The sequence below is a fragment of the Protopterus annectens genome, chromosome 6.part0, assembly GCF_019279795.1.
Source record: "Protopterus annectens isolate FY-2018-M chromosome 6.part0, PAN1.0, whole genome shotgun sequence".
In the NCBI taxonomy this organism is placed as follows: domain Eukaryota; kingdom Metazoa; phylum Chordata; order Ceratodontiformes; family Protopteridae; genus Protopterus; species Protopterus annectens.
The window spans coordinates 46,071,502-46,215,680 of record NC_056737.1 but is presented as its reverse complement, the minus strand read 5'-3'; the positions used below and the strand labels follow the sequence as shown (position 1 = coordinate 46,215,680).

General features: G+C 40.1%; 1 protein-coding gene across 1 annotated transcript; it reads left to right on the top strand.

Annotated features, from left to right (window-relative positions):
• Positions 1-33,263: 33,263 nt before the first annotated feature.
• LOC122803760 (vomeronasal type-2 receptor 26-like) lies at positions 33,264-121,577 on the top strand. The gene is made up of 3 exons (XM_044073451.1): positions 33,264-33,371; positions 43,505-43,628; positions 120,658-121,577. The coding sequence occupies exons 1-3, from the start codon at positions 33,264-33,266 to the stop codon at positions 121,575-121,577; spliced, it is 1,152 nt and encodes a 383-aa protein (XP_043929386.1).
• The last annotated feature ends 22,602 nt before the right edge of the window (positions 121,578-144,179 follow it).

Genomic DNA, 144,179 nt, shown 5'->3' with positions numbered 1-144,179 from the left:
CTTAAACTAAATGCAGCAAGCTGGCCTGGTTTAAACGATACTATCAGCATAAAACCTATTTTAAAATTAAGAAGGGCCAGATTATAAATACATTTTATTACTGGCACTGGGCTTATACACAGCCACATGGTTTCTCCGGTGGACTGTATTAGGATAGGAAACGGGTTCATTTGTTCAGGCACATGTTTTCCCATTCATTTTTCATCTCCTTGTTTTCCTTGTTTTAGTTTATTTCGATGCATTTCTGTTCACACCTGGATCTGTCTGTACACATATTTCTTTAATTGCACACTCATTCCACCGCTCAGGGCATTGTTTGTTAAGTTTATTTCAGTGATTATTTATTCACAAACATGCAACCATGCAAAAATATGAGTAAATGTTCTGCTTTTTGGTAAAAAGAATTTTTCATGTGTTCAATTTGCAGAAACATCAGCAACATTATTAACACTATTAAACAGGGGGTACAACAGTGGGTAACAAAAGGTTTTTAATTGTGAACATTGGGTTGTGAATGGATTTAAATGTTTAGTTATATTTTATTCATGCAGTTTTTTAATTATTGTACGCATTTAATTTAGTTTTAATTGAATATTAAATTGTTTAATTGATTGCAAGTAGCTATTTAAGTCAAGATGGCAGAATGGTTCAACAACTTGATAAAGCTAGGAATATCCTAGCAAGACCAGTTTGTGGATTTATTTGAACCTGGTGGTGTCAGCTCTGTGGTCGTCTTGCAGTAATTTTATGGCACACTTTGTATTAGGAGGATCCCATTTATTTATATTATTAATATCAATGCATATAAACACAGTGAAGGGAGACAGAAATTATATTTAAATGCATAAATACTGAAGGTAATTTCATAAACGGTTAACTCGGCTTATTCAGTTGGGGTATTCTTTTTCCAAAGCCTCCAAGGATTCTGCAGTATTGTTTACATACTGTTAATATCTGTTTCTGTCAGAATTTATTTCAGTATTTCTTGCACTGAGTTGCACTTTGCACCTTGTATGTATATGTATATGCAAGGTGACCAGCTGTCCCGTTTTTTCTTTCCAGGACAGTCCCAGTTTGGAAGTTTCTGTCCTGAAATCCCAAACATTGTCTTTGGGATGCAGAAATGTCCCGGTTTAATCTGAATGGTCCTGACTTGGGTGTCTGTGGCTCTGAGAGAATTCTGAAGACCTGACATATAAAGTTACCTTCTCTGTCCTTTCCCTCTGCTTTTTCATTACATTATTGAGGTGTGCTGTTATTGGTACCAACTTAAACAAATGCTAAAACCTGGACATCCAATCAATTGCATTTCCTTTCCTGCGAAGTAGGCATATTGCTAGCAGTGAACCAGCAGAATTAGAGACGGAGAAGCGTCATCACATTACCCAATCAGAAAAATCCATCCTGAGCAGTGAACCAGCAGAATTAAAGAGGGAAAAGTGTTGCTAAGCAGATTACAGGCCCAAATGACCAATCGCTATATTACAGGCCTGCAAGGGTGCAGAGAGCTGGAGGGAGCTGATGTGAGAGGGAGTTCTGGGAATAAAAACAGTGGATATACCGTGTACTTCATAACAGGATCGTGCAGAATAAAGCCAAGAAAAAAGGTATACATGGGGCTTTTGGTACTTGTGGCAGAACTTGAGGAAAAACAGAGCTGAGTAAAAAAGCTGGAATGCTTGAATGTTCCACAGTATGGAGAGAAGAGAAGAGTGCAGGCTGCGCAGCCCACCAGAGATGATTTACCAGGGCAGACATATCTTGCACCTTCTCTCATTGTTAACATTTAAAACTACAAGTAATTCTCAGCAAAATATCTAATTGAAAAAAAGATATCATATTCTATGACATCCATAAAGTGTAAGATAGCCACATAGAACACTATCTAGCATCACTTTGTATACCACCTTACATTCTGCATGATTTAATGTGTGTTTTTAGCTTTATAGTGTCCAGTCTGGATTAAACTGAAAAGAGCACAATTTGCTTATTCTGTGGGCTCTGCTGATTAATTGCATTGTCAAATCAGTGTTTTGAGAAAGTGTTTTCATACATTTGACGGCACATCAGAAATAATCGCAAAGTTCTTGCTTCCTGTTGGGGGACTCTACCCTGTTAATCTGATAGTTAAGGAAAGATTAGTTTTCCAGAATCATTTTATGTTGGAAAATGTCTGGTTATTATGAACTGTAATTTATCTGCAGTGGCACTGTTATAATGAAAGTGCAGTATTAGTATAATGTGCATACATATATTTTGCTATATACTGATGTGTTAACTGTTTAGCGCTGTGTAACTCATACTAAGAGTAACTGTCTGCTGTACAGGATAATGATCTTTCAGTCATTTGCTTTGAGTGCTTATTGATTGAGGTGATCACTTTATCCCTAGTATTGCTGTAGTTTGACATTATATTCACAGTAATATGCTTGCCATCAAGCAGTTATAAAGGGGTGTCAGCTTGTTAGGTGTTGATGGCCTTGCAGTTGTATAACTTAGTATTATTTATTTTATTTATTTATTTTATTTTTATTTTGCATTTCTTGACCGGGATAGTCCAAGTGGATACTTGTCCATTTTCAGCAGAGTTCCTGGTAGAAAAGCTACATACATACATACATACATACATGCATACATACAGAAAAAACTGTTACATTAATCAAGTTAAAGCACTGTTACAGATACAGTACATAAGATAAAAATCATTCATTCTGTCATATATAAATCTGATTTGTTATAGAGTAACAATTAGGAAGCAATGTTGGGGTGGCAAAAGACCTCTTTAGCACATGTTTATATTGCCAGAATTAGTCAGGATTAGAGCAGTGACATAGCCATTGCCTTTTAAAGTACTGTTTTAGATTTTTTTTTTTAATTGGGTTAGAACAGGTTCTGAAGTAAGCTCAGCAGGAAGTGAGTTCCATATTTTACCAACAGAGCTGGCATATAGAGAGTCTCCAGGTGAGTTGTTGCTTTTTAGGGTCTGGACTAGTAATTTGTTGGATGAGCAAAGTGTCTTGGGGTTGCTGTAAGAGGTAATAATTTTTGTAAGTACGGGTGTGTTTTCAGGTTACTTGAGCATTTTATGTGCTTCTATTAGCTGATTGTACTGAAGTCGGTCAGTCAATTCCAGCCACCTTAGACTCTTTAGGTTCAGACGGTGGTGTGTTCTGTATGCTGCTCCAGTGGCAATTCTAGCAATATGATTAAAGCAGCCAGAGAGTTTATTAAGGTCAGACTTACTCAAGTTCATGAAGAGAGGGGATGCATAAAGGAGGGTGGAAAGGAGATGTGTACGGGCAATTACTGTCCTAGCTAGTGGAGTGAGGAATGGTTTGATCCTGTATAGTGAGCCAAGTTTTTTATTAACTTTTTTATAGTTTTATTAATATGCATATCAAACTTGAACTTGTTATCAACTGTTATACCTAAGAGTTTGGTACAGGGATCTGGGACAATGACAGTGCCATTGTTAGATTTTATAGTAAAGGGTGGAGCAGAGGCTTTACGAGTGGGGGAGAAAAGCAGTATCTTTGTTTTGTTAGGATTTAATAGGAGACATTGATTACAGAGCCAATTTTCAACAGTATTAAAAGCATTTTGGGACAGAGTCTGCAGACTTAAAGGGGAGGTGGCAGAGCAAATCAAAGTGGAGTCATCGGCGTATTGAATGCAGGTGGCTGTTGGGATGAGTGCGTACAGGTAATTAATAAAGATATAAAATAATAGGGGTCCTAATATAGAGCCCTGAGGGACCCCAAGGGTGATAGATAGAAGGGAAGATAGTTTGTTCTGCCATAGTACACCCTGTTGTCTACCACTCAGATAAGATTTGAACCATTGGATAGCCTGGACATCTAGGGGAATAGTTTTAAGTGTGTATATGAGTAGTTGGTGGTTGACCATGTCGAAGACTTTGGAGAGATCAAGAAAGAGGGCAGAAGAAAGCTTATTGCTGTTTCAGTTTTGATTAATAACATTGGAGAAGGAGAGAAGGGCCGTGGTTGTACTGTGGAATGATCTGAAACCATGCTGTGAGTTAGCCAGGAGATTGTGCTGAATGAGATGGCTCAGGAGTTATTTATGGATGCACTTCTCCATAATTTTAGCCAGGGGTGACAAAATAACTATAGGTCTGTAATTTGACACTTCAGTGGAACTGCCCCCTTTGTGGAGTGAAATAACATGGGATGTCTTCCGGATGGAGGGGATAGTGGCTTCTGATATAGTTCTATTGATCAGGATAGAGATTGGGTATGCTATGGCATTCGCAGCTTTTTGTAGATACTCATCTGGAAGGAGATCTGCTGCAAGGGTGGTAGGTTTTAGTTTCTTAATTATGGCATGGATAAGTGATGTGAAAACTGGTTGAAAGTTAAAGGGGAGTTAAGAACTAGGTGCGGTGGCATTAGGACTTTGGCAACTGGGAGATGGTTAGCTAGTGAATGGATAGTTTCTGTAAAGAAACTATTAAAGGAATTGGCAATATCTTCCAAAGTTTTTGAATGGTAGCCGAGGGGGTAGGAGTTGTGCATTGCCCTGGGTGAATATGTTTATTTATGCCTGCCCAGTACTTTTGTGGATTGTTTTGATGCTTCTGTTGTAAATGGCAGTAAAAGATTTTTTCATCTAGGGTGTTAGATTTTTTAGTGTTGTTCCTTAGATGTCTAAATCTAAGTTGATCTAAGGGGTATTTTGTGGTATGCCAAGTGGTCCAAGCTTTGTTTCTAAGATCATTTGTCTGGTTTCTTTTGAAAGCCATGGATCAACTTCTGCTTTAGTTCTTATAGAACATGCAGGTGCATGGGTATCAAGGATGGTGCATGGGTATCAAGGATGGCTAGGAATTTGGTGTTGAAATATAATACAGCTTCTTCAATTGGCAGATGTTTTAGGACTGCCCAATTACATGCTTTGAGTTAATTTTCATTGTGGGGGAATAGTAAACATTCAGAGAAAGCCTCATTTCTTCATAATATCCACTCAGGAGGTTGCTTATTGTTCTTACATAATGATAATTGTATTTTTATTAGCCTGTTCAATTGTATTTTATTTTTAGGCTGTTTAATTGTGTTTTCATTAGAAGAGTAGTCCCTTTTTTGTCCTGTTTTGTGTGCACTTTTGCAGTGTTCTTCCTTTTAGAAATTGCAGTATCTTCAATTTTTTTACTCATAACAGCTAATTTGAGAGAGAGAGAGAGAGAGAGAGAGAGAGAGAGAGAATAAAAAACTGAGATTAACAGTTGTTGCTGACAAACTGGAAAAGGTACTGATTCATAAAGCTTCATCTAAATCTCACACCCACCTCCTTATGAAACAAACGCAGCACCATTGTTTCTTGAACTGCGAAGGTTTTTATCAGCCACAGCCATCACCAGTCTACAAAGTCAAACACATACACATACCCCATACTTTGGCATTGCATAGTGCTGTGAGGTTTATATTTTGTTGACTTTAAAATCATTTCCATTCTTTAAATGGTTGTATTACATGCTGTTCTGCAATTAGGACAGGGACATGATGCTATACCTTTTATTGTAAAAATATATGCTTTAGCAGCTCACTCAAGTTTTCAGAGACTATTGCAATATTACCAGTTTATCATTTTTAATGTAACATATGCAATTTATTCTTCAAGGGTAGCAGACATATAAAGATGTTTGCTAGCCGCAACCTCTTCATTAGTTACAGATCTCTTTAATGTGGTATTATTTAGATGCCTTTTACTTCTACAGCGATTGTGCATATTTACTGATTGACACAAGTTTGACTAGAATTTTATGTTCTGAATTGGGTATTGTTGTCATTATTGGTTCATACATTTTGTTTCACTGCTTACTGGAAAAGTGTTCAAAACAATAAAATTAAAACGCTCACGGGAGATACCAGAACTGCTGCTCAGCACGCAACCTTTTTGACAGACTTGCATTTGGGCATGAATGGCAAAACATAACTCGGCTGGAGTTTGTATTATATGTTATTATGTCAGTAAAATCATTTTCTTTGCAAGGAGTCATTTAATGAATGTCTTAAAAAGTTCACTTTTACTAATTAGAAAGGTTTTACTTACGTCTCTTTTAATACGACATGGTGTAGAACAGCAAGGTAAGAAGAGTTACTGGTTGACACATGAGAGGTTCAGCCAGGGATTCATATAGTAGCAATCAGACTTACGCTTAATAGCTTATTAGACTAAGAGGTATTAAAAAAAAAACTTTGGATTTTAAAAAAATTGCTGTTCCATTAACTTATCAGAGATAATTAGTGAAATTTGACATGAGAAATACAAGTTATATAACAACCGTGTGAATTTTGTGTTGCAAGGCATGTTCTGCATGTAGGGCGTAGGGATTAGTGTAGGGCTGTAGGCCTCTTAATAGGCTGCAGCTTAAGTGTTCCAGTTTAGGTCCTGCAACAAAATGGTCACCTTGTGTATATGTATATTTACTTTTTTGTCTTGTCCTTAATAGTTGCATGTATGTCCTTTGTCTTGTTCTTAATAGTTGTATGCATGTCGTTTATGTAATTCATACTTGGAGAGTCACTGAAACCAGAGTCAAATTCCTTGTATGTGTGCATACTTGGCCAATATATATGATACTGATTCTGAGAAATAGAATCACAAGCCTGTCACTGGAATCTGTTCTTGGTGCTTGGTGCTATACCCAACTACAAAAAAAAAAAAAAATCAGACAAAATAGAGAACAAAACACAAGGGTATCTCTTTTTTGCAGGAAACAATTCCCCAAACCTCCATGTTAGGAGTCAAAGTTTCTTTATATATCTATCTAAATAGATACATAGATAGAAAGATAGACAGATAGATGTACATACATACATGCATATACAAATAAAATGCATGTATCTCTCTCTCTCTCTCTTTATATATATATATATATATATATATATATATATATATATATATATATATATATATATATAATGGATATAAATATATATATGCCTGTGTGTTTGTGTATGTGTACATATATACATATGCATACATCTCCATTATTACTCTGTCATTGTACAACTCAGAGAAAACAGAAAAAACAACAGAAACACCAAGTGAAGGTGAAAAATAAATGGCTCTCACATATGAAGTTTTACAGTAGAGCAGATGTATGTAAAAATATTCTCGAAACTGTGATTTTTATGGAGTTGCGATTGACCATATAGAATTCTTGGACTTACTAGTCACCAAATGGTAAATCCCCTCCTTCTTACAAATTATATAGTATATTGCAAAATAGTCTTCACATACAAACAATGACAGTAATATTATGCAGGTTATTGCTCAGGGAAGCAAAGCAAGGTTGAGAATCAGTGCAAAATAAAAAGAGCATTAATTACTGCCTTTAAAGCATAAGGCAGAATTAATTCAAAAGTGCAAGCTAATTCACAAAAGTAAAAGGCAATGTAACATCATACATATTTATAAGCAGTCACTAGAATTCATAGGCAAGCATTCTTGTTCAGTGGTGTATAGCAAACACCACTACATGGCACACATCCAATCAGTTATGCATTAGTACAGCTCCAAGGTACCAAGCAAAAGGAACTGCATAGTAAATCAGGAAGGCTGTTTTAGGGGAAAAGCAGCACTAAACTGCCCCATATTTACAAATTTGCATTTAACCCACATTGCAAAAGTGTTTTCCATCAATGAAAACAGAGGAACCCACTAGTGCAGCATCACACCTCAATTGGCTTGAATAACTAAATTAGCTTAACCACTGTAAACTCAGAACAGCACATACAATTTTACACATCCCAGACAGCTGCCCATCCCTTAAAGGTTCACAGGTTCATATGTGTATATTAGGCTAATGGTTAGAGAGGCCTTTTATGTCTATCCATGCATCCTGAATGTATCCAGCAAGTTTTGATACACCAAGGTCATTTTTAAGGAGTATATGTAGAGTATGGCTTGGGTGGTCAAGCATTTGCAGACTGCCACTGTCTACTAGGGATATAGGTGCCAGACCAAGGGTGAATTTCTGATTCCACATCCAATGGTCCAGGTTATACTTGAATTGGGTTAGGGAAGAACTGTACTTCGCATGGATGTGAAGCATGTACTGAGAAAAGGAAGTCTCTGAAACATATGCCTAGCCATCCAACATGCCCTATTTATGTCACAAGCAAGGTTTAAGTCCATAGATTTCGTAATTGTGATGCTCTCCCTTTTGTGAATATGCAAAAGGTCCATCAAAGTAGGATCCAAGGATGCCTTGTATGCCAGGCATAGATTGCCCCTTAGCCATCTGTATTAGAGACAGGGATAGAGCTCTGAGGCAATCTGTATAGGACATATTGTTAACAACCTGTATTCTTTTAGTGAGGAACCTCATAGGACATCGCTTCATAGGTAAGGACTAGGCTAGCTGCCCTTGCAGGCCATTATAACCCAAACCAATTGCCCTTTACTGTTCAAAATAATCTGTCCCATGTGGTTATAGATTGGTCTTACATAGCCCATGGTTGACATCAACCCTAATAAGAATAACTGAAATCATACCATAGATAATTTATGGGGATCCATGCATGTGATAAGGCATTTAGTAGCTGCATCTGTCCATTAGTAGTATAGGGGGCAGTCTTGGGGTAAATTTTCTGTTTCTCATCCATAGGTCTAAGTTGCGCTTGAATATGGGTAGGGATGTACTTTGTTTTATATGGATGGGGAGTCTGTTCCATAGCAGCAGTACCCTCTGTGAATTATACCTTTCCCTCTGAACCATTCTGTTAACGTTGCAAAAAAGGTTTGAATCCCAAGACAGAGTATTTCTGATGCCATATGACTTGCTGATGTGCAGTAAATCCATCAGTAACTGGTCAGAGAATGGCTTATATGTTAGACACAAGTTACCTCTTAGCAGTATGTAGGATACCAAGTATAGCGACAGGGCTTTTAGTTGGTCCAAGTAGGACATGTGTCTTTGCTTTTGCTTGTTGCATGTGCCTGGCTAGTTACATGCTAAAAGGAGTACGGTATTCAGTGACTGGTCTAATGAGAGTGGAGTAAGGAACATTCTTGCAACAAAGGACACATGTTTGTCCAAAGTTAAGTCACTGTCTACATAAGCTCCCAAATCCCAAACAACAGGGTTAACTCTTAGGGACATATTGTCAATGTGGTAGTTCCCTAAGGTAGATGACTTCCTATAAATACAGTAATGCATTTTTTGGCATTTAGTTTCAGTTCATGATTTTTTACAAGTTATTTATTTGGGGCAAAGCTTCCTGCAGGATAGCTACATCAATTGGAGAGTGAATACTACTCCTAGCTTGCAGTCATCTGCAAACTTTGTCAGACAGAGCCCTTTAGTATTTGCTTTCACTTCAGAAAAGTAATTACCAAATAGGAGCGTTCCCAGCTCAGAACCCTGGTGGACTTCCCTGGTGACCTGTCTCTTTGTGGAGGTAAGGTCCCTTATTTTGATTATCGTCATCTTGTCTGTAAGTCAATTGGCAGTCCAGCAAGTAACACAGGGGTTTATTTCCAGTTTATTTAGCTTTTCTACTATGCCTTAGTTGGGAATTATATCAAAAGCTTTGGCCAGGTCGAGGTATACTGTGTGTACCATTTTGCCTTCATCTATTGGTTTGATGACCTTTTCAAAAAAATTCACCAGGTTGAATAAGCATGGCCTGCCCCTGACAAATCCAGACTGTGACAGGTTCAGTGCTTGGAGGTTCCCTCTGTTCTGATTGATTAGTACCAAGATAAGTCTTTTCATGCCTTTGCATTTGAGGCTGTCAGACTTACAGGTCTGTAATTGCCTGGGTCTGGGAAGGTCCTCCCTTATGCAGGGAAATGACTGTAGCTGTTCAGCATTCACTTGGTACTGAATCTGTATGGAGGCTGAGACTGAACAGTGTTGTTAGGGGTAGGGCCTAAATCATGATTCATGCTATTTAAGATGCATTCAGGGATATTATCAGGACACATTGATGCAGTACTTTTAGCTCTTGATATCACTTTTAGGACTTTTATCTACTGGGGGTGCACAAGCCAGTGCATTTATTTATGCCGGTCCCAAGCCCAGATAAACGGGGAGGGTTGCATCAGGAAGGGCATCCAGTGTAAAACTTGGACAAATGATTCATGCGGACACCAGTAAATATTTACATACCAGATTGGTCGAGGCCCAGGTTAACAATGACTGCCACCAGTACTGTTAGCCAACAGGGTGCTGGTGGAAATTGGGCTACTGTTGGCGGAAGGAGGAGAGGAGGTGGAAGGCATGGCCGAAGGCAAGAAGAGAGGAGAAAAGCTAGGACTGTGGTAGTGAGGGTCTGAACTTTGAATGTTGGCAGTATGACTGCTATAAGGAGAAAGCTAGCCGATATGATGGACAGAAGGAAGGTTGGTATATTGTGTATACAAGAGACCAGATGGAAGGGGAGTAAGGCTAGGTGTATCGGACGTGGGTTCAAATTGTTTTATCATGGTGTGGATGGGAGGAGAAATGGCATAGGAGTTATCCTGAAGGAACAGTATGCTAGGTGTGTTTTGGAGGTGAAAAGAGTGTTGGGTAGAGTGATGTTTATGAAGCTGGAAATTGATGGTGTAATAATCAATGTTGTTAGTGCATATGCTTCACAAGTTGGGTATACGATGGACAGAAAAGAAAAATTTGGGAGTGAGTTGGATGAAGTGTTGATGACTGTACCCAAAGGTGCGAGAGTGGTAATTGGAGCAGATTTCAATGGGCACGTTGGTGAAGGGAACAGAGGGGATGAGGAAGTGATGGGTAGGTATGGTGTTAAACAAAGGAATGCAGAAGGTCAGATGGTAGTGGATTTTGTGAAGAGGATGGATATGGCTGTGGTGAATACGTATTTTAACAAGAGGGAGGAGCATAGGGTGACATACAAGAGTGGAGGAAGATGCACACAGGTGGATTATATCTTATGTAGGAGGGCCAGTTTGAAGGAGATTGGAGACTGTAAAGTGGTGACTGGGGAAAATGTAGTTAGGCAGCATAGGATGGTGGTTTGTAAAATGATGTTGGTGATCAAGAAGAGGAGGAGGAGTGTGAGGGCAGCACCAATGGTGGAAATTGAAAAAGGGTAATTGTGAGGTGGAGTTCAGGGAAGAGTTAAGACAGGCACTGGGTGGCAGTGAAGAGTTACCAAATAGCTGGGTAACTACAGCAGAGCTAGTAAGGGAGATGGCTAGAAAGGTGCTTGGTATGACATCTGGACAGAGGAAGGACGACAAGGAGACATGGTGGTGGAATGAGGAAGTACAGGACAGTATACAGAGAAAGAAATTGGCAAAGAAGAAGTGGGATTGTTAGAGAGATGAAGAAAGTAGACAGGAGTATAAGGAGATGAGGTGCATGGCAAAGAGAGAGGAGGTGAAGGCTAAGGATAAGGCATATGAAATGCTGAATGAAAGGTTGGACACTAAGGAGGGAGAAAAGGACCTATACCAGTTGGCTAGACAGAGGGACCGAGCTAGTAAAGATGTGCAGCAGGTAAAGGTGATAAAGGATAATGAGGAAACATACTTACAAGCAAAGAGAGTGTGTTGAGCAGATGGAAAGAGTACTTTGAGGGGTTGATGAATGAAGAGAATGAGAGGGAGAGAAGGCTGGATGATGTGGGGATATTGAATCATGAAGTGCAATGGATTAGCAAGGAGGAAGTAAAGATAGCTATGAAGAGGTTGAAGAATGGAAAGGCTGATGGTCCAGATGACATACCTGTGGAAGCATGGAGGTGTTTAGGTGAAATGGCACTGGATATTTTAACCAGATTGTTTAATGAAATTTTGGAAAGCGAGAGGATGATTGAGGAATGGAGAAAAAGTGTTTTGGTACCAATTTTTAAGAATAGGGGTGATGTTCAGAGCTGTAGTAACTACAGAGGGATTAAACTGATCAGTCACAGCATGAAGTTATGGGAAAGAGTAGTGGACGCTAGGGTAAGAAGGGGCATGATGATTAGTGATCAGTAGTATGGTTTTATGCCAGGAAAAAGCACTACAGATGCAATGTTTGCTCTGAGAGTGTTGATGGAGAAGTACAGAGAAGGTCAGAAGGAGATGCATTGTGTTTTTGTAGACTCAGAGAAAGCATATGACAGGGTGCCTAGAGAGGAGTTGTGGTATTGTATGAGGAAGTCGGGAGTGTAAGAGAAGTATGTAAGAGTGGTACAGGATATGTACGAGGGTAGCGTAACAGGTTGACAGATGAGATCAAACAAGAGTCCCCGTGGACTATGATGTTTGCAGATGACATTGTGATCTCTAGTGAGAGTAGGGAACAGGTGGAGGAGACCCTTGAGAGAGATGGAGATATTCTCTAGACAGAAGAAGAATGAAGGTCAGCAGGACTAAGACAGAATATATCTGTGTGAATGAGAGGGAGCATAGAGGAATGGTGAGGATGCAATAAGTAGAGGTGGTGAAGGTGGATGAGTTTAAATACTTGGGATCAATAGTTCAGAGTAGTGGTGAGTGTGGAAGAGAGGTAAAGAAGAGAGTAGAGGCAGGGTGGAGTGGGTGGAGAAGAGTGTCAGGTGTGATTTGTGACAGACGAGTACCAGTAAGAGTGAAAGGGAAGGTCTACAAGAGGGTAGTGAGACCAGCTATGTTATATGGGTTGGAGACAGTGGCATTGACAAAAAGACAGGAGTTAGAGCTGGATGTGGCAGAGTTAAAGATGTTAAGATTTGCACTGGCTGTGATGAGGGTGGACAGGATTAGAAATAAGTATATTAGAGGGTCAGCCCAGGTTGGAAGGTTTGGAGACAAAGCCAGAGAGGCAAGACTACATTGGTTTGTGCATGTGCTGAGGAGGGATGCTGAGATAATTTAGGAAAAAGATGCTAAGGATGAAGCTACCAAGTAACAGGAAAAGAGGAAGGCCTAAGATACGGTTTATGGATGTGGTGAGAGAGGACATGCAGTTGGCTGGTGTGACAGAGCAAGATGCAGAGGACAGGAAGAAATGGAAACAGATGATCCGCTGTGGTGACCTCTAACGGGAACAGCCAAAAGAAGATGATGATGATCTTGTGTGATAGCTGGAGGTGAGCCAGTTTCAGGAATGTCTTAAGGGATAGACTGAGGGGAGAGAGGAGTAAAGTTGGACTTACATTTATTGATCAGTAGGTTCGCTATATCTTAGCCTCAGTGTAGGTAACATCATTCACAGTCAGTTCAGCTCATTGCTGTGCTGTAATTCTGAGATTATAAACATAACTAAAAAATATCTTGTGATTGTCTTTGGCTTGGGAGGCTATTTTAGCTTCAAACTTGCATTTGGTGGGTTTTATTAAGCTCTTATAGGTTCATAGGTTCATAGGTAGGTTCTAGGCTATCGGCCCTGGGGCCTATACATGCCCAGCCAAAAAGGTACCCTGGCTTTTGCCACCCAAGAAAATTATTTTCCTGTGCCACTGTCAAGCAGAGCCACAAAGGTGATCCTCGGGGTGAATTTCTTATTTCCCATCCAATCATCAAGATTTTTCTTGCAGAGTGCTAATGAGGAGCTTTGTTTGATATAGATAGGTAGTTTATTCTAGTGTATGGGAAGTCTCTGGGACAGGAATCTATCCCTCAGGCATGTTCTATTTATTGTGGTGACAAGGTTTAGGTCCCTAGAGCATGTAGCTCAGAGGGATTGGGATTTCTTTAAGTGGAGCATGTCCAACAGTTCTGGGTTTGACATAGCTTTGTATGTTAGGCAGAGATCACCTCTGACTAGGCGATATGCGACAGAGTAAAGCTGGAGTTTTTTGTAACGGTATGCGTAGGGCATCTGTTTAAGGCCGGTAATCCTCTTTGTGAGGTATTTCTGCGACCTTTCCAGTTGTTGTAGATGTCTTGTGAGGTACATACCAAAAGGGGTATTGTACTCTATAATGGGTCTAATGAGTGATGAGTAGAGGGGAACAATGACCTCTTTTTTTCTGGATGAGAAACCTTTTGTGATGAGGTGTGCCACATAGAAGGATTTCCTGACTACTGTGTCGATGTGATTATCAAAGGAGAGACTACTGTCTCCTCTCACACTTTTGGTGTTAAGTATACTACCGCCTATGTTGTAGTTCATGGGTACAGAGTTTTTACCAAAGGGGATGACAATGCATTTTTTGGCATTGAGATTGAGGCCATGGCTTTGACACCAGGCATCTGTGAGGCCCTTTTGTAGGATGTCCACATTGTTAGGAGTTTCAATTATGGCTCCTAGTTTGCAGTCATCTGCGAACTTTGTTAGCTGAAGACCTTCTGTGTTAGCCTGTACTTCAGAAAAGTAGATACCAAACAGGAGAGAACCCAGGACTGAACCCTGTGGTACTCCGCTTGTCACTGGTCTGAAGTCGGATTTGAAGTCTGCTAATTTCACAGTGTGCATTCTGTCAGTGAGCCAGTTAGCAACCCATCTTGTGACATAGGGATTTATACCTAGTTTAGTGAGTTTATCTATAATTCCAGAGTGGGGGATGGGGTCGAAAGCCTTGGCAAGATCTAGATAGGCTGTGTGAACCACCTTAGCCTTGTCTACGGCTTTGGTGACTGCTTCAAAGACATCTATCAGATTTAGGAGACATGATCTGCCTTTTACAAACCTGAACTGGGTGGGGTCCAGAGTTTGGAGATTACCAATGTCTTTGTTTATAAGTTCCATGATGATATGTTCCATGGCCTTGCAGACCAGGCTCGTCAGTCTAATAGGGCGGCAGCTCCCAGGGTCCATGGTGGCTCCCCCCTTGTGGAGTGGGATAACCGTTGCTGTGCACCATTCAGCAGGCACAAAGCCTGAGGTGAGGCTATGATTGAACATGGTACTTAGGTGGGGTGCCAGTTCATTCTGTAGTTCATATAGAACACAGCCTGGATGTTGTCTGGTCCCATGGATGCTGTGTTCTTGGCTTTGGAGAGTGTGGTTTTTACCTGTACAGCCGTGATTACAGGAACTTTGCATTCTTCTGGTATAGAGATGGGCTCTTTAGGGGGTGAGAGGGGGGTAAAGTTAGCACTGAACCTATCTGCCAGGATGTTGGCAATATCAGTTGGGTCTGTATATTTAGTGCCATTGTGCTGTAACTCAGAGCAGATCTGAGTGTTGCCATTGAGATTCTTGACATAACTATAGAATGCTTTGTGGTTGTCTTTAGAATCAGTGGTGATTTTGTTTTCATAACTAGCTTTGGAGGATTTTATCAGGGATCACAGCTTCTTACTGAGGCTGACCAGGGAGCTCCTCCACTCGTGGGATTTTACTCTCTTTTGCAACAGTTTCTTCCTTCTGTTGTACAGTTTGTTTATGGCAGGGGACCACCAGATTGGCTTCCTTTTTTTAGAGGATAGCGTCTTGGTTCTGTTTGGGATAGCACGATCCATGCACTCATGTAAGTGCTTATAAAGTGCAATTGTGTAGGATTCAATAGGTGTAACTGTATTGTCCATCTGCATGGGTGTCATGAAGTTCACCAATTCTGTCTTAAGAAGCATGAAGTTGGCTTTGGAGAAATTTTTTACTATGATTTCCTTAATGGGAGATGGGGGCAGGATGTGGATATCTAGGGTAATTAGCTTATGGTCGGATCGGACCAATGAGGCATTCACTTCAGGTGTGGAACACCGGTCACTCATGTTGGTAATGACTAGATCTAGGATATTGTTGCCCCTGGTGGGGATGTGGATAAGTTGATCCAGGGCATTGGAGTTTATAAATTCCAGAAAGCGTTGAGCGAAGGAGTTGGTACATGAGTAGTCTTCCCAGTTAATGGTGGAGTAGTTGAAATCACCCATTATTAGGGTGTTTGGTTGAACCCTAATATTTTCCAGTACATCAAGAAAAGAGGAGTGGGAATCCTGGGGCATGGTGGGTGATCTGTAGCAAGCTACAATTTGGATTGCTGTTTTTTTCCCAGAGTTAGTTGCACTTGGATAACCTCGGCTGCATTATGCAGAGCAACTAGCCTGGGTGTGGATATCCTTAATGAATATGGACACATCTCCGCCTTTGGTGTTCCGGTCCAGGTTACATGGCCAAAAAGTGTGGTATGAGTTATAGCCTGGTAGTGCAGGGGTGCTCTCTGGAGCCTTGAACCAGGTCTCAGTCACTGCCCAGATATCGATGTTCTCTATTTTAAGGAGTGCCTTGAGTGAGTGCATTTTGAGACTTAGACTTCTACCATTGAGTAGCATCACCCTCAGTTTTTGCTTGCCTGTTCCTGTTATGGTGGTGAATTTGTAATTTGAACCTTGCCTAAAAAAGGCACTATAGGGGCGGCAAGAACCTTAGCCAGTATTCGGAATCCTAGGGGTGACAGGTGCAGGCCATCACTGGCAAAGCATCGTGGTCTGTCGACCATGTCATCCCAGGCAGACAGATACTGGATCCCTTTAGAATGGCACCAGAAGCTTAGCCAATTGTTGAAGTCAATCATTTTGTCCTTGTACTGCGGCATCATTCTGGGTGATGGCAGAATGCTACTCAGGGCTAGGGTCATACCTGTCTGGGCTAGAAGATCGGAGAGTACTTTCATGTCTCTTTTCATGTAGTCTAGGGAGGTATGTCTCAGGTCGTTCACACCAACATGGACAATGACAGAGTCATATTTGTACTTGTTGTGGAGTGACCTGAGTGCGTGGGTTATGTAGCGGATCCTGGCACTCGACAGGCAGCTGACAGTAACCTTCTCCTTGTTTCACCTGGTGAGTGGGACATCAGTGTGCCTGACTGTAGAGTCACCTATGACTAGTGTGTTGGGTTGGGTGTTGAGTTGTTTATTTATTTCATTGAGAAGGGCTCTGACATTCTGGGAATTACTCTTCTTATGTTTGGTCAAAATACTTTTCCTTTTACTATAAAGCTTGTGGATATTATGGTTTCACCATGTGGATCTGTTTGACTAGTAGAACTGCAAGGAACCACCATGAATCACCATAAAATAAACAAGGAATTTATTGAAAAGAGAACAAGCGCTTTCACGCACTATCCCAGTGCGCTTCCTCAGGTTACATTACATAAAGCAAACTCCCATTCTTAAATATAAAAATATAAAAAGCACCCACCCAAATTAAGCAATTAAATCATTCAATTTAGGCAAACTAATCAACATTTAAAAGAGTAGATAAACCTTAAAGCCATCAATGTAGCTTCAAGAACTATGGAGAGGAATACTCCATTTTAAAAATATATTAAATCCACTTCAGCTCTAATCTATTTGCCTTTTTCGGACATATAAAGGAACATACATAAAAATATATGATGAGTGAACAATCTATACATAAGCAAATATATTTACAAAACAATACATATAAAAATCTGCTTATAAATATGTGACAACAATAATGTGATAAGCACAATACTTTCAGATAGGTCATTTAAAAACACACTTCATTAAATATGTGGCACCATGATAATTATACACTGGATCAACCTCAAAACAAAAATATTATATAGGCAAACAGGAAAGCAAGGAAAGAAAGGGAAAGGAGGGAAGGGAGGAGGGGGAGGGAAAAGGGAAAAAAAGAATAAGGGGAAAAGAGGGAACAGGAAGGGGGGTAGGAGGGGAGAGGAAAAGGGGGGGAAGGGGAGGGGAGAGGAAAGAAAAAAAATGAAAGAAGCAAAGAAAAAGAAGAAAAAGAAAAAAGAAAATGGGATATAAACCTCTCTACCAGTTTGGGTACCTTCATTAGAGATGTTAAAAATGAAATAACTATACTAAAACAGCTTCATTTGCTACCCAAAAGGGCCGGTCTGATACTAAGAACAGAGTTCAAACCTGGTTCTATATGTGCCCTAAGGTTTAAAATCCATTTTAATTCACTCAATTCAAGAGCACCTACAATATCACCTTCTCTTCTATTATGATGCAACAACTGCAGAACCCTAAAACTGAAAATATGTGATGGAAATTGTTGACAGTGTCTGGCTAATACGTTAGTAACATTTCCTTTTCTGATGTCATATACGTGATTATAAATGCGGTCCTTGAATCTACGTGTGGTCATGCCCACATAGTAGGCTCCGCAAGGATCACAAGTAGCCAAATAAATGACATTGCTCGTGTCACATGTGGCATAAAATTTAGGCTCAAAAACAAAGCCTATATCCATGAGTTCAAATTTCTGAACAGTAGAGATATATCTACAAATGCAACATTTCCTACATGGAAAGGTACCTTGTCTATATCTCATTCTAACATCTATGGGTTCAATTTTCACGTTTTCCTTACACAGAAGTCTTATGAGGTTCTGACAATTACAATACCTAAAACTTGGTCTGTTACCCACTATTTTGGATAGGTCCTTATCCATGCATAACATCTTCCAGTTATTATTAATAATATCTTTTATGTAATTTATATCATTCGTATATTTAATATCAAAGTGGATTTTCCCCTTGTTTCTCCCGAAGTAGCGACCAGAGTACCACTTCCTCTGTGGTGGTCTAGATATGCCTAGGGCATTATTCTTTTGGTTTGTGACCAAAGAAGATGGATATCCCCTATCAATAAAACATCTTTCCTGAAACTCCATATAATTACAAACATCTTCTGGCTTACTGCATAGTCTAGTTATCCTAGACATTTGATTATTTACCACATTGGGAAAAATATGTCTAGGGTGCATACTGTCAAAATGGAGGATGCCATTCTTCCAGCAGGGCTTCCTAAACAATGAAGTTGTAATATTATTCAGGTCATCCTTGCTGATGGTAATGTCTAGGAAGTCCACTTTGTAAGCTGAATATTCATAGGTGAATTCTAAAAAGGTGGTAGTTGAACCCATAAAATCTACAAAATCATGTAGCGAATCAGAATCCCCATTCCAGAAAAGGAGAATGTCATCCACAAACCGTCTGTACAAGATGACATTATTTTTAAACCTTTCATCATCAAAGATAAACATTTTTTCCCACTGATATACTGCCAGGTTAGCATAAGCATTGGCACAGGGGGTGCCCATGGCTACCCCCCATGTTTGCTTGTATATTCTATCCTGAAACAGAAAAATGTTATTATTCAGTGTTATGTCCAAGAGGGTACATACAGTCATCTGGTCATCATTCTCCAGATTGCTAAGTTCAACTAAACAGCTTCTAATAGCATCAATTCCAAATTCATTGGGGATACTAGTGAATAAGCTCTTTATATCTAATGTGACCATCAGTGTATCATGTTTTAAACTCTCAAGTAATGAGGTATCCTTCAGGTCCAGTAGCAAGCTAAATGAGTCTTTTAGGATGGTAGGTATAGAGCTGACCAAGGGGCCTAGTTTCGATTGCACAAACAGAGAAGCATTCTCCGTTACCCAAAGTTTCCCAGAAACTATGGGTCGCAAAGGTGGTGGATGCATCCTCTTATGCATCTTCGGAAGCCCTTTAATAAGAGGGATCAGAGGAGCCTCAATTGTTAAAAAGTCATAAAGACACTTATCTATGCATCTAGTCATCAGCAAATCATATATCGTATCATGCACATCTCTGATAATGGGTCCTACTTCCGATTTGCTTATTTGGCAGTAAGCTATATCATCATGCAACATCTCATTCATTAGATCCTTATATAAAGTTGTATCCATTGCAACTACCCCCCCCCCTTTATCAGCAGGTTTAAAAACAATACTGTCATCATTACATAATTGTCCAAGGCTACATTTTTGCGAAGCATTTAAGTTAATAAAAAGATGCTTATGCTTCCTTTCCTTATAATATTTATAAAAATCATATTCACATGCACACTGGAAGCATTCTACTGGCCCGGACATTTGAGGTATAAAGGTGCTCTTCCTTTTTAAAACTAGTGAATTAAATGTAACATCATTGTCCTCTGAGTCTTTGTACAATAACTTTAGCGCTATTTTTCTCGTAAACATACGAAGCATAATGAGAGTATCTGATAGCTCACTCCCTCTAGAGGGAATGAAAGAAAGACCCCTATTGAGAATGAAACATTCATCATCAGAGAACTCCTTAGAAGTCAAATTAAAAAACAAAGTATTTAATTCCTTTTTCTCCTGGACTCTCGTGTTTCCCCTGATAACTTCCGTTTGCCTCTTCCTCTGCTTGTTGAGCATACCAACGCTCAGTTCTTGTAGGGTAGGGGGAAGTTTAAAGATGTCGCTACTTCTGAGCTGTTGTTAATATGACAATTATCAGTTTTAGGTCTTGCTCCTGTATCTTCCAATGCTTTAAGGCACTGTTGGTTGCATGGAAGTGAGGAGCCAGATAACGTAGTGTCCCCATCCACATTCACACTAGTGGATGTTATATTAACAGAGGGATTACTCTGCAAATTAGGAACGCTGGTCGTACTCGTTGTGCTTAACTGGATGATATCTGTGTGATTGTCAGTCTCGGCTACAACAGCCGTTTCATTAGATCTTGGCCACACAAAAATGCGGCCCATTTGAAAATCCTGGCAATCACGTTTTAGTTTTTTAAATTTAATCTGTTCGAGCTTATTGCTGTATAGCGTGAGTTGCCTCAGCATATTATTCAGCCTGGATATACAAAAGTCACTCCTGAACAACATGGTTATATTTTTATGCTCACCTTCCACCTTTGTGATCAGCTCGGCTTCGATGGGTGAGAAATAATCAATGAGCAGCTGGATGTATTTGTTGCTAAGGTCTATATTCAGCTGCTGCCATCTCCGCAAAAGTTCCGGGTGATTATCTCCGTAGCTCGGCATGCATAGGACGCGCATGCCCTGTGGGATAACTTTAAAATGCAGGCACGCCTCCAAGTGCTTCCTCTGCCAAATAAGCCGGTGCAATTTGTAAAGATCATTTTCCAGTGTTCTGAGTGCTCCGTAGAACTCCTGTAGGTTTTCCGTACTAGGAGCAACAACATGTGAGATGTTACCTCTGATGTCAAAACTCAAGAGGGAATTATCCTGTTGGTGAAATAGTCCATTCCAGTCCTCGGTACCGCTTGTACCTGCCGGATTGTAATCAAGTTCAATGTTGGGCATCTCCATCGTGTGTCGGTCAACCAGGCAAAAAATAAGTAGAAGAAATATTAGCACCAAACCAAGTACGACCATCCAAAGGTTCCTTACAAAACAAGATGCAAAGCAGGCAGAAATGACTAGTAGAACTGCAAGGAACCACCACGAATCACCATAAAATGAACAAGGAATTTATTGAAGAGAGAACAAGCGCTTTCACGCACTATCCCAGTGCGCTTCCTCAGGTTACATTACATAGAGCAAACTCCCATTCTTAAATATAAAAACACCCGCCCAAATCAGGCAATTAAATCATTCAATTTAGGCAATCTAATCAACATTTAAAAGAGTAGATGAACCTTAAAGCCATCAATGTAGCTTCAAGGGCTATGTAGAGGAATACTCCATTTTAAAAAATCTAATTCAGCTCTAATCTATTTGCCTTTTATGGATAATATAAAGAAACATACATAGAAATATATGATAGATGAACAATCTATACATAAGCAAATATGTTTACAGAACAATACATATAAAAAACTGCTTATAAATTTGTGACAACAATAATGTGATAAGCACAATACTTTCAGATAGGTCATTTAAAAACACACTTCATTAAATATGTGGCACCATGATATTTATACACTGGATCAACCTCAAAACAAAAATATTATATAGGCAAACAGGAAAGCAAGGAAAGAAAGGGAAAGGAGGGAAGGGGAGGGAAAAAGAATAAGGGGAAAAGAGGGAACAGGAAGGGGAGGAGGGGAGAGGAAAAGGGGAAGGGGAGGGAGAGGAAAAAAAAAAAGGAAATAAGAGAAACAAAAAAAAAAAAAAAAAAAAAGAAGAAAAGAAAATAGGGTATACACCTCTCTGCCAGTTTGGGTACCTTCATTAGAAATATTAACAATGAAATAACTATACTAAAACAGCATCATTTGCTACCCAGAAGTGCCGGTCTAATACTAAGAACAGAGTTCAAACCTGGTTCTATATGTGCCCTAAGGTTTAGGATCCATTTTAATTCACTCAATTCAAGAGCACCTACAATATCACCTTCTCTTCTATTATGATGCAACAACTGCAGAACCCTAAAACTGAAAATATGTGATGGAAATTGTTGACAGTGTCTGGCTAATACGTTAGTAACATTTCCTTTTCTGATGTCATATACGTGATTATAAATGCGGTCCTTGAATCTACGTGTGGTCATGCCCACGTAGTAGGCTCCGCAAGGATCACAAGTAGCCAAATAAATGACATTGCTCGTGTCACATGTGGCATAAAATTTAGGCTCAAAAACAAAGCCTATATCCATGAGTTCAAATTTCTGAACAGTAGAGATATATCTACAAATGCAACATTTCCTACATGGAAAGGTACCTTGTCTATATCTCATTCTAACATCTATGGGTTCAATTTTCACTTTTTCCTTACACAGAAGTCTTTTGAGGTTCTGACAATTACTATACCTAAAACTTGGTCTGTTACCCACTATTTTGGATAGGTCCTTATCCATGCATAACATCTTCCAGTTATTATTAATAATATCTTTTATGTAATTTATATCATTCGTATATTTAATATCAAAGTGGATTCTCCCCTTGTTTCTCCCGAAGTAGCGACCAGAGTACCACTTCCTCTGTGGTGGTCTAGATATGCCTAGGGCATTATTCTTTTGGTTTGTGACCAAAGAAGATGGATATCCCCTATCAATAAAACATCTTTCCTGAAACTCCATATAATTACAAACATCTTCTGGCTTACTGCATAGTCTAGTTATCCTAGACATTTGATTTTTTACCACATTGGGAAAAATATGTCTAGGGTGCATACTGTCAAAATGGAGGATGCCATTCTTCCAGCAGGGCTTCCTAAACAATGAAGTTGTAATATTATTCAGGTCATCCTTGCTGATGGTAATGTCTAGGAAGTCCACTTTGTAAGCTGAATATTCATAGGTGAATTCTAAAAAGGTGGTAGTTGAACCCATAAAATCTACAAAATCATGTAGCGAATCAGAATCCCCATTCCAGAAAAGGAGAATGTCATCCACAAACCGTCTGTACAAGATGACATTATTTTTAAACCTTTCATCATCAAAGATAAACATTTTTTCCCACTGATATACTGCCAGGTTAGCATAAGCATTGGCACAGGGGGTGCCCATGGCTACCCCCCATGTTTGCTTGTATATTCTATCCTGAAACAGAAAAATGTTATTATTCAGTGTTATGTCCAAGAGGGTACATACAGTCATCTGGTCATCATTCTCCAGATTGCTAAGTTCAACTAAACAGCTTCTAATAGCATCAATTCCAAATTCATTGGGGATACTAGTGAATAAGCTCTTTATATCTAATGTGACCATCAGTGTATCATGTTTTAAACTCTCAAGTAATGAGGTATCCTTCAGGTCCAGTAGCAAGCTAAAGGAGTCTTTTAGAATGGTAGGTATAGAGCTGACCAAGGGGCCTAGTTTCGATTGCACAAACAGAGAAGCATTCTCCGTTACCCAGAGCTTCCCAGAAACTATGGGTCGCAAAGGTGGTGGATGCTCCCCCTTATGCATCTTCGGAAGCCCTTTAATAAGAGGGATCAGTGGAGCCTCAATTGTTAGAAAGTCATAAAGACACTTATCTATGCATCTAGTCATCAGCAAATCATATATTGTATCATGCACATCTCTAATAATGGGTCCTACTTCCGATTTGCTTATTTGGCAGTAAGCTATATCATCATGCAACATCTCATTCATTAGATCCTTATACAAAGTTGTATCCATTGCAACTACCCCCCCCCCTTTATCAGCAGGTTTAAAAACAATGCTGTCATCATTACATAATTGTTCAAGGCTACATTTTTGTGAAGCATTTAAGTTAATAAAAAGATGCTTATGCTTCCTTTCCTTATAATATTTATAAAAATCATATTCACATGCACGCTGGAAGCATTCTACTGGCCCGGACATTTGAGGTATAAAGGTGCTCTTCCTTTTTAAAACTAGTGAATTAAATGTAACATCATTGTCCTCTGAGTCTTTGTACAATAACTTTAGCGCTATTTTTCTCGTAAACATACGAAGCATAATGAGAGTATCTGATAGCTCACTCCCTCTAGAGGGAATGAAAGAAAGACCCCTATTGAGAATGAAACATTCATCATCAGAGAACTCCTTAGAAGTCAAATTAAAAAACAAAGTGTTTAGTTCCTTTTTCTCCTGGATTCTCGTGTTTCCCCTGACAACTTTCGTTTGCCTCTTCCTCTGCTTGTTGAGCGTACCAACGCTCGGTTCTTGTAGGGTAGGGGGAAGTTTAAAGATGTTGCTACTTCTGAGCTGTTGCTAATATGACAATTATCAGTTTTAGGTCTTGCTCCTGTATCTTCCAATGCTTTAAGGCACTGTTGGTTGCATGGAAGTGAGGAGCCAGATAACGTAGTGTCCCCATCCACATTCACACTAGTGGATGTTATATTAACAGAGGGATTACTCTGCAAATTAGGAACGCTGGTCGTACTCGTTGTGCTTAACTGGATGATATCTGTGTGATTGTCAGTCTCGGCTACAACAGCCGTTTCATTAGATCTCGGCCACACAAAAATGCGGCCCATTTGAAAATCCTGGCAATCACGTTTTAGTTTTTTAAATTTAATCTGTTTGAGCTTATTGCTGTATAGCGTGAGTAGCCTCAGCATATTATTCAGCCTGGATATACAAAAGTCACTCATGAACAACATGGTTATATTTTTATGCTCACCTTCCACCTTTGTGATCAGCTCGGCTTCGATGGGTGAGAAGTAATCAATGAGCAGCTGGATGTATTTGTTGCTAAGGTCTATATTCAGCTGCTGCCATCTCCGCAAAAGTTCCGGGTGATTATCTCCGTAGCTCGGCATGCATAGGACGCGCATGCCCCGTGGGATAACCTTGAAATGCAGGCACGCCTCCAAGTGCTTCCTCTGCCAAATAAGCCGGTGCAATTTGTAAAGATCATTTACCAGTGTTCTGAGTGCTCCGTAGAACTCCTGTAGGTTTTCCGTACTAGGAGCAACAACATGTGAGATATTACCTCTGATGTCAAAACTCAAGAGGGAATTGTCCTGTTGGTGAAATAGTCCATTCCAGTCCTCGGTACCGCTTGTACCTGCCGGATTGTAATCAAGTTCAATGTTGGGCATCTCCATCGTGTGTCGGTCAACCAGGCAAAAAATAAGTAGAAGAAATATTAGCACCAAACCAAGTACGACCATCCAAAGGTTCCTTACAAAACAAGATGCAAAGCAGGAAGAAATGACTAGTAGAACTGCAAGGAACCACCACGAATCACCATAAAATAAACAAGGAATTTATTGAAAAGAGAACAAGCGCTTTTACGCACTATCCCAGTGCGCTTCCTCAGGTTACATTACATAGAGCAAACTCCCATTCTTAAATATAAAAATATAAAAAACACCCGCCCAAATTAAGCAATTAAATCATTCAATTTAGGCAAACTAATCAACATTTAAAAGAGTAGATAAACCTTAAAGCCATCAATGTAGCTTCAAGAACTATGGAGAGGAATACTCCATTTTAAAAATATATTAAATCCACTTCAGCTCTAATCTATTTGCCTTTTTCGGATATATAAAGGAACATACATAAAAATATATGATGAGTGAACAATCTATACATAAGCAAATATATTTACAAAACAATACATATAAAAATCTGCTTATAAATATGTGATAACAATAATGTGATAAGCACAATACTTTCAGATAGGTCATTTAAAAACACACTTCATTAAATATGTGGCACCATGATAATTATACACTGGATCAACCTCAAAACAAAAATATTATATAGGCAAACAGGAAAGCAAGGAAAGAAAGGGAAAGGAGGGAAGGGGGGGAGGGGGAGGGAAAAAAAGAATAAGGGGAAAAGAGGGAACAGGAAGGGGGGGAGGAGGGGAGAGGAAAAGGGGGGGAAGGGGAGGGGAGAGGAAAGAAAAAAAATGAAATAAGCAAAGAAAAAGAAGAAAAAGAAAAAAGAAAATGGGATATAAACCTCTCTACCAGTTTGGGTACCTTCATTAGAGATGTTAAAAATGAAATAACTATACTAAAACAGCTTCATTTGCTACCCAAAAGGGCCGGTCTGATACTAAGAACAGAGTTCAAACCTGGTTCTATATGTGCCCTAAGGTTTAAAATCCATTTTAATTCACTCAATTCAAGAGCACCTACAATATCACCTTCTCTTCTATTATGATGCAACAACTACAGAACCCTAAAACTGAAAATATGTGATGAAAATTGTTGACAGTGTCTGGCTAATACGTTAGTAACATTTCCTTTTCTGATGTCATATACGTGATTATAAATGCGGTCCTTGAATCTACGTGTGGTCATGCCCACGTAGTAGGCTCCGCAAGGATCACAAGTAGCCAAATAAATGACATTGCTCGTGTCACATGTGGCATAAAATTTAGGCTCAAAAACAAAGCCTATATCCATGAGTTCAAATTTCTGAACAGTAGAGATATATCTACAAATGCAACATTTCCTACATGGAAAGGTACCTTGTCTATATCTCATTTTAACATCTATGGGTTCAATTTTCACTTTTTCCTTACACAGAAGTCTTTTGAGGTTCTGACAATTACTATACCTAAAACTTGGTCTGTTACCCACTATTTTGGATAGGTCCTTATCCATGCATAACATCTTCCAGTTATTATTAATAATATCTTTTATGTAATTTATATCATTCGTATATTTAATATCAAAGTGGATTCTCCCCTTGTTTCTCCCGAAGTAGCGACCAGAGTACCACTTCCTCTGTGGTGGTCTAGATATGCCTAGGGCATTATTCTTTTGGTTTGTGACCAAAGAAGATGGATATCCCCTATCAATAAAACATCTTTCCTGAAACTCCATATAATTACAAACATCTTCTGGCTTACTGCATAGTCTAGTTATCCTACACATTTGATTATTTACCACATTGGGAAAAATATGTCTAGGGTGCATACTGTCAAAATGGAGGATGCCATTCTTCCAGCAGGGCTTCCTAAACAATGAAGTTGTAATATTATTCAGGTCATCCTTGCTGATGGTAATGTCTAGGAAGTCCACTTTGTAAGCTGAATATTCATAGGTGAATTCTAAAAAGGTGGTAGTTGAACCCATAAAATCTACAAAATCATGTAGCGAATCAGAATCCCCATTCCAGAAAAGGAGAATGTCATCCACAAACCGTCTGTACAAGATGACATTATTTTTAAACCTTTCATCATCAAAGATAAACATTTTTTCCCACTGATATACTGCCAGGTTAGCATAAGCATTGGCACAGGGGGTGCCCATGGCTACCCCCATGTTAGCTTGTATATTCTATCCTGAAACAGAAAAATGTTATTATTCAGTGTTATGTCCAAGAGGGTACATACAGTCATCTGGTCATCATTCTCCAGATTGCTAAGTTCAACTAAACAGCTTCTAATAGCATCAATTCCAAATTCATTGGGGATACTAGTGAATAAGCTCTTTATATCTAATGTGACCATCAGTGTATCATGTTTTAAACTCTCAAGTAATGAGGTATCCTTCAGGTCCAGTAGCAAGCTAAAGGAGTCTTTTAGGGTGGTAGGTATAGAGCTGACCAAGGGGCCTAGTTTCAATTGCACAAACAGAGAAGCATTCTCCGTTACCCAAAGTTTCCCAGAAACTGTGGGTCGCAAAGGTGGTGGATGCATCCCCTTATGCATCTTTCTTCGGAAGCCCTTTAATAAGAGGGATCAGAGGAGCCTCAATTGTTAAAAAGTCATAAAGACACTTATCTATGCATCTAGTCATCAGCAAATCATATATCGTATCATGCACATCTCTGATAATGGGTCCTACTTCCGATTTGCTTATTTGGCAGTAAGCTATATCATCATGCAACATCTCATTCATTAGATCCTTATATAAAGTTGTATCCATTGCAACTACCCCCCCCCCCTTTATCAGCAGGTTTAAAAACAATACTGTCATCATTACATAATTGTCCAAGGCTACATTTTTGCGAAGCATTTAAGTTAATAAAAAGATGCTTATGCTTCCTTTCCTTATAATATTTATAAAAATCATATTCACATGCACGCCATTGAGATTCTTGACATTACTATAGAATGCTTTGTGGTTGTCTTTAGAATCAGTGGTGATTTTGTTTTCATAACTAGCTTTGGAGGATTTTATCAGGGATCACAGCTTCTTACTGAGGCTGACCAGGGAGCTCCTCCACTCGTGGGATTTTACTCTCTTTTGCAACAGTTTCTTCCTTCTGTTGTACAGTTTGTTTATGGCAGGGGACCACCAGATTGGCTTCCTTTTTTTGGAGGATAGCGTCTTGGTTCTGTTTGGGATAGCACGATCCATGCACTCATGTAAGTGCTTATAAAGTGCAATTGTGTAGGATTCAATAGGAGTAACTGTATTGTCCATCTGCATGGGTGTCATGAAGTTCACCAATTCTGTCTTAAGAAGCATGAAGTTGGCTTTGGAGAAATTTTTTACTATGATTTCCTTAATGGGAGATGGGGGCAGGATGTGGATATCTAGGGTAATTAGCTTATGGTCGGATCGGACCAATGAGGCATTCACTTCAGGTGTGGAACACCGGTCACTCATGTTGGTAATGACTAGATCTAGGATATTGTTGCCCGTGGTGGGGATGTGGATAAGTTGATCCAGGGCATTGGAGTTTATAAATTCCAGAAAGCGTTGAGCGAAGGAGTTGGTACATGAGTAGTCTTCCCAGTTAATGGTGGAGTCGTTGAAATCACCCATTATTAGGGTGTTTGGTTGAACCCTAATATTTTCCAGTACATCAAGAAAAGAGGAGTGGGAATCCTGGGGCATGGTGGGTGATCTGTAGCAAGCTACAATTTGGATTGCTGTTTTTTTCCCAGAGTTAGTTGCACTTGGATAACCTCGGCTGCATTATGCAGAGCAACTAGCCTGGGTGTGGATATCCTTAAAGAATATGGGCACACCTCTGCCGTTGGTGTTCCGGTCCAGGTTACATGGCCAAAAAGTGTGGTATGAGTTATAGCCTGGTAGTGCAGGGGTGCTCTCTGGAGCCTTGAACCAGGTCTCAGTCACTGCCCAGATATCGATGTTCTCTATTTTAAGGAGTGCCTTGAGTGAGTGCATTTTGAGCCTTAGACTTCTACCATTGAGTAGCATCACCCTCAGTTTTTGCTTGCCTGTTCCTGTTATGGTGGTGAATTTGTAATTTGAACCTTGCCTAAAAAAGGCACTATAGGGGCGGCAAGAACCTTAGCCAGTATCCGGAATCCTAGGGGTGACAGGTGCAGGCCATCACTGGCAAAGCATCGTGGTCTGTCGACCATGTCATCCCAGGCAGACAGATACTGGATCCCTTTAGAATGGCACCAGAAGCTTAGCCAATTGTTGAAGTCAATCATTTTGTCCTTGTACTGCGGCATCATTCTGGGTGATGGCAGAATGCTACTCAGGGCTAGGGTCATACCTGTCTGGGCTAGAAGATCGGAGAGTACTTTCATGTCTCTTTTCATGTAGTCTAGGGAGGTACGTCTCAGGTCGTTCACACCAACATGGACAATGACAGAGTCATATTTGTACTTGTTGTGGAGTGACCTGAGTGCGTGGGTTATGTAGCGGATCCTGGCACTCGACAGGCAGCTGACAGTAACCTTCTCCTTGTTTCGCCTGGTGAGTGGGACATCAGTGTGCCTGACTGTAGAGTCACCTATGACTAGTGTGTTGGGTTGGGTGTTGAGTTGTTTATTTATTTCATTGACAAGGGCTCTGACATTCTGGGAATTACTCTTCTTTTGTTTGGTCAAAATACTTTTCCTTTTACTGTAAAGCTTGTGGATATTATGGTTTCACCATGTGGATCTGTTTCTGAAGTCTGCCCTGCACGTTTTCATACAGGGGTGTTTCCATGCTGGTATAGTGTGGTGGTGATGTATGTTTCTGAGAGTTCTGTGGAGTTAACTGGGTTTGGTTGGGATTTAAAGCTTGCCATTGTATCACATAGGAGAAGGTAGTTTGTTTTAAAGAAATTTCTAAAGGTACCTTGGGTGGAAGGGATCTTTGCTTTCAGTTTTATTTTGAAGGAGACTGCTTTATGGTCAGACCAACCAGGTGATGACGATACACAAGGCATGTTGTAAAATGTCCCCATATTAGTAAGGACAAGATCCAACACTTTTTTCCTCTCTATAGTTGGATAGTTTACATGACCTGGAACAATGGTACGGGGTTTAGTACTGAATGATTCTACTTCCTGTTGCTAGGCATTTTGGTTTTCTTTTATCATAGAGGGAGTACTATAACTAGCTAATATATGGTACAGGACCTTTCTGATGGCTATTTGGACATAAAGAAGCTCTAGTGTATCATGCTGCTTTATCAGCCTTGATGTGTCTTTTCTGAATGTCGATTGAAACACCTCCACACCTTCACCTTTTTCCCCCTCCTAACCATATGGAAGACCCTCCTAATATTATGGAAGGTGTTACAGCCCTTCACAGCACACTACACAGATGTCAATGTCCTACAGGGTGGGAAGGGTTTATAGTGAGTAACGGTTCTTGTTTAGGCCCCCAGCATTCATTGTTGCATTCCATTTGTTAACATTACAGTTGTTGCTTGGGCCTGGTCAGGTATATACCAAAAAGGCTTTGCATTCAATGATAGGTCTGATGAGGAATAAATACAATGGAATGATGACTTCATTGGATCTAGATGCCATATCCTTACTTATAGGTTTGGCAACATGGAATGATTTATTTACTACAATAGACACGTGATGGTCAATGGCCAGGTTACTGTCTATATGCATCCCCAAATCACTGACTTCTAGATCCACTCTTAGGGGTATGTTATCAAAGAGGTTGTTTCCTGGAGTTGAATTTGTCAGCCAATTGACTTGCTATATCTTCCTGATCAATGTGTAGGTGACGTCATTGTACAATTAGTTCTACACACTGTTTTGTACTGCCATTAAGGTTGTAGACTTAAATTAAGAAATTCTTATAGTTTGGGGAGCTTGACATTTTGCCAGGTTATCACTTAATAGTAGGAAGTTTGCCTAAGAATAGTTTATAAATGTTCAGGGGTTAACTGGGGTCCTGGCTTTTATTTTTGTTTCAAAGAAGACAGCTTTATCGTCCAACCTCATCAGAGAGGAAATTACAGTAGGGGGCTGCAGTGCTCTCATGTGTTATTGAGGACAAGATACAGTATGTTCGTACCCCTAGAGTGAGTATGACCTTTCTGATCCAATGATTTTGTGTTTACAAAGTCTAGGAATTTTTGGGCCTGCAAGTTTGGGGTTGTGTGTGTGATTCCTAGTTTATAGTTGGGTAGTTAAAGTTGTCCATGAATATGACATTGGGTTAAATGCTAGGTTTACATGTTTGTTATGGGTTTCTGAAGTCATAGAGCAGGACCTATAGCTTGCGAGAATATGGTGTGATACTTTGTCTTCGGTAATTTAGACGGAGAAGATCAAGCACTTCATCCTGTTTGATGACCGTTAAGGTGTTTTCTTTTTATAAATTTAGACAACTTCAACTTTAGTCCCTGTCTTATGTGCTTTCTTTAATGTGTACCTCACCTAGAAAACTTAGCTCCTGCAGAAAATGTCTGATGTAGCCACCTCCATCTTAGATCATTGAAACCAGCCTCTTCAAGTCCTCATTAAAATCATATTTCAGGTACACCTGAACTGTCACTATACCTCTCTCTACATAAATCTCTAACAGCCTCCACTCTATCTAAATTTTGTTTTCCCTGTGTGAAAAAAGAGCTAGCTAGATAGATAGATAGATAGATAGATAGATAGATAGATAGATAGATAGATAGATAGATAGATAGATAGATGGATGGATGGATGGATGGATGGATAGATAGATAGATAGATAGATAGATAGATAGATAGATAGATAGATAGATAGATAGATAGATAGATAGATAGATAGATAGTATTTGTTTCCTAAAGCTGATATTCTCCAGTGCAATGTGATATGGTCTTCTGATTGTTTCCAGAATGTGAAATGTCCTACTGCCATTTGCATTAAGCATATATTTTTACGTGCTGATTCACATTTCCTATACCTGCTGCTACCATGATACCACTTACTATTGTGAAATATTCCATTAAGTTTGTTACCTTTTAAACAAGCATTATACTATGTTCTATCATGCTTATGTCATATACATGTATATGTCTTGTACTGTGTACTCTATATTTTTATGTATATTTGTGCCACTATATACTAATTGTTAAATTCTCTATAGGCCTCTGCAGGAAAGGGGTTTCTAACCAAGTCAGATTTTGCTGGTAAACAAATGCAAAAATAAATAAATAAATAAATTAAATAAGCTGATAATAAATAGAGTCACAGACAGATATGAGACTGATGTGGTAGGGATCAATGCCAAGGAAGTCCAGCTCAGTTCACTTCATGCACATTTAAGCAAGCTGTGAAGCATTGTGTAGCTGCCATTCGAAGGTGTCTACAGAGGGTCAGCACAGCAAAGTATCAACCTAGCTCATCATTGAAATTGGGAGGAAAGGAGGAGAGAGGTAGGTAGAGAAAAGGGCAGAATAGCAAACAGAGGAAAAACGTGAAGTTATCCAGTATAGTTGACAGGTGGGATAAGGAAGGACAGTCATGTTTTGTGGGGTACAGAGCCTCATTTTCAGTATATGGTATGGTGAGGTAGATAGAGAGGAATGGTTAGAGAAGGAATAGAGGAAAGGAGAAGGCAGCAGGGCCAGAAAGACAAACATAAAATGGAAGTACAAATAGATAAGGGAGGTGAGGATGGACACAGACTGACAGAGGGTAGACAACTGCCTGGAAAATAAACAAGGCATGGGGAATGCTAAAAATGGAATAAAATACCTAGAAAGGAATAGTGAAGTGGTCATGCCCAGATGCCGTGCCAGCTCTTTGAGCAAAGCTCACCAATCAATCAGCTCCATGACCAGTGCCAGTGACATGGGTTGTCTGTGCCTCTGCAGCTGAACAAATCATGACAGGAGGTGCTCCACAGTGCTGAGATGTAAATATAGCTATTGGTACATCTCAGAAGATACCAACCTGCTGAACCAGTGTGGGGAGAATCTAGGGGAGTCATAAGAACCGCTGTCAGAAGAGAAGCACCCCCCCCCGTAAGTGGCTACAGAGATGAACAACAGTTCCTTCAGATTACCATCAGCAGATTGATCTCTATCCCTCTACTGAGAGGCAGACCTGGTGACCACTGCTGTCCCAGCACTACAGGCATCAGCTGTCTCATGCTAACATGACTGTCACTACTTCACAAGCTGCGCTAGGGAGGGACCAGACAAAAGATGAGGAAAAGAGAACACATCAATACGGGTCCTTATCAGTTCAGCGAAAAATCAGTTCAGTAAACAGCATTTTCAGTGCACTTACATCAAACTGTTCATACTGAATTTGCAGTACAGTGAGGATCAGGAAATTTGCCCTTTCCCCACTGTCCTGTGATCTCAGAGTTGGTATATATAATTAGCAGGAGATGGGGAGGTGCAGCCTCCCCACATGAGCGGAATTCAATGAATGGCATTTCTGAGGAAATATCGTTCATTGAAGTGTCACTTTGATGAAGTGATATAGTAAGCACATTTACTGAACACATACAATAACAGTTACACCATCCAAGGCACAGGCATCACATATTAATACAGCTACATCAGAAAACAGCAAACAGGAGGACAATTGGATTGGCAGTGGAGATATAATACCCTCAAAGGATGGACAGCTCAACCTTTCTGCAGAGGATTTAAAAATTCATCTGGAGCTAAAGACACTTGAGTTGGAGGACAGGCATTTGGAGACAGAAGCTGAGGAAAAGGAGAGGCAGAGAAAGCATGAGAGAGAAATGCTGACTCTTCGCCAGAGTCATGGAGGTAATGGGGAAGGGAGTAACTGGACCCCAGAAGCACAACAGGTCAGTAAATTTCTTCCGCAGTTTGAAGAGGGGGATAATTTTGATAGTTTCATTTATATGTTTGAGAGAGTATGCAAACAGTATAGTGTTGACCAAAGGCTCTGGGTATGGTTCCTGACCCCCTTACTCCATGGTAAAGCTGTAACTGTATTGTCTAAAATGTCTGACATTGCATGTTTTGATTATACTGCTGTAAACAATTGTCTATTACAGCTTTTTAAGTTAACACCTGAAACGTATAGGAAACAGTTTCGTGAGCATAGACACAAGGCAGATGAAAGCGTGTGTGAATATGTTGCTGAACTGAGCACTTATTTCCATAGGTGGGTGGGTGGATGTCGGGTCACCACTTTTGAAGAGCTGGCAGACCTTTTGGTGAGGGAACAAGCCCTTAGCACTTTGCCTGAGGACATGCGGATCTGGTTAGCTGATAGACGATGTGCTACATCAGATGAATTGGAGAAGAAGGGAGACTTATACCTGGCAAGCAGGGCATCCCTGCACAGGAAGGTGGCCCCCAGTACTGCTCATGGGTCTAAAGGAACCCATGGTGGGCAGCACAGACTTCACCAACAGAATCTGCCAGTAGCAGGGGAAGCCACTAGGTACACATCCAGGAGCTAGGGTTAAATGTTTTGAATGCAACCAATGGGGCCATGTGGCATACAGGTGCCCATAGAGGCAAGGTGGGGAACAAGAGGTGAGGGAACCAGTAAGTAGGTTGTCTTGGGACAACAAGTGTACCAAACTACCACCAGATGTTATATCCTATTGCAGTGAATGGCAAAGAGGCCATTGCCAAGAGAGATGCAGCCTCTACTATATAACCATCATAAAGCCTGCAATGGTTACAGAGGAGCACTACTTGCCTGGGTGGTCTACTCCAGTCAGGGCTTTAGGAGGGATCCCATTCCAAATACCTTTGGCTAAGGTTCACCTTGACTGGGAGGGTGGAAAAGGAAGCCAGCAAGTAGGTGGGTTTGAGGATATACATGCAAATGTCCTGATAGGGAATGATTTTAATAGTGCAGTACCCTGTGCTTGTGCAGCTACATGCAGTCAGGCTTGGAGACAAGCAGGTAAGTTTGATAGCTTGGGGAGACCCAGACAGACTGCATACTTGCAGCCAGGACTGGTGAGGTGGTTACCTCAGGGAGATACCCTGTAGCAGTGAGACTGAAGGTGAGCCACAGCTGCTTGGTGGTACTGATGGTCCCTTTGACAGAGTGACTGCAAGGTTAGAGGTGAGTAGTAGTACCCAGGCTGACAGTGAAGCACCACTGTCAGAGGATGCCAGACTTCCTGTGGAAGGGGAGCTGGAAGAGTTACAAGGAGAGAGTTGAGACAGGCTCAGGTAGTGTGGATCCCAGCATTTGTGCAGGTATTCCAGAAGCTTAAATAAGCTTTGGGAGGACCCCCTGTGTTAGCCAGTCCAGATTACAGCAAAGAATTTGTTGTGCAGGTGGATGCTTCGAACCATGGAGTGAGGTCTGTAGTTAGCCAGATTTCTTCAGAGGGAGAAGAGCACCCAGTGGTTTATCTCAGTCATAGGCTCAAACCCATGGAGGAATGATATGCAGCTGTAGAAAATGAATGTCTAGCCATAGTGTGGGCACTGCAGAAACTTCAGCCTTATCTGTATGGAAGGAAATTCACTGTTATGACAGATCACAACCCCCTAACATGGTTAAACAGAGCCAGCCAGCAAAATGCCAAGTTGCTAAGATGGAGCCTGGGGTTGCAAGCATATGATATGTGCAGCACCATAGTGGGGTTACCAATGGCAATGCAGATGGGCTCTCAAGACAGGGAATGGGGTAAGGTACGCTCAGATAGACCTAACCCTCTGAAGCAGCATTTCTCAAGGGTCACTTGAAAAACTAGCTTGAGTTCTCAGGGGGGTGGGGATGTGAAGGCTGCCAGCCTAGCCAGATAGAATTTTATAGATAATTCTATCATTTGTAAATATTAATGTAAGGCATAGGCTTGTTGTCTTAAATGGAAAAAAAATGCTGTTACAAAAATGGAACAACAGTGCTTTCTGCTGACCCAAGTAAAGCATGTAGTGACCCTTTGATCTAACATTGGCTCCAGCCTGTTTAGGTGAATACATTCTTTCTATTGTTTTAACCAAGAGTTAAATTGCTAGATTTAAACATGCAAATGTATTTTTATTGCTCCGCTTCCTGACCAGTTGCAAGATAACAAAAGGAGATGTTAAGAATGTAAATGCAGTTTCTGTTAGCCTGGGAACCCAGGGAAGTGTGAAGAATGATGTAATGTGAATCAGAACTGCAATTTCAATTTAAACAGAGAGAACCAGAGATTATTAAGCATTTTTGTCTTGACCATCCAACTCATCAGCACTCTGCCTGTTTTCTTATGTAAGTTATCTTAAACTTGTGTTTTCTTTTAGAAATAGCTAGGAACTAGAAAGATTAGACTAAGTGTTTTTCTGTAATGTCAGAACTGTACTACTGAATTATTTTAAGTATTCTCTGTGATCTCTGAACTCTTGACTAGCACTGTGTAGTAAGAAGTATTGTCTTGTGTTTTTATTATTATTAAATATTTTAAAACTTTTCAACTGTGGCTGTTTTGTGTAGAGATAAGTTAAGCCCACATTGCATATTTATAGTGATTACTGTACCAAATCACTCTAATAAGCCTTGACTGTTTAGTTATACTACCAATTGGCTAATAATATTGCACAGTAATAATTGGACACCCTTTTAAGGGCCTTTGAGTAGCTGATAAATATTAGCTGGGTGGTGGCAGGTGGTACTACTGTATATTCTGGGTAATTTGGGCACAGCTGGAGAATGTGTGCCAGCCTTCCCCAGAAGTGTCTGTGTGGCTGCATAAACTCTTATTTCAAAGTGTGTGTGTGTGTCAGCTACTTGGGCAGGGACATGAAGCACTGGTTGGACAGAGGGGGTGCTGGAGATTTTAGCTTGCCGAGCTGGCTGAGATCTGGACCCTATAGTTGTGCCAGTGGGGAGTCTTATTGGGGACCTGGAGAGCAAGGGAGCAACCGGCCCTGGACTGATTGTGATCTCTGTGTGCTCTTAAGGTAAATTGTGCACAGAGATCACAGTCAGTCCGGAGCTGTGATCTCTGTGTGCTCTTAAAGGAAATTGCACTTTACTGTGTGTATTTGTTATAATTTCTTTGTATATGAGATGTCCTCTTTGGTGTTAGTGGTGAGGATTGAGGCTGCTTGATTGCTGGGCCAGGGCATGAGCATCACATGCTCATTCTCCAATCAGGGTGCCAAAGTATGGGTCACTCATTCGCTTATAATTTTGAATCTGTTGTAGGCTCATATATGTTCAAATATACACATATGCGTACTTATGTATTATCGCAACCATGAATTCTTGGCAGCAGTTCAACTGTGTTATCAGAACCACACATTCTCGCCAGCACTGTAACTGTGTAAATAAAAAAAAAAAGTCTTCTGCCTTATGTTTACAACTAAAATATTGTTGGACTGTGGCTTATGTAATATCACAATCATACATTCTCACCAGCACATAATTTATTCAGAATGGAGTCATTGTTTTTTGGCAGGGGATTTCATGCAAGTAAGTAGGTTTGTCTGAGAATGGATATCATAACCATATGTTCTCGCAACCACATTATTTAATTTACTGAGACTGGAGTCATTACTAATCCCAAGACTAAGGAATGAAATGCTAGAAGTGTGAGTACGCTGTGAAATTATGATGAAGCTTAGAAAGTAATGGAACTTTATTCTCTCAGGTAATGGATTAAAGTGTAAGGAATAAATTTCATTGTTTTTCACGAAAAAAGGGATACTTCTCCTGTCCATGGTTGTGTAGCAGTTAAAACATTTTTTTAACTCTTAAAGTAGCAGTCTACTTTGTCTTATAAAAAGAAGTTAATGTAAAATATATTCTGAACTTCAGTAATGTCCATGCAAAACTCTACCGTTATACAATATTTAGGGTAGAAAGACACAAAGGCAGTACAGAACCTTATATAACAAAGTCCAACTGTGGACCAAAGGTTTTGCTAGGTATTAGGGTTGGAGAGATTTTGTTTTAATGAGTGCTATGTGGGTTCTTGTTTTTATGAGTATTCCACTGTGAAGATAACATAAATAATGTGCTGGCGAGAATGTGTGGTTGCGATAATACGCAAGTACCCACATATGTATACACAGATACTGTGTGTAGGTATATATGTATACATTTTAATGCACTGTAATTAAACTATGGATTGAATAGTATAGGTGCCTCCTGATTGAAGAATTCTAATTAAACTAGTATTAATAACTTGTAAGGTGAAGAGATTGTAATGTACTCATTGTACATACATTAATTTTTATGGCCATAGAAATACATTGATTTTGAGTGACTACCATATGGCAGTGGAACTTTATCTCTGGGATTAGTTGACGGTGGGATTTTATTTTATTTTTTATTTATGAATGCATTCAGTTACGGAAATGCATTTAGGTCTCTATTGTAGGGATTCATGAGACTCCCTATTGAAATGTCGACACTTGAACTGCCATGTACCAACAAGCCAACAAAAAAGCCCAAAAACACAGAAGTGCAAATTTCAAAAATAATTCTACTCCCTAATGCTTCTTTTTGCAGGGGGACAAGCCATCTACATGCCCAGACTTATACATACCAACTCCAAGATCACCATACCTCAGAAAACAGATTTTTTTGAGAAATGGCATCTTGGATTTAGTATGTGTGAGTTCAATCCTTTGGCTATTCAGTCTCCATATTTCAGGACTTAATCTAGCAGGTCCTGACATTTCAAATGATTACTGATTCATGAAGTACTGTAGAGATATCAAGAATTAAGATTTTGGTGGCAACTGTTAGTGAATCAGATCTTTATTCTTATCTCTTTAGTCTGCAAGTACAGCCAACAGTCTGTCAGTTCTTTTCTGCTTTAAAAGATCACAGTATCCTGAATTCAGTCTCTTCACTCTCCAAATGGTCTGTGTTCCCAGTTTGCCTCTCCAGTGACTCTGAGCTCCATATTTCCAGCATAATTTAACAGAAATTCCAGCAGTTAATGGTGTTGCTCAGCTAAGTGATGGATCCTGTCCGTGTATAGTTTCTCACCCACCAGCATGTCAGCAACTAGTCTGTAAAACTATCTTTAAATAACATGACAGTATGTGGTCTCCCCCTCTCTTCCAACTGTAATTAGTTCAATGCACCATTAACTTGGAATTCCTGGAATTCTCCGACCCGTGTCCATATAGTGAACAGTGTTTCATGTCAGGGATGAGTTGTACTATAGTTCACTCCTGAAGTGCCAGAGTAATCCAATCCTGGATGCACAGAGTTAACAAATAGAACTAATGCAAAACATGTTCCAGCATTTATGAAATTATGTACTGTTAAAATAAGCACTTTTTTAATCTGCATAAATCCTCAGTCCGTGGGCTGCTTCTTTTCAGGATTAACCTGAGAACACTGCCTGTTCAAGCAACTTGCACAGAGTCTCGGACTAGATAAACATACAGAGGGATTCAAAATCTACGAGTATAGGAAGGAGCTCATTAGTGTCTGTGCTAAATTACCATGACAAAGCTCGACACAAGATGAGAAAATCTACTGGTGTGCTAAATTACTATGACAAAGCTTGACACAAGATGAGAACATCTCCTGGTGTGCTAAATTACCATGACAAGCTTGACACAAGATGAGATCATCTCCTGAGAAGTTTTATACAATAAAAGCACAGTTTAACAGAGCCACCAGGACTCCTGGTTTACAAATAGTCTCAAATAACATTCTTAAATTGCAGAGATAGACACTTATTGTTCCTGTGCATAAATGGCAACCTACATATGACTCGACTAATTTCACATTTCTGAACCTGGCATATATTTTGTGAAAAGTAAAGAATAATCACATCACTGACAAGCAAACAACAGTAGAATTGGTTTTATTAGGTTAAGACCAATATGGGTTTATTAGAGGTGGATTCTGCTTTTGGTGGCTTTCTTCACAGCAATACCAGTAACCACGGATCGAGGTCTAACAGCTCACTCTGTGTGCCTAGACCTAGCAAAGGCTTTTGACATGATATGACTTTCTGACATTCAGGGCAGTTTAGAAAAATTCAGAACAAAGAAAAAATAATTAAATGGACTAGAAAATGTCTCTGTTTTAGAAACAGCTATTTAAACTATATGCGACTGTTTCCAAGGAATAAAAAAATACTAGAGGGCTTTTCTGATATTCAGCCATAGGATTCAACATTATTTGATAATTTTAGTGTAAAAATTATTTCAAAACTCACATCTTGGCAACACGTGATGCTTCTAGCTGTGAAACAGAACGTGTGATAATGGCAAATATTTCAAACACATTATCCAACTAATTTAAGGAGGCAGTATTGATACAGCAATATTTTGATTATCTGGCAAACTTGAACAGGTGGTGCTCCAACAAAAGTCTGAATTTTGATGAAAATAAATGTGTAACAGTACATGATGTCAAGTCAGTAAAACAGAGCATACACTATCAAAAGTGAAAGGTTGACAACTGCAGAAAAAATTAGAAATATTGGTCGCCCTAAAGAAACATATCTGAACTTTCATCCTAGCATCACTGCATACAGTGAAAAAATAATGGGGGACAATATATTTATGCTTAAGAGACCTCTAAGACAGGGCTGTTCTGTACTAATGAAGTCATATTAAGTAATAATCTCTGTAATTAAATCATTTGACTACAAAATCTTTAAACTGAAATGGTTCTGTTTGAAGTGCGGAGTTATCAGTTTTATGAAAATGAACTGTGGTATTACAGAAAAGCACAGTTCACAGGGGTATTGGACTTTCCCCAGTTGTGCAGTCATGGAGCTAAGAAAGGTGAGGGTGGAGGTGCTGGAAGGATTACCTTCATCATATGCCATTGCCACCAAAACAAAATCTAGATCATTTGTCTTTGTTCGACATTTTTGTAATGACAAAAGTTTGATCCTTTTGTTTGTTTTATTTTGTGGATTTTGATATCTGTGATGTAGCAAAGTATATGCTTTTAGCTGTAGTTTCTTTCCTTTTCCAGTTTAATTTTTTGTTTGCCATTAATTTTTTGGCATAAATTCTCTCAAATGAATTATGACAAATCTTAATCACCTTGTATAGACCTTTATTGAGATCGATCATAGTGTATAATACAGTCATCTGATTTTATTGAACTATTGAAGAATTGCAGCTATAGATCTCTCAGGTTAAAAAAACAGAAGTAAATGAATTTGAAAATAATGACTGATTAAAATCTCTGTCATTGCTTTCAATATCATATAACATTTCCAGTTACCTGCAAAAATGTTAAGGACTTGGAAACAGCTATTTTAGTTGAGTTTAGCTTTTACTATACTAGTTGACCATTTTCCCTTGATAGCATCCAATCAGCAAAAATAAAATCAGTTAATCCTCCTTAAAAATTAAACATCAATACCAAAAAGGAGCATATTTGGAGCATGAAATAAACTCCACCAGCACAAAAAATGAGCAGTTGTTATATCTTAAAAATTAATTAGACACTTACAGAAGAAATTAGAAATGCAAATAGGAAGGAATGGCTTTCATATTTCTCAATAAACAATTATCTTAATCATATCTCATTTCACCACATAATTAATTGATAGCTGAGTAAGCCTTGGTTATGCCTCATCTGGATGATTTTATTGCCCTTTATTAGATGCTTTCAGCCATGGATCTTGACAGATTTTCCTACAAGTGCAGAATCTGACTGAAAAACTCTATACATGGGCCCAAGGTGTAGCCATATAACCTCTATCATTTCTTTAATGCACTGATTAAATGCTAAGTATTGAATTATCTTCAAAGGACTCAAAGCCCTAAATGACCAGTGTCCCACTTATATAATGCTTTGCTGTCCCTCATGATTTATCTGCTCAGCAGCATTGGGACTGCAATCTAGTCCCCAGGTTTGAGATCGAGCCCTCTGTAATCAGATATTTTCCTTCTTTATTTCTGTGTGTTCATGTTTCTGTCTCTTTGTGTGAGTGAAAGCCTGCATGAAAGCAAAAGAGACTGTGTGTGTGTGTGTGTGTGTGTGTGTGTGTGTGTGTGTGTGTGTGTGTGTGTGTGTGTGTGTGTGTGTGTGTGTGTGTGTTTAGAAATTACAGCATAACTAGTACCCTAATCTACACAGACATGGTAGTTGGGGATCTTGCACTGACAATTCCTTTACCTTTAACCTCCATGTCGCAACAGCAGCTGTGAAATTACTTTAGTATGCCACAACTAATTTCCAAAGATATCTCCTGCAGATCTGAACATGTTATTGTCCCTCTGTACTCTGCTCTAATTAGACCAGTTTTTGAGTATAATGCTCCTTTAGACCACATATTGAGTACAATGCTCCCTTCTACATTTACCTAGCCAGCCATGTTACACATCTAGAAAACACTCAAAGGTTCCCCTTAAAAAAAAAAAAAAGGGTATTGGCCTAAAATCTATAGCTACAAAAACAGCCAAGACAAACGAGAAACTTTATCCAATACTCTGTCTCTTATAGTCTCCAGCATGGATATCTATTCCTGTTATCAAGGACTCCACCCTAATAGAATGTTTTCATGTTCACAGTAGGAATAGATACAAAAACACCTTAGCCAATAATATGAACCTTCTCAAATATAGAAATAAAACATGTTTGAGGGATAGGATGGAGGAACAAATTGCCTCTCCATGTTAAACTGGGTGATACCCTTGCCTTCTTCAAGACTAATCTTGACAACTGGATAGGTACCCATAAGTTCATCCCCAGCTAGAGATGTTTTCCCTCCTTGAGGTCTTGGGGGGTACACACTGAGAGTGATATTTGGCTAGGTTCACATTGTCTTCATATTGTTTTGTTTTGTAGTTCCTGTTGTCCTGTGATCCCATGATCTAGGGTTTAATTCATTATATTCTGTTTTGTTGAGCTACATAATAGCTAGTAGGTAACTCATTATACTCTATGTTCTGCATCTAACCATCCCATCCACTATAAATTTGTAGTGCATTATTCCATAACTACTACAATTAAAGAACACCTCCTATCCTTTAGCATTTAACTCAAACTCATTTCTATTTCTTTTTGATTTTTTTATACCTTGAATGGTTCCCAGTTGAGTGGCATTTTAGCAATCACATCTACTACCCTATTGCCCTACTCTGTTTCACTTAACCAGGACCAATACTTCCATGCTCAAGGCTCTGAGTGTCTAGGCAATGAAGAAGCAGTAGTAGAAAATGAATGCATTGATCAACAAGGAGACGAGGAGGTCAAAAAATGTAGAACACAACTGGTAAAAGAGAGAGCAGGCAACATTTCTTTCTCATACAGAAGGATCTTCTTTCTGCTACTGGACTGTGGTCATGGTATCAAACAGAAGGCGTGCTGAAGAAAAGGTGCTCTTATTCCAATTATATTTTACACTTGTTTGACAAGAATAGGTGCAGATAAGTGACTGAATAGTGCCTGCTAATGTACAAGCAATGCAAACATGACTACGTAACATATGTGATAATTACCAGATGTATTTTTATTTAGATCCCACAGTCATTGTGCAGTGAAAGCTGCTCTGCAGGATACAGGAAGGCACCTCAGCCAGGCCAGCCAATCTGCTGCTTCAACTGTATCATGTGCTCCCAAGGAGAAATGTCCAACCAAACTGGTGAGCAGAGAAACATTACTTTAAATCCTATTAATTATACCAGACTCAGTATTATGGTGATTTGCATAAACCTTATACATTTAATGGCACTTTGCAGTGCGTTGCAGTACAAAACTGAACCTAGGAAGACAAAACATAATTTTATTTGCTGTGAAATCCCATGCATGGGAATGTATTAGAAATGTGACACACCCAGGGAAACATAATTCATATGTGATTTCAAAGTACGTAAGATAACACAGAATCAACATTAGCAATTCTGAATTCAAGGGCAGTGGAAGTAGGACTATGGTCCAGAATAAACAAAGCATTTAGAAGCTCTGTGCAACAGTCTGTAAACCTTAGCCAACAGGCTGTTGGCTATTTCCTTCATTATAGATAGATATTTGAGGTTTTGCTGGCTGGATGGGAGTGTGCATAGGTTATTACTGAAGATTTGCATTGTGATGTGGGTGTGCATATCTGTTTTTGGTTATATTTAGAGCATACTGTATTTGAAGTCTTCTTGGATGCCTATATCTCACATTCAGTGATACTGAGACAGATTCATATTGCATATCTGTTTTAGATTATACATTCAAGACAATGGCTAGAATTGAGAAACACATGATCCACTGCCAAATTTGTCCCCCATTTGCATGCCCCACCCCCAGCTGACCATCAGCTGCCTGGCTGCAGCATTTTTTTCTTAAGTGTCCTAGTACTAACCCCAATGACCAAGACCACACTAATGTTGGGTTAGGCAGAAAAAGTGGAGCGTAGCAGCATGCAGCATCACCTACTTTGGTCCTGCATGCCACAGGAGTTTTGGTACTGGGACAGCCTCGCAGTGCATATTTATTTATTTATTTATTTACTTCAGTTTGATTACCAGGGAGGTCCACTGGGCTTGGGAGCCCATTTTCAGTGGAGGCCCGGGGAGAAAAGCTCCACAAAAACAACAGTATTTATTACAAAAAAGAGTTCAGACAAAAAGTACAATAGCATTAACAGGTAGCTACAAATAGTCCACAAAACTGAAATCAGAAGGCTAAAAATAGCATAAGTATTAACAGTTTCAGATAAAATTCAGCAGGAAAAAAAGAACAAAAATTTATGAGATATTATAAAAGAGAAAATGTACTGTTTAGTAGCTTATGCAAATTAGTATTTTAGAAGAGGTGAGGGGGAAAGGAGGTTAGCCTAGGGTGGCTTAGTAGCTTCTGCATATAGTGCAAAAAGTATTAGTATCTTATACAGCTAGTATTTTTGGAGAGGCTAGAAAAAGGTTAGTTAAGTATAGAGATTAGCCAGGAGAGAAGGAGGAGGATAGTTTGAAAGGTGTAGGTTGAAGAGTGCAGTTACATATTCTATTTAGATAAAGGTGGGAATGAAGTTGGGTTTTGAAGTATTCTAGGTTGTTGCAGGTTTTTAGAGAGGAGGGTAGGGCATTCCATTTTTTAGCTAGGGTAAAGGATAAGAGCAGTTGGCCAGCTGGGCGCTTGGGTTTTTGTACTGTGGTCAGGTTTTGGTGAGAAGATCTAAGGGATCTAAGGGGGTTATAGGGTAGAAGAATATTGGAAAGAGCAGGACAGTTAGTTGGGTGGAACACTAATTTATGGGCTGTGGTGAGTTGGAGAAAGGTAAGATGATTGGGGAGTTCAAGCCAGTTTAGAGAGTGAAGGTAGGAGCAGTGATGAGTGGAGGATTTGGCATTGGTTGCAAATTTGAATATTTTGTTATAGCATTGTTCCAATTTGGAGGTGAGAGTAGATGATAGATTAATGAGCAGAGGGGTGCCATATAGTAGAGAGGGAAGGAGGTAAGTAGAGGCAAGGGTTAGTCTAGTGGAAGGAGACAGAAAGTGGTTGTTTCTGTACAATAAGCCAAGTTTTATGTGTGTTTTTTTGATGTTTAGCTGGATGTGAGTATTGAATTTCAGCTGGTCATCAATTGTAACACCAAGAAGTTTGGTGGAGGTTACTGTCTCAGTAGTGGAGTTGGTAAGGCTGGTAATATGGAAAGAATTTTTATCAAGAGATGAGGATTTGGAGGGGGGAAGAGGAGGATCTTAGTTTTGTTGGCATTAAGGGAGAGGTGATTTTGGAACATCCAATTTTCAGTGGTTGAAAAGGCTGTTTGGGTTAGAGCTTGGAGCTCAGTTTGGTTAGGGGCGTGGCAGATCACAGTGGAATCATCAGCATATTGCACAATTGTAGTGTTGGGGATGGCTTTATGGAAGTCGTTAATGAAGATATTGAATAATAATGGGCCAAGAATGGAACCTTGTGGTACTCCGGTAGGAGTAGGAAGGAAGGTTGATGTTGCTTGGCCCATTTCACAGCCTGGGACCTGTTTGAAAGATAGCTAGTGAACCAGGAAAGATCTTTCTGGCTAAGGTTGAGGTTAGAGAGATGGTTTAGAAGGAGGGAGTGGGAGATGGTGTCAAAGGCTTTGGTTAGATCTAGTAGAACAGATGATACTAAGTTACCGGAGTCCCAGGCAGAGTTCACAGAATGAAGGAAGGAGAGAAGGGTGGTGTTAGTACTGTGTCCTGGGCGGAAGCCATGTTGGGTAGGAGAGATTAGTTGGTGTTCAGTAAGGAAAGGCAAGAGCTGCAGGTGGATACATTTTTCTAGAATTTTCGATATAGGGGAGAAGATGGCAATGGGATGGAAATTAGAGACATTACAATTCTTGCCACCTCTGTGAAGTGGAAGAATGAAAGCAGAATGCCAGAGTTTGGGTACATAGGATTTGTGTAGAGACCTGTTTATTAGGATGCTGATCGGTACAGCAATAGAATCAGAAGCTATCTTTAGGAAGGAGAATGGGATGCTATCAGGGGCATTGGAGCAAGGCGTGAGTTTATGGAGTAGTTTCTTTATTAGGTCAGTGGGTACAGGTTTGAGTTCAAAAGTGGGGGGGTGGAAAGGGAAGGGAAGATTGATATGAGGGGGGAGGGTTGTTGTTGGAGAAAGTTTTGATTAGATTGGCGATGGAAGAGATGAAGAAGGAATTGAATAGTGAGGCAATTTCAGGGTCAGATTTGCTGGAGTCTGGACATGGGTTGTTTTTTGTACCAGGTCTGAGGAGGGAGTTAATGGAGTTCCAAAATTGTTTGGGATTTCTTGTGTGGTTTTCTTGTAGTTTGATGTAGTAGGACTTTTTATCTGTAGTGACTAGTTTTTTGGCCAGGTATCTTAATTGCTTAAACTGAAGGAAGATTTCAGGCTGTTTGTTTTTAAGGTAAGCTTTTCAGGATTTGTCCCTTTGCTGCATAATCTTTTTTGTCTCTTTGGTGAGCCAAAGGGTTGTTTTAGTTTTGATTCTTTTTCTTCTTATTGGGGCTTGGGAGTTAAGGATAGTTAAGAATGTAGAATTGAAATAGTCAATGGCTTCATCTAGAGGCAGTGTTTTTAGGGGGTTCCAGTTAGTTAGCTTAAGGGAGTTAGAGAAGTAATTTTGATCAAAGTTAGGTTACGTGTTTGAATAAAGTGGTTAGAGTGAGGAGAGGTGGGGTGGCTCAAATGGAGAAGGCAGGGAGGTGGTCTCCTAAAGGGTCATATCTGTTTTACTTTATGCCCAGTTAGGACTAGGCAGAGCTAGTAACATTATGCACATCACCACATGTGGTATTTATCTATGGTTCTCTTAAATGCTGAAATTTTACTATCAATCTGCCCTTTGATACCCACCAGAGATGGGCCTTCATCACAGGAAGAAACTCCTCTTTCTGAAGTGGGTGAGCTGGAAAAGTCACTGCCCCATGTCCTCCAACACCCAAGCCACTAATCAATCTTTGGTCATTATCTGGGTCACATTTGGGGCTGTATTTCTCAATGTCATGAGTCAGGACCACTGAGCACTAAGCTTGTCGTGCTGGTGAAGGCCTCATGCAAGTGCAGTTGTCCAGTGGTGCAGCTAATCCTTATTGGCCATGTACACTTCCCTGGAACTTTCACCAGGATCAAACTATTTGGGGAACAAAGTGAAAAAAAGTGTTTACTGTCAAATGCCATCTTCTGATAACATACACCATTCTTTCCTACGATAGGAATGTAATACCATGATAGGTAAGTACTGCAAAGTCTTATGTGTGTGCTCGTGTATGTGTGTATGTGTTCCTGTGCAATTGTTCTGCATGGGTTGGTGCAGTGTAGATTAGAGTGGTTACTTGTAACCATGCAATTTGCTCCATACTGCTTTGTCATGTTTCTGAATCACAGTATATCACTGTTGCAATATTAGGCACTGCTGCATTGCCCAAATAGTGCTGGCAACAGTATTTTTATGAATCAAAGCCACCGGGCAGGATTCACGAAGGCTTGCACGGAGTGTAAGAGACGTGCAACACTCCATGCAAGCCTCGCGATCCAGGAACAGCCCTAAGCTCCGTGTAAGAGACCAGCTAAAACGTCTCTTACACGGACTAGGCGTGGACATGCTAAATACCTCACTTGCATCCGAAAGGTATGCAAATGAGGTATATTAGCGATCCACGAAGCAGAAACCAGTCCGTGTAGGAGACGTTTTAGCTGCAGAAATGTACTCAGCTGACAACTGAGCACATTTCTGCAAATTCCACAACAGAGCGATGTCAGCTCCAAATAAAGGTTGCATATGACTCAGGCAGCATGCCAATGGCCAAATATGTGGCCATTGGCAAGATAACCCGATGCAAAAATATTAAAAATATATTTTTTTTTTCGGCGATCGCCGATGTTTAAACCCAGCGCAGCCCCGCGCAAACGGGCTGCACTGTATAAAACCATAAAAAAAGAAGATTATAAACCCACAAATGTGGGTTTCATGCAATACATGGAATGACAATGCAGGGACCAACAGACCAAAACCAACATGGCCACCGTGTAGTGGTTGCTAAGGGGGGAAGCTGAGTCTAAGACATGTAACTAAGCATTAGTAGGCAATCTCATGTAAATGAGGGTTCGGATACTGAATCTCACAGTCACATACCAAATGAGCACAGTCTGAGTAGTGTAAGAGATACAAAAGGGGGAGGAATAGAGTAGGAGATAGGTGACATCACAGGGGGGAATGGTAGAAAGAAATGCAGTTCATTGGAGGCCAGTGTAACATGACAGATGACAGGCACAGATCATGGAAAGAGGTGTGCCACTAGATAAGTCATGGAAAGTCAAGAAATGGAAGGTGTACACTGTTACAAAGAGCAAAACCAAGTAAAAAAGACGTGTCCAGACAGCCAAACAGAAGCGACCCACTGAAGGAAGTTGTTTGAAATCTTCTTTATTCCAGGTAAAACAAACGAAAACTTGAAGCACAGCTGCTTCCGAGCTTTTTCAAGTGAAACAGTCAAGTGCTTGTAATAAGTGCTTAAATACACCTACAAAGTAATTATTCAATTAAGCTTTGTCCATAATTTTAAAAAGGCAATGCCTTGCATAAAAAACATGAATTAAGTTCCAAATAGGTTAACGCAATTCTAAGTAAATCAATGTGAATATTCAGGTAAATTAGAATTAATAATTTTTATATAATGCATTCTTCATTACTAGAATTAGGAACTATTTTCCATTAATTTCATAACTTCATATGTGCAACATGTTTAAGATACAAAATCTGATGTTAACATTGTAAACAGTCTTACAAGAAACAATAATGAACATTAAAAACGTTTGAAACATTAAAAAATAAACAATAAATATATCATACTAAAAGTGGGAAGGTATTAAATGATGCCTTATCTAACTATAATTAAAGTCCAGGAACATGCAGAATAAGGGACCTGGGCTAGATCAAAAAGGCTGGTTAAATCTCAAGCTAGATAAAATCAAAGTCTGGCCCTTCTTAATCTTAAAACAGAACTAATGCTCAAAGTCTCATTTAGCCCAGGTAATTTGCCTGCATCCAGCTTGAGTTGCCAAACAAGTATGATATATTTATTGTTTATTTTTTAATGTTTCAAACGTTTTTAATGTTCATTATTGTTTCTTGTAAGACTGTTTACAATGTTGACATCAGATTTTGTATCTTAAACATGTTGCACATATGAAGTTATGAAATTAATGGAAAATAGTTCCTAATTCTAGTAATGAAGAATGCATTATATAAAAATTAGTAATTCTAATTTTACATGAATATTCACATTGATTTACTTAGAATTGCACTAACCTATTTGGAACTTAATTCATGTTTTTTAAGTAAGGCATTGCCTTTTTAAAATTATGGACAAAGCTTAATTGAATAATTACTTTGTAGGTGTATTTAAGCACTTATTACAAGCACTTGACTGTTTCACTTGAAAAAGCTCGGAAGAGTCCAAGTGAAAGCGCTTGTGCTTCAAGTTTTCGTTTGTTTTACCTGGAATAAAGAAGATTTCAAACAACTTCCTTCAGTGGGTCGCTTCTGTTTGGCTGTCTTGACACGTCTTTTTACTAGGTGTACACTATTACCTACACCAAAGTTTCTTGCTGGCCGTGCATGTGCACGTGTGCATGCCATGAAGCACGAGAAGGACAGTGTGCATGCGTGTAAGGCAGTGTGAGCATGTGGGAGCGTGTTGGGAGATATTTAACACTGTTTGCGCGGGTGTGCGCGCGTGTAAGGCAGTCTGAGTATGTTGGAGGCTGTTGGCAGACATGTAACAGTGTTTGCGTGGGTGTACACACGTGTAAACCCGAATAAGTAGATTCTGAACCATGTAAGCACGTGTGCGTGCGTGTAAGCCACTGTGAGCGTGTTTCAGATAGTATGCACGTTGCTCCCCCCTGAGGAAACAGAGAGGAAAAAGGAAGCAACAGAATTAATAGGAAGCTAGCAGGGATAACTGCTGAAGCTAGCAGGTGAAAATAATTAGAAGCAGGCAATTACACAGGCAGAATAGTAGCCCAGCCCAGCACTTAAATCTCTGCAAACAGTAGTGCAGGATGTTTCCATTAAGAGACACTGCAAGACAGGAGTAAGCTAATAGAAGTGAAAACTGAAAAAGCTTCACTCAGAGCAGAAATGTTAGGGGCTGCCATAGCTGTCATAATGAGACATAGGCGACTTGCTGAGGGTGGTGACAATGCAGATGGAGCCAGGCAGCCCACAGTGAGGAGACAGAGAAGAGTGTACAGGCCCAGGGTCACCTACCATGGGTTACATGAGCTGGAGATAGTAGAGCACTATAGAGTAGACAGAGAGCTCCTGCAGCAAATTGTTGAGCTGTGCAGGCCACGCCTCACACACACAGAACCAACAGAGGGGAACCCATCCCAGTGGAAACCAAGGTATGTGTTGGCCTAAGAATACTAGCAACAGGTACCTTCCAGAGACCAACTGGCGATATGATGGGGATATCACAGGCATCAGCCTCCAGGGTACTACACCAGTTCCTGGATGCCACGTCAGCACATGTCGGTGATCATGTATATTTCCCCAATGCCCATGAGGTATTGGCCAGCAATATGCGTCTCTTCCAGCAAATAGCGGAATACCCTGAGGTACTGGGTGCAATAGACTGCACGCACATACGCATCATAGCACCAGCCGGTGAGCGGGGTAGGGCCTACATTAACTGCAAGGGCTTCCCCTCCATCAACTGCCAGGTCGTGTGTGATGCCCAGGGCATAATAATGAATGTGTGTGCTGGCTGCCCTGGGAGTTATCACGATTCCCACATCTGGCATTTGACGCAGCTGTACCAGACATTTGCCAATGGGGACATCCCACACGGACACCTAGTAAGGGATGCAGGTTATGCACTGGAGCCGTGGCTGATGGCACCCATCAGAAACGTACACACACCTGAACAGGAACGCCATAATGAGGCACACGCACAAATGCGTAATGTAATAGAGCATGTGCTTGGGCTGCTCAAGTCACGGTTCCGGTGTCTGGACACATCTGGTGGAGCCTTGCAGTACACACCAACTACATGTACCCAAATTGTCATGGTATGTGCTATGCTACATAATATGATCTTGCGAAAACAGCTGCAGCAGGACCAGCATAGGGCCGGGCCAAACAGCCCCCCACTATTGCCAAGGCCATCACAGGCAGAGCGTGACTCGGAGGAGGAACAACCTGAGCCTGCCCCAGTAGGCAGAAGGAGGCGTGCCCAGTATGCCCTGGCCTTGGCAAAGAGGCAACGCATAGCACATACACTGGCTCAGTAGGAACCCTGGGAATGATACCCCTCTCTGATTCACTCATATAGTAACAGGGATGCCTAACATGACACAACCTGCTCTCAAACATGTACAAGGAGTGTAGTATGTGCATCTGACAGAGGCAGCCCTGCAGCACCACCTGAGGCATGATTGCCATGTGTTAAGCAATGTAACACCATCTAGTATATGCAAACATGCTGGGAAGATATGCGGAGTTTGACATGATGCACCACCTACTAGAGGTGGCGTGCACCTATCATGCCATGCCCCATGGATACTGGCAAAGGCTGTCAGTACCCACAGCATGCCCTGAAAAGGTAAGTCTCAAAACACAAACCCAACCTCATAGGTTCTACAAGGGATAGGAACCTAGATATAATACTACCCATGACAGATGTATAAACAGCAAGATGTGTGCAGTGTAAATGCACACAGTAAGGAGAATGTAGATACCAGTCCTGTAATAGAGAACTGGGCAAGGCTTACATCAGCACCCTAACACTACCAGGTCACACCTCATACTGTGCTGTACAGCCGCAAAACATGGAACAAGCTACAAAAGGATTGTGACTAGCAAGAAATGGCAAGGATAACCACACCCCCATGTTGGTACCACAACAAGAAGCAGCATGGAATATCCATGGTCAAATACCAATGGCTAAAACTGCCTCGCAGTATATAGCCTGCTGCAGACCACTGTCCTAATACCAGGAACAGCACCTGGCCTATGTCGGAATACATGAATATATCAAGCCCCCCAAACCACATTATATTGCTCGACTGAAAATACCCAGACATACACTGGTAGCATTGTACTAGCACCAACACAGTAGGAGAAAATTACCCAGATTCCATAAACCAAAATGCCCAGGAACAATGTACTACTCCCACAAGAGGGGTAAGCATACTGGATGTGATAATCAGCAACATGTGTACTGGATGGCAAGATGAGAAGTGTACCCCTCACTGGTAAGACCAGACCATAGAGTAATCACACTGGATATACACACCCTGACCCCAGTCGCTGGCCAGAATACCACAGTGAAAAACATGTGTAAAGTATAGGTTGCAGCCCTCAAAACCGATGTTGAATCCACAAAAGGCCCTGTGCAAGTGCAGAATATGGGACACACCACAGAACATGTTATACAGGCATTCCATGAACACAGCCAGGAATGCTTGGAGTATGCAATCACAAATAACAACAACACACAATGCCATACACGCAGGCATCTGGCATGCTGGCCTCCAGCCATTACAAAACCATGCAAAAGAATGAGGAAGTTACCACATGATAGAGCAAACATAAAAAGGGAAGTAATCACTGACCAGTAGTATGGCAACAACATATGTCCACACATACAATCCACTAAGTCCAGCCACAACAAGTATAATCTATGAATCCAGAGGCAATGTGACGCCAGTACCAAGTACACAGACAACCACAACACCCCCCAATAAATACAAACATATGTGGTAGATGCATCCATGTATCCAAACCAGAGGTTGAGCTCCAACAACTCAGTACTGTCAACACTAGTCAGGAGGAGAAGGTAACCACATACACCACAAAACCAGTCCCACATAGACCAACCACAACTGTAAACCAAACACATAAACACAGACAAATATTCCCGGAGGCCTTAATTATAAACACACCACACCAACAGAAGCCTCCAAAGTAGATCACAAGCAACCACAACCTTTAAACATAGCACATGCAACGAATAGTACGCAAAGCTGGTGTGCTAAACAGTCACAGGCCCGAAGGAGAAACAACATGCCTGATACAGTCGTAATAGGTATCTGTATAGGCAGACACACAGCTGTCCCACTCTCCAGACTGAACAAGGGAAAGGGTAGAGTAAGCTGCTTGTAGGTTGCCACAAAATGCCACTTAACACAAGTACACAGGTCACCCTAAAGCAAGCAGAAATATGATGCACTCAATGTCCATGCTGGTGTAAATTACCTGAGATGTACCTCCCTGGTCAACATCAAATGAGACATGGATGGTCCCTCCGAGTATGTACCCCAGGGCGGGATGACACTGGCTGTGTGCAGCATCCAACCCTCACCAAGAATGATGCCACAGTACAAACACAGAATGCTCATGTTTAACAGCTGGCACAGTTACAGCTGTCAGTCCAAGAGGGTGTAATGTGTGTCTGATTGAGATGTCAAGCATGACAAGCCATGCTGCTGTTACAGGGATGGCTGTCAGCTGTTACCCGTGTGCGTCTGGATACTGGATAAGGCCTTTGCCACCTCCATAGAGCCGTATGTAGGCAAGGCCAAAAAGACTACCCACCACCCTAGAAAACATAAGTGGTAGGAAACATAAGGGTAATGCTGACCAATGCCAGATGTATAAACTGCAATATGCATGCCCCTGAGGCACTTCCCATTATGGAGAACATTGATGCCTGTCCAGTGACAGAAGCCTGCTGCAGGCCTAGTGATAGCACACCAGCACTACTAGGTTATACCACATACCATGTGTTATGGCCCCAACACCTGCACCAAAACATCAAAGGAGGGGGAGTATCCATATGCAGCACAGGCACCCATATAGCCAGGTAACTGACAATGCACAAAGCAGCGGACACCACCCATGTGCACATAACTGTAGTCAAAACTGCTGTACAGTCTGTAGCATGCGACAGACCACACTCTCACACACAAGATCCCGACCCAGACATCCGAAGACACTGGACAGTATGAATCTCCCACCAAACACCAGACAAGGTACACAAAGTACCACATAGGTGTCAAACCATTATGTATGCAAGGAGTCATCAGGGACCTAGGGACACAGGTCAACATTAATCTGTCATGTGACAGCCACAATGCCAATGTGGCTATGAAGACTGTTGATACTGGACACCGTATCATGAAAGGATTCACATCAACATCAACAGAGGTCACTGTGCCGCTGTACTGTTCCCTTATCAGACCCATAATCTAGTACAATGACTCATATGGGATGTACCATACGTGACACCTGCAGCGGTTCGGAAGACCTCATAGTTACCCCACCAACAGGATAAAGGGTGTGAAAAATATGTCATATGCTGCCTGGCTGTAGACACCCCAGCTGACTGCAGTCACACACTGCCTACACAGAGGCATTTTATGTCTGTTGTACCAGGCCATGTCCAACACAGGAGTAATGGACATGCTACACCACAGGAAATCAAAGCCATTGGAGCTGTGAGAGTCACAGATGTCAACCTCAACACATAATTAAATAAGATGTGCTGGAGGGACAGATACATAACCCATGGGCTCCCCACACCCAGAAACAGGATCCCAATCCATGGTAGGCAGAGCCCCTCACTGACACCCCTCAACAGGAATATTGCCAAGTGGATGGATGACCGTACATGTATACTGGGGGTCCCCACTGTGTTACGACCAGACAGAGGCACAGTGAAGAACCTCATAAATAGCCATAATTGAACATAGCAAGGGGTGGCGAAAGACACACACACTCTAGCTAGGCTTACTAATGGCCTAGGGTGTCTAGACTACTATGAACCCATGAACCTATGAAGATACAAAATGTACAGGACACTAAGGATAATCACAAGGCATACCCAACTGATGGTAGGAACCATGTTGGGCATCCACAGATATGCTCCAAATCACACAGATATTATAAACAACATACCAAACACACACACATATTGCTAACATACAACCTGTCAGGTGCAGTGCAAACACCCCCCCCGAGTGCAAAATACCTATCCCAGCAGATGGTCCCCTGACATTGCAGATGCTGAGGTAACAGCCATCATCTGCAAAGCAGAACACACAGCAGCAAAGGTATGTGATGGTGTCCTGTGCTGAGGCCAACATGGACCCTAACAGTAATGGAATGCAAAATCACACTACTGGCCAATGTCAGCCTTACCACAGGATATGTACCCAAAGAGCAGTGTACAACAACAGTGCTCCATCACAACAAAGGTGTTGCCTGAATGGATACTCCAAACTACCACCCAGGATCCTGACAAGCTTGTTCTGCACAGCTATGGAAAGGATCAGTATGTACCGCAGACAGAAGGCTAATGTGGACCTACTGATACTGGACCCTACACACTGTGGCTGTTGTAACTGCAGAACCGGCCCCTAAACATGTCTGACCAATTTGAAGCAGTCATTAAGGTCATTGATGAGGGCTATGTGGTCCACACAGCGTAGCTGGACCGTGCACATGCTTCTAGACAATACCGTACGTGTTCAGTATGGATATGTTCACCAGCTTAAATATACACCCCTATGTCAGTAGAGGGGTTGCAAAGCAGACCAAGGACAGAACTGACATGGTCAGACATGCCGCATCCATGTCAGACTACAAAGCGGATATGAGTGGCATCCCACAAGGCCTGGTCTTGGCCCCCCACCCCGTTCTGTATACATGTCCCATAGGTATAGGCAACATGGAAGGACTGTGACTGAGCATGTATGCAGAGGAGTACAAACAGCCCACCATATCCGACCCCCAGCTGACACAAGCAACACACAAAAGGGCCACCTACAAACAGACAACTGTAGCCATAGCCATGTCAGCAAGCTAATCGCAGAACTGTGTATAGACAACCACCGTGGATATACAGTAAGTGCCCACAAATTACTACACAGGTGTTAACCCATGAGGTACCTAACATGTAATGTGAGACCTGGGTACAAAAGGTGATAAATATCCTGCACTGGACAAACATGCGTCTGTAGTGTTCGCAGAAACATGTACCATATACCCACCCAAACATGAAGGCTGGCAGATGTAGATAAGGGGAACTCACTCTGGCTCTGCAGCCATCCTCCATCAGCATCACAACTGACTACAATAGCCCTTGTGGGATATACCACAGCAGACACCTCCATTGACTGTAAAGTCCACAACACTACCCCACCAGGGGTAGCAAAGAGCATGAACAGATGCCATGTGTTGCCTGAGTAAACAAACTGCAGCCCCACACACCACCATCCTTCCCAGCTACAGGAAAGCTGTGACTGATGTATGAAGCCATGTCCAACCTGGAATGAATGAACATGTTGCACCTTGTACAATCTGAATGGCAGTGAGCTATGCACATGAGAGACCTGAACCCCAGCACTGACATACATAGGACAAGCTGTACAGAATGATCCATAACACAGAAGGCACCCCCACACTTCAGTAAACTCCTGGTACAGGTCAGCCAGAGTGCCACATATCAACACCCCTCAAGAGGCATCCTGATGAGTGTATGGGAGATGGTAGGCTACCCTGGGTATCACTGTTATGTCAGAGGTAGACAGAGGCACAGTATACCAACCATGACATATGTAATGGCAAACTCCAGTTACAATGTGTGTTGAAGGACAAACACACCCTGTGACTACCATCAGAAATGGCCTATGGAACATCGCTAGTGTTTGGCAATGTCCACCCATGTTGTGGAATACACTAGCAATGTTGGATGAGCCTGGTGTAGGTAGTCCATATCTGAACATATTGCAACATGGTCATATGTGCACAACTGGCCTCTACACAGTCTATTGTGCTCACTATGAAGATGTCAAGCAGTGATAGGACTAAAGCCCAGGATACAGTTCACCACAGTGAAAGTACCGAACCAGTACACTATACGGTACTACAGTGTTAGGTCATTATGAAAGTATGTTGAGAACTGTCTGCAAAGTATCCCATGCAATTCCTGCAGGCACAGTATAATCCCTGTTGTGGCAGATACGAAGCAGTTGAACAGTTAGTACACAACATGACACCCAACACACAATCATAAACGTGTGATAATGTCGAAGGTCACACACACACAAATATGTGGTGGACTTCAGAGTGCAACATATGGAAAGCTCACACTGGGCATGCTCGCACATTTTGATAAATGAGGCATATGTCAGACAACATGCCAAGGAAAGGCTGAACTGGGCATGCTCACACACTTAGGCCATATCTCCGTGTAGCAGTTGGCCACACATATCTGGTATTTGTACGTGTCAGTCCAGGAACCGACCACAACACAGCAATCAGCCCAGTGCACACAGTAAATGACCACAGAGACATAAGTGATATAGTGGATCACCATCATATGCAAACATCTGCCACAGATACACAAGTTGGTCATAGGAACAGGGAATGCTATGGCAATAAAGACCTGCAAGCAGTAGAACAGCACAACAAATGTTGTGCATCCAATTGAACATATGGGTATAGAGGTCAATACTAGGCTTCTTGCCCCAGGGAATGACAGCTCAGCCAGAGTGTGCTTGGCATCTGCATCCCCAGGATAGTAGGCTACCGTGCCACTGTAAAGTAGGTCACAGAAGGCAACATGTGAGCCTAGTAAGCTGTGCCTCTGTCAAGCAGGGGCACCGTGGAGGTCTCAGGGATTGAATGTGCTAAGCCACAGCCATGTTGTCGGTGTGTGCTGTGAGAGGGTTGCTGAGGATCTCTGACAGTAGGTGTCTGTCAATAACAGACTGAGGGGAGCCCTTTCTGCATTCTCTGGATGATTCCACTGTCAACACTGTGTTGTAATGTGTATATGTGAATGAAGTGCCATGCTGGAACTGTCCACAGATGTCCTCCCTCTGTGGGCTACAGCTCTGCAATGTATTAGGTCACTCTGTCTGTTGAACGGCGCATATATGGCCGGTGTACAGCTGACAGGTGTCTTGTTGTGGAGCAGTCATGGGTATATGTGGGATAGCATGACCAATGCAAACTGTACACATGCTCATAGGATGCAATTGTCAAGGATTATGCTGAGTGGCCAGTATAGTCCTCCAGCATGGGTCCTCTGAAGTCATCCACCCCAGTCTACACAAGTGTAGAGTCTGCTTGTGCTAAACACAGTTTGTGTGCAGTGACAACCTTGCCTGGGGGTGGAGATGAGATATGGATGTCCAGGGAAAGGTGGGTATGGTCAGATATCAACAATGGTGGTCTACCTCTGGTGTGGAACAGTGAGTACCCACGTTGCAGATGGACAGGTGCAATATGTATTCACCCATGTGGCTGTGGTGTGTGGTTCTGCCATAGCACATGGACCCACAAATTGTAGTGGCTGTAGGGTAAAGTGATAGAGGCCTGAGTAGTTCTCACACACAATATGCCTGTACCTGATGTTAACAACTGGAATGGTGTATGTGAATACCTGCATATCCTGGCACTGTTCCCAGGGAAGCTAAGTGTGTGTCCTGGATGTGGGTGTGGTGTTCTGGACTGGTTGTGTTGTGTGTTACAGGTCCTGTGGTCCCAAAGCATGGTATAGAACATAACCTGCCAGTGCGATGTGCATATCTGACCCTGACATAGGTGGCTGCAAATGCATATATATGCTATCCCCCACCTGACAGGTAGTACTACATCTACATACCTCTGTAGAAATAAAGATGTCAGCACCCTAGAAATACTACAGGTGCAGAACAAAAGCCCAGTAATTTGGATAGTGTGCTCTGCTAATGCGTCTCCCTCAAGTGTCATAATATAGTTAGGTAGGGGTTCGAATCCTGCAAATGCTCAGTGTGTGTGTGGGTGGGGTTTGTGTGTGTGAAAGGCTGTGAGAGGGAAACGTTCCTTTTGGCAACTGGGAAAACACACTACAGGATGCACATTCCCCTTACTAAACACTGATGATGTCAGCACCCTATAAGTAAAGCAGGAGAAGGGAAGCCTTCCAGTAATGCGAATAGCGCGCTACGCTAATGTGTCCATCTCGAGTGTCATAACGTAATTAGGTAGTGGTTTGAATCCTCCAAATGGAAAGTGTGCGTGTTTGGATGAGGGGGTTACTGTGTGTGTGCAAATTTGTGTGAGGGAAATGTCCCTTTTGGCAACTGGGAGAACACACTACAGGATGCACACTCCCCTTTCTAAACACAGATGATGTCAGCACCCTATAAGTAAAGCAGGAGAAGGGAAGCCTCCCAGTGATACGAATAGCATGTTCTGCTAATGCGTCCGTCTCAAGTGTCATAACATAGTTGAGTACTGGTTTGAATCCTGCAAATGGCAAGTGTGCATGTTTGGATGAGGGGGGTTAGTGTGTGTGTGAGGGAAATGTCCCTTTTGGCAACTGGGAGAACACACTACAGGATGCACACTCCCCTTTCTAAACGCAGATGATGTCAGCACCCTATAAGTACAGCAGGAGAAGGAAAGCCTCCAAGTAATGCAAATAGCGCGCTCTGCTAATGCGTCCATCTCAAGTGTCATAGCATAGTTAGGTAGTGGTTTGAATCCTGCAAGTGTGTGTGTTTGGATGAGGGGGATTAGTGTGTGTGAGGGAAATGTCCCTTTTGGCAACTGGGAGAACACACTACAGGATGCACACTCCCCTTTCTAAACACAGATGATGTCAGCACCCTATAAGTACAGCAGGAGAAGGGAAGCCTCCTAGTAATGCGAATAGTGCGCTCTGCTAATGCGTCCATCTTGAGTGGTATAACATAGTTTGGTAGTGGTTTGAGTCCTGTAAGTGTGTGTGTTTGGATGAGGGGGGTTACTGTGTGTGTGCAAATTTGTGTGAGGGAAATGTCCCTTTTGGCAACTGGGAGAACACACTACAGGATGCACACTCCCCTTTCTAAACACAGATGATGTCAGCACCCTATAAGTACAGCAGGAGAACGGTATCCTCCCAGTAATGTGAATAACGCACTCTGTTAATGCGTTTTTCCCAAGTATCGTAATGTAGTTAGCTAGGAGTTTGAAACCTGTAAATGGCATGTGTGTGTGTGTTTGGATGTGGGAAGTTTGTGTGTGTGCATTTCCGTATGAAAAACATTTGGCAATCAGGAGATCACACTACCTGATGCACATTACCCTTTCAAAATACTGATGTTGTCAGCAACCTATAAGTATAGCCAGAGAAGAGGAACTATCTAGTAAACCGAATAGTGCGCTTTGCTAATGCGTCTCTCTCACGTGTCATGACTTAGTTAGGTAGGGGAATGAATCCTGCAAATGGCAAGTGTGCATGTGTGTGGGGGTAGTAGGGTGTGTGTAAATGCAAGTGTGAGCGAACAGATCATTTTGGCAAATACTGCAATACACCAGATGCTGCATACTCCCCCAGTAAACACAGGGGATGTCACCACACTATCAGCACAGCCAAACAGGGCTAGTTGGGTAGTAATGCCAATAGTGTGCTCTGCTACTGTGTCTATTACCATTGTCAGAGTACAGATTTTGGTAACCCACAACTGTCACGTGTGGTTGTGTCACACAGTATGACCTTGTGTGGGTGTTTGTACATAATAATGCATGCCATTGCCTAAACCAGCAATGGCATTGCACACATGATGTATGTGTGTGTGACACATACACATAAATACCTGTGACCTGCAGTAGTTACCATGTCTGACACATGCTTCAAGTGGATAAATGGTATTTGCAATGTATACCAATATGATTGTGTCTTACTGTGCAGGGTCCGCACGTGGTATGTCTCTATACAGTGTGGGTGTCTATGGTGAAAGACCTACAGCAGGGGATACACATCTGGTCTGGGCCATATGGTGTACATGTAGTCGATGTACAGGTGCTACATGTTCCCACCTGTTGTGGTAGTGGTAACATGTCATTCCACTGCAATTCGGTGACCACATGCTGTGAACCCTTCAACTAGTGCATTGTAGCTACAGTAATGCTCACACACAATGTTTGGCTGGCTGCAGTCCGGCCATATAAACACAGTTCTTGAGACTGTCATATTGCCAGTGTTGTTATGGAGGATAGGTGGTCTTCCTGTGTATGGGAGGGTTGTGTGTGCCAGGCTATGAACCAGATGGCAGTCCGACACACTGTTAGCTGCACATGAGTAGGCCCTGATGGTTTGTGCTATGCCAACAACCTGGAGGTGTGTGTATTTGTGTTACCTTGGGATACCACCCCCCTATCCATGTGTGTTACATGTGTAGGGGATGACAGGCATGGTATGGGGCATAACCTGTCAGTGATGGGTAACACCTGTGAGCCATGAATCATGAATCTGGTACTGCACAGACATTGCAGTTCACCGTGCTGAGGGCAGTGTCTGGTGCATGCATCTTCCGGTGTACACTGCTGTTGTTGTGTAGCAGCACTGTTAGTGTCCTAACCTGTGTGATACCCACAAAGGTCGCTATGTAAACCATGTCCTGCAGCATAAGGCAGTATGTGTGTACCAAGGAACTTTGCCATTATACATCGGGCCATGGGTGTCACATGCAAGATGACCCTTGCACATCATTGTGGCTTCCCTAGCATGTAAGCACACATTGACAGCCAGTGGATACCCTAGGAATGACAGTGGAGACTGAGAATAATGTAGAAATACAACACCCTTCCCACATATAGTGGTAGAATACCTGGTGAGGGTATGTTGGCAACCAACATCAGGCTCATACTGGCCTGTGCCACATGCAGAGAGATCCATTCTATGTTCCCTATCATGTAGTCCAGGGAGGTATGTCTCAGGCAGCCATACTGGCATGGTCAATGAGTGAGTCATATCTGTCCATGCCTCTGACTGACCTGTATGCATGTGTGCTGTGGTGGACCATAGTGCCCCTGAGGCATATCACTGTGACCTTCACCAGATACAGCCTGTTGAGCAGGACCCCAGTGCAGCACACAAGACAGGTACCTGACACGTCTGTAGCAGGTGTGTTGTGTAGCCCTACAGGCTGTGAGTGTGTGGCACAGGGGATGTGCGTGCCATGTGTGGCATGTGCTCTGTTCCGACAGAACATATGCCTGTGTGCCAGCTGTGGAGGTGTGTGATGCCCAGGCAGGCTGCCATTCTGAGTCCCCACATATGCCCCAGTGTGTTCAGCATGCTGTCAGTGCGTGTCAATGTCTGACTGGTATTGTAGTCACTGTAATATATTTTATTGATTTATTTATTTATCCTACATTTGTTGACTGGGATAGTCCGACTGGATGCATGTCCATTTCCAGGGGAGGCCCGTGGAGACAAGCTACGTGGGTAGCAGATACAGCATTACATAATACTAGCATTACATATTACAAACAGATTATTTACAGAGATTACATAAGTAAGCAAGTCAAACATGTTCCACAGGTTAATGTTAGACCTGAGAACAAGTCAGGATTAAATTAAAATTACACAGTAAAGTGGTTCACAGATTTTACACATTCGAGTTAGCCAGGCTTGATACATTGACACAGCCAGTTAAGTGACAAATGTTGTTTGAGTCTACTGTTAAATTGACCTAAGGTGGACAGTAGGGTAATATCAGCTGGAAGTGAGTTCCAGGATCTACTTACAGGGTTTGCAAAGAGAGAATCACCGGCTGTGTTATTAAACTTGCTAGTCTGAAGTAGTAATTTGTTAGAGGATCAAAGCGGTCTAGGATTGTTATAGGGGGTGATAATATTTGAAGTGCAGGAGTATTGTCTGGCTTATAGAGGATTTTATAGGCCATAATCCGTTGGTTATACTGTATTAGGCTGGGTGTTGCAAGCCAACCAAGCTGATTTAGATTGATGCAATGATGTGGCCTAAAAGGCAGCCCAGTGGCAAACCTGGCAATGTGGTTGTAGCAAATTGAGTGTTTGTTAAGGACAGTCTTGTTCATATTTGAGAGTAGAGGGGATGCATACAGAAGGGTTGAAACAAGGTGTGAGCGAGCTATGGCACCTTTAGCTGGAGGGGCTAGGAAGGCTTTAATTCTGTAAAGTGACCCTAGTTTTCTATTGATGGCTTTGATAATCTGGTTAACATGTAGGTCACATTTGAGATTATTGTCTATGATGACACCTAATAGTTTCGGAAATGGGTCAGGGGAGATTATTGTGCCATCAGTTGATGTTATGGTAACGGTGAAAGTGGTAGACCTACGTGTTGGTGAAATAACAGCAGTTTAGTTTGATTGGGATTTAGGATCAGACGATGTTCAGAAAGCCAGTTTTCTATTGTATTAAAGGTGGTCTGGGTAGCTGACCATAACTCTACTGGAAATGTGACTGAGCAGATCAGAGTAGAGTCTTCAGCATATTGGATACAGCTGACTTTTGGGATGACAGTATAAAGGTTGTTAATGAAGATGGAGAACAGCAAGGGCCCTAGTATAGAGCCTTGTGGTACTCTGAGGGTGTTAGGTAGAAGGTTAGAGAGTTTGTTCTGCCAGAGGCCAGCCTGCTGTCGACCATGCAGGTAGGATTGAAACCATTGGAAGGCTCCAGTATCTAGACAGTCTTAGCAGGGTGTGGAGTACAAGGTGATGATCAACCATATCGTATGCCTTGGAAATATCCAAAAAGAGGGCTGCGGATATATAATTATTGTTGCAAGTATGGCTTATGGTGTTAGTAAAGGCTAGGAGGCCTGAAGTAGTGCTGTGATGAGGACGTAAGCCATGCTGAGTGTCTGCCATAATGCGAGTTTGGATTAGGTGGTGCATGAATTGTCTATGATGAAAGTTTCCATAATCTTTGCAAGTGGAGAGAGTATAGCTATTGGCCTATAATTGGAGACTTCAGTATAGCTGCCTCCTTTGTGAAGTGGGATTACATATGACATTTTCCAGATGGTGGGAAAGTTAGATTCTAACATGGTTCCTTTGATTACCTTTGAGACGGGGTAAGCAATAGCATCATCTGGTTTTGATAGGTACTCGGCAGGGAGTTGATCAGCAGAAAGTGTAGTGGGTTTCACTGTTTCAATCAAGGTACGGAGAAGTGAAGTGGCTACTGGTTGGCAGCTGGACGCAAGTAGTTTTCTAGGGGTGCTACTTTCAGGACCAGGGGAGCTAGGAGGTAGATGGCTAACTAGGGCCTGAAATGTCTCAGTAAAGAACATCTTCAGAGGTATTATTAATAGTTGCAGCAGGGATTGGGGTTGACGTTTGTCCAGGATGTAGTATATATGACATGCCACCTGACAGGGTATGGCATTACTGGGTTCAGAGAGACCAGTCCCCAGATTGGCTGTGTGGTGGCATCCCACACATGTGTTGTACGTTCCTGGCCAAGGGTGATGGCTGACTGCATACATGTGGCAGCTGTGACAATGACACATGACTCACATAAACCGCAACTGAACCATAGAGGCGATTCACAGGTTACCTTTGCACATGCTACCCTAGTAGTGTGATTGCCATGGTGAGTACCAACACATAGGGCCAATGGGAAACAACATACTGAAGGTGTGTATGTGTGGGTGTACTGCTACTGTTTCATAGCACTGACATATATGACTGCACACGTGCATAAATGCCAGGTAAGATGTGTGCAATGTGTCACAGGCAACGTACATGCATACAGGACAGACAGTGACGTTCTGTCATGTGTAAAGTTGACATACGTATCGTATGCTATGCAGATGTCACTAGAAGTCTACAGAAGCACTGTAACTCTGCATTGCAGGTGTAAGCAGTGTTCCAGGGAACCCCAAGCGAACATGCATGCAAACAAAGCTACAGTAAACAGGGCTGGAAGTAGTGCATTATACGACAAAGAAGGGGTAACAATAACAGTAAGTAACAATGCAAATATGTAGGCACTATCAACATGTACCCAGGAATACGCAGCGCAGATGCCCATGGTAGAACTGATATTATGTCATACTTATTTGTGATTTGGATTGCATTGGTACTGCACACATATCTACATGCGCCAACATCCACATGGCATAGTCGTTGTGGGCAACTTGACACCATTACTGTACATGTCCACTATTGCATATCACTACTTGCGTTAGCTTTCCCCTGTGCTACCCATGTATGCAGCTCTCTGTTGACAACCTTACCACTGGCATGCAATTATGTGCAGCTGTTATACTTTGGTATGTACTATGGGTGCAGATAACAATTCAGGACATTCATACAGTTACTGCAGCAGGCATGCTGGGATAAACACACAGTCATAGCAGCACACTGTACCGTTACCAACATGATACTACTAATACACTTCTATGTAGTCACCCTGTGCATCAGCAACGTGTTTACCTGTTCCCGCAATGATGTTGGAGATTGCAGGAGGTGGCACAGTGTCATCATATGCACAGGGTGTGGATTAGGTATGCCTGAGTCAGCCACTGATACCACCATTTGAGATGTGTGTGTATGTGTGTTGGTGAGGGGCAGCAGTACAGGGTGGAGCAGTGTTGGTGCAGCGAGTGTATGTGGTTGCCCTAGGTGTTAACATTTTGCATGTGTGTATGCACGCACACAGTTCCACCTCATGGCTGCCATATACAGGGGTTTATGGACAGCCACAGACTGCACCTGGCAGGCTATACAGATCAGTGTCTGTGTGCACGGACACGGTACCTGTGCCTGGCAGGGGTGCTACGGACCGTATCCAGTACAAAGCCAGACTGGGTACTGTCATCAGAAGCGGGAGTGTGTTAACTGGACACAAGTCCCTGTTGAGACTGTCCAGAGCCACGTGCACGTGGTCTCCTGGGGCGTTCCGATGACAGCACAGACCCAGCATTGCTGGGGCTGCTGCTGGCACTATGGGGGCGTCCGCGAGCCTGTTGTCGTCCGCGCCGACTGCCAGCTGCTGCTGCTGCTGGCATACGGCCATGTTGATGCCACAAACGCCCACCATTGCCCTGGCTCATGGACATCTGGTTGTCGAACTGCTGTAATATGTCCCCACAATGTCTGTCTATGACATCTGTGAAGTTACGGATAGCATCCGTAATGTCACGCATACTGTCTGTCATGGCTGTGCGACATGCTCTCAGCTCCCTCAGACCCTGCCTGGTGTACCTTTCCATACGTGACTGTGCCTGCATGACAGTCCGAAACATAGCTGAGGTTGACAGACCTCTTTGGGCACGTTGGCCAGAGGCAGTATGCCCACGGATGCTCCCACGAGAACCCATGGGCAACTGTCTGTGTGGTACCATCGGAGGACCCTGCCCATGGCTGCTGTGTGGGGACGCATGTGCCACAGGTACCACATTACCCTGGTCTATGCCCACTGTATCCTGTCCATCACCTAGGGACAATGGTGACAAAGGATGTACAAGCAGGATGACTGTGTGCAATGATGGGGTTGACAGCTGTGCACTGTCAATTGGCTGACCAATGGCATACCCTGACACACCTTCCTGTACCATTACACAAATATCATCATTACCAGTAGCCATGGCACAGGATTCAGGTTCCCTGCTGCAGGTCACCAGAGCAGCCCCAGAACCTGTGGGAGGAAGACAGGAAACACAGTTTACAGTCTCCAGACATTGTTACCAGTGATGCACTTATACACACATGCACACATGCACACATGGACACATGCACACATGCACACATAGACACAGGCACACATGCACACATGGACACAGGCACACATGCAGACATGCACACGTGGACACATGCACACAGCACACATGCACACATGCACACATGCACACAGGCACACATGCACACATGCAGACATGCACACGTGGACACATGCACACGTGGACACATGCACACATGCACACGTGGACACATGCACACATGGACACATGCACACATGCACATGTGGTCACATGCACACATGGGCACATGCACACATGCACACGTGGTCACGTGTACACATGCACACATGCACACGTGGACACAGGCACACATGCACACATGCACACGTGGACACAGGCACACATGCACAGATGCACACATGGACACAGGCACACCTGCACACATGGGCACAGGCACACCTGCACACATGCACACATGCACACCCCGCAGTATACACACAGAGCACTACTGAGTTACACTACTGTTACTAGCATTATCAGGACTATTATAGGTTATGTTAAACACACTCACCAGCATGGATGGCCTGTCTTGCTGTAACCCTGGAGGGACCTGCAGAAATGATGAGATTAATGTCAGTGGGCACAACTCTGCCATTGATATTTCATATGATACAGTGTACAGAACAGTCAAGTGTACATGTGGCATATTACCTGCAAGCTCCATGTCGTGCTGCTGTGTGGAACCAGCCTCCATCATAATGCAGGTGTACTGCTGTTGGTGTTCCGGGGCTGGAGCCACAACACTTAGGAGTAGCCCCTCCAGTCTGGTGAGGGGGGGATGTGTGGCCACCCCACCTCCTGTGGCGACCTGTTGCCTGTGGATATCTGATGCACGCTGCCGGACACTTCGGATTAAATCACTGCAGTGATGTCGTACCTGCTCATATGTCCTGTTATGCGTGCCAATATAATTTACCCTACGGACAAGGTCTTGCCACAGTGCGGCCCTCTCCTGCTGATTCTGACTGGTGCAGGAAAACAGGATGTCATACTCCCGCACCAGGCTCTGGTGGATCTCCTCATCTTCTGCCACAGAGTAGGTGGGGTTACGCTGTCGCTCCATCTCCCTGGAAGAGAACACAAACAGGATATCAGCAGACCATGTCAGCAATATATGGCACACATACTATACATGATACTCATGTGTAGTGATATACTACTACTCCCATATGTTGCATGTGTGTGTGTCGTGGTGGATACACAGGTACATGGCCAGATATCAGTGCTCAGCCAACACCTGTGCAACAATACCTGCCACATTCCACACAACATAGTAGCATGCCCCATCGGTCAGCACACACTGACAGGTGCAATGCACAACCTCACTCTGGGGGTTCATCCCAAGGCACTGTATGTGGGACACTGTCCACTACTGTGATGTGGACAGAAGTTACTCGGCCTGGATATAAATATCCCACCACCACCACCAGCACAGTAGACTACTTTGATATGTATGTGATTAGACAGTTATTCACTTGCTGGGACTGAGATGGTATCCATGCAGCACACTGGGCCAGTGGAAGCCACAAGCCACACTGCTGACCCCTTTGCAAATGCTTACCATGGACATGCCACAGATTGTATGGAACTTGCACACACATTTCTAACCCAGACCCTATGCACAAAGGTTAGGCATCCTGTCCGGTGGACCCCAGACAGAGGCAGATTGTATAACAATAGCAGGAGGCTACTGCAGGACAGAGCACATTCACATTAAGGGAAGGCATCTGTGGTCAGCACTGGTACTACGCTACGGTCCGTCATAACAACGGCCACGGCCTACTCTGGGAGGGAAATGGACACAAACACTATGGATGACCTCAAGGCCTTCTTCAGTTATGTTACACATATGGACCACATGCCTCAGATATGCTCTGTGTTAATACGCACCTACTTAACATTCACCAAACACACGGATATTGGCAACAATCTTGCAGACATGTTCGGTGCACGTATCCCCCCTTCTTCTCCCCCACCAGTTGAAATATTTATCACAGCTGGATGTAACCTCCCTATCATCTCACATGTCCAGGTGAGGGCCACCCTCAGCAGAGAAGAACACACAGCATCACTGTGACCTCGTGGTATCCCTGGATGTGTGCTACCGACACTCCGAGAGGACATACAACCGCATATAACACTGATAGTTTATCTTGGCCGTACTACAGGATATGTACCTGGACAGTGGCATACAGCAACAGTGGTCCCACACCACTAAGGGGGCACTAGACTGACCCTGGGAATTATCACATCAATATGCATAATGGGCCTGGTCTGCTAAGCTATGGAATTATGCAGTATGGGATGCATATGCAGTGACATCGGGTACCTGCAGACACTTGTTCCCAGCCAGTGTGCCTTTGGGATGGGCTGATCCTGACTTTTGAACCTGGCTGACCTTTCAAAGCAGTCACTACAGCCATTGCTGGGCCAACACACAGACAACTGCTGCCAGGACCATGGCCTAAGACTGATTGACATGTAATGTACTACGTACACACAACATATCACATGGACATACCTATGGATACAGACCTATGACACATTTGGAGGGTTCACAGTATACACACTATTAACCTGCTACTTTGCATTACCTCTGTTTGTTGCAGCTGGTTGCGTTACCACAGCTTCTGCTTGCTGTTGCTACTGTCAGTGCTGACAGCTTCGGGTGACAGAGTCAGTGTCTAATTTTTTTTTTTTTTTTTTTTTGCTCTCTCTCTCTCTCTCACTTCTCGCTCTCCCTCTGTCTGCTTACAGACAATGCAATGAATGTATTGCATGTTGGGAGTGTTAGCACTGGATGTTTTTGTAGGTATCTGCATAGGTCCATGTGATGGCCTCTGCACCAATTGTAAGCCAGCATTTGCTAATTGCATATAGCCAGTTGTGTACTGATTGCAGTTCTCACTGTGATTTCAGGTCAGTGCTATAAAAGGGTATGTGGGATAGGTGTTGCCCTTTCAGATTGTGAGGGTGGGGACCATGCTGGTATGCTGTGGACAGTGTTCTGTGAGTGTAAAGGTTAGTATCTCTCTCATGATTCAGGCTGTGTTGTATATTCACATTTCTCCATTCCTCTCTCATGTTCCCTGTAGCAAGTGTGTATGCACATTGACTCCTACAACTATATACAGATATATATTTATATGTATATATGTACATATACATACATTTATATATGTACTTTAACTGACCTTATTATCTACAAGCTGCCAACTAGCATGGCTGTTTCTGTTCACACATTACTATTATGGAAATCCAGTAGTTTTGACAGTAATTTTAAATGACATGCTTTGTGTACTACACATCCTATATTCCCTTTACATTCATCCCTACTATTACATGTTATATTTATTTCAGCGCAATGTTTTTGTATAAGAGTCATGGCTTAGTGGTGGGTCATACAGACTAGTGTTTCCAAGGTCCTGGGTTCGGGACTGACAGTGGGATTTTATTTTGCTTTTGAACTGAGTACAGGACCTGTCAATCAAAGTGACTAATGCACTTTTAAGCAGTTGTAACCGGGTTAGCGCTGGTTTGTGTGGAGCTCATGCATGCGCACTGGCGGTTAGCTCCGCGCACACAAGCGCACACCCGCTTACAACCACTTAACGGTGCTTACTCTGGCGCACACCCGCGCTATTTTCTTTGAAAGAAAAGAAAATGGGGAGACAGGAAAGTGGTGAAAAGGGGGTCACAAAGAGGGTAAGACAGTAGGGAAACAAGCTTGGGATGTTCAGGAGGGATGTAGGTAAGGCCCATAGCTGCCCATTTCTTCATCAGCAACAGCTGTGCATATGTATGTAATTTGGTGTGACATTTGAAACCTTCCACCCCTGAGAGAGGTGTCAGGACAACAATAATACTTGTTGTACAGCCAATTGTAATTGATAGGTTCCATGTCTAGCAGACATGTGTGCGGAATGGGCAGCTATGTATGGGGCGTAATTTTTTTGTGGGTACAGAGTGCCCTTTTTTTTTTTCAGGTGAGAGTGGTATGTCAGGTGAAGGAAGTCGGTACAGCTGGGGAGGCAGGTTGGGTAGGTAAACAGACAAGACAAACAAGACGCATACAGGGGCGGTGTATGACATGTGTGGGGGGGTTACACAATTGACGGGGACGGAGATTTGAATATTCAGAGCCCATGAGCCCACAGATGGCAACAGTGGAACTGATATCCCCACCCATAGGCAGTTGCCACTGTTCCTTCACTGCCCAGGATGGGGCTGTGCTGGGGGCTGTGTAGGCCAGGCAACAGGCATGCCCATTAGTTGCACCACCCATGCCTCGAGCTGGCGTAGGGGCTCAAGAACAGAGTCCCGAATCTCCCTACGCACCACAGTCCCGATGCTATGGAGGGTGATTGGTGGTTCTCCTCCGGCCACACTTGCAGAGGGGGGGTGAGCCCCATCCCCTGCAGTGCTTCCACCTGCAGGAGGCACAGGGCCACCGGAGGAGGGTCTGGACTCGGCACTAGTGCCAGGTGCACTCACCAGCTGAGGTGGGAGAGGTGGGTCCGCTGGAACCCACCTTCCCTGTCATCCTATGTTTTGCATTATGTCATGACAGTTTGGGTTAGTGACATATAATACCATTCACAATTAGTTGTAACAGCATGCATTAGTATTCCCATTAACCAAACACCCAGATATTCACACCATTGAACAGCGTGCATAACACATGCATAATTTGAACAGAAATACACAGTCCAACAACATGCAGGGTTAATTGATGGCAACAGGCCATCAGGTGTGGATGTATGAGTAGGGCAGATGCATCAACGGACATGCAAATATATATGACCCAACAGGACAAACGTCCAGGGGTGTTAATTGTGATTGCACATACCATTTTCACGTGGAATAGGTTATATGTGGTTATAGGGTGGGGGTAAAGAAAGTAATATTAACACCTTCGAATAACAATACATATGCTGTACATTTCTAATAGCTACAGTTATATACACACTACTGTTCTAACTACAGTTTCCTATATGATAACTATTTCAACTTGGTGATAGGACTGTTACTGCAACATCAATATACATTTTATTGTTCTTCATACACATTCATATCTAGCTTTGTTCAGCTACATCATCCTGCTACATTTGCTTTATATAGCTGTAGACAAGTGTGGATGTTTGGTATATCAGACAATCATCCTATCTGCATATTGCAGACTGAGAGCAACATATTCAGATTTTGAGATACACATTCCAGATGCAGCAACACTTTGAACAGATTTCGCTGTTTGGTTTTGAATCTCACATGCATTTCATTCTGTCTTGACTGCAGTATACTTTATTCAGGGGTTATTACTACTGTATTGCTGGATTCATGACACTTTCTCACAGTCTCTCACTTGCTTTCATTTTTCTATTCAGGATGGTACTTACTTCTAGGCTTTATTGACATGTTTTACCTGTAGTTATTACAATTCTTTCCAGCAGTCTCACTTCTGTCATGTTTCAGTATTTCCACAGGGATATATTTCGCACATGTGATTTCATCATCTTCTGCAACTATACTTTTCAGCCTGTTGCAGGTTGTGTACTATTTTCTTACAGGTAGGGCATTTTTATTTCAGAATATATGTCAGACAGTTTCATTTTTTGGTTTAACTTACAGGCTGAAACACACTTTTGTAATCAAGCAATACTTGCAGACACTTTCACACTGTTACTTGCAGATTTTATTCCTTACTGACTACACTGCACTCTTTTGCTGACTGTCATACTTTTATATTTCTTTACAGTTACTGGTAGTGGATTACTGACCTGCCTGGTGGTGCAACCGCACCAGCCTATCGCCATAGGCTCTGCGGTTCGCAGAACGGACACCTGCAGCTGTAAAATAAATGAAGTAATATTGGAATACACATCTCCATAATATCAGCTAGTTTAATTTCTTACATACACAATTAAATGTTACTTACTCAGTAGTGGGGCGTTGGGTGTTTGCCGGGCCTCCTGGATCCAAAGGTTCAGTTGGTCCTGCTTGCATCTCTTCAGGTCCACATGGTGGTGACGGACCTGCTCACCAGTCCTTGGAATCCCTGTGGCACTGGTGAGATCATGAGCCAACCGGTCCCATGCCTCGGCCCTGTATGCTCCCCAGAGGACCTGGCCCTGCATGAGTTGGGCCTCATGATTATGGACTAGGAGCCAGACCATGTACCTGGACTCCTCAACACCCCACCTCTGTGCTCGAAAGCAACTACCCTCTCCTACTCCTGTCATTCTGCCTGCAGGTCAGTTCTACAATTGTTTATGTTGTGTATTCCCACCTATGGGGCTTATATAGTCTGTTTTTCTTGAACATATCTGTGATTGGCCATTTTGGAATTGTATCAACTTCAGTAAACCTGCATTGTCATGCTCTAGTTTGTATTCATTCCTATATATTAGCTATTATTGCATTTCTAGGTACTGCTGTCATGGATTAGTGGTTCTGTACCTTGACTATGGTGTATAGTATCCTGGGTTCGAACCTGGCCACTCCTTTTTATTTTTCATGACTGTCTAGACATGCTGAGGGGTGTGTCTGTGTAAAGGCAATTTTGATACGGCTTGCTCAACGTTGCCTGTCGGTTAGCTTGTTTGCGCGGTGCGCAGCTCTGCACAAACGGGGTACACTGCTTTAAGCCTCATTTGGCTATTGGCATGCATATTGCACTCAGCTCAGTTAGGGGCACATAGATTTAGCGTGTTAGACCACTGCTCAGTTACGGGCACTCATTTTGCACCAGTTAAACCACTGCTCATCTACGGGCAGATGCACTCACTCTGTTAAACTGTAGCTCAGCTATGAGCACATCTGGCATTTTTTATTATTTTGTTACCTCACATTTCTTCAATATAATTGGGCTATTTCATTACATTTTACATAAATTGGTTTTATGTGTACATATTTGTCAGGGACTTGTTTCCTGCTTATTTTGCTAAAAAAAAAAAATTGGTGTTGTGGGGGCTCGAACCATGAAGGCCTGCTCTTCAGCCAACATCTCTACCGCTACAGTATTGCTTCCTGGTTTATTTTGCATATTTAGTTCTTATATGCTTTCCCACTGACTGCTAACTGTAGCTGCGCTACGGGCACGCCCGCGCAAACAAGCGCACTCACAGTTAAACATTTTTACAATTTAAAAAAATATATAAAACGTGTTTATTTATATGTTTTCTGTTCAAAGTCTGTGGGGGCATGTGTTGTGTTCTGTTTATTCACATTTCCGTGGACTCTGTCGTGGGTGTTTACTTTGCGTACTTTTCCTCTTCTGGGGGTATGTCCGCTTACAGGGCTCGGCCTACGGACATGCCCCCTACTGTCTTACACGGACCGTGTTGGCCTTAAGTGTGATTCATCATGCTCTCATGAATATGCAGAGCATGTTGACATCACTCCGTTTAACTGCAGCCTCCATGTATGAGTTATAACTCTTACATGGAGGCTTCGTGAATCCTGCCCACTGTGTTTGTAGGTATTTATAAGATGCTTGTATATGACATTCAGCACATCTGTTTTAGTTGATAGGAGACTGTATTTAATTTTTCTAGTATGCCTGTATATCTTATTCGTCAGTTCTGGGACATCCTCATAGTCCATGTCTGTTTTAGTTTATGTTTACATGAGTCTGTGTCTGAAATTTTTATAGGATACCTGCGTATCAGTTTCAGTGATACTGACAGAACATTGAAGTCCATCATTTGTTGTAGTTTATATATTTAGAAAACTGTTAAAATGTTTTTGGAATGCCTGTATATCGCATGAAGTGGTACAAAGACATCCTTGTAAGGCACTGGAATTTAACCTTTATAGCACTATAATCCACACATAGGACCAGTTTTGGGAAATCTGTTTTCTGCCTCATATCTCAGAGAAGGCAGTCCATAATATTCAAGAAATGTGTAATATTTTTAGAATTCCCTAGTCTTACAATGCTTATCTTTTTTTTCCTCAAACTTTTTTTATTTTTCAAATACAGTTGAATAAATTCCATAGTATTTGTATATAACATCTTAATAAGTATTTACATCAGCCTGACACTATAACAGAGCTCAATATATACAATTACTTTATAGGTATAACAATCCAGTTATCAGAGTGTATCTGTTCAGTTATTGTAAAGTGTCAATCAATGATAAGACTTTTTTCCATGGATTGTTAATAAATGGCTTAGGATGAATCCTTAATTCTTTAATTTTAATTTCCAACAATGCTGTGGTCTTCAGTAGGTTGTAGAAGTCTTCCAAAGTTGGTATTGTGTCTGTATTCCATCTTCTTGTTATACACTTCCTTGAGATTGCAAGTATTGTCCATACTAGATACATATTTGACTCTTTCAAATGAGGACCTTTGTACACATTTAATAATAATAGATCTTTAGATAAGTTAAACAATTCATTAAATAAAGCTTGTAAAAAGTTTTTAATACCATTCCAAAATGGCTTAATTTTAACACAGTCGAAAAAAATGTGATTCCAATCTGCATTGTGTATTCGCTCACACCTCCAACATATTCCCTTTGTGGAAGAATTAGTTTTGGTAATTCTATCTGGAGTTAAAAATGCTCTGTGCAAACATTTTCAATTAAAAACTTTCTAGTATTGTGTAAAGGATATATGTTTTATTGATAATAAAATATTTGATTTAATTTCTTCAGTTAGCTGTAATGAGTATCCTTTTGTTATATAATTCCAATTTGAGGATTTGGGTGTTGTTTTATAATTTATCAATATCTTGTAAAATTTTGAAATATTATTTCCCATGTCATAATCATTATATATGATTTCATATAGGTATTTCATAAGTTTAGGTATTTCTTTAAATGAAGAATTACTAATTATTCTGCATAAATCTTGTGAATACATCAGAATGCGTTACATAGCTAGCCAATCTTGTTGTGGAATATTGTACGTTGTTTCTGTTATTTGCATATCTAGAACGTTTAGTTATTTGATACATTGAAGCCAACAAACAAATCCTTTCTGTTCCCAGGAATTAATTATTTCTCTGTATATTTTATGTGGATAGCTCTTTGTAACTATGAATGGTATTAAACGATCAAACCAGATTTTTAAATCGATATTTGCATTAATAATTTTCATAAATGAGTCGATGTAATAATTAATCATATGAATTTTAATGGGCTTAGTTATGTAATATTGCAAACTAATACATAATATGTGCCATGGCAAATTGTTTTTATCTATTTGAAATTTTTTTTGTAAATCAAATTCATTTATTGATATTACAGTTAGTATTTTTTTTCCAGTTTGCAGAATAATTTGGACTTATCCAGTCTGAAATTGTTTTAGATATTGATGCTTTTAAATATGTTTCTATATCAGTAAAGTTTAATCCTCCCTGTTTCCATGGTCTGGTATGATGTATTAAAGCTATTCTGTTTCTTTTGGGAAATCATAAAAATTTTATTAGGCATGAGTTTATTTCTTTGAGTATATTCCTTTCTGGTAACAGTTGTATTGCCAAAGCTATATATAGAATCTTGGGTAGTAAAACCATTTTTATTAACTGTAGTCTATCTTCAAATGTTAATATTATTTTGTTCCACTTTTCCACAGAGATTGTAATTGTATTGATGAGATTATTGTAGTTTTTTGAGACTAATTCATTATTATCCTTGCATAACTCAATTCCTCTATATTTAAAGGTAGATTCTTGCTTCCCTATAATGTGATTCAATAAACTAGTAGTGCGGGGATGCCAATAAGTGCCTCTACCTAAGAGCGGGAAGAACACGGTGACTGTTCGACTGGTAATCCAATCACACTTTTATTATAGTAAATGTTAAAAACAAGGTAAAAATCGAAATAACTCCAAATACTGAAAAAAAGAAATTGTAAACTGAATACTAGTTAAGCGCTTTCACCCAGCATATCCGAGCTTCTTCAGAAATAGTTTTCTGTTGACATGTCTGCTGTTTTAAGCCTTTTTAGGTGCCAAATTGAGATTTGAAATTTCAAAGCGATATTAACCCTATTACATGACATACATAAATATACAATATAAATAAAGAAGAAACCATTTCTTATTGTAAAAAACTTACAAATCTAAGCAAACAAGTGGATTTCTAACATAACTAAACGTAAACTCAAAAAGTTAGAAAGGGACGGTGAGCAATATAACAAGAATACAGCTTAAATTTGGCCACATACCAAAGATAAAGTTGACAATTTTTTCAATAATACTAGTAAAGCTACACAGGAGAGAGGAGAAAAGAGATTCACACATTGTCAAAGTAAAAGCAACAATAATAATTTGCAAACTTTTGGGGGACATGTTTATGATGGGGATTTTCAGAGGGTAAAAAGAGAATACACTCAACCGTACAAGAACGGGTACCAGAATTATGTGAGGAGAAAGAGATTTTAGAAGGAAACTTAGAGAATGAAGTTAATTGTTATCGATCAGAGAAGAGAAATGATATTGTAATAAGTGGCAATACTTATAGATATAAAAATTTTAACATATACAATTATACAGACTTAATAATAGACCAAACACATTTTGATTTATTCGTAAAAGGGATGAAATTTATTCCCAATCCGAAATTTGATATTGTGGACACTATCATTGATTTTAAGAAATTCATTAGAAAAATCTATTTAAATGTTTATTTTAATAATTTCGATACATCTGATGCTGGTTATTTTGATTTTCACACTAATACAAGGACAGGGTTAAAGAAAACCAGTACATTTGTGCCTCCAAGTCATCCAAAAGTGGAATTGTATGAAAAAATCACTACTAGAGAAATATATCGTGAATCTGGTAAATTGAAACAAATAACTTGTACTAACAATTTAACCCATGAAGAGGAAAAGACGCTACTGAACATCAGAGACAACCACAATATTAGAGTAATGAAACCTGACAAAGGGGGAGGGGTAGTTCTTTATGATAACATTCAGTATACAAAGAAAATATATGATATATTATACTATTCTGGAAATTATATCCCAATTTCTTTGAATGAGCTAAATATAGCTTATTTCAGGATTGATTCCTACATTGAGGAATATTATATAGAGGGAAGAATAGCAAAAGAGACATATGACTTTTTAAAAGTCAAGTCTCCTAAACTTGCTACCCTTATAGGAATACCTAAGGTGCATAAAGATGCATTAGATCCCCCTATGCAGCCGATTGTCTCAGGTAGCAAGTCTAAGACTTTCCCATTGGGAAAATATATAGACACCAAATTAAATATTTTGTATGAAAAAATCACACATATGGTAAAGGACTCATGGATTTTCTTGGAGAATTATCCAATAAAAAGGAATTATGACAATATTTATTTTCTTACAATTGATGTAATTGAATTATTTTCTTGCATACCCAAAGGCATAAGGAAACATGCAAACATGCCATGGGATGAAATTTGTTTAATAGAAGAATTGATGGCCATTGTATTAGACAATAATTTTATATTTTTTGAAGGCGAATATTTTAAGCAAATTAGAGGTGTTGCGATGGGAGCAGCATGTGCTCCCATCTACGCCAATCTGGTGATGCTTCATTGGGAAGAAACAGTATTATTTAACACTGAATATTTTCAATACATTTCTTATTACTCACGCTTTTTGGATGACATTTATATTCTATGGGAGGCAGACGAAAACAGATTAGAATTATTTTTAAATTTTTTAAATAGCAGCAGTGAATATTTAAAATTCACACATTCGGTTAACAAACAGGAGTACCTTACTTGGATACCTATATAACATATCAGGGTGATAAATTAAATTCTACTATATACAGAAAAAATACTTTTTCCAACAATTATTTAGAATACACTAGCTGCCATCATGATAAATTAAAGAAAAATATTTTTAAAGGACAATGTGTAAGGGCAGCACGTATGACATCTGGAGACGAGTATTTAAAAGTTGAATTGGAATTTATTAAGGAGTTATTTACACAAAGAGGCTACCCTGTTAGTATGTTGGAAGACACGATTCAATATATCATGCAATTCAGAAATACTAGATACAGACCTTTATTAGGTAGTAAGTATTTAGTTGATAAACAAGAGGGAAATGCACTTCCAATCAATGATAATAATATAAATATAGAAAGAGTTAATAGAGCATGTATTATACAGTTTAATATGGCTACAGACTATATCAAAAAAATTATAAATAATTTTTGGTATATTTTAACTGATGACACTCATCTTTCCAAGATTGTGTGTAAAAGACCCAATTTTATTTATAAAATGGGGAAAAATATCAAACAGATAGTGGAATACAAAAATAATAACAAAAATGGAGAAAAGACGACCACTAATGGGACTAAAAAATGTGGGTCTTGTAATCAATGTAAATACATCTCAGAACAGAGATATATACAGTTAGACAATGCACACAAAAACTGAATAATAAGTAAGACAGGTAATTGTAATAGCAAAATGGCTGTTTATCTGGGTAAATGTCAGAAATGTCCAGGTATTTATATAGGAAAAACAGAGAGAAATTTTAGAAAAAGTATTTACGACCATTTGTACTGTATAAGAACTAAAGACAAAAACAATGCTTAATAGAAGAATTGATGGCCATTGTATCAGACAATAATTTTATTGATAGGGTAGGTGCAGATCATGAATTTAAATTCAATATTTTAGAAGTGGTAAAAGTAGATCCTAAAGGAGGTGATTGTCAAAGTGTATTAAATTATAAGGAAGCGAAGTGGCAAATTTTATTAGATGCCACAACACCCCCTGGATTAAATGAATATATATCTGTAAAACCATTTTTGGAATTATTATAGACAACTTCCAACTATTTTTAATTCTATTTTTAAAATATAAAACATATTTATTTATTTATTTAATATTTTATATTTTAACTATTCATAACACATATTCTTAATATGTACAATACAGTGTTTAATACCATTTAATATTATACTATAGTATTGATTTATGTGTATTTATTCATTATATTTCATTATATTTATTGTGATATTTTAGAGCATATTTTTCGGTTCAGTTTTATACCTTTATTCATCATATATTTATCTAATACTATCACTTATTAACTGTATAATGAATGTACATATATATTTATATTTTAACATCATTGTTGTCACTAGATTTAATATCATGTAGTAATTTTATACAAGTTTTTTACAATAAGAAATGGTTTCTTCTTTATTTATATTGTATATTTATGTATGTCATGTAATAGGGTTAATATCACTTTAAAATTTCAAATCTCAATTTGGCGCCTAAAAAGGCTTAAAACAGCAGACATGTCAACAGAAAACTAGTTCTGAAGAAGCCCGGATATACTGGGTGAAAGCGTTTAACTAGTATTCAGTTTACGATTTCTTTTTTTCAGTATTTGGAGTTATTTCGATTTTTACCTTGTTTTTAACATTTACTATAATAAAAGTGTGATTGGATTACCAGTCGAACAGTCACCGTGTTCTTTCCGCTCTTAGGTAGAGGCACTTATTGGTGTCACCACAGTACTAGTTTATTAAGTCATTGGCTTATTGCATTCAGTATAATGTGATTCACCTTTGTCTGCAATTCTTTTTTTTTTTATTTAAAAAATAAACATTTTGATTTTGATTTATTGAAATGGAGTCCTGAAGTCCTGTAAAATGTGTCAATTAAAATATCTAATTCTTCTAATGTCGCTTTTATATTGGATAATGTTAATAATATGTCATCAGCAAAGAGCATTACTTTAGAACTGTATTGTTCATAAACATCTACTCCTTTGATTTTTGAATGCTTATCTTTTTTTTTGCATTACAGTGAATTGCTATGGATTTATCTATTATTTTGACATGTAGTTCATGTGGGTGTGAATGACCTGAGATGCACCTCCCTGGACTACATGAAAAGAGACATGGAGGAGCTCTCGGATTATGTGGCCCAGGCAGGTATGACCCTATCCCTGACCAGCATCCTACCATCATCCAGAATGATATCGCAGTACAAGCAGAAAATGATTGACTTCAACAATTGGTTAATATTCTGGTGTCATTCTAAGGGGTTCCAGTATCTGTCTGCTTGGGATGACATGATTGACAGACCTTGATGATTTTCCAGAGATAGCCTGCATCTGTCACCCCTGTGTATGCAGATATTGGCTAAGGCTCTTGCCACCCTTATAGTGCCTTTTTTAGGCGATGTTCCAAAGACCAAATTTCCACTGTAACAGCTATAAATAAATGTAATCTGAGGGTCATGCTGCTCAATGCTAGAAGTCTAAATCTCAGGATGCACTTGCTTGAAGCACTTCTTAAAATGGAGAACATCGACATTTGTGCTGTAACGAAGACCTGGTTTAAAGCAGCAGAAAAACACCCCTGCACTACCAGGCTATAACGCATTCCACACCTTTTGGCCCCAGAACATGAACCAAAGCACCATCAGCGGTGGTGTCTCCATATTCATAAAGAATATGCACACCTCCAGACTAGTAGCCCAGCATAACACATCTGAGATACTTCAGGTACAACTAACACTGGGTAAGACGGGGATTTAGGTTGTAGCCAGCTATAGGTCCCCAGCCATGTCCCAAGACTCTCACTCCATGTTTCTAAGCACCCTAGAAACTATTAGGGTCCAGCCCAACACTCTTACACTAGGTGACTTCAACTACCCCTTCATCAACTTGGAAAACTACTCATGCACCAATACAAGGGCCCAACACTTCCTGGAATTCATCAGTTCCAATACCCTGGACCAGCTCATTCTTACCCCAGTAGTGGAAGCAACATCTTTGATCTGGTTATTACTAACATGGGCAACCATTACTCTACACCAATAGTCAATTCCTCCCTGGTTAGAGCTGACCACAAACTAATCACCATGGAAATCTACATCTCACCCACACACACCTGCAAAGGTATCCACCATGACAAACTTCTCCAAAGCTCACTTTAGGCTTCTAAAAACAGAGGTGGCTAACTTTACGGCACCCATGTCAATGGAAAATAGATGCATGACTGCTGAATCATACACCAATGCACTATATGAACACATACATAAATGCATGGAACTTGCCATACCCAACAGAACCAAGATGCTTTCCTCCAAAAAAAGGAAGCCAATCTGACAGTCCCCTACCATTAATAAACTCTACAAAATAAACTGTTGTAGAAAAAGGTGAACTATCAAGACTGAAAAAAATCCCTTATTAGCCTCAACAAAAAGTTGAGATCCCTCATCAAAACCTCTAAAGCCAGCTATGAAGGCAGAATTGTGGCAGACACTAAAAACAACCACAAAGTCTTCTATAGTTATATCAAGAATCTCCATGGCAATACCCAGGTTTGCTCTGAGTTACTGCACAATGGTACCTCCTATATTGAGCCAACAGATATTGCCAACATACAGGCCGACAGATTCAGTGCCAACTTTATCCCCCCCCCCCCCAAAGAACCAATCACAATAGCAGAGGAATGCCAGGAATGTAGCATTACTGCAGCACAGGTTAAAGCTCCATTGTCCAAGGCCAAGAATACAGCTTCCATGGGACCCAACATTATCCTTGGATGTGTTCTACATGAACTACAAAGTGAACTGGCACCAGATCTGTGTGCCCTGTTCAATCACAGCCTTACCTCAGGCTTTGTCCCTACTGAATGGCACACTGCTGCAGTCAACCCTCTCCATAAAGGGGGAGTGACTACAGACCCTGCTAATTATCACTCCATTAGCCTGACTAGTCTGATATATAAGGCTATGGACAGCATCATCATCATGGACCTAATTAACAAGGACATAGGGAATCTCCAAACTGTAGATCCCACGCAATGTGGTTTTGTGAAAGGTAGATTATGCCTGCTCAACCTGGTTGACTTCTTTGAGTCAGTCGCCAGAGCTGTGAATGAGAGCAAGGCAGCTCATACAGCCTACCTGGATCTGGCCAAGACCTTTGATACCATTCCCCACTCAGGAATTATTGACAAACTCACCAAACTAGACATCAACCCCTATATCACTAGGTGGGTTGCAAACTGCCTGACAGATAGGACCCACAATGTGAAAGAAGCAGACTCCAAGTCAGACTGCCAACCAGTCACAAGTAAAGTCCCACAGGTGTCAGTCCTGGGTCCCCTCCTCTTTGGTATCTACTTCTCAGAAGTCCAGGCCAACACAGAGGGACTATGGCTGCCAAGTTCTCAGATGGCTGCAAGCTGGGAGCCATTATTAACTCCTCAATTGATGTAGACATCCTATAGAAAGGCATCACTAAGACCAATGACTGGTGTTGAAACTATGGCCTTAAGTGTAATGCCAAAAAATGCATCATCATCCCCTTGGGGAAAAACTCAGTTCCCACTAATTTACCACATCAATGGGAGCCCACTGAACACTGAAGGCATAATAAGAGATCTGGGGACACAGGTTGACAGTAACCTCTCCTTCGACCACGACATTGCCACTGTGGTCAGAAAGTCTTTCTATGTGGCACATCTCATTACCAAGGGTTTCGCATCCAGGAAAAAAGAGGTCGTCATCTCTCTATACTCTTTCCTCATTAGGCCAATCATTTACTATAATGCCCCATTTGGCATCTACATCACTAGACACATGCAACAGCTGTAAAGGCTACAAAAGTTCCTCATGAAGAGGATGCTAGGCCTTTAAACACATGTCTACATGGACAGACTCAAAAAAACTCCAGCTATTCTCTATCTCATATCGTCTACTAAGAGGTGATCTCTGCTTGACTTACAAAGCCATGTCTGACTCAGCTCTGTTAGAAATGCTACATCTAAAGAAATCACAATCCCTTCGCACCACATGCCCATAGACCTCAACCTCATTACCACAATCCACAGAACATGCTGGAGGAACAGGTTCATAACCCAGAGACTGTCCATGCTCTGGAATAGACTTCCCATACATGTCAAGCAGAGCACCTCATTGGTCCTCTTCAAAAGAAATCTTGATGAGTGGATGGGAAATAGAAAGTTCACCCCTGTGATCACTCCAGTGGATAGAGGCACTGGGAACTAACATCAGGTGGCATGATGCCAGGACACTTCTATGGGCTTGGCTTGTAAAAGCTCCAGGGGCATTAGCTTAGTACACACCTGTGAACCTATAATGTATGCACACTGCTGAGTTTGGGATAGTTTGAAATAGAAATGCTTTTTGATTTTTTTTAATTTCATTTACAGTTATATTGTAATGTAGAGAACTAGTCATTGAGAATAGACTGCCCATAATCCTGTAAATGTTTACTAATTTATCAGTTCCTTATGATTTTCCTGGATATGATCCTAGAAGCAGCTGTGATGGACCTGTCAGTTGAGTCACTCCTATTGGAATATGGCTCACCTCATCGTACTGCTTTTGGTGTAGCTCATTTGGTTAAGATCACCAAACCAAACGGGAAATGTGTTTGTTTTATTTTTTTATTAATTGTATAGCAAAGCCATCCACACCTTAGATGGCTTAATGGTAACCTGTTGTGGCTATGATGTTCAGGGTCCTGGGTTCAAGACTTTCTAGGGCTGATTGTTTTTTAGTACATACCAATGAACCTATAAAATTCACCCCGGGGATCACTCCAGTGGCTCTACTAGACAGAGGCACTAGGAACTAAGGTCAGGTGGCACAATGCCAGGGTAATCCTATTGGCTAGGCTTGTAAAGGCTCAAGGGCTATTAGTCTAGTACACACCTATGAACCTATGAACCTATGAGCATTCAGGGAGTTTACTCCCTGTACAACTAATGTATTTATTTATTTATTTAACATTTGTTTACTGGGAAAGTCTGACTTGGAACAAAACAATTTTCAGAGGAGGCCCGGAGAGAAACGCTCCAGATGCATCTCTTTGTAACATGGGAGGAAACCAGAGTACCCAGAGAAAACCCACATGAATGCAGGGAGGACATGCAGACTCTGCACAGAAGGGAACTGCAAGGTCACAACACCAGGGGGTAAATTGTAATACTTTTGTGAACTTTCCATTTCCTCTTTTGGTTTTGACTGAATAGGTTTTATGGAAAAGATTATTGACAGGATTACTGGCCTTTGTTCTGCACCTAGCCCAAACACTGCAGTTAACTTTCTACTTTTAGACCCCCTCCGCAGTACACTTGTTTCTGCACCTAACAAATTAATGATCTATCAAGATCCAAAAATGCAAACTCCTTGGACTGCCCTTATTTATCATTTTCATTACATGTGGAAACATAGCAAAACAGCCCATCTGGCACAGTATACAGATAATTCTATTTTTCATAGACAGCTCCATGCATACCCAAAGCAGATCTGCAAATTAAGCTATTTAACTAAAAGTGGCACTCTATTAGTATGAACTAGCAAAAACTCTAGAAATACTCATTCTTTTCACATTTCACAAAATGTCCTCCGCATCAGTGGCAGCTGGTGACTTCAAAGCAGGGGGGACTGTAGGAAGCAAATTAATAGGTGACATTAACTGGAATGGGGTGGTGCGCTATTTTTCAGTCACTTTTACCTGCAATTAAACAACATATGCAGTCACTGATTTTCATCCACAGACTGCCTCAGTAACACCTGCTCATTATAACCACTTTACTGATTAGATACACCGAAGTCTGACTGCAATCAACAAGACCAGCCTTGGATGAAATGGAACATTGTACAAAGGACTTTGAGGTCCCTCTGTTAAACACCAGTACCCAATCCACTATTTCCCATTATCCTGGCCCCACACCATCCATGTAAATTACTTTTTTTAAACAGAAAACATATGTATTGAATTATCACTTATGACATAGTAATCATACATGTATATAAATGAAAACAAACCATATTGACATATTTTCATTTGCAAACATTATTGCATCACATATAATCTTCTGTACAGTCACTGTCAATCAAACATTACAAAATTCATTCAATTCCTACCTTCCCTTCAACCACATTCCTTTTCCAAAACATTATTCTGTATGTATTCCTCCCACAATTTCCATTTTATTCTATGAAATTTCCCCCTACCCCTTTCTAAATATCCCACTTCCAGTTCTTTTATCTCAGCAAATATATTCACTACTTCTAATACAGTTGCTTTAGACCTTCATTTCCATTTTCCAGTAACTGCTTTTTTGGCACCCGAATTAATGCCTTGACAATTCAGATTCTGTATCACAGCTCAAAAAAAGTTCCTTAGTTGCACCAATTTGCTCACCCAGTATTTCTGACAAGAGTGGTCTACCAGGAATTTTTAAAGTCTACCAACTCATCACACTCCCAAATACATATTCCCAATTATCTCTTCTTTCCCCATAATTCCTCCAGCATTTGCAATCTACCTGAGGAAAAAAGTATTTGTAGTCTACTTGGAATATAAAAATACCTATGCAACCACTTCCAAGCAAAAATCCTAAATCTTCTCAATTTTCTTGCATATGTTGGAGCCATACATATATCCTCCCATTGTTTATTTGTAAATTACTTATCCAGTCTCTCTTCCCAATCTATTCTAACCTCCTCTGACTGATTCCTATACTTATCATGCAATATTTTATGTGCCTTGCTAATTATCCCTTTTTAACAGCAGTTTTTGTACTAGAATCTACAAAAACTCTACCAGTGCAGGTCTTTCACTTAGGATCCCCCTATTCCTTTCCCTTTGCCTATACTCTAATATCAATCCTTGATAGGGTAGACAGTCTCTAGCTTGCAGTCCAAATGTATTTCTGACCTCTTCCCATTCTATTACCTTTCTTGCCTTTTCACACTTTGTCTTACATTTTACTTTTCCCCATGCTTTTAACCCCTTTAACTGCTTATAATTCTACTGTAATAAGTCTGAATTAAGACAGGGGTCTAGGGACCAAAGTCACAGTGTTCTAAATGTTTGGTGGGGCTTTTTAGTACTTATTTACAACTTTTTGATTTAATAATGGCCTGACCACAAACATTTTAACTAGGGAAAGAAATTTAATCTTATTGCTTCTTTCAAGGAAAAATAAGTTGAGTCTGAAGCTTAATATTCAATGCTAAAAAAAAATAGTTCCCCCTAAAGCTGAGTAGACAAATGCAAAGATATACATATCCTACTGAGAATATGCCTGCCCCTCCAAAGAGTGATAGTTATCCTCTGTGTGGCAGTCCTCATTAATTTGCCAGATAAACCACACATTTTATAAGGAACATAACAAAATATAATGCAAAAAAGCAGACATAGTCTACAAAATCAGAGGCAGTTCAGACCATCAATGTTCAGGGAATGTATGTACATATATATGGTTCCACACTGAAAGTTGAAACTTGAATTGCAAAGTTGCAACACCCCCTGAAAAAAGACCAAACATTAATAGTAAAGAGTAAATATTAAATGCCAGTTTCTTTCCTTTTAACTTGTTTTTTGCAGGTAGCACCCCCATTCTTGGGGAATGGGAAGCCCCCCATGCCCCACATCTTATATATACCAACTCCAAGACTGCCCTACCTCAGAGAAAAGGAAATAGTCTAAGAAATGGCAATTTCAGACTTATTGTATGTATGTATGAATATGAATTAATATTTTGTCATTCAATCATCACTTTTTGAGATTTCGGCATTGTAAATGGTTAACTATCTATCAATCTATCTATCTATCTATCTATCTATCTATCTATCTATCTATCTATCTATCTATCTATCTGTCTCTCTATCTATCTACCTTAATATGTATCTATACACACACACACACACACACACACACACACACACACACACACACACACACACACACACACACACATGTAGCTATCAATTACATCTACTTGTATGAATGTGACAATATAACACAGGTGTTTGGTTGCATCAAATGAATGAATAAATAACTGCTCTTCTCTCAAAAATCAAGAAGAAAGCTAAAACTGCATGAGAAAAAAAATGCAAATTTTCAAGGAACAGACCAAAATATGACCCAAAAGACAGTGAAATTTTGCAAAATCAAGGATAGCCGAGAACATCTACATCCCCTCACACATACACAAGTGCACTCACACACACATGAACATCAATTACAGCCACTTGAATGAATGTAAGTATATACAGCATGTGTTTGGTTGCATCAAATGAATGAATAAATGCATAATTTATTTTTCAATGCTGAGTAGCTAAGCTCATCTCCCTATGTTGTCCTCAATACAGTGTGTATGCCAGAGAAGACCTTGCCCTAACAGCACTTCTGTTTCTGAACCCATCCCTGGTTTCACTGTTCCAAACCTACATAATTGCGTGATTGATCTCAGCACACACCTGCTAACTAAATGCTGAACCACAGGGATTTTCTGACAGAAACTATGCAAGGACAGTCTACAGTAGCTGAGTATTTTATTGCTATATACACATTGTATAAGTGTGTCTTCCTAAATGTAAATGGTGTGAACACATACAGAGGACATAGTCAGCACTGCCCTACCTACTATCCCATAAATGTCTGTCCAATAGTTCTGTATAAATGTATAACTTAGCATTTGCCCTAAAATAGCATAACAATAATAGACTGTATTTGCTAAATACATTTTAATAGCTGCCATTTGATCTTTCAGCTTTCAGCTTTTCCCCCTCACCCTCTCTGCTTTTCCTATAACATTCAAAGGGATAGTTCAAAGTTCCTTAACTCAAAGGAACAGACTATGGCTAACAGTATTATACTATACTCTTAAGCACTATACAGTTTAATAGCTACCATTTGATCATTAAGTCTCCTCCCTACCATCTGCCTTCCCCATTACACAAAGAGAAAGTTCAACATTCTTATCTCAAAGGAATGAACATGTTAAGCACTATACACTTTAAATGTGCTGTGCTTTGGACTTTTATATCTTTTATATTCTTATAGCTGTGTAAATTATCTGAGTTGAAGTTCTGACCTGCTATGAGTATAATCCACTGATTATTTCTTTTGGGATCTCCAAACATCTTCAGCAGCTGGATTCTGCTCTGTTCACCCTTGCTTTGCTCAAGCTCACTCCACTCCCCAACCCTACCCCCAATTTCCACCACCCTCCTTGCTCTACATTTATTCTGTACCACACTTCACTCCCTAACAGATTTCAGCATTCAACATCAGAAGAGTTCAAAACTCCCCCCTCCATATAGTTACCTAATCTCTGCCTCACTCTCATCCATCCCAGCCAAACCCTACCTAGTTTAACCACTCAATGGTAAAATAGTTATAAACTCCTCCCCGCTATATATTATCTAATCTCTTAATTTGTCTCAGCCTCTTTATGTATATCCCAGACAACCAGTGTCCTTTTACACCACCCCCAGTCTTTCAGTTTTCCATCTAAAGACTTTTCCTAAACTAGCTCTCTATGTCCTCTCCCCTGATCAGTAACTCTCATATACAAAATGCTGCTACTTATATTATTCTCTCATATTCTAGCACTGACCTCCACTTAACATACTATCACTTTCTCTTACACTACACTGCCACGATCCCAACCTCCAGCTTCCTATTTAACCTTGACAATTATAATAACTATTGCAATATATCTTCTAGCCTCTTCAGTTTCTTCACTACTCTCTGTCCTAAATACAGAATACTTCACTGTGATCACACCTCTTTCAAAACAAAGGCTCAGGTCATACTCAATGTTAATAATTATTCCAAACTTTTGCTTTGGATCTCAAAAGTTATATGGGACATACACCCAAACCCTGGCTCTACTAATCTAAACTTAAACCTCAATACCTCCAGTTCCTGCAAGCACCATAACCGACCAGATAACTCCTCTCCTTCAGTTATAAGTGATCCCTTTTCTAATGCATCCCTTACTTCTTATACAGAGACATTTTTCTGCCCAATCTAATTCTCATTTACAGACATACCAGTCTCCCACTCCACCAAGCACAAGTCCAGCCAAAAAACTAAGTCTGCTAACATTAAATCTTCATAGTATTTGTAATAAAATTACAGATCAACATATCTGAATATCACTTCATTCCCCAGATATACTAGCCATCACTAAAACATGATTTAAATCCAGTATGAAAGATACAGAAATACTCCCTCCAGGCTATAACATCATGAGGACTGACTGATCCCACAAAAAAGGAGGAGTACACCCCAGTGCCTATAACCTCTCCTCCTATTCCAACTTCATCCCCAAATTTCACCCAGCCAAAATACTCATAACACTTTTAAAGCTAAACTCTAAAAAACACTCTGTATTATTGTAATTTACACCACCTCCTGGTAACAACATACCCTTACTCAAAGAATAGACCAAAATATGATGCAAAAATCAGAGGCATTCTGCAAAATCAGGGACAACTGAGAGCATCTACACCCCACCCCTCCTAAATACATTTATACACGCAGATGAATCTATCAATTACAGCTACATAACTATAACTGTATATTTCAGATGTTTGCTTGCATCAAATGAATGAATAAATACATAAATAACACAGGAGTTTATCTTTGCAGCTCTTTACTGTCAGAATGCAGTTTGCAATCCACAGTAAACCCCAAATACCACTCAGCACCTTAGTATAAGAATTAAAGAGAAAGCTGAAAAATAATGGCGTACACAAGACCAAAAGTGGGTCTATATTATAATATCGAAGTGTCAGAACATCGAATGTTAGTTATAACATTGAACCCAAAATCACAAAAGTTGAAAACCCTGAAGACTGACAACAGAGATTTTTTTCCCTGGGAAAAGAATTGCTGTTCCAGTACAAAACGCAAAACACACAAACACTACAAACTATTTATAATGTGGGGGGCTTCACCCCCAACACCCCCTACTTAAATATACCAACTCCAAGATCGTACCACAGTGGAGTAAATAGTGAAGCTGCAGAAACGGCCCACCAAATTCTTTCCCTGGGAAAGAATTTGATGTTCGTGGCTTCGATATTGTCAGTCTTCGAGGTTTCCAGTTAGATGTTATAACATTCAAAGTTTTTTGACACTTCGATGTTATAATATAGACCTCCAAAATCAGCTACATATATTGCCTTTGTACACTTAAATGTAGCTAGATTAATAGGCTTTGGTTTAGCCTGTTATTGTCTTGTGGGCTTTTAAGTCTGAAACTCAGTGTCTGTCATTATTTAGTGACTGCAGTCCTCACAGATTTGCTAGAATGCCATGGATTTTATAACCAAGAAAAAAGATCAAAATATGAGGCAAAATCAGAGACAGCTGAAAGTTTAATTCCTCACAGATATATGTGTGTATGTATAGGTTCATAGGTAAGTACTAGACTTTGCAGGCATTTTAAGTCTAGACACTTTCCCTTTTTGTGTTCAAAATAACCTATCCCATTTGGTTATAGACTGGCCTTGCCCATTCCATCATCAATAATTATATACTACCCCAATGAGAGTAACTGGGATCATACCATAGATAACTTAAGGGGAACCTCACATGGGATAAACAATTTGGAGCTGCCTCTGACCATTAGTAGTACAGCAGCCAGTCCCGGGGTACATTTTCTGTTTCCCATCCAAAGATATAAGCTGCACTTAAAAATGGACAGGAAAGAACTTTTTTTATATGGATGGGGAGTCGGCTCCACAGCAGTGTTATCCTCTGCAAGATATACCTGTCCCTCCAAACCATTCTGTCAATGTTTCAGAAGAGGTTTAGGTTCCCAGACTCAGTATTTCTGATGTTATTTGACTTGCTGATGTGCAGTAAATCCATCAGTAATGTGTCATCAAATGCCTTGCATGCCAGATACAGGTCACCTCTTAGCAGTCTATAGGATACCAAATATAGTGACAGGACTTTGAGTTGATTCATGTAGGATATGTTGTTGAGGCCTTGTATCCTTTTAGTAAAGTATCTCTGTGGGAATTCCAGTTGTTGCATTCTGTGGACAGATACATGCCAAAGACGCATTACATTAAATGACTGGCAGAATGAGGGTGGAGTAAAGGGGGACAATGGCATTTCTAGATCTAGGCACAATCCCTTTGTTTATAAGCTGTGCAATATAGAAGGACTTTCCTATGACAGTGGACATATGTTTGTCAAAAGTTAGGTCACTTCCACATAGGTTCCCAAATCCCTAACAAATGGGGTAACTCTTAGGGATGTATTGTCAGTGTGGTAGCTTCCTGGGGTAGATGGCTTCCCAAAGGATATATTAATGAATTTTTGACATTAAGTTCCATTCATGATTTTGGCACCAGTTATTTATTTGAGACAAACCTTCCTGCAATCATTTGTGGATTCAGTGACTGCTCCTAGCTTGCAGTCATCTGCAAACTTAGTCAACCAGAGCCCTTTGGTATTGGCTTTTACTTCAGAAAAATATATGCCAAACAGGAGTTATCCCAACACAGAAACCTGGTGCACTCCACTGGTGACTGGTCTCTTTGTAGAGGTAACTTCCTCCATTTTGATTATCTGCTTCCTATCTGTGAGCCAGTTGCCATCCAGAGGGTGACATAGGTGTTTATTCCCAGTGTTTTATAGCTTTTCTACTATTTCTGAGGGGGGAATTGTGTCAAAAGCTTTGGTCAGGTTGAAGTATGCAGCGTGTACCATTTTGTTTTCATCCATTGCTTTGGTGACCTTTTAAAAAAAATGGATGATTGTCGAATCCTCAAAAGAACGAATGTAAAAAGAGCAATCATTTGAGGTCAAATCTAAAATTATTGAAGACAAGCAAAGCTAAAATGACAATCCCTGCTAATTATATATACCAACACCAAGACTGCACATCAGTGGGTAGGTGCAAATTACCTTACCAATGCCACACAACCATTCACACAAAGTAGCTAGGTAAACAATCCCATTAAGGAGAACATTTGCTCATATGAGTTTTTGCTCTTCTAAATTTCAACTGTGTGTATGTGTGTGTATATATAGATAGCTATATAGAGATATACATGGATGGCACAGTGGCATAGTGGTTAGCACTGGTGCCTCACAGCAAGAGGTTCTCTGGTTCGATTGCCGACTAGAGTGCCTTCTGTGCGGAGTCTGCATGTTCTCCCTGCATTTGTGTGGGCTTCCTCCAGGTGCTCCAGTTTCCTTCTACATTCCAAAGACATTAAATAGGTGGATTGGACACTTTAAATTGGCCCTACACATGAGTGTGTGCATGCAAGTGTGTGGTGCACTCTCTGAGGAGGGTTGGACATCAGGCTAGCAACTTGATGCCATAAAACCTGTACCTGCTATGGAAACAATGAGTGCTGAAGGAGCTCATTGGCCAATGTGCTGAATACACAGGAGTGAATCCACGATAGAGATATACATATAGATATAGATATATGCATGTTTGTGTATTTCTTCCTACATGGTAGCAGGCAGAGTGACTGATATGCTTTAGTAAAAGAAAAGTCCTAAGCTTGCAGCACTGTACCTTACCTCTTGTCTTTACTTTCAGTCAGGTTGTCTCAGTCACCTGATGCAGTGTGAGCCAATGGAAAGAGCTCTTTACTGCTTCATATAGCAGGCTAGTGAGGAGCTCATTCAGTGACATTTCTGACATCTTTAAGAGCTCTGCTGATTAGTGGAATAAGCCAAATGTCAGGCTGATGCTCTACTGCTTTGAAAATAGATCAAGAAACACATTAAACCAATTTTATTTAGTTATTTTTTATTTTGTTTTGTTTTATGTTTTATCTTCTCTCAGCAAAGAAAAAGCAAAAAAAACCCAAATGGGTCTATATTAGTTCCACGAAAGATGCATTTAGCGAATACGTCTTCAGCGAGCACCAGCCACTGAAATTCACTTCAGTGAACCGCAGAATTTTTCCCATGCTTCACAAACACTTTGCCATCACCTCAACTTTGCCCTTCTCCCCATTGTAGTACAATCTCACAGTTGGTATATATAGTTGGGGGGGGGCGCAGCCCCCACATTGGAGGATTTGATTTAGTCCATTCTGTGTTCCGGACAGTTGGTGGCCAAGTGTTTGTGAACCATGGGAAAAATTCAGTGGCTTGCTGAAGTAAATTTTGGTGGCTGGTGTTCCCTAAAGACGTATTCAATGAATACATCTTTTGCAGAATTCATATAGACCCCAAACAAATATAGTCAGGAAGCTGAGTATTATTTTTAATTTAAAAGCTGATTTTCTGAATTAGGTTCATAGGTCTATTTGAGCTATATCTATATATTAAGCACATTTTTTTTCTCTTTTTTTAAATGGAAAGCTGCAACCCATTACCATGAGCTGCCCCTGCTCCACAGCAACATCACACATAAAAATTACTTCTTTAAATCAGACAACTATTATCATAGTACATCTGGGATATTATCCATTGATAATAAGCTAACATTATGTTAGTTCCGCACACTGTTAAACCCAAATCACTCAACTGATGATTTGTTTGCACAATTTAAAATGTTATATTGCTAACAGTAAAAGTCTGATGCTGGCCTCCACTCTTCTAGTTCTTTGACTTGTTCCTTCATTACCACAAAGTCCCTTAAACATGCACAACAAGGATCAATGTCAGCTCTCCAGCTGCAACATGTAGCTTTGTCAAACAGTTTAACATTCTTAAATGTGAGAATTAAATTTCATGCTTAAAAAGTTCAGTGAACTTTGTAACTCACTGCATTAAAATATTTTGCAATGGGGATTTCACTGCCCTGCAAATCCACACTTTTGCTACTTTTGTATGCTAACTCTCTGATTACTGTATCTTGTGTCTTATTAGAAGCGTTATTAGTTTACACATTTACTAACAGAGTATGGCATAAAAAACAGTTTTCTTCAACTAATATGTGGAAAATTGTACTCAGTACAATACAAACAGTATGCATAGCTATACCCGTGTATAACACTAGATAGGCAGGGGTTCTAATCTCATTCCAGTCCACTTGGTGTGTGTGTGTGTGTGTGTGTGTGTGTGTGTGTGTGTGTGTGTGTGTGTGTGTGTGTGTGTGTGTGTGTGTGTGTGTGTGTGTGTGTGTGTGTGTGCATGCATCCCCCTGCATAACAAATGGGAATCCCACATATCAGTGGGCCTGCACTTTTAAGGGACGGGTTGGCGTAATGGTTAAGATGTTAACCTCACAGACACAAGGTACAGGGTTTAATTCTCACCTCTGAAGGAAATTAGCTAGGCTTGAAATGGCCTACAAGGGCAGTTAGCCTAGTACTTACCTTTGAACCTTTGAATCTGTAGCAAAGAACTTGTGGATGTGAAATGTGAGCTTAGGGGGTGGTGAAGCCATCTAGCAGTTTAAAACATTTATCCAGAGTCTAAGCTGATTGTGCACATGCTCACCCAACTGTGAACATACCCATTCACACAAGTTTCTCATATTGAGCAATGAACCTCTTACCTATCTAGTTACACAATACAGAAAGCACTGCATTATTCGCAAGCAATACAGAAGTCAGTTAAGGGGAGGGAGAGAGCATGTGTCATGTAACCTCATCAGTGCCTTTTATAGAGGATGTTTCCATAAAAATTGGAATAAGAGAGCTGTAAGAACATTTGTATGTATTGTTCTCAGGGAAACTGGATACAGCACTAAGTGTTACACACAGTCTCACATTCACACAAATCTTCCATGCTGGGTATCAAACCTCCTACTTAAACTAGTTACACAATTTAGATAGCACTGCATTAGTCACAAGCACCACAGGGTAAGTCTGACTTATAAGAGGAGAGTGAGTGCACTTCTGTCAGGATGACCTCCTCAGGGTGTTTCATAGAGGATGTTTCTATAAAAACTAGCATAAGCGAGCTGCAAGAACAGTTAAATGCATTGTTTTAGAGGAAGTGGATACAACACAAAGTATTACACACATACACAAGTCTTCCAGTGTGGGCAGTGAACCTCCTACCTATCAATGTTACACAATCTAGAGATCAGTGTATTAGTCACTGGCACCACAGGAGAAGCCAACACTTAAGGAGAGATAGTTCACTTTTGTCAGGAGGTTTATACAGCACCAATTGTTAACACAAAGTGACACACACACACACACACACACACACACACACACACACACACACACACACACACACACACACACACACACACACACACACACATCTTCCATGTTGGGCATCCAATGTGGACAAAGACAATCAAATCACATGATATTGCCATAAGCTGTGTACTTCCATTTAGCCTTATTTGCACTTGTTGTCCAGCACTAGACATTACACAAATGCAGAGGTGGAAGAATAATGAATAAGAAGGAATACATTGACAGAGTGAGATGGAGGCAGGGACAAAACAGATTATGACAGAAGAAGGATAATGGTGGCTCATAATATGTGGCCAACAGTTACACATCAATTAGTGTACCAAAAAGGCAATAACACTTAGTTGGTGGCTGGATTATAACCCTTGAAAGTATTCAAAAATCATTCTACACATGTGAACATTAGTGCATCCCAGCACAAAGGAATTATTATGTCACAGTATTAAAATAATACAACTGAAGCAGACCGACAACTTATTGAAGCAGGAGGGGTGAACCGAGAGACAGAGATAGATGCAGACAGGAATAGCAGCACCATGCATTGTGGGACATGTAGGTACATCTGCATGGAATTTCTGTCTTAATTATTAAATCATCAAAAATGCAGTTTGCAGGACTGGACCAAGAAATGGATCCAGAAAATCTGCACAAAAAGGAACACCTGGAAGTCATCCACATCAAAAAGCACTGATAAATGAAAAATATTCATTCCAAAGTAAAAAAAACAATTCTGAAATGCCTCTGGTCAACCTGGAGTCAAATGGCTATCCTAATGGAAACAGTGGATTTGACCATTTGATAAAATGTTCTGAACCAGAATTGGATGTGGGTGCAGAAAGCCCACTCAACCCTTTAGACTATCCACCCTTACACAAATCCGAGAAGATAGCAAAAATGGAACCAATGAGATCCATATCCTGAAAACAACAGGAACATTGGGGGGGGCATGCAAAGAGAGAAAACAATGCGGTCAAGGAAGAGGGAGAGATAACAAGTGAGAAAGAAGGCACAAATATCCAGAGATATACAATTACTCAACACACTAAGATTGGGAGCACATATAATGGGTTCCACATCTTTAGTTACAGTAATTTAGAAATAAATTTGGACTTTTTTTTCATTATTTGAAAAATCTTTTAATTTTGTGCCCACTAAAAAGTTTAATGTGGTTGATGAAACTGTTGATTTAAAAGTTTTAATTTAACATTATACTGGAGTGAACATGGTAATTTAAAAAAATATGTCACGTGAATTCTAATAAACATCACAAAGTATCATCAAGAAAAAGAGTTATTTAATCTGCCAATACACCCTGTTATACAAGCATTCAAAACAGCCCATATTAATGAATTTTACAAATTAAGTGACCCACTTAAAAAAATGAAGAGTTACAATCTTAACCATACTGAAATGGAACTGTTAGATAATTTAAAATGAAACAAATCATACAGAATTATGAAACCAGATAAAGGTAGAGGGATTGTTAGCTTCGACTTTATATACTGCTCTAGTGCTATGTCCAATATTTTGTGGAATCAGAAGACTTACAGAGAGGCTTTGAAGACTGAAAATAATGATAGTTGCAAAAACATTGGTTTAGTCAAGGCTTAATTAATGGAAAGCTGCACAATTTTCTTTTGAATTCTCATCCAGCTATACCTTCCATCTTTGGTAAACTAAAAATTCATAAGAGTATACAAAACCAGCTATTTAGGCCAACAGTGGCAGCCCAAGGTTCCAAGACTTATCCGCTGGCAGTTTTTGTTGATAGAACACTTAAACCAAAACTTCACTTGGTGAATCATTTGATTAAATATTCTTGGGACCAGCTAAGTACAACACAAACTGGGTTTTTAATCATTGATGTCATAGATTTGGTCACTTGTATTCCTTTGAAGGAAGGGTTGAAGTTGTTTGTAGAAGCTTTGCTGGATTTGGATTTTTCTTAAGAACAGTGATATTAAGATACTGATGGGGTGTATAGAAATGATTTTTAACCAACAATTTTATATTTTTTGAGGGGGAGATATTTAAACAAAACAAAGGAGTTGTGATGGGAGCAGCAAGTGCCTCCATATATGCTAATCTGGTCATGTACTCCTGGGAGAAAAGATATGTATTTGATTCAGACTATTCAAAAATTTTGTTCCAAATATTTTAGATTTTTGAATGAAATATTTGTATTAAGGACAGGTCCAACTTACATTTTGAAGGACTTTATTCATTATTAAAATAACACTACATGTTTCTTGACATGTACTTATTCCTTTGATCTCAATAGTACTAATTATTTAGACATCAGTGTTTCCATGGCAGATGTAAATTTTGTAACCAACATACACAGGAAACCCACCTTCAGCAATAGTTAGCTTCAATTTGACAGTTGTCATTCTTTTAAAATGAAAAAAGGTTTAGTCAAGGGTCAATTTATCCATTTGTCCAGGATGATTTTTTGTGATGTGTTATAACAAACTGAATGTGAAAAGCTAGTTAATATGTTTCTCAAAAGAGGCTATCCATGGAAACTAGTAATGAATCTAAAAATTAAATTTGTGATAGGAGAAATAATGATTTTCCACCTCTATTGGAGGTAGAATTGACTACATTAGCCAACATGGTGGATTATGCACATTCGAAAAAGTCAAGAGCATTGTTAAAAATGAATTGGATCATTTTAGGGCTAACAAACACGTCTTAAAAATTGCTGGATTTGACCCTTGTTTTGTTTTTCAAACAAGTCACAATGTAAAAGCAATTTTAGAACATAAAAAAGGATTATTAGGATCTAAAGAAACAAAGGGGACCCACAAATGCGGATTTTGCAAATAATGCCCTTATATTTTTGCAGAGGGAAAAATGATGACCCCACAGTATTGAGGGTATTATGATTAAACCACAAGTAGGTAACTGCCAAATTAAAGGGGAAGTATATTTAGCAATTTGCTCCTCCTGTTATAGTTTTTATGAGGGCAACACAAAACAAGCATTGAGAAGAAGAATATATGAACATAATTACAATATTATTAATAAGAATGAAAACAATGCTTTATATAAACATTTTATTACTTGTAAGGGATTCAACAAATTTTTGTTCTGTATTTAAGCAAATATCACAATTTTAGTAAGAGGTGGAGCTTGGGAAAACAAACCTGAATATAAAGACCTCTTTTGGCAGTTGAAACTAAACACTTTTGAGCCTCCTGGTTTAAGTGAAAATAATACAATACTTCCAGTGCTAAAGGTGAGGGCAGGCAAATTATGAACATTTTTAAGAAAATGTAAATATAGGAAACATGATGTGTTTGGCATACATTGTGATATAATTTTTCATGTCTTTGACTTATGGTAGCTATAGTAATACTGACAAAATTGTTTAAACATTTTATTCAGTACTTGCAAGGTGTGTTCTTATGAAAAACCTTGATTGCATACAGAATTACTGGCTGCAATGAAATACTTGTTTCTTATGGAGATAATATAGAGTGTCCCTTTAAGGTTCATAGGTTCATAGGATGGTACTAGGCTAAGTGGGTGAAATCCTCTTTTTTGTGGAAGTGAAGGAAGCAGTTCTGAGGAAGTCTATTAATTTGTAGGACAAAAGAGCTGAACTGCTATCTTTGAATTGAGGTCTTTTATTCTTATTGTTTTTTTACTTGTACCTTGTAATACATTTGGCAGGTTTTTTTTTTTTTTTTTTTTACTTTGGACTGATGTTTTTCATTTTTAATCTGTCATGATCTATGCAATAACATTCTTGATATAGGTAGAAATAAGGGGTAGAAGAGTGCAACAAACACAAAGACATAAACAGGATAAAGTAGTCTTAATTATTATTCTGTATTATAGAGCTAAATTGTTGCTTAGATATCTGTTGTCTTACTGTTCTGCAAATATACAGAGATCAGTATATATTTTTTTGGTTTTATAATTTGCACTCTGATTCCTCACATCTCTGTTGAAACTGGTTTCATTCTACCTAATAAACCCTTTCTGCACTTGCTTTTAGTCTTTTTAATTTAATTACATTTTTTAAACTGTGTGTGGACTAATATTGCTACATACTCAAGTGTTCCAGCTTTACTACTGTTTTGCTACTTTTCTGAAAAAAAAAAAAAAAAATCTGCTTTTTTGTGTATTTTGTGTTTCTTTTTTTTTTTTCGTTATCTTAAAAGTACTCAATTGTATTTATTACTGCTTGGTGTATCTCATTCTAAGCCTTTTAGTTTAAGCACTTGGGCTTCAGACCAGTTGTTTTACATTAAGAAGGTTTGTGGTCTGCACTGTGGTGGCAGAACAGGTAGCTTACATCCTTCTAAGCTGGGAACTGCTGATTGAGGGCTCAGTGTCTGTTATTCTAAAAGTGTATTAATTCTGGTTTAAGCACTTGGGCTTCAGGCCAGTTATTTTACATTAGAAGGGTTCGTGGTCTGCACTCTGTGGGAGAGAGAGGCTGACTCTGCCCTTCTGAGCTGGGGAATTTTGTGGTTAAATAGTGCCCTGCATATTGAACTACTTCTTTACTTAATTTGGTACACCTTGTTTGCTGTCACACAGACTAGATCCAGGCCTGCTGAATCTAGCTTTGTTTATATAACTTGAGCACTAATCCAGGCATTCTTTAAAGTATTCAATTGTATTTATTACTGCTTGAAGGTTTGTGGCCTGCACTGTGGTGGCAGGACAGGTAGCTTACATCCTTCTAAGTTGGGAACTGCTGATTGAGGGCTCAGTGTCTGTTATTCTAAACGTACATTAGTTCTGGAGGTTCATGGTCTGCACTCTTGTGGGAGGAGAGGCTGGACTCTGCCCTTCTGAGCTGGGAATTTCTGGTTAAAGGCTTACAGTGCCTGCATATTTGAACTGTTTCGAATCTAGCTTTGTTTGTATGCTTGTTGTTTGTTTGCTTGTTATTTCCCTGAAACGCTAATTCCACCTAAAATGTGGCTTTTCAGTGCTTCTGTGGATCCCTAGTGATATCTGCATTGCTTACTGTACTTATTTCCTTGTTTCACTTGTTTTGCATTTAAGTTACCTGGCACTTGCCCACTAAAGCAATTATATAAGTCAGCACTAAAAAATTAAAAGCACTACACCCTCACAAACTCCCCTTGAGTACCTTGTTCCCCATTAGCCATTTTTTTTTAATTATAAAGGAATTCCCAATACTATTCTAGCATGTCCAAAGGTCAGTTGTCAATCTCCTCTCTGGTCCAGCTGGTGAATCTGGGAATCTTGAGGCAATGTTACAACTGCCTCATGTACACAGACAACCCACTCCTCCTCCCAACAAATTCCAACACATGCGAGAGATGCAACCATATAGCCAAACTAGAGGCTAAGCTCTCTCAACTCAGTACTGGTGTAACCAGTCAGGAGGAGAAGGAAACCACACTCACTACAATTCCAGTCTCACATAGACCTACCACGACAGCAAACCAAACACATAAACACACAAAAACATACTCGGAGGCTCTAAATAAAAATCTGCCTAAGCAGCAGAGATTTCCAAAGCAGACACCCAAGCAACCGCTACCCCAAAACAAAACACATACAACACATAGCTCACAAAGCAAGTGTGCAGAACAGTCACAGCCCTTAAGGTTAAACAACATACCTGATACACTTGTAATAGGTGACTCTATCGTCAGGCACACTGACATCCCGCTCACCAGGCTGAACAAGGAGAAGGTCACTGTGAGCTGCCTGTCGGGCGCTAGGATCCGCCACATAACACAAGCATTCAGGTCACACAAATATGACTCAGTCATTGTCCATGCTGGTGTGAATGACCTGAGACGTACCTCCCTGGACTACATGAGAAGAGATATAGAGAAGCTCTCTGAGCATGTAGCCCAGGCCGGTATGACCCTGACCTTGAGTAGCATCTTACCCTCACCAAGAATGATGCCACAATATGAAGACAAGATGATCAATTTCAACAATTGGCGGATCAATGCCTGTCAGCCTGGGATGACATGCTCGACAAGCCACGATGATGCTTCTAGGGGACGCTGACCCCTGGGCTTTTGATATTGGGCAAAGCTCTACCCCCCCCCAGTGCCTTTTTTTTCAAAGACAAACCCACCTCCATAGGTATCACAAGGGATAAGAAACTAAGAGTAATGCTACTCAATGCCAGAAGTCTAAACCTCAAGATGCATGCACTTGAAACTCTCCTTAGCATGGAGAACATCGATATCTGTGCAGTAACAGAAACCTGGTTCAAGGCTCCGAGAGCACCCCAGCACTACCAGGTTATACCTCAAACCATGCTTTTCGGCCCCAAAACTTGGACGAACCACAAAAGGGGAGTATCAATATTAGGTCAAAGATACCCACACCTCCAGGTTGGTGGCACAGCACGAAGCATCAGAGACTATCCATGTGCAACTAACAGTGGGTAAAACTGCCTTCCAGTTTATAGCCTGCTACAGACCACCCTCCCAAACCCAGGAACCCCACTTGGCCTTCCTGAGAACACTGGAAAATATGAAGGTCTCTCCAAACACCATTATATTGGGCGACTTCAACTACCCAAACATAGACTGGGAGCATTACTCTAGCTCCAACACCTAAAGGTTCCTAGAATTTATAAACTGAAATGCTATGGAACACATACTGGACCTGATCATCACCAACATGGGGACTCTATGCTCCAGACCAGAAGTGTATCCCTCATTGGTAAGATCAGACCGTAAACTAATCTCACCGGATATTCACATCCCAACTCCACCCACTTCCCTGAAAACCACACTCCTCAGAACCGAGGTGGAATCCTTCAAAGCCCCCAGGCCTGTGGAAAACACGGCTCAGACCACAGAATCCTTTATAAATGCATTCTATGAACACCTTCAGGAATGCATGGATCATGCGATCCCAAATAAAACCAAGTCCCAATCCTCCAAAGGCAGACATCCTGTCTGGTGGACCCCAGCCATAAACAAACTATACAACAGAAGGAGGAAATCCCAAAAAGGAAGGCATCTCTGATCAGTATTAGCAAAAACTGACACTCATAAAATCATCTAAGGCCAGCTTCGAGAAAAAATTGCACAGGACACAAGGATAATCACAAGGCTTTCTTTAGTTATGTTAGGAACCTATATGCTCAGAATTAGTCCAAAATGACAAAAAATACACCGAACCCAGAGACATTGCCAACATCCTAGCTGACATGTTCAGCGCAAACTCCCCCCCCCACCAAAAAAGGGCAATATCTCCCCAGAGAGTGCTGCCCCTGACATCTCAGATGCTCAGGTAACACAGCATCAATTGGACCAGGCGGTTGTCCCGACTGTGTCCTACATGAACTAGAAGAGCTAAACCCAAACATAAAACTACTGTTCAATCTCAGCCTTACTACAGGATATGTACCCAAAGAGAGGCGCAGCAACAGTGGTCCCTAACTATCACCCCATAAGCCTGACTAGCTTGGTCTGCAAAGCTATGGAAAGGATCATCATGGACCTCATAAATAAAGATATTGGGGACCTACAGACACTGGATCCTACCCAGTTTGGCTTTGTTAAGGGCAGATCCTGCCTCTTAAACCTGGTTGATTTCTTTGAAACAGTCACTAAGGCCATTGACAAGGGGAAGGTGGTCCACACAGCCTACCTGGACCTCGCAAAAGCCGTCGATACATTACCCCACTCGGGCATTATAGATAAGCTCACCAGCTTAAATATAAACCCCTATGTCACTAGATGGGTTGCAAACTGGCTCAAGGACAGAACCCACATGGTTAGAATTGCTGGAGCCATGCCAGACTCCAAATCAGTTACAAGTGGCATCCCACAAGGCTCAGTCCTGGGACAAGGACTGTGGCAGATGACTGCAAACTGGGCACCATAATCGACACTCCAACCGACACAAGCATCCTCCAAAAGGGCCTCATAGAAACTGGTGCCAGAGCCATGGCCTCAAGCTAAACACCAAAAAGTGAATAGTCATCCCCTTTGGCAAAAACAAAGTGCCCATAAATTACCACATAGGTGGTAATCCATTAAGTACAGAAGAAGTAATTAGGGACCTGGGGACCCAAGTTGATAGCAATCTCTCATTTGACAACCACATGGCCAAAGTGGTTAGAAAAACATTTTATATAGCCCACCTAATCATGAAGGGATTCACATCTAGATCAGGGGAGGTCATTGTGCCTCTTTACTTATCCCTCATCAGGCCCATAATTGAGTACAATGCCCCTTTTGGGATGTACCTTACCAGACACCTGCAGCAACTGGAAAGACCCCAAAAGTACCTCACCAAGAGGATCAAAGGGCTCAAACAGATGCCATATGCTGCCCGGTTAAAGAAACTCCAGCTTTACTCAGTGGCATACCACCTGCTCAGAGGTGATCTGTGCCTGACGTATAAAGCATTGTCCAGCCCGGAATTAATGGACATGCTGCACCTCAAAAAAAATCCCCCCATTGAGCTACCGCCAAGAGATTTAAACCTCAGCACTGAAATAAATAGGACATGCTGGACCTCATTGACTCTCTTCAAGAGGAATCTTGATGAGTGGATGGGAGATCGTAGGTTTACCCCAGGTATCACTTCTGTGTCACTGTTAGACAAAGGGCACAGTATATAAAAACCAAAAAAAATAGCAAAATTATTTTTTTTTAAAATGGGTGGCAAGCAACACACTCTGGCTAGGCTTATAAATGCCCTAGGGCAGATAGCCTAGTATGAACCTATGAACCTATGAACCTATAATAGTCTCCATTCTTGGGGCTGCAAACTTTTTGAAAATTATGTCTTGCTGCATTATTCCAATGTTATGTTACAGAAATGTTTTATATGGAGATAAATACAGATGTTTCTAGTTAAATAGATGATAGGAATATGAAATAACATGATGTAAGTAAACTGCATACAGCTGTAATCAAACTCATGTAACTAAACAAAAACATAAGGCTACAAACTGGATAACTATTGCAAAACACTATTTAGGCACTTCAACTTTAATACATCTAGCAGTTTAAGACTGTTCCATTAACTGTATTGCAGTACTACCTTTAGTCTGCCTTTAACCTGTATTCCCATAGTGCAACATATTTAAGGACATTTGCAAAAAAGTAACCAGACAACTCAGCTTTTGCAATAGGAAGTTAAACAGTGGTCACTGTCACTCTGCATTGCTGTGCTATGCCAAACCCATGTAAATGCCAAGGACATAAAGTGAAGAGTTTTCCATGTGCAATTACTGGCCCTGTGTGTATATGTGTGTGTGTGTGTGTGTGTGTGTGTGTGTGTGTGTGTGTGTGTGTGTGTGTGTGTGTGTGTGTGTGTGTGTGTGTGTGTGTCTGTGCATGGGTGTGTCTGTGTGAATCTATTTCTTGACCAGATTAAACGTGAAAAAGGGGTGGATATGACAGTGGTGAAAATGAGGTTGGCAAGTAGAGGGTAGGACACAGGGGAAAAATACAAGAATTTGCAGGAGGGTCAGGGCGAGCACCACAGAAATCCACTTCACACAGAATAATGTTGTATGGCCAATTGGACCAAATAAAGTGCATCAAGATGACATATAGGCAAAGTGGAGAGCTAGACAATGTAGGTTAGGAATCATGTGCAGACATACAGGACATACAAGACAGATAAGATGGTGCTGCAGATAAAGGGATGGGGGACACCATGATTAGAGATAGGTAGGGGACATAAGAGGCAGACCTGTGTCAAGCTTGAGAACAGTGAGAATATATTCCTTACCCTCAGAACTGCCATCATTGTCTCATGCAGCAGCTCTCTGGGACAGTGCCAGATGTGGCATTGTCTTTGCAGTGTGATGCAGAATCTTTTCAACCCTCTGATACATGTACAGAGGCCTCTCTCCACTGTATCCTCCATTAGCACTGTCAGCTCCTGCTGGGTGACAAAATTGCCACCTCCATTACTACTGCTCCAGGACAGTGCCATTGCACCAGCAGCTAGGGCAGAGCTACTTGACACACTTGAAGCAGGTGTGGCAGGGGTTGTGGAAGCAACACAGACAGATTGTGACCCTGAAGTGCTGGATGTCTGTGCTGTCATCGGTGGGGATATGGTAGGCCGAGCCACAGTGGTCAGTGTACCTCTCTGTGCTGTTGATAATTCATTTTTCAGCAGCAAGTTATGTAAACAGCAGATTGTTAATAAATTATAACACACCACACCAAGAGAGAAAAGTGGGTGAGATAAACAAGAATAGCTACATGGCATGCTACAGTACTGTATTTTTTAAATAAACTTGGTTTGGCAATATGTAAACAATTATGATAATTTACTGTTGTACACCTTTGCTACATCCATACAGGATGGAAAGATATTTATGTCTCACAGAATCAACAAACCTCACTGTTGTGATATAATAAACAGCAGCTTTATTTCCCTCTGATGGATAGGAAATAAGCATTCTAATTTAATTATTGCAAATGCCATCATCTAATTCTTCCTGACATGTTGCTGTTAGTATTTTATAAATAATTACCCAGTAATAAAAAGTAATTGTTGCTTCTGTTTACTGAACCCACATAAAGTTCAGATGGTGTTTGCATTGCCTAATGCAAGGAACAAGAGTTATTGGGGAAGGCACGTATGCTTGGAGATGTGCTCAAGATGCTATTGCTTGAGTGAATGAACATAAAATTATGGCTTGAATTTGTACCTGAGAAATACTTACACCTTTCCTCTCTCAGTTGAGTTAATCTCTCCTGGCGTGCCTCACAGATTGCAACTATCTCCTCTGCAGCTGTACAGTACCAATAGAAAATAAATATGTATGCAAGCATAGTGAGTACCTGCACTGACTGGCTAGATCATTAATGCCATGTCATAGACAGGTTATGGGTCAGTATACTTACACAACTTGGGGGTGTTCATAGTTCTAAAGTTTTAGAAGGTCCTACTTGCATTTCTTAAGGTCACTATAGTGGTGACAGTGTTCCCCATTGCATGGAATACCTGTTGAGTTGAAGACAGCCTTGACTAAGCTATTCAGAGCCTATACTGAGACCTTGTATAGTCCCCGTGCAGTAGCCTTTGGCTGTAGTGCTTCATGAGGAGTGCTACAAATATGCTGGACACCTCAACACCCCCACCATTGTACTCTAAATTTAGCATCATTCTCTCCCTCGCCAGATATGTCTGCAAAACTCAAGCTAACAAAATATGTCTGAATTGGTACCCAACGCAGATCTGGCATATTACTGGTATTTGTTCAAAGACACAAAGCCTTGATAACTACACTTGCACAATTGAAAGCAGATGAATTCCTTGACAGAAGTATTGACACTACTGACATCACATAGCAACAGAGGTGTGCAACATGGCATTGAGATTTGCTATTTGTGATATTCAGCCTATTAGCAAGGGTTCCATTGTTCAATGTTTAATGGCATGGCTTTTAAGACTTGTAGTTAGGAAGGAGAAAGATGATGAATTCTGGCATATTATCATGTTGGGGTTTACACAATGTTAAAATATTATTGTAACAGCTGGAAATTGAAGCCATGGGATAAAGGATCCAATAAATGAAACTTAATTTTGTAACTGGAATTGCCACAGGAGAAGTACCATTCTAGCATAGAAATTAGATATATGATAATTTCAGAATGAATGGAGATTCACATCAGAGACCTATATGTGTGTGACTGTAATTCTTTCCTGGAATACATTCCTATGTAAAAAATCAATATTTCTGTTTGTAAATATATTTCAGATAGATGCAGCTGAATGTGCTGATTAAGGCAGGTTGGTTTATGTTGCATACATACATACTTCACAAAACATAACTCTCCTAAATACATAGATGGGATATGTCAAAAGCTATGACGATTATACAAAAGTATTGTCCCATTCATACATGTGCAAGTGAATATAATATTAAATGTCATCATTCTCATGTCTAGGAATTTAGACATACATTAGCTTGAGGTTATAATTGAAAAATGATGATATATGCTAAACAGAAAAGCTTAATTATGCAAGGATTACTGATAAATTGCAAAAAACAGGTTTAACATTATCATTTTTCTTTAGTGTTACAGTCCTAATCAAAAATTATGAGAAATGGACTTCCTACACCCTTTGTAAAAAGTATCTTGTAGCATGATTTGAACTCTTAATCAGCAGTATTCTTTATCTAAAGTCACTGCACTTACACCTTGTGCACCAGATATATTTTTATGACAGGTGAAATTTCTCCTTTCAGTACTGTCCAGAGTGCAGAGGAAAGTGTGCCTTTGCCAGGCATGTTTGTGCTACCTAAGGCAGCCCAAACTAAATTTTCACTTTTTTCCTTAAGGGGTGAACCATGTTTGCATGCTGCCAAGTGGAGAACAAATCAATCTTAAAATTAAATAAAAAATAAATGTATATATTGTGAATAATTGCAATGTGATCTGTAAACATCTTGTACCACAGAATTTGACATCTGTCAGATACATTTTCTGAAGTAATAACTATCCATGTTGCGGAAGGCCATGCAAAGAAGCCAGGCATATTTGCTGTAGCTAAGGCAGCCTAAACTAAATTTTTCACTTTTTTCCTTAGGCTGTGAACTGCATTTGTATGCCACTGAAAGGAGAAGAAAGTAAATGGAGAAGATGTTAAAAAATAAATATATGATAGAGAAAAAAGAGAAATTTAGTCAAATGTAATGAATGGGTATATGTAGCAATGACCAGAGCAACAGTGCATACCACCTGATGTTGAAGTATCAGTAGCCTTTGATGAGGATGGTGGAGATGAAGAAGCACAGTCTGGAGATGCAGAGGATCAGTCTGACACTGAGGCATGGCTTCAATATCCCCTGCCCATATATTGGACAGTCAGTATGCCTACGCATACCCATGACACAGAGACCTGATATAGGGCAAGCTGAGGTTGACACAATTGATCAGGCCTGTGTGGTTACTCCAGTTGCAGAGCCATTTGCTTCTCCTGGCAGCTATTGTGAGGGAATGGTGCCACACAGGAGTGTTGGTAGAGGTGCTCAAAAGAGACATGCTGTCCACTCTCCTCCTGATGCTGGAGTATCATTAAGTGCCACCAGACATATGTGACTCCCTGAAATATATGGGCAATTCCTTAGACAGGATGAATGGCACACTGGCTCAGGCAGTGTCTTTGGTCAAAAGTCAGTTGGAGAGGTTGGACATCCATGTGGCCAGATAACCACTACATTGTTTGGTGTTAGCAGATGTAGCAAAGTAAGATCCCTCTCCTGTAATGACACTATACTTACTTCTCCATCAGTGATTGTGGTGTCCACACCCAGATGTGGTAGGCCACAGAGTTATGATCCTGGATATAGTCATGAGAGCTCATCAAGCAGAAATCCTTCACATTTAGATAGCACCCCAACTTCTAGCTAGGGCTGTGGAAATTGCAGAGCAACTCCTGGCAGAGGTGGTTTTCATGCTTGGGGTGATGACATTGAACTGAGTACTCTACCGTGCATACCTCACACCTGTCTGAGATGCCGGGATGTAATGCTAACACAGTGCTTGATTGTGTTCATATACACACACACACACACACACACACACACACACACACACACACACACACACACACACACACACACACACACACACACAACAGAATTCACTTCCCCATACCACTTCATGCACATGCAAACTATCTAAACGGTAAAGCTGAGTGCTATACATCTGGTCTTACTAGCCCTGAGCACTGTATATTCTGAGAGACACATATTTCTTCCTTACACACACTCAGTTCTTTGGTGTCAGCCTTGCCCTCCTACCCCCCCCCACACACACACACACACACTGTACAGTTGATGATGATGACTGTGCACTGCCCTTTGCACATGTCATTGTGACTTAGGGTTGCATATATGTCTCATGCACACAGTGAATAGCTAATGCCTGGTTATTCACAAGTTTGCATTTATCAATATACATTACAGAAGAAAATTTGTTGATTTCTTGTTCATACTCATTTGTGAATGATTTCTTCTATAATTGTTGACCCTCATTACATCTAAGTTAGCATTGTCATAACAGTAATGGAAGCATTAGGTACTGCAGTCTTGACTCTTGGTATAGTTGTGCAAATGAGGGTATAATTGACCTAATCCATATTTTATAGATGATGGTCAAGTGAAAAATGCTTGATGCACAGTACTGTTTGGGATACATAAGTGAATATAGCAAAAATCTTACAGAGGAGATATTACTAACTGCACACCTTAGGGAAATGATCTGTCAGGAGCATATACATATTTCCATATGAGAATAATCAGTTCTATAACATATTTATTAATTGTGACAGGTTCCAGGCTTACTTTGTCATTTGTACAGATACAAATTGTGTCCTTTGGGGTTGTTTCTGTTTGCTGCCATCAGAACACAACCATTACATGGTTAAGTAAAGGTTCTGCTGTTTAAAAGGTATCAAATTTCCTATTTATATGTGTGTGATCTTAGGCTTTAAGCTAAGTAATGGGTGTGTGTTTGTAATCCTTTGCCTCTTAGCCAGAGCCCGGGCATACTGTGCACACCTCCATCTGCCAGCACCATCTGTAGATGGTGGTTCTGCTTAATTTGTATCTGGGATGGGAGGGTGGCCTAATGGTTAAGGTGTTTGCCTTACAAACACAAGGTGCAGGGTTTGAGTCTCACAAGGGATAACTGGCTAGGCTTAAAATGGCTTGCAAGGGCAGTTAGCTTAGTCCTAACCTATGAATGTATGCTGCTGCTGGCCTGCCTGTGTTCTTTGAAATTGTGGTCCAGCTCATAGCTTTCCTTGTTGAAGCTGTTTCCTGAGTATTATACTGTGCAAATATTTCAGCAGACATGCCTGGGTCGTACTGCAGTGCACTTCCTGATGTGTCTAAACAACAGAACCTTGATTTCATCAATCCAAACAAATGTTCTATGATAGTCCAGGTTTGACCATGGGCCTCATTGTATCTTTACTCAGTGGTGTTATTTGGATTTCACATAGGTGTCATGAGCCAGAGCTCCAGTGCATAACCTGCATCCTCCATCCAACATTCCTTAAGGAATGTCACCTCTAAAAAACCTGGTTTATAGTTTGCAGGTATAAGTGCGTGTGTCTGTATGAGTCATGTAAACTGCCTGGGTTGCCTGCACAGGTATATTAGATGATCCTTTGGGTATTGAAAATTTAATTAATTATTACTTTGTAATACTGTAACAATTTTAAGCAACTTAAATGCAGTTGCTAATAAAATAACTTATCTATATAACAGACAACATGTACTATATATTACAACTTACAGCTTTTAATGTACAAAGATTTGCTTTCAGTACAGATACAGATGATGATTCTCCATTTACCTCAGAACTGATGTTCCTACAAAAATACCTGAACTGACACCATTTAGTGTTACAGTCTTTTTATACAGTTATTTTCATGAAACCTGGATACATCTGTTGCTTTGGTATTTGCTTGATGTCATGCAGTCTGCTGATAAGCTGAATTTTGTTCTGTTTCAATGTGAATTATGTGGCAACCTTCAAGACTTGGGTGCAATCCTTGTCTCCAGTCATCCTTGTAGTTGTACTAGTCAGGAATTCATTCTTATCTGCAGCTTCCCTTGCAACCATACTTGTCACAGTATACAGTATGGGTGCCAAACATATACAGTAATTAACTGCTCGATTTTTTTCTACTTATTTTCAGCTAAGAAAGTTATTTATATATATATATATATATATATATATATATATATATATATATATATATATATATATATATATACTAACAAACAGAAATGTACATGCAGTATTGTAAGTGTTTACATGCATATCTTCTAACAGGCATTACAGACAAGATGACAGTTTATAGAGTGTAAACCTTTTCTACTGATGTAACTCCTTCCCTGTTCCCCAGGTGAGACTTTTATTTCTGTCTGTGTGCAATCAATGAACCCTAACACTTCAGGAAAGTGTGCTACTATACAGAATTAATGTATGGTTCTTGATCTCTCTCCTGTGGGGATTGTTGAAAACAGATAAGCTCCCTGGCATGTAGCAGCATTGCATTTAAAATATGACACAGTATTCTAGAGGCTGATGCCATTGACACCCCTAATATATCCCACTGTTGGTCTCTGGAAAGTAGCAGTAGCTAGTATAGGTAATACCTTTGTTTTCACTGGGATGAGTTCTCCAATGATTTCCCTGGGGCCTGAGATGGGGGCAGCAGAGGATGCATATTTCCTCTAGTGTTTCCCTGTCCACCCTGTATCTCTCAACAATTTCTGTTTCATGCAGTCTTTGATAAATGGGGTCTAAACACCCTTCTTCTTCTTGTCTGTGGTCTGGCAGCAGCGACACCTTAAATTAAACCCTGTTGCACATACAGCAATAATAATATCAGCAGCAACCCCTAGCATGTTTTTTTCTAAGTGTGGACAGCTCAGTAGTGCAGCAGTAGCATTGTCGCCTCACAGCAAGAGATTCCCTGGTTCAGTTCTCAGCTGGAGTGCCTTTTCTGCAGAGTCTGCATGTCCTCCCTGCATTCGTGTGGGTTTCCTCTGGGTGCTCTGGTTTTCTCCCATGTTTCAAAGACATGCAACTGGAGCATTTTTAACCAGGCCTCTGCTGAAAATTGGCTTTATTCCAAGTTGGACTTTCCCGATAAACAAATGTTAAATAAATAAAATAAATAAGTGTAATCCTGCATGTATTCCAGAGTTTTTGGAATACATGGGAAAGACCTACACTGAGTGTACATAATTGCTTTACAACTTCCTGAATAGCTCCACCATATTGGATGGGTTACTTAACATGTACTTTGATTCTTTATGCTTTCATTAACATATAGTGCATGATCGCCATGCTGCTAGCGTGATCACCGTGCCGATGACATGATCACTTCACTTCATGTAGCTGTTAATGAATCTTATTGATTTTGTGTCCCTCTACATGTAAGACACTGTAGTCATTGGGTGCAGCCATTTCAGTTATCAATGCTACTTTTTATGGACTACTATAGCTGGTTTTCTCACATCTATTTTTTTGAACTGTTTAATTGGTGATCCCATACGATATAAACTTCATTGCTCTCCATAATGCTTTGTGGCTCATGTTTCCAATCTTTTTCAACTATTTCAATATTATAATGTTTGCACAATCTCCAGAGCACCAGTCTTGCCATATGATTATGCCTTTCAGGATACAGGCCCTCTGCCGTTATTTATCACCCTCAGCAACAAGATGTGAGACTGTTTCCATTTCCATTTTACAGAATCCTTTTTCTTATACTCATTATTTTATTTTTTGACACATTCAGTAACTGCCTGTTTTTCTCTGCTTCTGGTTTGATTTCCATTCCCACTTGATAAATATATGCAGCTGCTAAACTAAGTAGGAAAGTCATCTGAGACTTGTTCTCATCATGTTTTAAAACTTTCAGTATGTCTGGATGTGGTGAAGTCAGCAGATATTTATGCAGCCCTATGATTGCAGATATATACTTGTAATCAGTTTTGAGGAGGCCCATACCATATTCAGAGTGAGGAATATATAATCTTGGTATACAGTGGTCTTTATATATCATTTGATAAGCGAGAAGCATCATTCTTATTTTTCTGTCCAACTGATCCAATACCTTTTGGAGCCAGTCAGTCATCCCAAAATTGTAAGTTAGAACAGGAAAACAAAGTTGGTTTATAGCTTAGACTTTGTTCCTAGATGATAAGGCTATTTTCAGTATTAATTTTAGTCTTCTAAAGTATCCCACCCTGAGTTTTGTTTGCATTTGTTCATGTTTTATTGTCGATCCTTCATCAATTCCCAAATATTTATACACTCCCTCTTGCTCAAGTGCCTTTACATCACATTCCTGTCACAGACTGGTATTTTGTTGTACTGCAGCTTTCCAGCTTTAAATGTTGCTTTTGCACATCTACGAATACTAAATGGCATTCTTATGTTATATGAGAAAGTTTTGAATGCTTGCAGTTGTGCTTTCAGCTCCTCTTCTGATGAACTACATGGTTTTAAATCATCCACAAAAAGAAGATGAGAAGTCTTTATACTTTGTTGTTTTCTGAGAGTCAAATTGTAACCATGACCAAATCTGTTAAATAGACAACTTAATGGATTAAGGGCAAGACAAAAGAGAAGCAGTGACACCCTGGAATATCCCCCTTTGAATTTTTATCCCTGGAATAATAATTTGTCATTTATCATGGCTTAGCTGCAAAGTGGTTTGTCACTGTTTCATGGTCACTGTAATGTCACTGATCAATGTAGCCTGTATCTTATACTTCTGTAAGCATTCCTTTAGCCATGAATGTGGGATGCTGTTGAATGCTTTTTTGTAATCTATACGTCATACTTAGATTATTCCCCTTTGGTACAATTCTCCATTATGACTTTGTTTAACAACAAATGAGTCTTTGTTCCTTATGATTTTCTTTTGCTACTCTTTTGTTCCAATGCCGTGATTGAGTTTTGTTCTAAATTAAATTTTTTCTCAGGAGAAAATCTAGTTGGCCATCATCAGGAGTTTGCCCTTTTCCCCACTGTAGTGCAATCCTGGAGTTGGTACATTTAGTTGGGGGAGTGTGGGGGTGTACTTGGGCACCTGGGTGGGTTTTAAATTTTGTGGTTTTTGTTATGGTCACTAGATTGGTTGACTATTTTTTCTCCCTGGGAAAAAAATTGCTAAAATGAGGATTCAATGAATTAAGTTTCGATAAATAAAGTTCGACAAAGAGGTATTTGATAAACAGCTCATTCAACAAAGTGATATAGACCCAGTTTTTAGGATATCATGCTGGTTCACTCTTAAGGAGGAGTATCATTTTTCCTGTTGGTGACCTGGTTGGTGTCTGTTCGGAATGTGCATATAAGTAGTTCTTACTCAGGGCCAAATCTTTCTATAAAGATGTTAATACATTTAGCCAGAATTTAAGTACTACAGCTGATCCTAAGACAGTTAGGAGATTTTCTTAATTTTGTTATAGTTTCTCTGGCCATTACTTCAACCCATTTCATATTCCATACATTTGATCTTCTTACTGTTTCTTTTACTTTTTCTGTCCTTTCAGCATCTTTGTTATGCTCCACAGGGTCTTCATAGATATTTATCCAAAATGTGTCTATTTCTTCTTTTGTTGTGTTTTTTCTATTCATTTTACTTCGTGTGCTAATTATCTATAAAACTTTTTTGTGTCATCAATGAATTGCTTATTTTGTACTTATCTTTTATATTTATCTACATATCTTGTAAGTTTTTATGCCTGTGCTCATATCTTTTATTTATTATTCACAATAGTGATCCTGATCTCTTCTGATATTGTGTGTGTGTGTGTGTGTGTGTGTGTGTGTGTGTGTGTGTGTGTGTGTGTGTGTGTGTGTGTGTGTGTGTGTGTGTGTGTGTGTGCATGTGTGTTGCTTTTATCACATCTTTTTAAGTATTTTTGTTGATCTGTTCCCTCTTCTATATTCTTCTATCAGTGACACTTCTTATTTTGGTTTTGTGGTGTCAGTGTAGATGTTGCTAAATTACAACAATCAATGAATATAAGAAATAATAATTATTTGGTTGACATTGGAAGGTGTAATTAGAGTGTAAAGCAAAATTGTTTTTATTTTATGGCTAGTAGTGGGTAGAATACATTGCTTTTAAAAATTAGGAAATTAAATACTATATTTCAATTTAAACAAGGTTTGGAGAGTTTAGTGGGGGAGAGATCCTTTAATTCTAGAGTGTACGGAGGCAACTCTACTGAAGGTTCTCAATTTGAAATATGTAGCACTGTAGCATTGTAACACAATAATGATTAAGAGTGGGTCTAAGAGCATTTTAGTCATGCATTTTGTTGTATTGTTGAATGCAGTAAGAGTTAAGGGATAAGCATGTATGACATTTATAACAAATATTTATAATTTCTTACAGCATACGAATGAATGAGTTCCATTCATGACTTAGTTGTGAAAAATGTCAGATCTTTAGCTTGGTTTCTTGCTTGCTACAGAAGCCCTTTTGACAATAAGCAAACAAAGAAAATTTCTAGCATTTCAGTGACAAGATATTATGGGTCTTTAACACCTACCAACTCAGCCAAAAGGGATATTTAATGCCTCATCTAAAGACTGCATCTGAAGAATTAAGCTCCATCACATGGGACACTCATTTATTTGTAAGTGGTCTTTCTCTTAGAGCAGGGCTTCCTAAACTGTGGGTCGCGACCCCATATGGGGTCGCATATCTCAATGTTGGGGTCACAGTGGCATTGACTGGGAGGAGGCCCACTGGCTGGGAGATTAATTTTTTTTTACTTAACAAAAAAAAAAATTACTTTTTTTTTTTTGTAAGGCTGTTCTTCTTTAAGAACTCCCTTTGCATCTAGTCTTACAGATGGGGAACACAAAAACAGGTCGTAAACACCTGTTGCATCTGTACAACTGATTGTTTATGTCTTCGTCTTCCATGTGCATGGAATTTGAATACCAGAAGATGTTTGGACTGCTGACCATGAACAGACAAGTGAGAGGTAGGTGTGTGTGTGTGTGTGTGTGTGTGTGTGTGTGTGTGTGTGTGTGTGTGTGTGTGTGTGTGTGTGTGTGTGTGTGTGTGTGAGGTGTGTATGTATGTTAGAAGTAGGCAGGTAGGGGTGTGTAAAAGAAGTAGGTAGGTAGGGGTGTGTGTATGTGTTTGTAAGAGGGGAGTAGAGCGGATCATACTACTCAATTGTCTGGATTTTTGCCTCATATCTTTGTTTTTTTTTCTCATAAAATTATGTTTTTCTGGCAAATCCCTAGTAAATCAACGAGGACTGAAGTCAGAGAATAATGGCACACATTTGCACATTAGACTTCATATTCTTAGAAAATTCACACTGATGCAAAACTTGTTATATCAACATTCTAAGTTTGTAAGAGCAATATTTAAAATGTAGCCCTATTTTTGGGCCTTTTGACCCCCCATTATTTGTGGTTTTTGTCCAGATTTCTTGCTCTAAGTCTAAGAGGTTCAGAGGTATGGGGGTGTATGTGTGTGTCATACCTCTCAACTGTACATATTTTCTTAGAATGTCCAGAGTTTTGCCTTTTGGTCTGTTCCTCATAAAAAATGTATTTTTTTTTGGCAAATCACTGGGATGATACGGATTAAGGTTACTAAACAATTATATGCATTTGAGTTTCAGACTTCATATCCCTCAGAAAAATGCATTCTAACACAAATTCTGTTATTCTAGCAACTTTCTAAGTTTATAAGAGCAATATTTAAAATGCGTCCCTAGTTTTGGGCCTTTGACTCCCCCATTATGACAGGCTTTGTCCAGGTTTCTTGCGCTAAGAGGTTGAGGTGTGTATGCGTGCATGAGAGTGAAATGCCCTAGTTAGGGTTAACAGGTGGTTAGTAATTTGCTTAGGCTCAAACCCTATACCTTAGCTACAGGAAACAAGAACCTGAATCCTACCCCAACTACCAAGCTGCATTTTTCAGGAAGCTGACTTTCAGGTGCATTTTTGAAGGAATTTAGTTTCAAGTGCATTTTTAAGGAATTGTAAACTTCAGGGGAAGAGAAGTTTACTGCTGCTCATGCCAATTCTGTTTACAATGTGCAACCGTTTTGTTTAGCAAATGGTATCACTATTGTGGTATAGAATTTTAAAGCAATGTTAGTAGCATGAACCATAGCATATTTGAATTTTTATGCAAAAGGCTGTGGGTTCTACTCCCACAGCATGTAGATGGATTGCTGATACTGTGTTGTATTTTGGGGAGGGGGTGCTGCAGTCCTAAATATGTCCTCCTTTGGATGAGATGCTTAGTAACTATGAACCTGTTGCCATACATTCCCTGGCCTATTGCAATATTACCAGCTTACCATTTTTTAATAGAACATAGGCAATTTATTTTTCAAGGGCAGCAGGCACTGAATTTGTAGCTGAAACAAAACTGTAGATGAAACACTGAAATATAAAGTTGTTTGCTAGCAGCAACCTTTTCATTAGTTACAGATCTCTTTAATGTGGAATTATTCAGAAGACTTACTTCTGCAGAGATTGTGCATATTGACTGATATTGGTTGATTGTAATGACAGAAGTTTGAGTGGCCTTTTATGGTTGAAATGTTCTCAGTTGGGCAGTTTTGTCATTATTGGTTCATATGTTTTATTTCATTGCTTACTGAAAAAATGTTCAAAACTAAAAATTTAAAACATGCTTTAACAAGTGGTCCTGTATTATACAAGGGATATAATTTAATTACTATATATTATAATTTACAGACAGGAAGGTGAATCAAAGAACTTTTGCATGGTCCTAAAAATGTGTTCAGGGGGCCTATGATTTGAAAACAGCCCAAAGGTAAACTTAATCTGCCACTTGCCAGATGCATTTTCTTTGAATGTGGGTTTCAATGCTGTGTTAGTGAATGTGAGTTTCAAAGGCAGAGAAGTTTTAATGCTAAGTCTGTTTTTATTTTGTGAGACTGTATTGCATGTGAGTTTCAAATGCAGAGTATTTTTAATGATAAGTCTATTTTCATTGTGAGGCTGTATTGCTTTGTTTAGCAAATGTCTATCACTGTCTGTGCTAAAAAAATTGAAATAAAAGTTTTAAATTAAATCCAAATATCTGTAATCATTGTAGATGTAAAGCATAAAACAGTATGCACACTGAGAGTTTTGAATAGTGTTTATGGCAGCTGGGGAGAAATAGCTAAGTAGTGGCACACTGGAATGGCTATATTGAGGGAGAATGATTTGGGGGGTTGACCTCTATATCCCAGGTCATGTAAAGCTTTCTCTTGCATAAATTGAGTTGCAAGTGGAAAAAGTTTAAGAAGCCCTGTCTTAGAGTACACCTCAGAAATAGCTTAGGGTGACCTGCTGAAGCAAATTATCAGGTTGTTTTCCCAGTCACAGAAACACGTGACTTCCTTTTGTGTAATGTGATATTGAACCTGATAAGAACTTAACTATTAACTGGCCCACTGAGCAGCATTTCTGCCGGTGATGCTAGTTATACTTGGTGTGGAACTGGGATCTGATCACTGGAGTTTGATAAGGAGCTAGCTAGGGGGTTAGTTATTCAGGGGCAGTCCATGTCCTCAAGCTATAACTTTTTGAATTGTGTTTGAAAATTAGCTTTTAAAAGTAGTAAAAGCTTTCCCCTGCAGATGATCTTTCAGTAACTTCAAGTGGAACAGTTTCAGAGTCAATGTGTATTATTCTGGGCTGTGAATAGTCTACCATTGTTTGAGGGTAAAGGGCTTGCCCCCAGTAATAAAACTAACATTTTACTCAAATCATGTGTTTCAGCTGATCTCTCTGCTTCAAGTTGTCACTTCCTGCCAAACAGCACTGAATAAATGCTGGTTTGATAAGGTGATATATATATATATATATATATATATATATATATATATATATATATATATATATATATATATATATATATAGACACCATACCTCTCAACTGTCCCTGATTTTCAACTCAAATTTTAACTCTGTCCCTCTTAATCCCTCCTACAACTAGTGACTTTTGGAGGAAAGGTGGTGAATTACACTTAAATAATAATGGCAATAATTAAGAGTTATAAACTTCTTTTACTTCAGAAAATGTGTATTAATTCATATGCTCTGATTCTGTCAATGTTTCAAGTTAATAGCACTAATATTTTAAAAGTGCCCCTGATTGTCCCTGTTTTTTTCTTGACTTGTCCCTGATTCTATTGAAATTTGTCCCCAATTGGTTGAGAGGTCTGATAGACACATATATGTATCTCTCAAGATACACTTGCCCAAAATAACAGGAATACTCACTGTGCCATTTAAAAAAAAAACACACACTCCTAACTATATATACCAACCCCAAATTCACACTACAGTGGAGAAAGTGCATAATTCCCCATGTTGGGCAAGTGTTTACTTGCCCTGGTTAAACTGACATGGTTTGGTGTTTCCTGTTGCATGATTGTCTTCCCGGGATTTTCATCTTTGTGCTTCTGAGATTTTGGGATATAGAAGGGGACCCATATATATATATATATATATATATATATATATATATATATATATATATATATATATATATATATGATCATTCTGGTGACAACTAGATGCTGTTCCATGTCCTACAGGAATATTATATCTTAATAGAAAGGCCTGCCCAACAAAGATATTATCTACACCTTGAGCATACATTTGTCACTGGTGTACATTTGATGCTGACTACAGGTCTCTATCTCAGGCTGATTGAGGGTTTAAACTATGAATGAGGGAGCAAGCTAGCAAGCTGGCATTTTAATGCAGCAATGACTTCAGTGAGCTAAGAGTCTGGGCTAAGTGCTGATATCTGAAGCTAAATATAAGTTATACATTAGAAGGATATAGGAGAAAAGGGGGTATATGTTTTACCTTCTGATATTGAAATGTTAACAAAATGAATTAAACTGGTATCTTAGTTAATTCATGTTCTATAATTACAAGATCAGGCTTATTCTATCTGGTTTAATGACTGTGATAACTAAGCATCCCACATATTGCATCCTAGCTAGTTGTGACACAGTAATAGATGCCTATGTAGTAACAGTTTTTTGCAGAAAAGCATTTTTCATTTCTGGACACCACATTTTAGTTTGCATGTTTATTTATTTAATTATAGGAAAGATGTTTTAATTCAAGTTAATTATCAGTTATGTCTGAAGAAAACAATGTTCCGTTGTAAAGAAGCAGCATATTAAAAACCCGGCTTAAATTTGAATTTTGTCTTCCATTCTTTTCTAGATTCCATTGAGTGCCGCAAATGCCCTAAAAATAGCTGGCCCAATGAGAAGCAAGACAAGTGCATGAAGAAAGTAACCGAGTTCCTTTCCTATGATGAACTGCCAGGCATGGCATTAAGTGCAACTTCCATATTCTTAGCAATGGTTACTGCTGTTATCCTAGTACTCTTTGTGAAGTGTCATCACACTCCAATTGTCAAAGCAAACAACAGGGAGCTTAGCTATGTGCTCTTATTTAGTCTTATGTTGTGTTTCCTCTGTTCATTAATTTTCATAGGCCGCCCCACACATACGACATGTATGCTTCAGCAAGTTGCATTTGGCATTATTTTTACATTGTCTATCTCTTGTGTTTTAGCCAAAACTGTTGTGGTAGTCATTGCCTTCAGTGCTAGCAAGCCAAACAGTAACCTGAGAAAATACTCAGGGCCCAGACTGCCTAAAATTTTAGTTATGATCTGTACTGCTGTCCAGGTAACAATATGCATTTCTTGGATATTTATTTCCACTCCATTCCAGGATGAAAATACAACCTCTGTACCAGGGAAGATCATTATAGAATGTAATGAAGGCTTGCCTGTAGCTTTTTGGTGCATGCTGATTTACTTGGGCATTTTAGCCACTGTAAGCCTCATAGTTGCATTTTTGTCAAGAAAGCTCCCAGACAGCTTTAATGAGGCTAAATTTATAACATTCAGTATGATGGTATTTGTAAGTGTATGGGTGTCATTTATCCCAGCCTATCTGAGCACACGAGGGAAGTATATGGTGGTTGTTGAAATATTTGCCATCATATCCTCAGGGGCTGGACTGCTACTTTGTATATTTGTTCCTAAGTGCTACATTATTCTGCTTAGACCAGAAATGAACAACAGAGACCACCTAATGGGGAAAGGTGCATATAAGAATGGAAATTTTTAGATTAAATAGTTCTAAGCAATATATTAAATAGTTCTAAGCAATAGCCGAAATATAGAAGGGGAACCAACTGTATGATTCTTGTTAGAGAAGTGTTAATGCTAAATCAAGGTACAGAAGTATTGGCTTTGTTTAGAATCTTCTATCATTTTAATTTTGCCTCTGATTAATTTTCAGTATGTTAATGATGACATTAATTGTTCTTTTCAAATAAGCTTCTTAATTTATGATGGTGTTGATGAAACTGATGTTCCAGAACAGTGAAGCTAATGATGGAAGGCAGCAATCTAATCCTATATTATATGATTCTACCACAATGATTCTGGCACAGTGTTGTTATTTGAGATGTTTCTTCTAATTATGGAATATAAGTATGCTTTATTTGTTATGGTATAACTTCAAGACAATGTTTTATTAGCTTGTCAATAGTAATTTGTGGGTAAGAAATGAAGGCACATTAGTTACGTACTATTTAGTAAAAGCCCAAAAGAGGTCTTACAAAAATATAACTGACTGGATGCTTTATAAATACTTGAGCCTTTATGTCATGTAACTATTGTCTACAGCTGTCTCAGAATGAGGAAGATTTCATCTTCTCTTGCAAAGAGCTGCTGTCAGCTTGAGAATGAGAATGGTGGGTACTCATCTGAAGAAAGGTTTTTAGCAGAGGAATATGCAGTAATTGAGGTAAGGCAAGTATGCATGCTGATAGTACAGAAAGATTAAGTTTAAATGAAGATCAGCACAGATCACCATCATAGAGAAGGTGAAAATTGTCCAGAAGTGGCTAAACCCAATAAGTATTGCAATCCAGATAATGCTGGGATGTTCAGCAAGAAAAACACTTCCTTGTAGACAAGTTGGATTTTTTTGAGGATCTTCTAGTTTCTTTCAAAAAAAAAAATAATTCTGAAGTTTCAAAGAAAACAGTAGTTGTTACAAATTAGTACTAGGTCCTCCAGATGTAGAGATCAGAGACTTTAAACTGAGTTGTGGAACATCTTCCTATTAGTATAGCAGTGGTATTGTGATAAAAGAGAAAAAAAGAGATGCAGAATAGCAACATGCCACCTGAACAAGGAGAGCAACATGCCACCTGAACAAGGAGAGCAACATGCCACCTGAACAAGGAGAGCAACATGCCACCTGAACAAGGAGAGCAACATGCCACCTGAACAAGGAGAGCAACATGCCACCTGAACAAGGAGAGCAACATGCCACCTGAACAAGGAGAGCAACGTGTCACCTGAAGAAGAAAAGCAATGCGTCACTGGTTATTTGACAGCTATTACAATGAAGGTTGCTAAGGTCTTTGTTGCTCTCAGTAGAACTTTCCATGATAGAGAAAATGGAGGAATTGTATAATGGAGGCTACTAGTTCACTGGAAAAAGAAAGCAAATATCAAGCTAAAGAAAATGGAACACAGGGGTGCCACCTTGGATGGGATTTCTGAGTATGCATAATCAAATGGAGGTGTGAGCTCTCTAACAACCATGGCAACCATCCAGCCATTAATGGGGAGAAGATATCAGACTCTTAGCATATGGGTCAGATGCACCCTATGAACCCTTTATGACCACTCGTAATGTTGCCCATGAAACTTTTCCCAGTTTGATTATTTAATTTTATATATATATATATATATATATATATATATATATATATATATATATATATATATATGTGTGTGTGTGTGTGTGTGTGTGTGTGTGTGTGTGTGTGTTAATGGGTCTGTGATTGAAAATTCATTTATAGGTGCTTGTATCTGCAGTATTGAAGCTCTTTCTACAGCTTGCATGTGGATTGGTTTGTTGCTTTTTTTCCTAGTGAAAGTTGTCTTCTATCCCTTAGACTTATCCAACACTGAGCAGGAGTGACTGCAGTTTAGTATATGTTTATAGGTTCATAGGTAAGTACTAGGCTAGATACCCTTGCAGGCCATTTTAAACCTAGCTAACTTCCCTTTTTGTGCTCAAAATAACCTAACCCATTTGGGGAAGATTGGCCTTGCCCATCCCATCCCATGGTTGATAATTATATATTAGCCCTAATGAGGACAGATGGGATCATACCATAGAAAATTTGAGGGGACTCATGCATGGTATAAAGTATTTAGGAGCTACCTCTGTTCATTAGTAATACAGGGGGCGTCCTGGGGTTACACTTGAAAATGGATAGGGATGAACTTTGTTTTATGTGGATGGGGTGTCTCTTCGAAAGCAGTGGCATCTTCGGCAAAATATACCTATCCATCCAAAATGTTTTGTTGATGTTGCAGAACAGGTTTAGATCCCTAGACCAAGTATTTATGATGTCATTTGAGTTGCGGATGTGTTGTAAATCCATCAGTAAGGGGTTGGAGGATGCCTTGTATGCCAGACACTAGTCACCCCTTAGCAGTCTGTATATTACTGAGTATAGTGACAGGACTTTGAGTTGCTCCATGTAGGACATGTTGTTTAGGCCTTGTATCCTTTAAGTAAGGTATCTCTTTAGGCATTCCAGTTGTTGCATGGGTCTGTACAGATACATGCCAAAAAGAGCATTGTATTCAATGATTGGCCTAATGAGGGCTGAGTAAATGTGGGCAATGACATTCCTAGATCTGGACATAGTCTCTATCCCTTTGTTTATACACTGTAAATATTGAAGGATTTTCTTACAACAATACATGCTGGTCAAAAGTTAGGTCACCATCCACATAAGTTCCAAAATGCTGAATCAGCTCTTATGGATGTAATGTTAATGTGGTAGTTCCTTGGGGTAGATGACGTCCCAAAGGATACAGTAATCCATTTTTTGGCATTAAGTTTCAGGCCATGATTTTGACACCAGTTATTTATTTGAGATAAACCTTCCTACAAGATAGCTAAGTCATTTGGGGATTCAATAGTTGCTTCTAGCTTGCAGTCATCTGCAAGCTTTGTCGGCTAGAGTGCTTTGATATTGGCTTTTACTTCAGAAAAGTAGATGGCAAACAGGAGAGGTCCCAACACAGAACCCTCGTTGATTCCACTGGTGACTGTTCACTTTGTGAAGGTAGCTTCCCCTATTTTGATTATCTCCATTCTGTCTGTGAGCAAGCTGGCAATCCAGTGGGTGACATAGGGGGTTTATTCCCAGTTTATTTAGCTTCTCTACTATGCTTGAATGGGGAATTGTGTCAAAAGCTTTAGCCAGGTCAAGGTATGTGGTGTGTACTGTTTTGCCTTCATCCATTGCTTTGGTCACCTTTTCAAAAAAATCTACCAGGTTGAGTAAGCATGACATGCCCTTGATGAATCCAAACTTGAGACAGGTCCAGTGTTTGGAGGTTCCCTATATCTTGATTGATTAGTTCCATCATAAGTCTTTCCATGGCTTTGCATATGAGGTTAGTGAGACTTATGGGTCTATATGCCTGTGTCTGTGGAAGATCCTTCCTTATCCCTAGTGTTTTTGTAATAATAAAATAATGCTATACTTAGGCTTACTGTTGGTTTTATATAAATTGGAATGCCTTTTCCAAGTAAGTAAAAAATGGTGGTTTGGTGGGCTTAAGAGTGCACATTTTGTTTGCAATATAAAAATTAGTTAATTGCTCTTAAGTATTACAAACAGTGGCTGCATATTTACTTCCACTATAAAGCCATTACTTTAATACTTAATTATGGACAGGAAAGCAAAACCTATATTATATCACAGTAAAGACAGGTAAATTAAGATGAAATTTAAAGTAAAATCATGACATACAGGAATAAAGCGCTAATTATGGCCCAATTTGATTAGAAGTTTCTTGGTTGTGTGAAGCATTACCAGAGAAGGATGGATGTGTGCATACCAGAATATGGGGGGGTGATAGGCATTCTCCACATATGGTCCTTGGTGAAGGTTAGGGGATGTAAGGGGGATGTGGTCCATGGAGAAGAAAGTAGGTGGAAATTGGCTGATCTGCTGTGGAGGCAGGGTGATATGCCTGAATACTCTCACTGCATGCCTACCACTCAGATAAAAAAAGGCAAACACAAGGGTAGCAGGCTGAGGGTAGATCATAAAAGAAAAACCTTACATGGCAGTGAATGACAAGTGATCCTAGAATGCCCTAAGTTATTTTTTGGCTACAACCTTGAGAACACAATGAAGGACATGTAAACCAGGATATACTGATAGTCAGCTGTGTGGGAGGACAAAAATATAAATTTAAAGGGAGGTCATAATAATAATAATACTCTTATTTTAAATTGGATTTTTTTAACCTGCCATCAGTGAATTTATGGGAACTGAATTTTTGGGGTATGTCATTAAAATAGCAAGGATAAATTGAACTCAGTTATCCATACACTGGAATGTTCTGCAGGTGCTTCGCTTTCTTGGGGTGATTGCCTGCGAAGAGTGTACAACTTCAAGGTTTAGACTGACATAACAGCTGCCAAGTATGCAAAGCCACACAGGTGATTTGAGCACTTGGAGCACAGCTCTGCCTATTGGCAGTAAGAGTTTCAGTACATAGGACAGAGCCTGATTTAATAAGCTCCAGAAGTAGGCACCTGCACTGCTCATTTAGGATGTTTGTATAGTTTGGAAATATTTTTTTCCCACGGGTTTCATCTTAGCCACATTGTTTTCTGCTAATGTGTTCTTTATAGTTTCTTTATTCCAGTAGCTTTGGTTTGACTGGGCCCCATACTTAGGGATCTTGAGTTCCAGGTGGACTTTACGAGAACTTTTGGATCAAGACTGGAAAGCCTAAAGTATTTTTGTTTTTCACATTCATGTCTTCTTATTGAGTGTTTGGAATGTCAAATGACAAAATAATGACATCCTAAACGTCAAAAATGAAAATACAAACAGACAAAAAAACAGCAAAAGCAGCTTTTGTGCAAGGGTGGCAAGTCATAGGTGTCCCATTCCCCCAACTATTTATATATATATATATATATATATATATATATATATATATATATATATATATATATATATATTAACTCCAAGATTGCACTACAGTGGGGAAAGGGTAAATTCTTACACTGTAGGTTCCCATTTACACTTACACATCAACATTTCTAACACAAATGTTTGCATTTTGACCATATGTCACTCGAAATACATGTCAGAATATTGACATGTACCCTTTATATTTCAGTTAGTATGGGCTGAGGAATGCTGAAATCTGATGGCAATAGTTTATCCTGTGCATTACAAAATACAATGTGAAACAAGCACATGTAAGCCATCACACTAATACTAATAAACCAAACCAGACAGTGGCATGGTGGGGGTATTGTGCTGAAACGGACTAAAGGAGACCAAGTAAAATCCCCATTAAACACTTTTGTCCTTTTTATGTACAATTGCGTTATGTACCAGTATTAAAAGTTAAAACTCATACAGGTAAATTGTGACAGCCAGTGGATCAAAAACACATCCCATAGCTCATTTTTGGATTAATGTTTGAAATTTATTATGAATACCAAAACACATATGGTTAGGAACTCCTGAGACTATTTGGGAAGGCTGGCCAGCGACTTTCTCTAATATTGCGATCTTAACCATTGATGTAGTTGACCTTTTTTCTTCCATTCCTTTTGGACAAAGGTTTGGATCATTTTAGTGACAGTCTTGCTAGCTCTGATTTTATGAAAGGTCAAGATATGAATCTCTATAATGAGCTTATGAGTGTGGCTCTAGAGAACATTTTTATATTTTTTGAGGGGGAAACAGGGCATTGCTATGGGGGTTACCTGTGCCCCCTTGTAAGTGAACCTGGTGTTGTTAAGTTGGGAAAGGAAGAATAGTTTTCCCACCTTTTTGGGTATATATTAAATTATAAGTCAGATTTCTGGATGACATCTTTATTTTATGGGATGGACCAGAGAAGAACATTGGAGAATTCTTGAATTATCTTCATGACACCACCACATTTTCGAAATTTACATACAACTGTAGCAAATCTAAAATCAATTACTTGGATACTAACACGGATATCTTTGAGGGGAATTTTAGGACTAGAATTTATAGAAAATCAACTTTCAGTAACCCTCATTTCCCCTTTGCCAGCGCACATCCCTTTAAACAGAAAAGGAGCTTAGTAAAGGGGCAATGCATAAGGGCTGCGAGAAAGACTTCCCATTACACAGATTTTGTGGAAGAAATAAGATTAATTTCAGTTTGGGATACTGAAAGAAGCTACTCTATTGAGCTGTTCACTATTATATGTCAAGAGGTTATTGCAGGATGGGGGAATAAATACAAGCAATTGATCAGAGTAGTAGATGACACTTTTAAATCAGAACCTACTCACTCAGACAAAAGCTTTAATAAAGCTATGGCTGTTAAATTCAACCATGCTGCACCAAAGGTTCAAAACATTATTAGAAAAAATTGGAACATGCTAAGATTCAATTCTACTTAGTTGGAGTCATAGGAATCGAACCCAAGTTTGTTTTTAATGCAAGTGGTAATTTAAAAAGTATATATGAAAGAACCCCCTTATAAGAAGATCAATAAAAAAGGTGATGGTACTAAAAATTGTTGAAATTGTACTCAAGGTCATTTTGTATATGACAAAGATCGTATTATATCAGAAAATGCAGGCAAAATAAAATTTAGTTAAAGAAAGACAACTGCTACAGCAAAGGTATTATTTACTCAGCAATCTCTAAAAAGTGTGAATATTTTTACGTTGGAAAGACTGAAAAAACTTTGCAAAAAAGAATTTATGAGCACAATTACACTATAAAAATGAAGAGCCCTAACAATGCTTTATTTAAGTATTCACTGTTTAAAGTTTCCCATGACGAGTTTTTATTTTGTATTTTGAAGTAGTTGGACAAGGATCCCGGGGTGGAGACTAGGAGAACTATCTGTATTATAAAGAAATAGTGTGGCAATTTAGGCTCAATGCCTTTACTTATCCAGGACTTAACGACTATATTTCTATAAAGCCTGTTTTGAAAAAAAAAAAGACCATCAAAACCATAGGGATAAAAAATTCATTTTCAACCCTTGAGTGTTTTAAATTTATATTTACATTTAAATTTATTTTTATTTTATTAAACAAATACAAGCTTTTGGTAGAGGTTTTTAAGGCTCTATATTTTTTCTGACCAATATTTTTTTACTAACCATTTTTTTTAATATGTTCTAGTTTCAAAGCCTGAATAAAAAAGCTTTTTAATGTTTTAATTTTTAACTGCTGATATTGGTGCATACCGTAATTGTATTGTTATTACCTTTATCTTTGATGTTTCATGGCATACTTGGTTATGTAATGTACTGTTTCTTTAAAGGTTTTAATGGCATAATTAGGGGGTATACATTGGTGCTAATTATGGTACTATTTAAGCTTATGTTGGAGGGAATAAACTGTTATTCTGATGATGTCCTATGTAAAAAGGAAGAAAGCTCTTAATGGATGAATAAAGAATATTTTTTGAATTTTACTTAGTCTTTGTTCTGCTTCAGCACAATACCTGGCTGTGCCATTGTTTGCTTTAAAATATAAAGTGACTTTGGGACTTCCACTATAGCATGGAGCTGAAAGGTTGTGTATTATCCCTCTCTCTTTGTCCTCAAAGATCACTAAACCGCCTGTTAAAAGCTAGTAATAGCCTAAAAACATCAAACTAATAATTGTTAACTAGAAATTATCTGAATGTCAAAAAAGGGAAAAGAGTGGTCTCACATCTAAAATAAATATCAGAGCAAGTGGTGCCTATGTCCAAGGGGCACTACTATATGACAAAAGCCAATTCTTTGACATAGAAAGTGCACCAGAACTTGATATCTGAAACAACTGATATACCATCAAAACATATAAAATGCATGCAGAGATTTTTAAGATGAGTTTCTCCCAGCTAGACTATTTAAAAACAATGTCAAGAGGATTGAGGAAGTAGAGGATACTCTCTTATCCCATTTGAACGTAATTCAGTCATTAAACAGAGTACAAAGTAATCACACTTCCAGTCTAGCAAAACTGGTATTAGGACAGGATGGCATTAAAGAAAAGCTGCTCAAAATAGAAGCTAGAGAGGATAGGGAAAACTTCAGATTTACAAAGATCTCAGAAGGAATGGAGAAAAGGGACTAGATTACATGATGCGAAAATAGAGAGAATGGACTGGAGTTCAAAATTAACATACTTAATTCAAAATCAAATCAAAATTGAAATGGAAAGAGATTATTCTAATGTAAGTCAAAAAGCAAAAAGATGATTCTAATGTAAGGAGACTGCTTGAAACTCATCATCTAGAAGCAAAGTGCTTGGTCTTAGTAGGGGGTATCAGATAACACTAAGCAGCATCTGTTTTTTTCTAAGGGACATACTACTTCCTGCTGCAAGTACAAGATGTTTTCATATCTGGAGATTTTAAATTTTCCCCATAGGTTTCTCATCACAAAAGGTAACTATTATTATAATCCTACTGTCTAAATAGTGGACCAGGGAGGACCAGATATTGCTCTGGGAGCAAGATGGGCAATCAAGCAGAGTCATAAAGTTGGTAGAATTCTAAGATATATATATAAGCCAAAACATGGAGATATGTTAATTAATAAAGTGCTACTGAATATTATGGAAGCCTACAATAGTGATGTAAAGAGCAAACATTTGCAAAAGCCAGGTCTAACTGACATTCTGTCTGAAGTGAGGTCAGAAACAGCCAACAAATAGAAATACTTTTGATAATATAAGAAGAACTTTAACATTAATTGATTTTGCAAATAGGAAAAAGAAAGATTTAACACTTATTAGTCTTGATATAGGTTCAGCATTTGATTCAGTAAGTTGGGACTATCTGTTTACCTTACTGAAATGCACAAATTTCTCTGATGCATTTGTAAATTTAATTGAGCATTTATACAAAGGAACGTTGGCTTATATTAAGGTAGGAACATATGTTTCACAAAAAATACCCATTCTTAAAGGTACAAAGCAAGGATGTCCACTTTCTCCACTATTATTCACTTTAGTAATGGAGCCTTGGGCTAATTTGATTAGAAACAGTACTGACATAGAGGGTTTTGAAATAGAAGAAAATACAACATCAAAAATTCAACTTTTGCAGATGATGTTCTAATTACATCAGCAGGATCTAATTCTTCTATGCAGTCTTTATTTGATAAAATTATGAATTTTAAAAGTATTTCTGGTTTAATATTCAATGAAGAAAAACTAAAATACTACCTATATATACACGAAAAATACTCTCATTAGTGATTTTACTAAATATGTACCCAACTCAGGTCAGATAACTTATTTAGGTATAATACTATCTAAAGATATTAAATCTATTATATATAATAACTATAATACCTGTTTTCTTAATATACAAAATCTTTTTAATACCTGGAATAATATGTTTTTTACTATGGAGGAGAGACTTACAATTATTAAAATGATACTATTCCCCAAGATTTTATACTTAATACAATCAATAATACTTTCACCTACAAAAATAGCTATCAAGAAACTGAATACACTAATGTTAAATTTCTTATGGGCACCTAATAGACCTAGGATTGCATTAAAGAAACATACTAATAGCTGGTCTCAAGGGGGTATTTCTTTTCCAGACTTTAATTTATATATTATCTCTTCTATTATAAAAGTTATTACTTTATTAATAGATCAGTCATATGTCGCAAAATGGAAAGATTATTGGGAGCTAATTAGTATGCACTTCATGAAAATCTCCTTAACACATAAAAATATGATTATAAATAACTCCATGTTGTGGTTGCTAAAGGAATTTTGTACTTCACCTATTACACCTAAACATATGGTCTGTTACCCATTAAATATTATTATTAGTTATCGTAACTTTATATTCATGCACCCTAAGTATAGGGAATGGAATTTTATTGTATTCCCTATAATTTATACTCAGGGTATGCTTATGTCATCTACTTCTGAAGGAGCTCATTTAGCTATAGATAATAATCTAAAGTATTCGTATCAGCTGATATCTGATAATAAAGTTAAAAATCTAGATTTCTTAAAACAAGAATTTGATCTAAGAGAAACTTGCTGGTTAGAGGTTCAGATCTTTAGACAACATCTCATTGATAGAATAGATCTAATGTCTATAACAGTTAAAGAATCTATTCCAAAACTGATTGATTACTTGATAATAAATTTACAGCATAAAGTTTCTGATAAAGGTAAACTTTCATATATACATAAAATTATCAGACAAGAAACTTTTTACAATGTAGATTCATACTGGAATTATTTCACCTCTATTAATGGGGACCCACCAACTCAACAAGATAAACAATATATATTGGAATCTGCTTATAGAACTACATCTTCCATTGTCTGGAGACTTTATACATGGAAATTTTTACATAGATCTTTTTATACACCTTTGATGATGAATAAAATTAATAATAAAGATAATCTATGTAAGAGATGTAATGTAGAAATTAATGCTGACTGGGCTCATATGTTTTATGACTGTATGAAGTTGAAAGAATACTGGAAGTCAATTAATGAATTTTTGCAGGCTCTTTTACAGATAATTTCATTATTTCTAAGTCTCTTATATTATTCAACACACCTGTACCTCAATGTGTTAAAAGATTAAGCTTCCCTTGTTATGGTCTATCCTAGCAGTGGCTAGGAAAATAATAACTAGAAATTGGATTTCAGATACACCTCCTTCGTTCAATGAATTTAAAAATGTTATGAATATAATGTGTCATATGGAAATAAGCACAATTAGAATGTGAACAACTAGAAAAACATCACATTTTATTGTATGGGATAATTTACAAAATTTGTTAAAAAAATTCTAATTTCAATAGCACAGTATTTTAGTTTAATTAATTGATCTGATTGTAGTGGATGTCTTTGTAAATACTTTAGTTGTTTTGTTGAATATTATAATAATACCTATTTTTAATTATTTGTATAAAATTGTTATGATATTTCTCTTATATGTTAAAACAATAAACTTGTTTTGAAAAAAAAGAAAAAAAAAGAAACAGCCAACAGTAAAAGATAATAAGCAAAATCTATGGTGCAACAAATAACTTTAAAAAAGAAGTAAATAAGGAAGTGAATATGTAGGTGGGAGAAAACAATGGGAGATTAAATATCAGAACAACAATGGGTTAGCATTTCCGGTACTTTTGAAGTTATGACTAAATGTAGAAAATTTAGAATATTCACATGGGAGTGTCTCCCCAAGTATTTCTATATACTGAACAGACTAAACAAAATATTTCTGGGAGTTAGTCCAGCACACTGGGGCATGTCAGGGTTTTAGTCGCATTAATTCTATTGGTAGCTAAAGGGGTTACAACCAAGAAGTGGAAGACACCAGGGGAGCCACAAAAACAAGAGATGCTGGCCTTTTTGGAAGAGATAAAATATTTAAATGACAACTCAAGGGGAAGACACCAGGGGAGCCGTTGACATAAGCGGTGCTGGCCCTTTTGGAAGAGGTAAAATATTTAAATGAACACTCAGGGGAAGATAGGAAACTATCTTGCACAGAAGGAAGTAAAGGACTTGGGACAGAAGAACTGAGGAGAATGGGGAAGATTACTAATTACTGTCCTGGGAGACAATCATATAATGGTCCAAGTAAACACAAGAAGGTGATGCTATATTAGGGATATTAGGGGAAAGGGTTTGATTGCTCAGTCCTACAAAATTAATATGGAGCAAGTGAAGAAAATGTGTTTAATACCATTGAAATGTTACTTGTTAGTTCTCATACTGGACCCAGTCAGAGGTATAACAAGTGAAGGCATTAATAAACGTAATCACCCAGGATCAGATTACCAGAGCAAGACTTGAGCAACCTAAGCGTGAAGTCTGCACATTACTGTATCCATTTCAAGCTCTGTTAATGAAGTTTTTAATGAAAACAAATCAAATAGACACCACCCTATGTAAACATATGACCTTTATGTTATATGAATACTTTTCTATCTCTGGAGTAGAGTCTGATCACTGGAGTAGAGTCATGATTATCTCACTTACAAAGCCATAACCAAATATTGTTATTATCTGGCTTCCAACAACCCCATTGTGATCCTCCATGTCACTGTTTGAAACTCATTTGTTACCCTCTGGGACGAGACTCTACTAACCTATTTGTACCCCTCAAGGGTGAAAGTTAAATATTGGGAGTCTTACTGTCATTCTTGGTTTGATAAACAGAATTTTTTATTTCATGTCTACAACCTTCCTCACTACAGTGGTGCCTTCCTATTTGGTGCTTATGTCAGAGTTAGCACACATGCTTCCATGCATGTTGTCATTGGTTTTGGAGTGCAACATGACACTTTGATGCACAAGGTTAGTATGGGATTCCTGCATTAACAAACTGCAGTGTTTCTTCCTGAGGAGAGTGGGCCAAAACTTGTTGCTCTAGTTCTACTTCCTGTCTGTCAGCTAAGCCGTGGAGCTGACAGCAGTGCAGATACTGTTTTAGGGCTTCCAGTTTTAGCACACGTCTTCAGACTCCTATAGCTAGTAATTACAAGTATGCCATTGTCCCAGTGTTTAACTGAAAAGCAATGCTAGCGTCTTTACAGATGATTTAATATGACTTAATTACAGTCTTTTAACTAGCCCAAAATGTCTTTTGGTTAATGAAATGGATTGGATTATTTTACTGTTGTAGTCTTTGCCAAAGGTCATTTCTTTTGGTGACTATGATAGTTTGTTGCAGGGTTTGTGATAGTTTTTTTGCACTATTGTTGGCTGAGTTTTGAGGGCATGCTCTTTTTGTGTGCGCTGTAGCAATCATTTTGGGGGATATTGCACATCCATTTTGGCCTAAATTTAAATAAAGAGAAGCTGTGTGTCTTTTCATCATATCTAGCAAATTGGTTATTTAATATCTTGCCCTTTTATAAACTGTAGAGAAAGGCATGCGTATACCCTACAATAACCTAACATTTGACCAGTATATTACTCAGGATATCAAGAAAACTCATCAAAAACTGGGCTTCCTCTACTGAAACAAAGTCTACCGCAGACTCCTCAAGAAAATCCTTAGCATTATCCTAACTTTTCCCTTCCCTTTTCCATGCATCACCCTTATTAACCAACATTCAAGCCACATAACTAAATAAAGTAGAGGTATGTTTTAACAAAGTAGCTAAGTTTGCAACTAATGTAGCCAACGTACCACTACATAACATGAAAGAATCTCAACTGGCTAGACCTTCCTAATCAACCTACATTCACTCAACTTCACATTGACCACAAAATAGTACACATACCACACACACACATGCCTTTCTCTACAAAACATTCTTAAGCACTACTCTCCTCCACATTGCCTTTGTTCAGGTAATCAGAGCCTACTAATAACTTCCAAATCCCATAATACAGCTGGAGACTCACTATACTTGTCCTGTGTCTCCAGACAATGGAGCTGCCTGCCTATCTCACTAAAACAGGGCAGCTGTGCATCTAGCTTTAAGCACAACCTAAAACAGCACTAAACCCCTCCTCACTCTGTTCTTGTTCATACCCTTACAAGCTATCTCTCCCTCTCTCTCCCTCAGATCTCTAGGCTATCACCAACCCCTAACTTTCCAGCTCTCCTACCTTATCCTGTAAATGTAAATAAATCCTGTCTATATTTATAACTGTATCCTGCTTTGCATTGCTGCTTTGTAAATGAAATTTGTATATTGCTGTATATGTAAATGCAGCCTGTTTATTATTGTATAACACTCCTACAGAAATCAAATTGTATTAACCTCTGTCTTGATTGTATTACTCATTGGATAATTCTAAACCCCCCATTTCTACAGTTAAGAAAGCGGTTCTTTTTCTCTCTGTAAATTCTTTGTAATTTTTTGTAACTCTAATGGAGCTTTTCTCCCTAGGCCTCCACTGAAAATGGGCCTGAGTGCCATCCCAGGAAACAAAAGGCAATCCCAGTAAACAAATGACAATACATAGATAAATAAATTATTGCATTTTCATTGTAAATAAATGCTGTAGGCTGTTTCAGTGTGCTTGCATATACTACATGGCTATTCTTCATGGCTAATCACATTCTTAGTAGCTAGAAAATTGCTTCAGAGTTAAGATTTTGTAACTGGACTTTCTACCCGTTTTATTTGGTAGGATGGGGGCAGAATGAATGAATTGTTGTTAGCTGCTAATACTTTTGCTTAGTCTGTGCAATGGTTTATTGTCAGGGTATGTTATTTGCCCCATGCTGCTCATGAGATAGTGGCTGTAAGGGGAGGGGGAGTGTGCTCATGCATTTAAATGATAATCCTTATCCTCCGATAGTTCATTACCCAACAGTTTTGTGTTTAATGTTCAGCAGGTGCTTGGTGAATAACTCTGTACACCCTCTGAAATAGACCATATATATTTTGGTTCCCTGTTGGCATCTTAAACTAATATTTTTTCTTGGAGAACCTGCAAACTTGTATATTTATGTACCATTACATGATTTCTAAGTCAGGTACTGTGAGTTCATGAAATCAGTATTGTTTCAGTTTTTGACATTGGCCAAAATGTGCCCGGAATATCCCAGAATTGCCTCCTTCTGCAGTTCATGTGGGGTTAACATGTATTGGCAACATATTGTCAGTAGGAGTACTGTGAAAATAAGAAATGTTGATTTCCACGAGTCTGTGTTTACTCTGACTATAAAAACAAAGCGATAAAACAACAAAAATGCTGGGCATCCGATATTAGAACTCCAGAAGCAACAGCTTGAAAAATAAAAGAACAAAATAGACTATGGGCAGGATTCACGAAGGCTTGCACGGAGTGTAAGAGACGTGTAACACTCCATGCAAGCCTCGCGATCCAGGAACAGCCCAAAACTCCGTGTAAGAGACCAGCTAAAACGTCTCTTACATGGACTGGGCGTGGATATGCTAATTACCTCACTTGCAGCCGAAAGGCATGCAAATGAGGTAGAGTAGCGATCCACGAAGCAGAAAGCAGCCCGTGTAAGAGCCGTTTTAGCTGCAGAAATGTACTCAGTTGACAACTGAGTACGTTTCTGCAAAAATCACAATGGAGCCATGTCAGCTCCAAATAAAGGGTGCATATGTGTCAGGCAGCATGCCAATGGCCAAATATGTGGCCATTGGCAAGGTACCCCGATGCAAATATGAAAAATATTTTTTTTTTTCCGGCGATTGCCGATGTTTAAACACAGCGCAGCCCCGCGCAAATGGGCTGCGTTGTATAAAACATAAAAATGAAGGTTATAAACCCACAAATGTGGGTTTTATGCAATACATGGAATTACAATACAGGCACCAGCAGACCAAAAACAACATGGCCACCGTTTAGTGGTTGCTAAGGGGGGAAGCTGAGTCTAAGATATGTAACTAAGCATTAGTAGGCATTCTGATGCAAATGAGTGTTAGGATACTGAATTCCACTGTCACATAGCAAATGAGCACATTCTGAGTGGTGTAAGAGTTACATAAGGGGGAGGAACAGAGTAGGAGATAGGTGACATCACAGGGGGGAATGGCAGAAAGAAATGCAGTTCATTGGAGGTCAGTGTTACAGGACAGATGTCAGACACAAATCATGGAAAGAGGAGTGCCACAACATAAGCATGGGAAAGTCAAGAAATGGAAGGTGTACACTGTTGCCTACACCAAAGTTTCTTGCTGGGCGTGCATGCGCACGTGTGCACGCCATGAAGCGCGAGTAGGACAGTGTGCGAGCGTGTAAGGCAGACTGAGCATGTGGGAGTATGTTGGCAGACTTGTAACACTGTTTGCGCTGGTGTGCACGCATTTTAACCCGAATAAGCAGATTCTGAACCGTGTAAGCCTGTGTGCGCACGTGTAAGGCAGACTGAGCATGTGGGAGCCTGTTGGCAGACTTGTAACACTGTTTGCGCTGGTGCGTGCATGTTTTAACCCGAATAAGCAGATTCTGAACCGTGTAAGCCTGTGTGCGCGCGTGTAAGGCAGACTGAGCATGTGGGAGCCTGTTGGCAGACTTGTAACACTGTTTGTGCTGGTGTGCACGCGTTTTAACCCAAATAAGCAGATTCTGAACCGTGTAAGCATGTGTGCACACATGTAAGCCACTGTGAGCGTGTTTCTGCTGGTATGCACGTTCTCCCCCCTGAGAAAACAGAAAGGAAAAAGGAAGCAACAGAATTAGTAGGAAGCTAGCAGGGAATACTGCTGGAGCTAGCAGGTGAAAACAATTAGAAGCAGGCAATTACACAGGCAGAATAGTAGCTCAGCCAAGCACTTAAAACTCTGCAAACAGCAGTGCAAGATGTTTCTCTCAAGAGACACTGCAAGACAGGAGTAAGCTTATTAGAAGTGCAGCATCCAACCCCCACCAAGAATGATGCCACAGTACAAACACAGAATGATCAGCTTTAACAGGTGGTACAATTACAGCTGTCAGTCCAAGAGGGTCTAATGTCTGCTTGAGATATCATGCATGACAAGCCATGCTGCTGTTCCAGGGATGGCTTGCACCTGTTACCCATGGGCATCTGGATACTGGATAAGGCCTTTGCCACCTCCATAGAGCCATACGTAGGCAAGGCCGAAAAGACTAACCCACCACCCTAGAAAACATAAGTGGTAAGAAACATAAGGGTAATGCTGACCAATGCCAGATGTGTAAACTGCAATATGCATGCTCCTGAGGCACTTCCCAGTATGGAGAACATTGATGTCTGTGCAGTGACAGAAGCCTGCTGCAAGCCTAATGACAGCACACCAGCACTACCAGGTTATACCACATATCATGCATTATGGCCCCAACACCTGGACCAAAACATCAAAGGAGGGGGAGTATCCATATGCCGCACAGACACCCATACGAGCAGGTAACTGACAATGCACGAAGCAGCGGAGACCACCCATGTGCACCTAACTATAGTCAAAACTGCTGTACAGTCTGTAGCATGCGACAGACCACACTCTCACACACAGGAACTCCACCCAGACATCCTGAAGACACTGGACAGTATGAATGTCCCACCAAATACCAAACAAGGTACTCACAAATTACCACATAGGTGGTAAACCATTATGTATACAAGGAGTAATCAGGGACCTAGGGACACAAGTCGGCAGTAACCTGTCATGTGACACTCACAATGCCAATGTGGCTAGGAAGACTGTCTATATTGGACACCGTATCATGAAAGGATTCACATCTACATCAACAGAGGTCACTGTGCCCCTGTACTGTTCCCTTATCAGACCCATAATCTAGTACAATGACTCATATGGGATGTACCGTACCTGACACCTGCAGCGGTTAGGAAGACCTCAAAGGTACATCACCAAGAGGATAAAGGGTGTCAAATATATGTCATATGCTGCCTGGCTGTAGACACCCCAGCTGAATGCAGTCACAGACTGCCTACACAGAGGCATTGTATGTCTGTTGTACAAGGCAATGTCCAACACAGGAGTAATGGACATGCTCCACCCCAGGAAATCAAAGCCATTGGAGCTGTAAGAGTGACAGATGTCAACCTCAACACATAATGAAATAGGATGTGCTGGAGGGACAGATACATAACCCAGAGGCTCCCCACACTCTGGAACAGGATCCCACTCCATGTTAGATAGAGCCCCTCACTGACACCCCTCAACAGGAATATTGCCAAGTGGATGGATGATCATAGATGTACACTGGGGGTCTTCACTGTGTCACGTCCAGACAGAGGCACAGTAAAGAAATTCATAAATGGCCATAATATTCACATAGCAAGGGGAGGCGAAAGACACACACACTTTGGCTAGGCTTACTAATGCCCTAGGGTGGATAGCCTAGTATGAACCTATGAACCTATGAAGATACAAATTGTACAGGACACTAAGGATAATCACAAGGCTTACTCAACTGATGGTAGGAACCATGTTGAGAAGTCACAGATATGCTCCGAATCACACAGATATTACAAACAACATACCAAACACACACACATATTGCCAACATACAACCTGACAGGTGCAGTGCAAACCCCCCCCCCCAGAATGCAAAATATCTATCCCAGCAGACTGCTGGCCCTCTGACATTGCAGATGCTGAGGTAACAGCCATCATCTACAAAGCAAAAGACACAGCAGCAAAGGTATGAGATGGTGTCCTGGGCTGAGGCCAACATGGACTCCAAGAAGAATGGAATGCCAAATCACATTACTGCCCAATGTCAGCCTTACCACATGATATGTACCCAAAGAGCAGTGTACAACAACAGTGGTCCCTCACAACAAAGGTGTTGCCTGAATGGATACTGCAAACTACCACCCCAGGATCCTGACAAGCTTGGTCTGCACAGCTATGGAAAGGATCAGCATGTACCACAGACATAAAGCTATCGGGGACCTTCTGACACCGGACCCTACCCAGTGTGGCTGTCATAAGTGCAGATCCTGCCCCTAAATATGTTTGACCCATTTGAAACAGTCATTAAGGTCATCAATGAGGGCAATGTGGTCCACACAGCATAGCTGGACCGTGCAAATGCTTCCAGACAATACCCTACAAGTTCAGTATGGATATGTTCACCAGCTTAAATATAAACCCCTATGTCAGTAGAGGGGTTGCAAACCAGACCAAGGACAGAACTGACATGGTCAGACATGCTGCATCCATGTCAGACTACAAAGCAGATATGAGTGGCATCCCACAAGGCTTGGTCCTGGGACCACCACCATTCCATATATATGTCTCATAGGTACAGGCCAACATGGAAGGACTGTGACTGAACATGTATGCAGAGGAGTACAAACTGCCCACCATATCTGACCCCCAGCTGACACAAGCAACCCATAAAAGGGCCACATAGAAACAGACAACTGGAGTCATAGCCATGTCAGCAAGTTAATTGCAAAAATGTGTATAGATAACCACCGTGGATATACTGTAAGTGCCCAGCAATTACCACACAGGTGTTAACCCATGACGTACCTAACATGTAATGAGAGACCTGGGGACACAAGGTGATAGATATCCTGCATTGGATAAAACATGTGGCTGTAGTGTTCGCAGAAACATACCATATACCCACCCAATCATGAAGGTTGTCAGATCTAGATAAGGGGAGGTCACTGTGGCTCTGCAGTCATCCTTCATCAGCATCACAATTGACTACAATAGCCCCTGTGGGATGTACCTCAGCAGACACCTCCATCAACTGTAAAGTCCACAACAGTACCTCACCAGGAGTAGCAAAGAGCATGAACAGATGCCATGTGTTGCCTGATTAAACAAACTGCAGCTCCACAAACTGCCATACTGCCCACCCAGAGGCAAGCTGTGCCTGATGTATGAAGCCATGTCCAAGCTGGAATCAATGAACATGCTGCACCTTGTACAATCTGAATGGCAGTGAGCTATGCACATGAGAGACCTGAACCCCAGCACTGACATACATAGGACAAGCTGTACTGAATGATCCATAACACAGAAGCCACCCCCACTCTTGAGTAAACTCCCAGTACAGGTTAGCCAGAGAGTCACCTATCGACACCCCCCAAAGAGGAATCCTGATGAGTGGATGGGAGATGGTAGGTTTACCCTGGGTATCACTGTTATGTCACAGGCAGACAGAGGCACAGTATACTAACCATGACATATGTCATGGCAATCTCCAGTTACAATGTGTGTCGAAGGACAAACACACTCTGTGACTAGCATCAGAACTGGCCTAGGGAACATCGCTAGTGTTTGCCAATGTCCACCTATGTTGTGGAATACACTACCAATGTTGGACAAGCCTGGTGTAGGTAGTCCATATCTGAACATAATGCAACATGGTCATATGTGCACAACTGGCCCCTACACAGTCTGTTGTGCTCACTATGAAGATGTCAAGCAGTGATAGGACTAAAGCCCAGGATACTGTCCACCACAGTGAAAGTACTGAACCAGTACACTATACGGTACTACAGTGTTAGGTCATTATGAAAGGATGTTGACAACTGTATGCAAAGTATCCCATGCAATCCCTGCAGGCACAGTATAATCCCTGTTGTGGCAGACACGAAGCAGGTGGCCAGTAAGTACACAACATGACACCCAACACACAACCATAAATGTGTGATATTGTTGAAGTTCACACCCACCCAAATATATGGTGGACTGCAGAGTTCAACATATGGAAAGCTCACACTGGGCATGCTCGCACACTTTGATAAATGAGGCATATGTCAGACAACATGCCATGGAAAGGCTGAAATGGGCATGCTCACACACTTAGGCCATATCTCCATTTAGCAGTTGGCCACACATATCTGGTATTTGTACGTGTCATTCCAGGAACCAACCACAACACAGCAATCTGCCCAGTTCACACAGTAAATGACTACAGAGACATAAGTGATATAGTGGATCGCCCTCATATTCAAACATCTTCCACAGATACACAAGTTGTTCATAGGAACAGGGAATGCTATGGTAATAAAGACCTGCAAACAGTCTAACAGCAACAAATATCGTGCATCTGACAATTAAACATATGGGTGTACAGGTCAATACTAGGCTGTTTGCCCTAGGGAATGACAGCTTAGCCAGAGTGTGCTTGGCATCTGCATTCCCAGTATAGTAGGCTACTGTGCCGCTGTAAAGTAGGTCACATAAGGCAACATGTGAGGCTAGTGAGCTGTGCCTCTGTCAAGCAGGGGCACAGTGGAGATCCCAGGGTTTGAATGTGCTAAGCCACATCCATGTTGTTGGTGTGTGCTGGAAGAGGGTTGCTGAGGACCTCTAACAGTAAGTGGGTGTCAATAACAGACTGAGGAGAGCCCTATCTGCATTGTCTGGACAATTCCACTGTCAACACTGTGTTGTGATGATTATGTGGGATTGAAGTGTTGTGCCGGTACTGTTCACAGATGTCCTCCCTCTGTGGGCTACAGCTCTGCAATGTATTAGCTCACTCTGTCTGTTGGACGGCTCATATATGGCTGGTGTACACTGACAGGTGTCCTGTTGTGGAGCAGTCATGGGTATATGTGGGATAGCATGATCAATGCAAACCTTATACATGCTCATAGAATGCAATTGTCAAGGATTATGCAGAGTGGCCAGTATAGTCCCCCAGCATGGGTCCTTTGAAGTCGTCCACCCCAGTCTTCACAAGTGTAGAGTCTGCTTGTGCTAAATACAGTTTGTTTGCAGTGACAACCTTGCCTGGGGGTGGAGATGGGATATGGAAGTCCAGGGAAAGGTGGGTATGGTCAGATATCAACAATGGTGGTCTACCTCTGGTGTGGAACAGTGAGTACCCATGTTGCAGATGGACAGGTGCAATATGTATTCCCCCATGTGTCTGTGGTGAGTGGTTCTGCCACAGCACATGGACCCACAAATTGTAGTGGCTGTAGGGTAAAGTTGTAGAGGCCTGAGTAGTTCCCATACACAATATGCCTGTACCTGATGTTAACAACTGGAATGGTGTATGTGAACACCTGCATATCCTGGCACTATTCCCAGGGAAGTGAAGTGTGTGTCCTGGATGTGGGAGTGGTGTTCTGGACTGGTTGTGTTGTGTGTTACAGGTCCTGTGGTCACGAAGCATGGTATAGAACATAACCTGCCAGTGCGATGTGCATACCTGACCCTGAAGTAGGTGGCTGCAAATGCATATATATGCTATCCCCCACCTGACAGGTAGTACTAAATGTACATACCCCTGTAGAAATAAAGATGTCAGCACCCTATAAATATGGCAGGTGCAGAACAGATGCTCAGTAATTCAGATAGCGCGCTCTGCTAATGCGTCTCCCTCAAGTGCCATAATATAGTTAGGTAGGAGTTTGAACCATGCAAATGCTCAGTGTGTGTGTGTGGGTGAGCGGGGTTGATGTGTGTGCAAGTCTGTGTGAGGAAAGTGTCCCTCTTGGCAACTGGGAAAACAGTCTACAGGATGCACATTCCCCTTTCTAAGCACTGATGATGTCAGCACCCTATAAGTACAGCAGGAGAAGGGAAACCTCCCCGTAATGCAAATAGCGTGCTCTGCTAATGCGTCTGTCATGAATGTCATAACATAGTTAGGTAGGGGTTTGAATTCTGCAACTGTCTGGTGTGTATGGAGGGGGGTTAGTGTGTGTGCAAGTCTGTGTGAGGGAAATGTCCCTCTTGTCAACTGGGAAAACAGTCTACAGGATGCACATTCCCCTTTCTAAGCACTGATGATGTCAGCACCCTATAAGTACAGCAGGAGAAGAGAAACCTCCCAGTAATGCGAATAGCGCGCTCTGCTAATGTGTCTGTCACAAGTGTCATAACATAGTTAGATAGGGGTTAGAATCCTGCAACTGCCCAGTGTGTGTGGAGGGGGGTTAGTGTGCGTGCAAGTCTGTGTGAAGAAAATGTCCCTTTTGGCAACTGGGAAAACAGTCTACAGGATGCATATTCCCCTTTCTAAGCACTGATGATGTCAGCACCCTATAAGTACAGCAGGAGAAAGGAAACCTCCCAGTAATGCGAATAGCGTGCTCTGCTAATGTGTCTGTCATGAGTGTCATAACATAGTTAGATAAGGGTTTGAATCCTGCAACTGCCCAGTGTGTGTGGAGGGGGGTTAGTGTGTGTGTAAGCCTGCGTGAGGAAAATGTCCCTTTTGGCAACTGGGAAAACAGTCTACAGGATGCATATTCCCCTTTCTAAGCACT

What these genes read in the sequence shown, in the direction of transcription:
- LOC122803760 (XM_044073451.1), top strand. Translation starts at nt 33,264, where the DNA reads ATGACTGTCACTACTTCACAAGCTGCGCTAGGGAGGGACCAGACAAAA. An exon ending in TTCAGCGAAAAATCAGTTCA is followed by an intron (nt 33,372 to 43,504) that starts GTAAACAGCATT and finishes ATTTTTATTTAG; the next exon opens with ATCCCACAGTCATTGTGCAG. An exon ending in AGAAATGTCCAACCAAACTG is followed by an intron (nt 43,629 to 120,657) that starts GTGAGCAGAGAA and finishes ATTCTTTTCTAG; the next exon opens with ATTCCATTGAGTGCCGCAAA.